The following is a 143,296-nucleotide window of genomic DNA, read 5'->3' as shown; positions in this document are numbered from 1 at the left end:
GAGGAATTTTAACATTTGAGGTGATTGAGAGGTAATCACTCAATGTGGGGACAGTTGGGAACAAATATGTGACCAATAGGTAAAAAACTAAACATATCAAATGAAAATGATTTTTAACTCCAGGAGGAAAATTTAACAGAAAAAGGAAAATCATCATTATATACTTATGATTTGGCTGCGAATAATGCTAACGTACTCCTGATAAGGTAAATATTGAATGTTGATCTAACTAAAGTAATGATCGAATTGCACTGGGAAATGGCAGGTTGAGTGGGGCAGGAAATTGTGTGGGTGTATGGCCAGGGCAGGGAGTTTTGGCAAAAGAGAGAGAAATCCTCCTCTTCCTTGATGAGGAGTAAAACAAGGCCTAAATTAAGGAAAGAAACACCCTAAAAGAATCTTGAAAGAAATGCTTAACATTGAAAAGTTTAGTAGTAACAGAAACTTGCTATTCAGCACTGTGAAGGTAAAGAATCAGTTTATTAGAGAGGAAGAGGTTATTTCTGAGCAGGACTTGGCAGGGGCAGGGGGCCCTGTTGTATTTCTCATCAAACTTCGCAAAATTTTTGCTATCTTTAAACTGTACGCAAGAAAAATTCCGATTTAAAAAAACCGCGGTAAAGGACAGAAGGAAGAGCAGGAAGGGGAAGAGAAGACAAAGAGGGAAGAGAAGACAAAATTCCAGCACGACTGAGCTCTGCCAAGCTGAAGGCAAATTATCTAAATCATTTAATTTCTCTGATTTCCTCCCCCCAAAGTACAGATAATAGCACATAACTCACAGTGTTCTTTTTGTCTCTGACATGTAGAAACTATTATTACTGGAATCACAGACAGAGCCATCGAAGGATTAACCCTAGTTTTCTCATCTGGATAATGGAGATAATCACCTACCTCATTAAATGGCTGAGATGAAATAAAGTAACAAAGGTAAACCTCAAATTCATTTGGAACTAGGCAAAATAAGACTTCTGAAAACACCTCTAGCATAGTGCCCAGTGATGACACTCAAGGTGTATTGAGAGTTTACCCCACACAGGTCTCTGTGCTAAAAGTTCCCAGGGGATCGTCCCTGTCTTACTTAATTATCAGAGAAGCTGCCTGCTTCTGGGAAACAAGCAGTAACCATCCTAACACTGTGTGTCATCATATTGCAGTGTCAGAGACCAAAGGCCAGAGGAGACCATCCTCGCCTACTTTGGGCACAGCAGGCATTTCTACCTTGTCTACCTCCTAAACAGATTAGTGATGCTGTAGCAAGACAAACCCAGAAACTGAAGGCAAAAAATCTGGCTGCAGATCCCTGCTTCTTAAGATTCTGTTTCTTCACTAAGGTGATAACTAAGAATATTGACCTTATTATACAGTTACCATGAAACCGAAATGAGATTATATGTGTGTGTGTGTGTGTGTGTATATGTATACATATACACACACACATACATAGTCTTTACATGGAAAATATTGTTTTCAAATAAAAAACAAATCTAGACTTAGTAAGGATGGACTTTTTTCAGAAAGGATTATTGCAAGGTTGGGGGAGGGGAAGAGACTATCCCAGGGAGAACACGACTGATTGTAAGAGCTTCGAGCATCTCAAGAGCTCAGCAAAGAGAAATTTTCTTTTATGGAAGGAACCAGGTGTGAGGATGTGGGATGATGAAAGGGTGGCATAATGGGACAGTGGATCAGAGAACACTGTACCCTGAGGCCAGCCTATTCGCTGGGCGGTGTATGCTGGCTGAGGGTGGGCCAAAGTTCAAGGGCCTGGAGGAAGGACAGAAGCTTAGCCAAAGTTGGATTAAGAAGCATTTTGTTCTGACTGATCCAGTGGGGATAAGCAGTTCGGATCATTATTTAGGAGGCAAAGAAAGGGAATTGTAAGGGTCTGTGTCTGGCCTTGTCACAGGGCATCACTGAGTCATATCTTAGAATATAGGGGAGGGGAGATGCTTTGCAGTAAACCATTTTCTGGAACACGAAAGTGGGAGGATTTCTTAACTGTCAGTGTTTTCCAGGATCACAGGGCTCAGATAAAATTTGACATTGTCACTGTCCAAATGCTATGCAGTAGTACTAATAGTAATAGGGAGAGGAGGAGGAGGCGTGGTAGTAAAAGTAATAGTGGTAGTACACTCATAACACAAAGCCTTAAACTAGAAATAAAAACCAAAGCCATTTAAGGAGGAAGAGGAAAACAAAGGCTTGTACTGTATTTAGTTTAGTTCTAGTCTTCCTGGCAACTAAAAATAAAGGATTCTCATTGATAAAAAGCAAACAAAAGTAGAAAACCTTTGCCGGTGCTAAATTCAAAGCAGTTTGTCACATCCAAGCAAAATGCCACAAGGAAACTCAATGAATAACAAAATGACAAGTAGAGTTTTTCAAAAGCTGAAGAATTCATAATGATAACTCCCTATGATAATCCTTGACAAAACTGGTATCAAAACCTTAAAACATTGTCTAAGGAAGGCATTTCTCTGGGAACTAAACTTCTGAATCTAGAAGTGTCATCTGCTGGTGATGAAAATCATGGCTTTTTTTACCATGCTCTTATCAAAAATAGGACCAGCATTTTAATGCATTATCTCTAATCCTCCTGACTGCCTGCAAGGTAGATGTTATCATCCTCTTTTTACAAATGAGGAAACAGGAAGGGAAAACGATTTTGCCAAGGCCATGCAGCCAGGAAGTGATGGAATTGCCGTAAGGATCATTCTCTTTCCATTAAATCAGGCCACATTAATCTTGATACCTGAATTAGGTTTATAATATGCGTGACCAGCATGTTCCTTAGCCTGTCTTCTGCAAACATCCATGGTCTCAGGCAGGCTTTGGAGAGGACGTGGATGGCAGTTCAAGGTGTAGCTCCCATCCGAGTGTCCAGGGCTCAGATTCTCTCCCCTAATTGAAGGGAGACCCTATAGGTTCTTTTCAGCTTTCATCTGACTCAACTTTTTTTTTTTTTTTGCAGCATTTAATGATATGGAATATCCTTACTATTATTTATGAAAATTGTGCACGCCTTCTTAGCAAATTGTCATTTTGTGTTTCCTGGGCCAGACTTTCATGTGGGAAGCATTTGGGGTTTTCAAAAGCACAGCCACTCCGTATGGCTCACTGATTTACTCCCTGTGGTTGTGAAGGAATCTGTCTGCACCAATATCAGATGGAGGTTTTCACTAGGATTCATCACCTTGACTCAGTGGACAGGAAATGGACCACATAACAACAGTACAGATCCCTAGTCGCTGATGTTCATAGAAAGCCTTCATTTTGATACCACCATGAGAATCGAAGTCCATGGGAATCATTTCCTGGTAGAGCACATAATAATTTAGAACCTTGTAAACAAGAAGACCATTCTGATTCCTTTTCCTTTTCTTTTTTTCTCTTTTATTCTCCCCCACCTTTTAAATGTAAAAAATGCATACCCTAATATTCTGTTTTAGCATTATCTGCTACAGCTGAATAGTGTCCCTTTAGAAGTAGGATAAAGAGTCCTCTAAAAGGAGATGCCAGGCCTCTTTTGTTTGACGTGATCTAGGGGTATACTCAGAGGACCAATGTCAAATATACTCTGGTATCTCACCATGCTCAGAAACAGTGGCTAAATGTTGCTCTACAACAGAATTATTATCTTAAGGAGATATCAACCCCCGCAAAATTGAATTGGCTGAGATAGCATAATATCATAGGTCAAAGTAATCGAGCTAGCAATTTAAAAGTATATTTACAATTAATTTTCCTCATAGAGTGATCAGACAATTGCTCCAAGCTAGATATTTTAAGGGAGCATTTTTGAGATTTTTCTATGGCTGGGTATAGTAGTTGACTGGCAACACTCCCCTCTGGACATTGTCAGGCCCAAGTAATTTCGATTGTTCTTTATGGCCAGGCTTTGCGAATAGAGTGCAGATGTCCTCAGGGAAATAAGCAACATGCCACAAGGGTATATAAAGCCACAGGATAAACAGAGCTCATTTTCTAGGAGTACTCTTTTCATTAAAGACTTCCAGTGAAAAGTGTGACTAATTGAACAGATACGTAATTTATTAGACGTATATTATAGAGACTAAAAATATTTCCATGAAATTTTAAGATAAAATGGAAAACCTTAAAGGAATTTCATGCTAATGACAAGCTACCTCAGGCACCTGTCTCAGATTCCTCAGGCGGCACAGAACGCAAGCAATCCTGGAAGAGGTCATAAAGTGAGTCCACTTAAAATGGGGATAAAATATTTCAGAGTAAAGAGTAGGGGGAAAGGTATGGATTACAATTTTATATTGAAGTTAAGCAAAAAAAAATATGAAAACTAAGTTAATTTAAACCTATGCTCAACAAAATTTGAGCTGTAATTGCAACCACACTGTGTTTCTTTAAAAAAATAAATGATAATTTAAGTTTCGGGAAGATTTTTGACAAGCTACAATATGCCAAACCTGTAGCATGATACAGTCTTGTTTTCCCTTCTGACTCCCAGCAGGATCATAAAGAAGGTTATGTTTGCAAACGTGTCCCAGATGGTCCATCAATGTTCTCAAGGGAGTTAAGTCCTTTGTTATTAAAAATTGTCTTTCAGAGCACCTATCAACTCTTGGCAGTTTTCTCTGCAATTGTTAGTGATCTGTTGTTTTCTGTGTGTGGTGAGTTTCAGTAGCTGTTCAACATCACTTTCATTCACGTCATATAGTCCTGCATTGCCTGCGAGATTTGCTATTGTCTCTGCGTTGTTTTGCTGGACAGTCACATCTACCCTTCAGACCACCAGGCGGAGACTGAGAAGGATGCTAACACAGGGCTGCGGGAAGGGGGCAGGGGAGTAGAGAGGACGTAGGGATAGATGAAACTACAGTTAAGCAGGAGGCCAAGTTTATAAGCAGTCCATTCACTAGAGAACCTTTTCACATTTTGATGACATTTTTCTTCCCTCCACAGCCTCAGAAACTGCAGGGACTTAGACAGAAACACTTCAATAATGAAGCCCCCAGTACACATGCTTTTGCCAGGAAGGATGCTTCTGTGGGAAAGCTGGGAAAGCAGTTTACAGTGTGGAACATGGGAAAATTAACTGACCACTTGTTTGTGGATGATAACAAAATGAGATGAGTTTCTTTGGAAAAATTCTGTTTCCATTGTGGGTACCCCTCCTGCCTCCCTCCATGCCGAGGGGGAATGACTCTCCACAGAGGTGACAGTCCGAGTTAGACACGTTAACCACAATATCAATTTATTTCATTACCTGCTCACCTGGTTTCAATATACGTGGATCTATTCTCATTCATCAACAAAGATTATCAGCATTCCAGTGAAACATAGTTTTTTTTTTTTGTAGAGCATAATCTTGAACTATGTGCCCTCCAGCATCCATCAAAGGTGACATTTATGAAAGATTATCTGAAGAATATGGAATTTATTTCTCCCACATTTTCAAATTCTCTGTTTGAAGCAGGGGTTTCCCAGGACTGGTCTAAACCGGCCATGGCAATCTGACACATGTCTAAGCAAATCTGGCATGTCTCTGAGCAAGACGGACCACGGGGCCTCCCAGGGAACAATCCCAAGGGAAAAGAGAGGGAGACAGGTTTCATCCAGTAACAAAGCTTAGTGTTGATGGGGGAGAGAGTATTTCTGAACACAACTTGCTGGGGGGAGGTATTCTGGAGGGTCATCCCTTGTTTTGGGCCTAAAGAAGGAAAAGAGGCAGCTTCATATAAAAACCGGAAGAGCTGTTTCCATTACAAGCTTAGTTGCAATCAGACTGTAATATACAAGACTATACCGCTCTAGTGGGCCTCTAGCAGGAAATAATGGAAGTGTAGGGAAAGCTGAGGGGGTCTCGGCTCAGTTCTTCAGCTGAGAACACCATGTGGTGTTCTGAGGGCTTCTGGGAGCTCCACCTCTCCCTGAACTCTAAGGGAAAGGGTGGCAGCGTCCAGGCTAGGCCACGAAGCTGAGCAGGCCTGGTACTGCCTGTGATGTTCAGGGCCCAGCAGAGAAGGCAGCTGACCCAGACCTGGACATGGTACACGCTGTTCCCAGCAGAGGTGGCAGTGCCTGGAGGATGCCCAGCTGCCCAGGTGACTAGACTGGATTGTGAGTACATGTGAGAAACTCTCCGGGATCTCCCAAGAATAATTATGGGAAAGCTTTGTAAAGAACCAGGAGTCCTGCACCAGAGGGTCTGAACAAGAGCCAGGAGCTGCGGGCTGTGACTGCCAAGGTGTCACCATGTGCCCCCCAGGCTGACATGATGAGAGCAGGATGGCATAGCAGCTGCTCTCAGCACGTTACCCACACCTCCTTGGCCTGTACCATTCCCAGGCCAGCACCTGCGTCTCTTTGCCTGAGGGCTTTCTCTGCCTGCTGGGGCCTGCACAGTTGATTTGCATGGCAGGCTGGAAGTGCCAGGGAATTATTGCTCCCCAGGAGCAGCTTTCAACCAGTGACTGATGGGAGTGGTACATAAATGCCTCTCAGGTAGGATAAGTCAGGCTGTTTAGCATTCCTAGTATTCCTCAGTGGGGTAAGCTCTGATTTCCCTTAGTGAGGAACTGTTTGGTTACACGACTTTGTGGGGGGCCTTCTTTTCCTTCCCTGCCTCACTTACCCACTCCCCTACCAGTGTTTACCTGGATCATACCCCAAACAAACAACTTGCTTTTGAATCCTTTTCTTAAAGTGTCTTTCCGGGGGAACCGAAATTAAGACAGATGGGTTATTCAAGCAAACTTAAGCAACTTAAGACCACTCTTTGGGGCTATTTTATCTTGTATCTTCACCAATCTGTTTTTACCTGAGTTACATTTTAATGTTAATGAATTTAATTGTTGTTGACTATCCCAGAAGCAGCCAAAGGAGTCTATTACCCTAGGAAGTCAGCTAAACACTGTTAATTCTGTTACTCAGCACTTCCTATTAGTTCCTTGTAAGAAATTTCTTATAGCATTTTTTTCTAAAAGGGAAATATCTTGCTTAGCCTGAGAAGCTGATATATTTCCTCCATTCTGGTAAAGAGGATTAGAGACCAGATCCCTTTCTCTCTCTTTCTTCCTTTCTCTTTCTCTCTCTGCCTTACAGAAAGCTCAGAAGCCAATTTGGAGTCCAGTAACAGTAAATATATAGAACTTTTATCACTAGGAAATGTGTGTTTCTCTTCCGTAGTTTTGATTTCACTTCATGTGTGTTTTTCTTCTGGTCCTGGGAATTTATTCCCACTTATATTTACCTCTATTTCATTACATGCATCTCTTTGTAAATTGCCTAGAATCTTCTGTGCTACTAGTGGTCATGTAAATAAGCTGTTTAGTACGTGTTCATTTAACAAACTTCATTTGGATGCTGACTGCTGACTGCTGGAATATTGCTATGAAAATAGAGATGATGCATCTCCCCTCCTGGAGTATCTTCCTATCCCTTCATTGAAGAAGGGCTTTTCAAACTTCCTAGGCTCTGTGATTGTTTCTTCAAATAAAATCTTACTTGGAAGATAAATGAGTAAAAAAAGAAGCTGCCCTGGTTGAGATGTGTGGGTAAGAGGAGGGAGGAAGCCCCCCCAGTCAGCTCGGCTCACCCCCTTCTGCATCTCCCATTGGCTGTGGACACCGCGTCCTGCGTCTTCCGTCCCTGCGGAGCGCAGGTTGACAAACAGCCCAGGAGACCCCCCAGCAGGGTGTGGGGCCTCAGACCCCGGGGCCTGGGCTGGGCCCCAGCAGCGGCCCGCAGAGAGAGGGCCCCCTCCCTGTGCAGGCCTGCCAGCCCACAGGCGGCAGGCTGCCCTCCCCAAGTTTGCCTCACCCCAGGTGCTGACCTGCAAGTGGGGAACCAGTCTCCGGGCAGGTCCCCGCTGGGCCACCTGTTTGTCACTTCCTTTCTGAATGGCTCTGACACTTCTTCAAGTGCCCCTCCAAGCTGTGGTAAGCTGGCAGCAGTGGGCTTGGGACAGCGGCGAAGGGCCAGGGCTCCAGGTGCAGACTGGGTGTGGAAGGCGAGAGGTCTCTGGCTCTGTCTTTTCTGGAACTTCCCTGTTCCAAGCAGAGACCCGATGGCTCCCCCGCACACACACTGTTTGTCTAGTCAGGAAACCGCTTTGACCTAGCCAGTTAAAAAGTCCTGGCCCTTCGCCTCATTACTGCCAAGCCCAGAACTAAAGAGGTGAAAGCTGGCAGCCCTGGGCTGCCTTCAACTTGGCAACTGCCCCTCGGGGTCTGTGTCTCAAAGTCCCAGCCTCTCAATAGAGCTGTGTTTTCAATCCTGGTTAAACAAAGCCAAGCGCTCTCGCCGCGGGCCTGAACCCCCCGTTCTCATCTTTCCATGGGGCATGCAGAGCTGCTCTCTTGTTTGGGTGTCACTCTCCCTTTGAGCCGCTGTGGCTTCAGCTGCCTTCAGGCTCAGCTTCCTGCCGGGAAGTGGATTCACCTCTGATTTGCTGCTACTCTCTCCGCAGGATGATGCCCACGGGGAGCGAGCCCTGCTCCCAGACGCCGCCACCTCATGCTCCCCTTCTCCCCCATTGTCTGCAGCCTGAGTCCCCGAAACAGCTCCCAGCTACCTCCCCTCCTGCTGAATTCTCCTCCCACACAGGCAAAATGGGGGGCCCTGAGGGCAGGGGAGCCCCACTCCAGCTCGCTTCCAGGGACACAAAGGCATGTGAGATAGAAAAAGCTGGAAGGCGTGAGGTGTGCTTGCCAAGCCGTGGGCAGAGGCCCGATCTGGCTGGGGCTGGGTGTGGCCTCTCCCTGGGCTGTAGCCTGGGAGAAGATGGGTGAGAGCGATGTTTCTGGCCTGGGTGCTATGCTTACACTGGGAGCCAGATCCCTTGGGGGGCAAATCTAGGGTATTCTACCTTACCTCTTTGAAATGTGTAATTTTACTTGCAATAGGAAGAATACTATAGATGTAGGCCTCGGGGGTAGAGTGTATGTGTGTGCCGCAGCAAGGAGGACAAAGGTCAATGGATTGACTGACATCCAGGCAAAAGAGAGAATTTTTTTTCTGGAGGGGAGGCTATTGTCCTTACTCTAGAAAAGATTTCCTAGCAAAGAGAAATATCGAAGTATAGGTAGGCTGATGTTACTTGTAATATATAAAAAATGGTTGTCCACTGGCCTACAAAATGACTTCTATTTTATTAATAATCAGGGAAGGGCCAGCTGTGACGGTATGAATCCACACTGGCTGGTATTTCCGTGAGTCCTCAGGGCCCTGTGTGCACCGAGTAGTTCCTGGATAACTTTCTAGATCTCAGGGAAGGGAAGCTAAAGGAAGGCAGTCTCTTGCCCAGGGGAAAGAGACCATCCTGGGAGCAGGACAAGTGTTTTTCTTGCTTATTTTTATTTTGTTTTATGTGCTCTCCCCACCTTATGTCAGAAGAGAAAATTATACTCCCGAACTGGGGGTGAAGAATCTGAGGTGCACTGAGATTAAAAGAGATTTAGGTGTGTGGGTGGGTGGGTGTTTGTATGTGTGTGTGAGAGATTAAGAGAGAGATGGGTTGGTGTGATAGAAGTTCCAGACGTCAGGGGAGGAGGATGATAGTATCAGGCAGCTAAATGTTAAGGGCAAAGGAGCAGGAGCGGGAAGTAGGCTCGGACGGACGAGCAGAGGCAAAGGGAGGGCCTACAAATGCCGCCTCCTGGGCCTGGCCCCACGCTGCGTGCCAGGCCGTGGGCCCTGAAGGGTGCCGGCCCAGGCCCGGTCTGCCGCTGTCCTCACAAAGCCTGGTTGTGCTCTGGGCAGGGCTGGGCCTCCCTGTCACTGAGGTCTCAGCTGGGGCCGCCTGCCCTGGGAGCCTCCCCTTGCTGCCAGAGGCCCCAGATTTGTCTAAGTGCCAATACCTAATGAGGAGCTCATTTGAGTCCCTGAAAGTCCCAGGGAGCAAGGAGACATGCTAATTAAAGTGATTGCTGTTCTTTAATTAAGCAATAATTCTCCCAAAGAGGGCATTATCATGCAAATAGAGCCCTCTTGGGTGAGGTAAGGGCTTTGGGCAACAGCTGAGGCCCGTTAATAAGGCCCTGAGCATTGGAGGGCAGGGATCCAGAATGCCCCACGGAGCTGAGTGATAGAGCAAAGGAAATAATCGCAGCCGCCCCACGCTGCCTTTTGTCTCTCCAGGCTTGGCTGCAGAGCTGTGGGAGGCAGGGACCCCGCACCCCTGCTCTCCCTTCCCCCTGTTCGGCTCCCTTTGCCCTCCCAGGAGAGGCTTTCAGAGCTGGGCAGGGTTGAGGTTTGTAGGACAATGTCTTCGCATAACCGGTGTCCCAGTTATCAGAGCATCAGCAGATGAGGGTTGGAGCGAGGTGTTCACAGACCCGGAACATATGACCAGAGCATGAGCTCCATTCAGCTGCCCTAATTTGGTGGCAAGGGTGCTGAAATTAGTCATCCGCCTGGGCACTGAGGCTAAGCCACTTTCCCTCTCCAGGACCCAGCTTCCCCATTGCCAGGATGGGTCTCTCTAACAACTGTCTTACGTGGTTATTGCTTAATGGATGTGAGTGCCCCAGGCACAGGGCCTGGACCTAAACCAGTAGTTCTCAGCTCAGAGGCCGGCTGCAGATAAAAGCTGTCTTTATGTTTCCATTTGCTAAATCTGATAGCCTTAACCCTGGGGACACTGGCAATGTCTAGAGATATTTTGGGTTATCACAACTGGAGGAGAGAATGCTAGTGGCATCTGGCGGGTAGAGGCCAGGGATACCACTAAGGTCCTGCAGTGCACAGGATCGCCCCACAGCTGAGGTACCTGGCCCCGAAGAGGAAGAGTGAATGCTCAGAGTGAGAATCTCTGATGTAAACAGCGCTCAATAAACCTGAATTAGATGAAAAAATAAATGAGGAAACGGCACATTTTCTGGAGCAGGACCATAGTGGTGTGGGCGTAAATCCCCTCCCAGACAAACCCTTTAAGGTATTTCTGTTGTCTCAAAAGGAAGAGTTTGGACAACGATTGTGTTTTAAATAACTGAACCAACAGACAGGCAAGCGGTGCAGGCTGATGCTGGGAGCCCCACACAAGAAGTAGGGCCAGAGAAATTGGTTACATATCCAAGGAGCTTCAGAGACAACAGGAAGCCAGCTGTGAGGTGAGAGGAGAGCCCTGGGGGGGGGGGGGGCAGCCGGGCCCAGCCTGTGGGCCCAGCAAGGCACTGAGAGCAGGAGGGGAACTCGTGGGCTTGAAGAGGGAACTAGACCCCCACCGCCCCACTGACACTAATAGTGACGGCACAGCTCACACTCGTGCTGGGCTTACTATTCTCATTCTCACAGCAGCCCACGGGGTAGGTACTATTATTATTTCCACTTGGCGGATACAGAAATTAAATAACTTGCCCATGGCCACATACCTCATAAGAGCCAAGATTTCAACCAAGGGAGTGTCTGAGGCCAGTAGAGCCGGGGAACTAAGTCCGCCGTGAGACTTCCTCAGTGGTCACACATCCTGAGGTACCCTCCTCGTGCTGCATTGAAGTCAGGCCTTCAGCAAATGGCCCTGACAGGCTGCTGAGGCTGCTGGGCAGGCCCCAAGCTGTGTCTGCATTTCAGGTCCCCAGACAGACAACTAGAGGCAAAGGCAGGTCTTGGCCTTGCCCCTCAGAGCCCATCTTGCTGAATGCTGGCTCATCCTGCCACCACCCAGGCAGTTTTCCTAACCCCTAGGGCTGAGGTGGGGCCTAGTTTAGTGCCTCTGGGAGTGCCTTCAGGATGGCATATGTCTCAGGTAGGGCTCGTATGCTGCTATGGGGGAGACAAAAGGCAGAAAGCCAACAAACCAGGCAGTCCAGCTAGAGGAAGATCAAGCCTCTTGCTCTCAAGAAATCTTGGACTCCTTTCAATTTTGTTTTCACTCTCTGCAAAATGTTTTGTGTTACAAGGAGACGGAGATAGTATCTCATCAGCCCTACTAGTTTAGCACTGCTACTGCCAACCTCTCACTCTCCATTTGGCAGGGGGAAGGAGCACAGAGAAAAACAGGACCAGGTTCTGTTTGCAAAGCATTTTCATCAGTCAAGAAACTGCCAGGCCTGTGAATATTAAGTAAACCCTGACTCATGGAGGCATATACCTTTCTCTGCTTTGCTGATCGGCTGGGTAAGAGACAGAATTACATTACTTTAGAAGTGACAGCTCTAACATTCTGCAGACTTCTCAAAACCACTCTGGTTTTTTCTGAACAAAGAACAATCCACAAAAACGCCCATGGTTTGCAATGCATAGGAGTCTGTTTACAGGATCACAGACTGAGGCCCTCTCCTTGGTCCAAACGGACCTAGTGAGGTCACCCATTTAATTGCCTTCCACCAGGGTGGGGCTGGGTGGCCTGATGTCTCCTGTCACTGGGTTTAGTGAGACTGTGGCTCAAGTCTCAAGCCCTTAGAGCATGTTCCCTAAGGGCCAGCCCCGTTTTTTCCATTGCAGAATTTATAAGTGGGTTTGAAATGACAGCATCGTGTTGCTTTGCCAGGAACAAAGGTTTTCAGTGTGTTTCAGTCCCTAACCTAAGACACCATAACATAAGCCAGGTTCCCCTCTCCCCAACTCTAGCCAGTCCTGAAGTAGAAGTTCATCCAAGAACAATAATAGTAATAGCATAGCCAACACTTCCACTGAGCTTGCTACATGCAAGGCATTATTCTATTCCTCACACAACCAGGGAGGAGGCATTATTAGTACCGTGATTCTGCAGAGAGGCACTTTCCCATTTTGCTTATTCTTGTCTGGCAATGTTACCACCCTGTCTCTTTGATGCTCTTTGGATTCCAAGCTGTCCTCCTTATTCTGCATGTGAACAGTGTCTACTATGAGCCTTGGAGCAGTTCAACCCAGTTCTTTCTGTGGTTCTTTTCCTGAGAACCATTTCTTTCTTGCTGTTTAAACCCATAAGCTGAGTCTATACCATCACAAAGTGTTTGTTTATATGCTGCTTTGCACGGCTTTCTCATTATTGTGCAGACACATTTGAAAGGCTGCATAGCATGGGCATTGTGCGGATTCTGAAGTTCACTTGCATGGATGTGAATCCAGATCTATCCTCTCTAGCTGTGTCACCTTGGTAAGCCACTCAACCTCTCTGAGCCTTGGATTTCTCATCTATAAAGTAGGAATAATAATGCCTATTTCACAAAAATGTGAAATGAGTGTTTTAGAAAGTGCTGAAAACTCTGCCTGGCACCTAACAGGTGCAATATTAGTGCATATTTTATCTCACCAAAAAAACTAAGTGTCTCAAGGGTAGAGATGCTATTGTATCCTACAGGTTCCAAGCTAGTGAGGAACAAAGAAACAAAGTTTTGATAAGCATTTGTTGACTTGTCTGGGACTTTGGCTGCCCAAAAAATGGTGGGAATATATATTGACTCCTTCCAGGAAAGCAGCAAGAGAGCAAAGAGTGTAGAAACATTACATTTTGCTTGATAACATCTTGAAGATGCTTAGTAAATGTCATTGAATAAATCCATTATGCTTAAAAATCAGCAAACTGATTAAAATTGAGAGCCGTGGCAGTATCAGTGCTTAAAGGCAGAGGGAAATAGAGAAGAGGATGGAAGAAGAGGGCTGGTGTTCTCTTCCACCTCCTTTATGCATTTTTCTCATTTTTCAAGAGTTAAGTTTAGCACCTGCTGAGCCACCCCTGGGGCAGCCTTAGGTGGAAGTATGCACAGGTCCCAGCACTAGAGGAAAACAGGGGGCCAGCCCCCCAAACTGGGGCTGCTAATGTTGATGGAAGAGAAGCCGGGCAGGAATCCAGACAGGCTGAACAACTCCGAGGGGTCCCAAAATGTTTCCCATGTGAGAGGACGACAAAGCCAGCCTTCCAGGCGTGGAAGGGGCCCTCGAGATTACACGTCTCAGGGTCAGGAGTGTAAGACAGGTGCGGGAGAGAAGGAAGGGTAAGTTAGGGCCTGGCCCAGGGGAGCAAGCTCTCTCCAGCCGTCCTCATGCATAGAGGCAAGGATCAGGGCCTGGTGAGCCTAAGAGAGCACATCCTGTGTGTGACCGAAGTCGTGCTCCTAGTGGTTGGTAAAGAAAACTAGCCTAGCCCACTCTGGAAACAAGTCCCCGAGTCCTGACATTTTTGTGTTGATTTGGTTTATTTGGGGCTTAAGTCTCAACACTCCACCTTCATTTCTTCCTTCCACGGACTCCTGGGGCATTTGTGAAGAATGTTAAGCCTGGTATCTCCTCAGGCACAGTCCTTTAATCAAGGTGGAAGCCCTTTGTGAAGGAGCCCAAGAGAAGCTGGACTGCAGGAGGGGCTAATTGGCTCAGTGCTGAGCTTTTGACAAATCCATGGAATGAACACAATAGAGGAAGGGAAAAGAGGTGTTCCTGGATACAGGTGGGAGCCTGAGAAGGATGGGAGGGGCGTTGAATGGGCTCTTCTACAGGTCTTCTCATGCCCCCTCCCAGCCTGGGGTCAGGTGGGGTGAGGGGGTTGCTAGTCGCGGCCCCTAAAGCATTACTTGTCACCAGGGAGATTACTGGTTCTGGGGCGAGCAGAGAAAGGGCATGGAGCCCGAAGTGTAGGCAGGACAAAGAGCCAACCAAATGTGTGCTGTGATCTCAAAGGGGCAGGAGACAGAAGGTCCCCCAAACCCCACATAGCTCCCTAGGCGGCTGCTACAGTATCTGAGAGTCTATGCCTGGAAAGTGATCTCCTTAGATCCTGGGACAACTAATTATAAAGCCTCTATCAGTTAGTGACCCCTTAGATTGAATTAGTTCACACAAGCCTTTCTAGTCTGAAAACACGCTGGCAGGCCCAGAACCGGTTTATGTCTCCAACATGGAGAAACCTGGAGAAAATCTCTGTCTCTCACTCCGTTGCACTCCCCTCATTAACTAAGGCCGTCCCCGATGCGAGGAGGCCAGAGACAGTGAGAAACAGCTTTGTGACAGTGCAGTGGCTCGTCAGACAGGAATGGATGGGAAGGGGAAGGGAATGTCCCCTGGTCTGAATTGTTGTCAATCCCTGTCCCCCTTCTACGCTCCCTTCTTCTAGGTCTCTAGCTGCCAGGTGCTCTCTCCCTACTTGTCTCCCCTTCTTTCCTGGCATAAATGTGACCGTAAAGCCTATCTCTAAAACTGCTATGGGGAGAGTAGCCTTAGGCACGAGCCATTAGCTTCTCCAGTCAGGCCAGGGCTCCCCCAAGACACCAGAGTTCCAGGGTCTGTCCTGAGGGCATCCTCTCCGTTCCTGGCCCTTGTCTGCTTTCTTTTTTTTTTTTTTTTTTTTTTTTTTTTTATGGCTCTAAACCAGAAATTTTTAATCCCAGGGACTATACGCTTTCAGTGGCAAATATTTTCGGTCCATAAATCAAGATACATGACATTTATTATCTTATTTACAGAGTGACATAAGGTATTTGAAAATGAGATTGTTTCAACAAAAATTCAAGATTTACATATACACCTTTTTTCCTGGATAAACCTGATTAATGGAATGTTTTCACATGGATTAATTACACTCATTTCACACTTGCATTTTAATTAAAATAGAATTCTATAGTACAAATTTTAAAGTACATATATCTCTACATTCTGCACTGTGAAAGATTCAAGTAAAACATACAATTTGAAAGTCCTCTTATCACCCAATCCCAGTCTTTTCCAGGGATAATTACTGTTACTAACTTGGTTGTATCTTACTAGAAAGATTTTGTATGTATGTATGTATGTATGTATGTACAACTATTTATATGAATAGAAAAATATGGCTTTATTTTGTGAGTTCACGTCTTTTTCTTTAAAAAAAAATGCCCTATAATGTAAGGATTTTTTTCTGCATATATAAATATACATTTTTAATGCTTGTACCAGGCCACAGGAAAATGGAGATTATTTCCACAGTGTATATATTTCTGTAGGGCTGCCTCTTCCGAAACGTTTAAACTTTTTTTTTTTTTTTATTGAAGGGTAGTTGACGCACAGTATTACATTACATTAGTTTCAAGTGTACAACACAGTGGTAAAACATTTATATACATAATTCTAGGTTCCAGCTATCACCCTACCAAGCTGTTACAATATCTTGACTATATTCCTTGTGCTATACATTACATCCCGGTTACTTATTTATTTTACCATTGGAAGTCTGTTCTTTTTTTTTTTTTTTTTTTTTTTTTTTGTGAGGGCATCTCTCATATTTATTGATCAAATGGTTGTTAACGACAATAAAATTCTGTATAGGGGAGTCAATGCTCAATGCACAATCATTAATCCTCCCCAAGCCTAATTTTCGTCAGTCTCCAATCTTCTGAGGCATAACAAACAAGTTCTTACATGGAGAACAAATTCTTACATAATGAATAAGTTACATAGTGAACAGTACAAGGGCAGTCATCACAGAAACTTTCGGTTTTGCTCATGCATTATGAACTATAAACAGTTAGTTCAAATATGAATACTCATTTGGTTTTTATACTTGATTTATATGTGGATACCACATTTCTCTCTTTATTATTATTATTTTTAATAAAATGCTGAAGTGGTAGGTAGATACAAGATAAAGGTAGAAAACATAGTTTAGTGTTGTAAGAGAGCAAATGTAGATGATCAGGTGTGTGCCTGTAGACTATGTGTTAATCCAAGCTAGACAAGGGCAATAAAACATCCACGTATGCAGAAGATTTCTCTCAGAACGGGGGGGTGAGGTTCTAAGCCTCACCTCTGTTGATCCCCAATTTCTCACCTGATGGCCCCCCTGCGACTGTGCCTGTCTTAGGTTGTTCCTCCCTTGAGGAATCTTACCCGTCTCTGGCTAACCAGTCATCTTCCGGGGCCATACAGGGAAATGTGAAGTTGGTAAGTGAGAGGGAAGCCTTATTGTTTGAAAAGGTTAGCTTTTTACTTCTTTGCATATTTATGCCCTGTGGCTTCTATGCCCAGCATTTGTCTTGAGGTATCTTTACCACTTGGAAGAATTATGATACTCGGTAAATTTGATATGAGGCACGAATTCTATTTAAGGGTTGTAATTAGGAAGGAAGAAGAAAAGCTATAGAAGTAGCAGGCGGAAGAAAACATGGGAAGATTGATTATTTCTTTGACATATCTTCTTGTAGAGTACTTCAGCATGTATAGGTTTTAAGCTACTACTTAAATTGCGCACACACATTAACATAATAGGAGTATAGTTACATAACCAAAGCATACCTGTAATTACCAGCCATCTCCAGTGAAACCAAGAAAACCAGTTAGGCACCTTAGGCATTTGTGAAAACTTATCTATGATATGGTGGATATTGTCCAACTGAACTTGAACAGTCTGAGAGAAATCAGACAAATTAAAACAACCCATTCCTGGGGACTGTTCACATGCCATATGTTCTTTTAACAGTAAATAGTCTGTAGTTGTAAGAGTTTGGAGCGCTACAATTTGCACTTCTCCAAATTCTTGGTTGAGTTCCAACAGTATAGATCCAGTCAAATTTGTTGTTTTACTGTATGCACAGGTCAGCTTAGATATCTCCTTCCTCATTCCCATGGCAAGTCCAGGAACTGGTGGGATGAGTGCATCTACAGCTGTAGCAGTGCGTGGATCGTTGTTGGGGTTTTTTGATGATCATCTTCTGGCATGAGTCTTCCCGAGAGTGCTGATGTTGGAAGTTCTTTTTCATATCGTATCTTAGTTCATTTTCGGGGTAGCCCAATTAGGCTTTGATCCTCTGTATAAACACAAACAGACCCTTTGCCTACACTTTTTTTTTTTTTTTTTTTTTGATAATTATTTTTTATTGAAGGGTAGTTGACACACAGTATTACATTACATTAGTTTCAGGTGTACAACACAGTGATTCAACATTTATATACATGATAATTCTAAGTACCAGCTATCACCATACCAAGTTGTTACAATATTTTGACTATATTCCTTATGCTATACATTACATCCCGGTTGCTTATTTATTTTACAATTGGAAGTGTGTACTTTTTCTTGGTTGTTGTTGTTAGGGCATCTCTCATTTTTATTGATCAAATGGTTGTTAACAACAATAAAATTCTGTATAGGGGAGTCAATGCTCAATGCACATTCATTAATCCACCCCAAGCCTAATTTTCGTCAGTCTCCAATCTTCTGAAGCATAACGAACAAGTTCTTACATGGAGAACAAATTCTTACATAGTGAATAAGTTACATGGTGAACAGTACAAGGGCAGTCATCACAGAAACTTTTGGTTTTGCTCATGCATTATGAACTATAAACAGTCAGTTCAAATATGAATACACATTTGATTTTTATACTTGATTTATATGTGGATACCACATTTCTCTCATTATTATTTTTAATAAGATGCTGAAGTGGTAGGTAGATACAACATAAAGGTAGAAAACATAGTTTAGTGTTGTAAGAGAGCAAATGTATATGATCAGGTGTGTGCCTGTAGACTATGTGTTAATCCAAGCTAGACAAGGGCAATAAAACATCCACATATGCAGAAGATTTCTCTCAGAACAGGGGGGGTGAGGTTCTAAGCCTCACCTCTGTTGATCCCCAATTTCTCACCTGATGACCCCCCAGCGACTGTGCCTGTCTTAGGTTGTTCCTCCCTTGAGGAATCTTACCCGTCTCTGGCTAACCAGTCATCTTCCGGGGCCACACAGGGAAATGTTAAGTTGGTAAGTGAGAGGGAAGCCTTATTGTTTGAAATGGTTAGCTTTTTATTTCTTTGCATATTTATGCCCTGTGGCTTCTATGCCCAGCATTTGTCTTGAGGTATCTTTACCACTTGGAGGAGTTATGATACTCGGTAAATTTGATATGAGGCACGAATTCTATTTAAGAATTCGTTGTAATTAGGAAGGAAGAAGAAAAGCTATAGAAGTAGCAGGCGGGAGAAAACATGGGAAGATTGATTATTTCTTTGACATATCTTCTTGTAGAGTAACTTCAGCATGTATATATTTTAAGCTACTACTTAAATTGCGCACACACATTAACATAATAGGAGTATAGTTACATAACCAAAGCATACCTGTAATTACCAGCCATCTCCAGTGAAACCAAGAAAACCAGTTAGGCACCCTAGGCATTTGTGAAAACTTATCAATGATATGATGGTTATTATCTAACTGAATTTGAATAGTTTGAGAAAAATCAGACAAATTAAAACAACCCATTCCTGGGGACTGTTCACATGCCATATGTTCTTTTAACAGTAAATAGTCTGTAGTTGTAAGAGTTTGGAGCGCTACAATTTGCACTTCTCCAAATTCTTGGTTGAGTTCCAACAGTATAGATCCAGTCAAATTTGTTGTTTTACTGTATGCACAGGTCAGCTTAGATATCTCCTTCCTCATTCCCATGGCAAGTCCAGGAACTGGTGGGATGAGTGCATCTACAGCTGTAGCAGTGCGTGGATCGTTGTTGGGGTTTTTTGATGATCATCTTCTGGCATGAGTCTTCCAGAGAGTGCTGATGTTGGAAGTTCTTTTTCATATCGTATCTTAGTTCATTTTCGGGGTAGCCCAATTAGGCTTTGATCCTCTGTATAAACACAAACAGACCCTTTGCCTACACTTTTATATGCCCTTTATACCCTTGTGTAGAACTCGTTGGAGGTTACCACACAGGAACTGCCCTTTTTTTTTTGCTTTATTTTTGGTATCACTAATCTACACTTACATGACGAATATTATGTTTACTAGGCTCTCCCCTATACCAGGTCTCCCCTATAAACCCCTTTACAGTCACTGTCCATCAGCATAGCAAAATGTTGTAGAATCACTACTTGCCTTTTCTGTGTTGTATAGCCCTCCCTTTTCTCCTACCCCCCCATGCATGTTAATCTTAATACCCCCCTACTTCTCCCCCCCTTATCCCTCCCTACCCACCCATCCTCCCCAGTCCCTTTCCCTTTGGTACCTGTTAGTCCATTCTTGAGTTCTGTGATTCTGCTGCTGTTTTGTTCCTTCAGTTTTTCCTTTGTTCTTATATTCCACAGATAAGTGAAATCATTTGGTATTTCTCTTTCTCCGCTTGGCTTGTTTCACTGAGCATAATACCCTCCAGCTCCATCCATGTTGCTGCAAATGATTGGATTTGCCCTTTTCTTATGGCTGAGTAGTATTCCATTGTGTATATGTACCACATCTTCTTTATCCATTCATCTATTGATGGACATTTAGGTTGCTTCCAATTCTTGGCTATTGTAAATAGTGCTGCCATAAACATAGGGGTGCATCTGTCTTTCTCAAACTTGATTGCTGCGTTCTTAGGGTAAATTCCTAGGAGTGGAATTCCTGGGTCAAATGGTAAGTTTGTTTTGAGCATTTTGATGTACCTCCATACTGCTTTCCATAATGGTTGAACTAACTTACATTCCCACCAGCAGTGTAGGAGGGTTCCCCTTTCTCCACAGCCTCGCCAACATTTGTTGTTGTTTGTCTTTTGGATGGCAGCCATCCTTAGTGGTGTGAGGTGATACCTCATTGTAGTTTTAATTTGCATTTCTCTGATAATTAGCGATGTGGAGCATCTTTTCATGTGTCTGTTGGCCATCTGTATTTCTTTTTTGGAGAACTGTCTGTTCAGTTCCTCTGCCCATTTTTTAATTGGGTTATTTGTTTTTTGTTTGTTGAGGCGTGTGAGCTCTTTATATATTCTGGACGTCAAGCCTTTATCGGATGTGTCATTTTCAAATATATTCTCCCATACTGTAGGGATCCTTCTTGTTCTATTGATGGTGTCTTTTGCTGTATAGAAGCTTTTCAGCTTAATATAGTCCCACTTACTCATTTTTGCTGTTGTTTTCCTTGCCCGGGGAGATATGTTCAAGAAGAGGTCACTCATGTTTATGTCTAAGAGGTTTTTGCCTATGTTTTCTTCCAAGAGTTTAATGGTTTCATGGCTTACATTCAGGTCTTTGATCCATTTTGAGTTTACTTTTGTATATGGGGTTAGACAATGGTCCAGTTTCATTCTCCTACATGTAGCTGTCCAGTTTTGCCAGCACCACCTGTTGAAGAGACTGTCATTTCGCCATTGTATGTCCATGGCTCCTTTATCAAATATTAATTGACCATATATGTCTGGGTTAATGTCTGGATTCTCTAGTCTGTTCCATTGGTCTGTGGCTCTGCTCTTGTGCCAGTACCAAATTGTCTTGATTACTATGGCTTTATAGTAGAGCTTGAAGTTGGGGAGTGAGATCCCCCCTACTTAATTCTTCTTTCTCAGGATTGCTTTGGCTATTCGGGGTCTTTGGTGTTTCCATATGAATTTTTGAATTATTTGTTCCAGTTCATTGAAGAATGTTGCTGGTAGTTTCATAGGGATTGCATCAAATCTGTATATTGCTTTGGGCAGGATGGCCATTTTGACGATATTAATTCTTCCTAGCCACGAGCATGGGATGAGTTTCCATCTGTTAGTGTCCCCTTTAATTTCTCTTAAGAGTGACTTGTAGTTTTCAGAGTATAAGTCTTTCACTTCTTTGGTTAGGTTTATTCCTAGGTATTTTATTTTTTTTGATGCAATTGTGAATGGAGTTGTTTTCCTGATTTCTCTTTCTGTTGGTTCATTGTTGGTATATAGGAAAGCCACAGATTTCTGTGTGTTGATTTTGTATCCTGCAACTTTGCTGTATTCTGATATCAGTTCTAGTAGTTTTGGGGTGGAGTCTTTAGGGTTTTTTATGTACAGTATCATGTCATCTGCAAATAGTGACAGTTTAACTTCTTCTTTACCAATCTGGATTCCTTGTATTTCTTTATTTTGTCTGATTGCCGTGGCTAGGACCTCCAGTACTATGTTAAATAACAGTGGAGAGAGTGGGCATCCCTGTCTAGTTCCCGATCTCAGAGGAAATGCTTTCAGCTTCTCGCTGTTCAATATAATGTTGGCTGTGGGTTTATCATAGATGGCCTTTATTATGTTGAGGTACTTGCCCTCTATTCCCATTTTGCTGAGAGTTTCTAACATGAATGGATGTTGAACTTTGTCAAATGCTTTTTCAGCATCTATGGAGATGATCATGTGGTTTTTGTCTTTCTTTTTGTTGATGTGGTGGATGATGTTGATGGACTTTCGAATGTTGTACCATCCTTGCATCCCTGGGATGAATCCCACTTGGTCATGGTGTATGATCCTTTTGATGTATTTTTGAATTCGGTTTGCTAATATTTTGTTGAGTATTTTTGCATCTACGTTCATCAGGGATATTGGTCTGTAGTTTTCTTTTTTGGTGTGGTCTTTGCCTGGTTTTGGTATTAGGGTGATGTTAGCTTCATAGAATGAGTTTGGGAGTATCCCCTCCTCCTCTATTTTTTGGAAAACTTTAAGGAGAATGGGTATTATGTCTTCCCTGTATGTCTGATAAAATTCCGAGGTAAATCCATCTGGCCCGGGGGTTTTGTTCTTTGGTAGTTTTTTGATTACCTCTTCAATTTCGTTGCTGGTAATTGGTCTGTTTAGATTTTCTGTTTCTTCCTGGGTCAATCTTGGAAGGTTATATTTTTCTAGGAAGTTGTCCATTTCTCCTAGGTTTCCCAGCTTGTTAGCATATAGGTTTTCATAGTATTCTCCTTTGTCTGCTTTCTGTCTAGCCCCTAGGGATGTGGTAAGGCCAAGCTGGCAAGACCGACTTAGTAACAAAGAGTTTCCATTTCGCCCAGAAATCTGGTACCCAGAATCCCCTGGAATGGACAGACGGTAACTGAGGACAGAGGGGTAGGAAATGATGTGGCCAAGGATGTTGCTAGGGGAGAGGATGGGGCATAAAAGAGGGAAAACTGGGAAGCATGGTGGCTGGTAGAGGGCATGACACTTGGGCAGATGCAGGAGGACTCAGTTCAGAACCATTGTCTTTAAGAGGCATCCACGCTGATGCTCTTCATTAATAGGTTTAACAAACCAAGGGAAATGACAAGACTCGGTTCGGTAATGTGAAATCAAGATTAAGGATAATGATTCTCGAGATTTCCTTTTTCTTAATATATGTATGTGTTCATTTTGTTAACAATCACGGTATGATACTTACCCATGGGCCAAGCTGATCTAATCCTCATAAGTGTTCTAAATTCATGGATACATATCAATATAGAGGCAAGCATTAGTCTCACTACTAGTATGTGAAAGATTATAACAAACCAAGAATTCATGTGTCCTCGGTCTTCCGTTGCTGATGTAACATCATAGTTATGACTAACACAAGAAGAGAACACTGAGGTCTGTAGGAGAATTCACAATGATCTTTATCACGATGATGATGATGATGAAAATAATAATAGTGATGGATTATGTTGTTGTTAATTATGTCCTTGTTTCTGGCCCAAGTTCTTTAGGTGCATTTTTTCACTTAATCTTCACAGCAGTCATAGAAAGTAGGTAAGATTACAGTTTTGCATTGAGAAACTTAAGGACTCATACCGATTTCAATAAGAAAACTGATGCACAGAGCATCAAATGATGCACGGAGTCATTTGACCAAGATGTGAGTTCGTTGCATAACACTCTTTGCCACTGGTGTAAGGAATATTCCCAACAGATGAGGAATGGTGATTGTCTAAACCAAGCTGATAAGTAACAACAGCACTGACCCGATGACTTGAGCCTATTCTGTGTGGGCCACTATACGAAGTGTGCCATATACTTTACATCCAGACAACTTGGCAACCTCTGGTATATTTATATCTGTTTTGCTGGTGAGGAAACTCCCCCAAGTTCATGCAGCGTATGGACAGCAGCACCAAGCTGAAGACCCTCAGAGACAAGCCTTGTCAGAACTGCCTTAGGTGTTGGATGGCCTGAGGGAACTGGAAACCAAATCCTTCAAGGGACAGCTGAGACATCCTGTCAACACCTCTTTGTTCCAACCTATGCTAGAACTGTTAAAGTTGCCAGAATTTGCTCTTAACGATGCCAGCCCCTTAGAGACTTTGCCATACTATAGCTCTTTTTTCCTCTGAGAGGGAGAAGGGAAATTCTGCCATGGAGACTGATTGGCCCAAGTTCACACAGCCACCAGGAGGATAATGAGGAATCTGGGAATAAATTATACTGGACAGGTTTGCCAATCCTCCAGTTCAGTGCTTTTTCTGAGACCATCCAGCCTCAAATAACTCTTTCGTTAGCTGTTACCCATTGCAAATATCCTCAACTCCTCCTCATTCTCTTTCAGGCCCTTTGCCTTCTTTCATGTCTCAGATGGGGCTCCTTTGCTGCGTGTAACTGAATGACATGGAAGGTGGCGTCTGTATCTCTTCAGCACCGGCTTCCCTTACAGCCCTGTCTTTCTCTTTCCTGTAAGATGATCTCCACATTCTTTGCTAGTGCAAAGAAGATGTGTAAAGTCATTTTCTGCTGACCTGGTGTGGGGGTAAATTAATCTGGCATCACAAATGCAGTCACAGAATTAGGTGATCTGTGTGTAATGGGTTTAGGCAGTGAGTCTCCGGGGCTTAGCCTGTTCAGCATAAAAAAGGCCATAGAAATCTCCCTCTCCGTGAAATCCTCTTGCACCCAATTCAGGAAATGTACAAGACAGGGAGAATACAGTCAACTTACTGGAATTCCTTTTTGAAGAAAAAAATATCTTGCAGAGGAAAACTGTTGATTACCAACATTCTAGTGTGCGTAGGAGAGTTATCCTGCAGTCATTAGATATGAAATTCCAAAGGCTTGGGGGAGGGCCAGGGCATTTAATAAAATGTCAATATTAAATTACATCATAAATAATCAGAACTTCCTGCATATTTAACGGGAACTTTGTTGTTTAAATTTGGAAATCACCCAAATAGAGACAAGCGACTTCTGTTATTGTTTAGCCCGCTGGGTCCAACTTACTGAGGCTGGGGTGGGTTGGTGGTGGGGGTTAGTTGTTTTGAACTTTGGAACCTTTAGCAGAGAGTAAACAGAAAGGTCCTAAACCAGCTGACTTTTAGATGGTCCCTTCCCTTCCCTTTTTCAGTTTTAAATTGATTAATATTTTTCTTATGCAAATACCAGGTAAAATCCAAAGCCAGGACCAAAAGCAAACAAATTAAGTCACTGTTCAGTTTGAAAACCTTCAACAGACTGAGCCGGCTTGATGACCCCCTCTGACGAATTTTGCTGCTGGTAAAAGGGACACTTCCTGACATTTGCCATGTCTAATAGAACATTTCTAGTCCAGGAATATTTTAGAGGCTTATAACATTAATTGGGTTAGTAGCAAATCCAGACAGTAAAATCTGAGTTTCTGCCATAAGATACAATACAAAGATTAGTTATTGTTCTTATGACCCAAAGAATAAAGCCTACAGTTCAAACCCTCCCCTATATGGCCCCAATTTATCTCACTAACTTCATCTCCCCCTGCTCTTCTGCTTCCAACTCTTTGCTCTAATCCCATGGGCTATTTGCTGTCCAAAGCCTTCATGTTTTCACAACTTTGCTCCCATATTTGGTGATGGTCCCCATTTCTCTACTCTCTGAGTTTTCTCCAGCCACCAGGCTGATGATGGTCAAGTTCTCCTTCCATCTTGAAGCCTTTCTTCCTTCACTTCAATGGGAACTTATTTTCATAGTTAGTGTTTACTGAGATCCTACCATGTGTCAGGTACAGTGCTAGGAACTGGACACATGTTTTCTCATTTAAGTTTTGAAAGGCTGGTACTACTTCTCTATGACATTTCTGTTTTAACACATTTTATAAGTAACCCATTTACATGGTTCAGAGATCAAAATATTATAAAAAGCTATACATTAAAATGTCTGTGTCCTGTCCTGTCAACCCTATTATCTGCTTTCATCCAAGGTAATCATTTTTAAAGTTATTTTTTGAATCCTTCCAATGGGTCTTTATGCAAAAGAAAAGGAAATACAAAGATATATTCTTAGTTTCTCCCTTTTAGAAACTAGGGCATAATACTGTATATCCCATACTTTCTTTCCCCCCTAGTTTTATTGACTTGACACATAACATTGTATAATTTTAAGGTGTACAACATAATGATCTATGTATATATTGAGAAATGATTACCACATTGAGTTTCGTTCACATCCATCATCTCACATAGTAACACATTTTTTTCTTGTGATGAGAACTTTTAAATCTACTTTCTTAGCAACCTTCAGATGATTGTTAACTATATTGTTAACTATACAGTCACCATGCTGTACATCACACCCCCAGAACTCATTCATTCTATAAATGGAAGTTTTTACCATTTCATGACCTTCACCCGTGTCACCCACCCCCATCCCCACCTCTAGCAATACCAATCTGATCTCTGTTTTTATTAGTTCTGTGTTTAGATTCCAAACGTGAGATCATACGGTATTTGTCTTTCTCTGTCTGATTTATTTCAGTTAGCATAATGCCCTCAAGGTCCATCCAGGGTGTTGAAAATGGCAGGATCTCGAGTACTTTTCCATGGCAGTTCTCTCAGCGTCTGTTTTTTTCAGTGGCAGAGTATTCCATTGTGTGGATATACCTGCTGTTCTTAATCTGCTATAAACAGTGTTTCAGTGAATGGACTTTACACACAGCAAGAGTATCTATAGAATAAATTTCAAGATTTATCTGCAGAATCAGAGTAAAAGCACATGAAATTTTTACACATATCATCAAATTTTCTTCCCTGGAGGCTGTACCAATTTTTTATTCTCACTATTAATGTTTGAAAGTGCTACACACGTGTCACATCTCCATTTTATATATGAGGAAAGCAAGACATGGAAAATGCATACATACTTAATAATATTCAGGCTGGGACTCAGATTTGTGCCCTGCTATAACCTATTCATTTGGTATTTGTCAAATAGCTATTGATAGTTTTATTTAATGTAGAGGTAGGCCTTGTCCTCCTAAAGCTTACTATAAACTCCTTACATTCAGAGACTCCAGTAAGCAGAGGTCAAGGCAACCAGGTCAATCCCAGGTGAGAGTGAGGGAAAGGGAGACGTGATAGCAAAAGTTGGGAGACAAATGCAAGATGACAGGTTACCATGCTGCCTGCTGCTTTCTGACAACTCACAAGATATGTGGCTGGTCATTCCACAGGTGCTCCTGCTTGGCCATGAAGGATGTCTCCAGACAAGATTTACTGAAAATTCACACCTTGGAACAGGCCCCTGGAGGGAGGAAGGGAGAAGGAATGTCTTCCTTGTGCTGTTCCCATTCATTGGTTCTCACACCTTGCATTTGCAAACAACCTTCCCTCTAAAATCACCAGAATAACTGAGGGCTTTAGTTATTGGAGTTTTAGAGTTTTGTGACCATCATTGGTCACAACTTTCTAAGTTCCATTTCTTCCTGAGGGATCACTTCCACTTTCATGGTAAAATATACTTTATTCTGATGACTTTTAAATCTATATCTCCAGTTTAGACTTACTGATCTAGTGGACGCCTGTATGTGGAGGCTCCACGGGCACCTCAATTCAAAAGGAGTGCCCTTTTGGGCCGGGTCACGTGGCCTCTTAGCACATGCGGCAGACGCCAGATCCCAAGGTTTTCAGTGTCCAGATTGTAGAGAGGAACACCGAGTGGGTCACTGTGGTAGCTGAGGGTCCTAGAGACAGGTGAGGCCAAGGGCTCCTGAAGAGGCCCGTTGATGTGTTTAATCCAGGTATATTCTGACATCTCTTTAATTTGATGCTTTACACATAAAAGGTGCTCAACAAAAGCTTTTTAATGGATAAAATCATCTGAAGTGATGTTAATAAACATTTTTATTGTGGGGAGACATGAATACAGACTAATCAAGAGTTCAGCCTCTAGAGCCAGACTACCTGGGTTTGAATACCAGCTGTGACACTGACTAGCTGCGTAATCCTCGTCAGGACACCTTGCATTGCTGGGCCTGTTTCCGCATTTGTAATGGGGAACTAATGCTCAAAATAATACTTGGCATATTGCAAGTACTATATAAGCATTAACCATTATTATTATCACATCTAACTTTTATTCAATGATTGCCATTCCAAGTATGAAGTGCTTAATATGTATTTCAATTAATCCTCCCAGCAACCCTATGGAAGTAGGTCATATAACCAATCCTATTTGAAGTGTAAATATCATCCCAATTTTACAAATGATGAAATTAAAACTCCAGGAGTTTAAATAACATCACCAAGTCAAATGAAGTGGAGTCAAAATTTGATGCAAGTCTGCTTGACTGACTCTACTCAGCCTGTCACATGTTATTCTTGGAGAACCAGTTCTCACATTTATTTGGTATTATAAAAGAACCCAATTCTGACCTAAAATCCACAGGATATACATTTGTGTCACTCAGCTTCTATCAAACCTTCCCACCTACTAACTGTGGACGTGGGCACTCGGCTCATGGTATTTCTCTTAACATCCTCTCAGTCCCTCCAATGTCCTCCCGTCTCTCAAGCCCTGATCCCATAAATTCTGATGGCCTTAAATCTCTACCCACTTCATCCACCAGCAGCTATTAGCATGCCAGACCTAAACATTACCTGGAACTGTCCCCACTTGGGAAATGGAGATTATAGCCAAAGACTTCTTGGCTTTTCATTCCTTAATCCTGTATCAACTTCTCTTTAACCTCATAAAAATCTCCTTTTCTTTAATCTGTCATTTTATCCCAGTCTATCATTCTTTTCCAGCTCACAGCCTGGATTCTAGGACTGATGATTTCATTATTTTCTTTCCAGTACCATAGATTATTCTCCTTGCATTTTTCCCAGCAAAACTCCAAATCTGGATCAGTGTTATGTGTTTCCTCTTACATTCGAGTGCTTACATTTTGGTAGAGAGAATCACACAATCATGCAGACTCTTATCACTAAAAATTCATGATCTCTAACCTTCAGCCAGGACCTCAGTCTCACTCATCAATCCTATGACTGGTTTTCAACTTCACTTTTCAACTCTTCTTTTTCTTAATGGCTATTCCAAACCCACACCACTTAAGCATCCTTTCAAGTCTCACACCTTGCATTTGCAAACAACCTTCCCTCTAAAATCACCAGAATAACTGAGGGCTTCAGTTATTGGAGTTTTAGAGTTTTGTGACCATCATTGGTCACAACTTTCTAAGTTCCATTTCTTCCTGAGGGATCACTTCCACTTTCATGGTAAAATATACTTTATTCTGATGACTTTTAAATCTATATCTCCAGTTTAGACTTACTGATCTAGTGGACGCCTGTATGTGGAGGCTCCACGGGCACCTCAATTCAAAAGGTTCAGAACTGAACACATAATTGTTCCCCTAAAACCTGTATCTCCGGCATTGTATTGCTCTCTTCCAGGTGCTGTGGAGTAAGGGGACTGACTACCGTCCACTCAAGATAGAAAGCTGATGTCATTCTTGAGTGCTTTCTTTTCTTTACTTTCCACATGCAATGTGGAAACAAGAAGTCCTTCTTGTCAAATTTTTCTTGTTTCTGGAATTTCCCCCTCTCTTCTCCGTCTTTATGACTGTTATCCTAGATGGCTTCAGAAGCTTACTCATTTTTTGACCTCAGGCTTGTCTCCCTCAAATGTATCTGATCCAGCAAACACAAATCTGACCATGTCACATTGCCACTTAAAAATCCCTGCATTGACTCCCCATTACCTAAAGGATAAAGCCCCAGCCAGCTTCTTGGCATGCTGTGACCAGCCAGCTGTCTGTGATCTGGCTCGGCTTCTTTCTGCAGTGCCTTCACTTATCAATCCCTACCTGGCTCCTTGCGCTTCAACCACAAAGAAGAGCTCGCAGTTGCTTTGAGCAGCCTTGTTTTTTTTTGCCTCTATGCCTTTATTCATAATGTCCTCCCTAAACTGTCCTTCTATTCCTTCACCTTGACCTGGCCAACACCTACTATCCTTCAAGGCTTAGTTCATAGGTCACTACTTGTGAGAAGTCTTTCTTGACAAGCTGCCCTCCTTACCTGCCAAACTCCAAACAGGTTTAGCAACCCTGCCCTGTGCTTGCACAGCAATGAACAGGGGTTCATTGCACTGAAGACCTCTCAGTGTATTCATTTGTGTGTCTGTATCACAGATTAGAGCCATTTGAAGCGGTGTCACATTTCTCTGTGTACCTCTTTGCCTAGCAGTGCCGTAAAGTAACTTCTCAATAAACACTTTTAAAGTAGACGTTGGATAAATGAATGGTTCATTCATGAAAAACTATACCTGAAATGCTTTCTCTACTTATGAACAAGGCAGAAAGGGAGTAATTGTTATCAACGAACATAATTATTTCTCAGGTCTGATTATGAATAACAACAGGTTTAGTGATATGATATCCAAATGGCACTGTGAGATTTGGGAGTGCCCAGAGGGATGGTTAGGATTCTTACAGAGTGCCACAAGAAAGCCACAATTCCATCTTCATTTATACAAAACTCGCATTTCAGTTGAACCTCCTTCTCTGACGTCTTATTTACTGAATGAAAAATCACTTACTATACCTTAAGTTAGTAACATACAGGGTTGAATAAGTAAAAAATGAGACAATGGAGAATAAATTGAGTTAGGTGAACACCACCATACTTTCAAAACATTTCTTTGTGAAATTCAAGTAAGAAGGTAAAGCGGACTGGCATATTTCTCCTATAGTTCAATACCGAGTGTTTTTGAAGTATCATTAGGGCTCCTTTAGTAGTTAAACCAGTCGTAAGTAATGATGATGAGGGTTAAAAAAAAAAACCCAAAGAACCCTGTTATTATATAGAAGTCATCTTCGAATGCACTGAGTGGCAGGTGCTTTTCACTAAGTATTATATTTAAGCTTCACAGCAACCATTTAAATGGAAATTATTTTTCCCTTTTTCTGTTTGAACAACTCAAGTGCAGTGCGATCAAATAACCTGGGGCAGGTCCAAAGGGTGGGCGGGCTGGGAAGACTCGAGCCAAAGGCCGTGCTGGCTTCACCCGGAGACTCCTCGTCTGACTTTGGCTACCTGTTCACAGGACGGGGGGTCTGGGGAATCAGATGAAGCTGCCTAAGAAACCAAACATTGAAAGTGGTGAACAGGCGAAGGAACCCAAAGCGGCGGGAAGCTGGAACCACAAGGCAGCTACGAGGTAAGAGCCAAGAGAACGGAGCATCTGGCTCCTCCGACAACTTAGGTGGAGGAGCCGGGGGCGGGGGCGGGGGCGGGGCAGCCGGGGACAGGCAGCCCTTTTGTGGACCTGCCCGAAATGCTGCGTCTCCCGGGGAGGTAAAGGTGAGGGGAGAGAGATCGCAGGCGCTGTGGAGATCCCCGTGAGCTGCTAGGGCAGCCCACCCTCAGCCCTCCGGGTCCGAAGCAGAGACTGGACGCAACTGCGCCGGGAGGCTTTCCCGCAGAGCAAGCAGTGAGGGCCCGGGAGCAGGTCCTGCGCGGCGCGCCCCCGTTCCGCGGATTGGTACGGCCCACCTCCCGCCGCCGATCTGGCAGGCTGCGCGCGCACCTCCGGCGGGGCCTCCGGGCCCGGTTCCCTCCTCCCGCTCCTCGCGTGCTGCTCGCTGGCCCCGCGCCCGCCGGGTACGCGCCCGCGCGCCTCGGCGGGGTGGAGCGCGGCCGCGGGGACGCGCCCCGGTGACTCCGCCCCCCCCGATTCCCCTCCCCTCAGTCCCGGGTGCCCGGCTCGCGCTGCTGGGTGCGAGGAGAGTACCCCGCGCCCGCCCGCCCCTGCGCCCCCGCCCCGGCGTGCGAGGCGACGCGCCCTCCCGTTGCCCTGCCCGGTGCATGGAGGGGCCCGTTCGGATTCCGGCCGCCGCCGCCGTAGTCGCCGCCAGCGCGCGGGGGATGACCTGGGGGTGGCTCTCCGAGCCGGCTGCAGCGCAGGAGGTCTGGGGGCTTAGTCTGCCCCGCTGAGAGGTGCGGGGGGTGGGGTGGTCGGGGGTACCCGGCTTGGGGGCCACGCGGCTTCGGGGCGGGAGGTCCGGGGGTGGGCGGGTCGGAGGGCGCCGAGGGCGTAGGGATCCAGGGCTACGTGCGGGGTCTGGGAAGGGCAGCTCACCGGTGCCCAGCGGGAGCTCTGAGCCACCTCGTGGGAGGAGGCGGGGTGAGGTGTCAGTGACACGGCTAAGTCTCTGACAATGATCCGCTGGGGCAGGTGAGATGCATCATAGCGGGGAGCAAGGAGCGCTAGCATGTTTTCCCAAGGGAGCGGGGTCCCTCGCCCCTCTCAACCTCCATCCTGCAGAGCGCCCGCAAGAGACAGTGATTTATGTGTAGGGAGAAGCAAGAGAAATTTCCTGCACAATGTATCTTTCTCTGCCTTCACAGACTCAGTGACTTCCCCGCCCCAGGGAGTGTATTTTTCCCTCTCTTCTGTAAAGCTTTCTGTGGACTGCATTATCATTTGCTAAATACATTACAGCTCGCTATTTATTTCAGTCTGCGGCTTCCAGACCTTTGTTGCTTTCTCTCCACATCCAGGAATTTCAGTAATAAATCACCGAGGGGGATAGATAGACTCTTTCGCCTTCCCTTTATTGTTCTGCCTAACCCCATCAAATCAGGTGGAAGGCTCTCTCCTGAAGGAGCTCTTCTCCACAATGCCCGCCTTTCCTGATCAACTGCAGAGGGTGGCAGGTGCTTAAAGGGTAGGCTGCCTCCAGTTGAGATCTAGAATTTAGGCAACCTCATTAAAAGAAAGTCAGCCTGTGTGTCCTAAATCAACACTTTGAGAAACAGAAGGTTGGACTAAAAGGTATCATGAGATTTATTCTCAGGCCAATGGCCAGTAAAGAAGAAAGAAGCCAATGCTGACTCCATGCCTCATTTATACCATAACCCTCTGACTCCCAGCTGACACTTGGTATATACCTAATGGGCAGTGTCTGGTAGGTGAAGCTGGGGAGGGGACTGGAGAATGAAATGAAATGAGGTTATTCTAGGTATAATTCCAAACATTCTATTACATTTTATAGCACATTATGGGGGGATAGTCCGTTTTAGCTGAAAATATGGAGGGTAGTTCAACTTTTAGGGCAAGATGAACAAAAACTGAATTTCTGGAAATTTTAAATTAGTGCTTAACTAGAAAGCATTCTTAGGAACCCAGAGAGGCACCAAATACTGTCGTTTCTGTTATGCACATGTTGAAATAAACTGCCTTGTACTTTAAGTTATATGAGAAGGATGGAGAAAACCTGTTTCATTTTGTAAAGACGTGCCCTGGGTGTGTGCTTGGCAGTGTGTAGGACAGAAACATTTATATTTCTATAAAACAAAGTACACAAGTGTATATTGTTTAACTCTCAAGCAAAAACTCAGGTACCGTATTTGGAAAATCTGTCTTTGTTTGAATAGTTTAGTCAACCAGGAAAATCAGTTACTAGAGGTACTGTGCTATTGTTTGTGTAGCAACTCACTTGGGATGCTTTGATTGATTGCCTTGGTTCTCATCAACCTCCTCTTCTGGGGAAAATAGTTAAACAGCTCTTTCTCTTGAGCCAGGAAGTACAAAGAACCCTTAGGACTGGAGCACACTGATCTGGCTTGTGTAGGGTGGCCACTAAATCAGTCTTACTACTTGCCTTCTTTGCAGGTGGTTTGACTTTGCATGAAAGGAATTAGTTCACTTTTAAGATCAGCAAGGTATATGTAGGTGAAGGCTGTGTGTAGGAGCAGGAACTTCTGTCCTTAGGGCTTTGCTCTAAAGAGGTCAGGTAAACTGTGTTGACTAGTTCTCATGCTTTCCTCTTATTTTTCCCCTTCGCCCTTATACTTTCGTGACTTTCCAGATTATTTCATTTATGGCTTTGTCAGGATATAAGATGAAGTAAAACTTTTCTCTCTAGAAATGTTTCTTTTGCAGGCATTTAGACTAAAAATTGGTGGTTGTCAAATCCTGGGGAAATGATTTCAGGAATTAAACATTATCTTAGTGAAATAGGCTAGGAAATTAACAATAACTAATTGAAACATTTGTCCTTTATAACATGTAATTACATTAGCTATCACCTTGTAACTAGTCTCTGTACCATGTAGACATATAAGACAACACATCAGAAGAGAAGATGGGCTGTCTACCAGGTTTACTCTTTATATTCTTTAGATATGTGATCTTACTACTTAATAGGAATTCATTCAATTAGAAAGGGCATTTGGAGTCTGGTTGCTAAACAGATTGCTTTGAAGGACTTGATTTCACAATAGTTTTTCATTGGTGCTTTTTTCAAGAAATTTAACTTGGGTTGAATGAGAGAATGTCTTACTGTTTTTACTTAAAATTTCATGTTGTATGTAAGCATTCCATTTATTTATAAACATTTCACTTGTAAATTTTTGGTGTGTATGTGGTACTACTTCACTGTCAAAAGGATGGGGAGGAGGGCCTCTACTTGATTCTTTTCAGTTAAAATTAGGAGATGGTATATGGAACATATTTAATGTCACTTTAAAAATACTGGATTGCAATTAGATGAAAAAGTAGTTGGTTGATTTTTTTTTTTTTAACCCTTCTAGTTTTCCCTCATTGTTTGTGCTCTTTCCCCCATTGTTAGGCTTAAAACATACAGTATCATTGTCATCTGTCCCCTGAATAATGGTCCTGAGGTGATATTATTAATGTGGCTTTTTAAAATCAAACTAATTATACTTGCCTAAAAGAGCCACATGTGTGTGATTCTAGCTGCCTGGTGCCTTTTGAGAGCCCTGGAGACAAGCTAGTGAATAGAGCTGAAAATTCATTCTGTATTTGATTAAATGGAACAGACTCGCTGCTCCTTACCCCAGCAGGGGCTATGAGATCTCTTGATCCCCGAAGCGGCTCCAAGACCCTGGGAATTCCATTAGCGAGCACCTGAGGAATTTCTGCCCTGCAGTGCCTTTTTTGTATGTGTGTATGTGTGTGTGTGGAGAGGGAGGGGAGCAGAGTGGTGATGGGGGACGGGGGGAGGGCGGGGGGTGGAGAGAGGCTGCATTAGAAGACTCCATATGTTAGCAGATCTAAAATCAAGGCATGACTTAACAGCTTATCTTGTAATAGAAAAGCCCAACCCAGAGGCAGATTGCTAGTCAGGACTTTCTTACAAGCAGAACTGTGGTGATGTGTTCTTAGCACTGAAGCGAATGCCACTGTAAGTACAAAAAGTCACTTCTCTGTTTTCCCTCCGGAGCACAAGCATATACACGTTCCAGACTTGGTGAGTTTTCTCTGAATGATCTTTTGATAAGTTTGTAGAATTGTGGGGCAGTTTGGTCTTGCCTGTGAGGGCTGATGTATTGTTTTAATAACTTTTTAAACTGTGGGCAAAATCAGACTTCTGTGTGGAGCAAATTGTTTTGCAGAGATGAAACGCTTGTTTGAACAGGCGTATTTTAGTTTGCTTTTTCGTTTTTATCTGATTTAATCGTGTTTTTGTCAAATGATTATCATAGAATCTAAATTCATTCAGTGTATGTCTCTTTTCTGTTGTCTTTGTAAGAATTCTTTCTGATTTCTAGTATGTTTTAAATCATTGCTTTGCAGACTTGCTAGTGCTCATAAGTAAATGAAAATATATCTACCAAAAGTATTCTGTAAAATCTTTGGAGCAAAATTTTTGAGAAACATTAGTGTGCCTTTTTTCTTCCTTCCTTCCTCACATGTGCCAAATACTTTCTGGATGTAAATATTTTTCAGAATATTAGCCCAATTTGTTCTTTGTGCACGTTTCAATGAAGAGCAAGCAGTTCTGAATGTTGGATGGTGTAATTAATGTTCATCTTCTGAGAATAATTAAAAGTGAACGTGAACTCTGTTCTTGTAATTTTCAACTAATGCAGAATGCAATAGCGTATTTGGTGGTTAATTTGATGTCTTTATTCCTGATTAAATTCATGCTGTATCACAGTTCTTTCCATCCTATTACTATGTACTACTCTACCAAATTCTCATGATACAGTATGTAGAAAATAAAAACGCTTTTTAGAGAATATGTTTAATTTTTTTGACCTTAATCCTGTGCATGCTTTCTACTAGTATGGCCAAACTGACAGGACCTTTGAATGAATTGGAGTAAATAGGAAAGTTAGCATTGTACCTGTCTTGTTTCATAGTCATTTAGTTGCTTTGCTGTATGATATATTTTGATGGCAGGATCATAAAAAACTACCCCAAAGAACATTTTGCTCTGCTACTTACCATTTGGAATGTAAGGACTTCAATTCTTGAGAGCGAGTGATGTGCTTTTTAATCATAGAACTAAGGAACTGTGAAATTCCTTACATCTTACTTGAAAGGGGAAAAAAATACACAGGTTATATTACTGAACTTAGACACATTCTGCTTACATTTTGTTGCTTAGAACTGTGTGAGTGATATTATTTTTGTGTTACCCCAATAAAAGAGAATTAAGAAGCTGTCATACAGTTTGCTTTTCAGCTCTTCTTGTGATAGACCTGCACATCCCTTTTTATTTGTGTGATTGGGGCAGTGATTTTTACCTAAGTCTTGGTTTCCTCATCTGCAAAATGGGGTTAATAACAATAGTATCTCTTACCATCATGTGGAGTTACATAAGATAATGAAAGTAAAGTGCTTGGCATATAGTAGAACCTCTGTAAATTCTAGCTGTTGGTATTTTTAATAACTCCTCCTGCACTGATAGTCTGCTACTTTGATGCAGAAGTGATTTTTTTTTAAAGGACTAAGGAATGAAGAAGTCTCAGGAGTTAGTAATACTGTGAACACAGGGCTCTGCTGTAGTTTAAGAATGCTACAGTTTTCTTCATTTTGCAACTGAAACTTAAAAGCGAAACAATACATTGCATCTGTTTCCCAGTTGAGGTATAATATACAGATGTACACAAGTGTACAGTTAATGCATACTAAGTGAATAGAATGAAGTTTTACATTGAAACCTGTGTGTAGTAACTGTGACCCAGATCAAGATCTAGTAGGACATTTTCTTCATCTCAGGAGACTGCCCGGTGTCCCTTCTCAGACAACCCCGCCATCTCCAGCAGGCAACAGCTATTCTGACTAATCTCACCACGGATTAGTTTTGCCTGTCCTCCAACTTTATAGAAATGGATTCATAAAGTATGTGCGCTTTTATATCTGGTTTCTTGCACTGCTCCTTATGGCTGAATTCATCTGTGTTATTGTGTATGGTAGTAATTCATGCTTTTTTAACTTGTGTTGTCTTTTGTGTGTTTTAAAATTCATAGTCGTCAATTTTATTGGCATATTGGCTACGTGATCATTGGGAACAAAAGAAGATAACACTTCTTAAATTATTAAAAAGTCAGATCCCAGTGGCCAGCTTAGAATATATTATACATAAAATTGGGCTGAAGGTAAGCAAATTACCTTCAGTCACAGTTTCATAAACCAAATCCTTTGATAACCGCATTCTTTGTGTATGTTTTTAGAAGAGAAGGGAGCCTCAGAATAGAGAAGGACCATCTGAGGGAGCTTATATCCTTCATGCTTAGGATTTAGTGCCATAATTAGTACTTCGAATTGTATGGATGTAACCACTGGCTTAGCATTAGTGTCATATTCTTTTATAAGAAATGAAACAACTCAATGCTTTTTTGAAACAAACAAAAAAAATCCACCTAAAATGGAAGAAAATGGAGCTAGGATGTTGTTGTGCCACAGGAAAATTTTGAAGAACAGGACTGTACCCTTGTATCAGGAAGAAGAGTTCTTAACAAGTGCTGTCAGGCTATTATTGCTATATGTTTAGAGTTTCTGTTTGTATTGTTAGAAATTCCCTAATATGCTAAATAAAATTTATTTCACCAAACTGTGAAATAAGACTACAAGATGATGTTGATGAATCAGAATTTTTTTGTTTGTTTGTTTATTTGTTTTTAATTTTGAGAGAGCCGTGGTTGAGGTTAATGGCTTATACTTCTGTCCTTGGAACTGTTGATGAAGGATTTTCTGGATGTTGTGCTTGAGCACAAGCCACTTCTCTCTCAGGAGACATTGTATTTTTCAGCATTTATAATTTTATTAAATCTTACTATTCATAGCTCCTGGATACAAGGTCATTCTTCACATACAGCCATGTGCAGGGATGGGTCCCCTGGACTTCAGAGGGTCAAGTTGTCCCCTTTTCTTCTTAAATCAGACCACCAGTGGCTGAGATTTCAATGGGCGTGGGGAGAGTTGAAATAGTGATTTATGATTCGTCTTTTGTGCCACAGGGGGGGACTCCGTAGATGCAGGTTTTATTTCAAAAGAAAGAAGAACTGTCTGACAAATAGAGCTGCCTCAAGATAGAAAATGTTCTTTTGGAGGGGAGTGAGCTCTTTATTACTAGACATGTTTTAGTGGCATTTGCAAAAAATACTGTGGAGAGGATCTCTTCCTGGGGTGTGATATTGGACCACTTGACCTCTCAGGACCTTTGTAGTACTAAGACTCCATAAATAGGCTCTTATGAGAGAGCTGCTGTACATAAATACCATGTACATGATTTTAGAGGGAGAAATGTGTTAAAAATGTCCAACAGCCATTGGATAAATAACTCTTCTCAAACCAACCCTAAAGTAAGGACAGCCTCCACGTGCTGGCACTTTTCACGTTAAATGTAATTTTTAGTCTCTCACTAACAATGTCAAATATTCTGTCTTATTTAAAGAGAAAACAGGGGCTTTTCCAATATTCTGAGTGTTATCAGTATCGGAAATGATACTTCACATGTATACTATCTGCTGCCTTTTTACGTAGGTACACATTGGAGCATCAACTTGAAGCCATCTGTTGGCCCAGTTAATTATCACTCCTGCAAGAAATTAAATATGAAGTAAAAATTACACCTCTTGTACCTCTACTTTCTTTTCCTTACCCAAACTTTCCAACACTTGGATTTCAAAGGAGAGAAATAACTCTTATGGGAGGAGAAAGACCAGTATCAGTGATTTATCCAAGCCACAAAACTATATTCAGGATATTTTCTGGAGTTCATCATTGTTTAACCATGTATACATCTTGTGTCCGTAAATATGTTAGTAATTCATGTTAATCATTGATATTTAGAATGACTGAAGAGGATGTAGAATCCCGAATCACCAAAATAATGTTTTCTCTACAAATCAGAAAAGTATACTGAGTTTTTACTGTTTTGTATTTATGCATACTGGAACACCAGGCTGTTCCAGTAGATCTAGTGACTATTAAATATGGAGAAGATACTTTGCTAGTTCTTAATAGATTGTTAGACTCCCAAGTATACCCTCCCTGTAACCTATGAGCAGGTCTCTTTATATCTCTCTGTGTTACCATTACCTTATCCTTATCCCTTCAGCCTTCTTTTCAAAATTTGGGAGAAGGATGAGAAGAAGATTCAGACTGTGAGACAAAAAAATCTATCTCCTTAAACTTCTCCTACCTCATCTCCCTCTCTCCAGTCTTGGTTTTCCCCCTAACAAATCATCCATTTTCTACATTTTGCCAGAGTAATGATTTTCCTAAAACATAAATCTGATCATGTGACTGCCGTCCTTAAATTCAATTTTTCCATAGTCCCTGAGTTGCTCACTTCTGAAAGTCAGGTCCTCCAATAGGATATAGAGGCCTCTTTACCTGCCTGGTGCTTGTCATCATCTGCTACTTTGCGTTCCTTGAATATACCTGCTTATACGTCTCTCATGGCACTGGTGTTGTGTCACCGTTGTTTGGATATCTGTCTCATCCTTACCGTACTCCTTAAGGACAATGTAATTTTCCTCTCTTGGTGATCATTCCTCATACTCTCCCTTGTACTGTGCCGAACAAATACTCAGCACCCAAATGCCCCAAGTGTATGAGTGCTAAAGCAGTGCTTCTCAAACTTTAATGTGCATTTGAATTTCCTGGGGGATTAAAATGCAGATTCTGATTTAATAGGTCTGGAGTGAATCCCAGATTCTCCCTTTCTAACAAGTTTCCAAGTGATGTTGATGCTGCTGAGTGAACCACAGTAAGTAGCAAGATGCTAACCTGTCTTCTCTAGATCCTTGGATGATTTCAACACACAATTCTGCTCTTAAAAATCCGATGGAAGCAGTGAGCCTCCATGTCAAGGTCAGGTATACCATAGCTTCAAATAATGAAGATGAAAGAAAGCTTTAGATAAAGACAAAATAGCTAAATGTTGAAGATACTAGGACATCTATTTTCACATTTTTACTGGAATGCCTGTGTAATATTTGAGAAAGTATATATGTGAAATACATATTTTTGCACTGTGCAACATTATTTGGTGTCCAGAGAGCTGATGTCATATTTTGTCTCTGTGCTTTTTAAATACTCAGTATTGCAGGAATTCTCCTGGATATGTAGGAACTAAAAAGTGCATTCTGGCTTCTCTCTCTTGCCAGGGAAGTGTCTGACAGTTACTGGCTTTTTAGGGTATCAGAATAAAAGTAAAGAGTATTCTCTATTTGACTATAATTTGATATCTGCTCATTGAGTAATTATACACATTGCTTGGTTGGAGGTAAACTTGGCAGGGGGATGAATGTTTAATGGATAAAATTCTACTTTTATCAGGCCATGAAATTACTGAAGTGACATCAGAACTTGGCAGCCTCTTTTATTCCAATAAAAAGAAAAATAGCATTACAAGCTAGGGATAAGACATTTTTCCTGCCTATTTATTTTGGCTTATTTTCATGGTTTTGGCCTCAGGGTGTGTGTGTGTAACCAAATAACAACACAGTGAATAACAGGCAGGAATTAGGGAGTGAACAGTTTCCACTGGCTCGGACATACTGTTTATCACTCGCTTCTATTTCAGTAATTTAAACTGTTCCTCTCAGATTGACGACTGTGAGAGGATAAGGGTGGGTATGAAGAATCCTCATCTATAAAGTGGAGTTAAGTGTCACTGTTTGGTTTGATGTTACATAGCTTGCAGTATATTGAAAAAGTTTGATGATTGGCTTTTGAATGGTCGTGAGAGGGTGAACGTCAGAACATGATCATGAATGTGACGGTACAGTTTTGTAGAAAAGGTGCTGTTTGTTTCCTCTTTATAAACACCAGTAAAATAACATCAAATTACTAATTGGTGCAGTTTGATTGAATACAGTTTCAATCTGTAGATTAGATTAGATTTTTAAATGTTAGCATAATTTAGTGATAGCTCAGATACCAGTATTTCAATTCAGTGTCCAAGCACCTGAGCTGTTCCAATAGATCTAGGGACTATTAAATATGGAGAAGACACTTTTCTAGTTCTTAATAGATTGTTGACTCCCAAGTAGAATGACAGTAAAGTATTACTATTATATTGTGCCATAATTGACCCTGTGGTTCATCTAACTGTGATCCCCTTTTTAAGCAAGGTCATTTTGTTGTTCCATTAAGTCTGGGATGTTCATCCAAAATGAAATTACATGTTTTATTCTACAGTAAGAAGGGTTATAGTTTCGGTGGGTTAAACTACATTTTACACCTAATTCTAAATACATATGTCCATTTAAGAACATATTTTCAAGTTGTATTATAATCTGCTTAGAATGGTTTTGATCTCTAAATCGGTTCTTTTGATTCCTATTTATTGAAAATTGGGCTTTTTTTTTATGGTCAGGTCCTTTTTGAGATTAAAATAAAAACAGATCAAAATTCTCCCCCAAGTTCCTAATTTCAAGCTCTAGTCATCACATTTTAAATTGTTTTGTATTTTAGTTGGATTTATCTTTTAAAAGAAATTTTAATACTCCTGTTTGGACTGTAGACCTACATAGGCCTTTTGTATATTTTCATCAGACATTTTAGAGCTAAAGTTTTTTTTTTTTTTTAATCTCATGGTTACCAACGCTAATTTTGAGTCACTGTGAGATGGGTTGTTAACTGTGGTCTCTCATTAGGTTAGCAAGCACAACTGTCATTATTTGTTATTTCTTTTGTGTTTGAGGTTGTGTTTTAGGAGAGCTATTGTCATAGTGGTTATGTCTTAAAATAATTTCACATTTGTTACTATGACAGCAGCCCCAGTGGGGTTCTTAATCATACAGTACAGCTTGTGCAGAGATTTGATATCAGTGTTTTGCAGCATCAAATAAATTTTAGCTCAGGGATTTGACTACATACATCTTACTGATGCTAATAGGAATGTTAGAGCTGACTCCTAAAGTGGGTTTCTAAGTAGAAACATTCTAAGTCCAGGCTGTATCCCACTTCACATGAAAATAACAGTAGAAATTGTTTCAAAGAAAAATTATCAATGTTTTACTCATTTTTTCTTCCAGATAGGTAAACTATTAGGGAAAAGATAAGGATTAGCTCTGTAGAACAAAGATGTTCACACTTTATCAAATTCATGCTTTCTTACCTAGTTGTACATATATGCAGACTACTTAGTCTGTTGTGATTATGGATGTCAGCTGCTCATGAAATCAAGTCAACAGGCCCACATATCAGACTCCGGAGGCCTTCAACAACCAAGAATAAGAAACTGTGTTTTGAGTTTTTCATTTGTGCAATTAAGGATTGTTTTTCTTCATGTTGAAAGGTGGGTTTTCTGGAAAAAATTCTTTCATTTGACGTTGAATAGGCAAAAAGACCCCATTTGCTTGTAAAAGTTCTATCTAATTCGCTGAGGAATACTTTTGTGTCTGATTCACCTCTAGTGAGGGAAACTTGGGCAACTTAACAGTAAGTAATGTGGTGACAAAGGAGTGAGTATTGCTTTTGCAGAGCGCAACCCCTGTCTGGGTGCCCCGCAGACTTAGAGGAAGGGGGGCGCTCTCCTCTCCTGGTGTGGCACGCACAGACCGGTGTTGGAGGAACCAGGACACTCCTGCGCTCGGTAGTTCCTTGCTAGGGAATTGCTAATCCCAACACTTACTCCCACTTTGTGGTTCTTTTAATTCCATACACAGGATAATTTTCTCTTTCCCTCTGTTTCTGATGGTGATCATTTCTTTGATAACTTTTATAGAGCCTTTTGTTCCATGTAAAGTGTTTTAGTTTCTGGTGTTTTTTGCTATTTACAAAAAATGTACGAGATAGTAACATTTTCACGAGACTAGAGATCATGAAGACTATAAATGATTGACCGTTGGGTTTAGTACCAGAGTTTTAATATCGTTCAAAGTTAGATGATCTTTATAATGTCTCTGTTTAATGTTGGAAAAGGAGGTTCTTTGAAACTGTTACAGTCTTTTCAACTTTAATTTAGGTTATAATTGTACATTGCCTGTGCTTAGGAATAGAATAAAATAAACTCTTAAGTTCTTTTTTTTCTCTTTGACATTTCTAAACCACAAACTGCGTTCTAGATTCCACTGACCTAATGAAAGATACTGAAGTGAATTTTGTCTAAGGTAAAATTGACTCCTGGTGTCTTGTATTTTTAAACTCTTTCCTCTAAAGAGGTCATTTCTTTCTCTTTTCTTTTGTCCTATCCTCCGGGATCCTAGCTTTCTAATGTATTTCTTTAAGGCCAATACTTGGATGCTTAGAAATTCTTTAATTGTGTGTTACAGCTGAAATGAAGTTTGAAAGCCCTCTCTAGTTACAGGTAAAGTGAGGAAAATAGCAAAGGGATCTTTTTAGAAATAAATCTCATTTTACATTTGTGTCTTTGGTTGTGGAATGAATATAAAATCTACACTGATAGGCTCTTTCTCTTAACTGTTGTTGCATGGTACCCCTATATCCAGAGTATGACAGATGATACTGAGATATAATTTGGTTTTTCATTTCTTGGGTATGTTGGAAAATGATTCCAAACTTTGCACTTCTAGATGAGTCTTTGAATATTGCTTTTATCAATTGTTAGCTATATCTTGTTTGTATGATATCACTGTAATGTTGGCTAAAGCATTTAACAGTAGTTAATTTGTGTTATTTTGGTGTAGATCAAAAGATTTAATGCAGTAGTTTAAAAATGGTTTTGATGACCAGATTGAGAAGGAAAGAAAGCAAAATAGATATTCTTAAAGGCAAATCTTAGCCCTCCTCGTTCACTGGAGTGGAGACAGAGTTGTAAAAGCAACAGAGTCCAGCTCCCAGTAAGAGGTGTGAGGCTGTTTATTTTCACTCTGGAGATGTATATACTACAGAAGGAAAACCCTGGCCTTGCTTAACCCAAGCAAGTCATTACTTATCTACAATCTGGCAAGCAATTTGATTAAGGTTGACAGAGCTCATATAATATCAGAACCAGGCTCTCTCAATGATTGATGAGGCTCGTCTGTAAGTTTTTTTTTTTTTTAAAGAGGAAAACTGAACAAGAATAAATACTTGTTCAAGTCTCTGTTGCAAAGTATAAGCCAAGTTTATAATGTAGTTGTATCTTTAGTGATTAATATGTGTTAATTTGTGTGTTGCTTTTTAGGTGATAATTAAATTGCATTAAAGTAACATTTTTATGTCAGCAGGTTAATTTGGTTTTTATATAGATTCTTGAAATTTTAGAGATCTTGTCTCTACATCTTTTAAAATATGGTTTTCTTTGATGCTATATATTCTTTAGCATAGTAGAATTTTTAACATATAAAGAATTTTCTTTTTCATCCTCTAATGAAAGTGAGTTATTTGGAAGTCTTTGGCTTTAATATAAGGCATTTATTTTCATTTTCAACCCCTTTCTAACTGTAGAAAAATGATTTGGACAGTTGTAGCGTATTTGGGCTATTGAACGTTGCTGCAGACCTCTTTGCTGCATTATTTGTTCTGTTCTTCTCATTACCAACAGATTGATTCTGTAGGTGACTGGAATATGCAAAATGTTCTTGGCAACACTTTAAGTCATTTCCTACTTAGACTGTTGAGTCCAACTAACGAAGACCATTTTTTGTTTTTTAATCATCATAAGATGCTTAGTAGAAATGGGTTTAGGACTGGGAATGCTCCCCATCCCCCAACACCCCCTCCTTACTTTTAGGAAATTTAGCATATGAAACTTACAGATTAATGAAATGGTTGAATTGAGAATGAATTACTTTTCTGTAAATGGAATTTTCTTACCCTGGGAATTCCCAGGCGGTGATCTACATAAGGGCTTAGACTAGGGTGCTGTCTGTGGAGTCCAAGTGCCTGGGGTCAAAGCCAGACTCCACCGTGCCCTAGTGACACAATCTCTCTGTGCTTTTGTGTTCCCACCTGTGTAATGGGAACAGTAGCTCTGCCAGGCTCCAGGTCATCTCATGTGCTCCTCACAGAGAGTGAGCGACACTGCATAGGTGCTGCTTAAATGTGAACAGTTGCTGTTCCCGTTGTTACTATGAGATGGGACTTGTATTGACAAAATGTGACACTGTGAAAGGCTGAATTAGAGACTGTTGAGTCAAAATGTGTGGGGATTAAACTTTAGGGAGCTACAAATGTGGGAATAAACTAGAACTGAGTTTATGTTTTTGTGCTTGGATTGGTTAGGACATGGTGCCGAGCAGAGAGAGCAGTTAGGTGAGTGCTGTGATAGTTCATGGTGGGCTTATGGACAAAGTCCCACATCCCCAGACAACTGAACACCAACTTGGCTTTCTTGCTCCAGATTTTCAGTTTAATATGTGCCCTCTCCTTTCCCCAAGCCAAGTATAAACATACTTCAATTCAGTATCAGGAAAACGAAATTTATTTCTACCTAGCCTTATTCATGTTCTTAAAAGCAAAGGCTGTTGATTGTTGGAACCCTTCGCTAAATTTTCTGTTGGTAATTTTCCCACCAAAAGTACAAGTGTTGTCATCAAGGTTCCGGAAATGCCTGTGCTTTCTAGAATTTTTATCTGAGTTTGACTCTTATATCTGTTCTTTCACATTGTCTACTTTTTGTGGGGGATTATATATGGTCAGAACAGATAAAACACTTAACTGGGATTGGTAGTATTAAAGACCACTAATAAAGGGCCATTCCCAAGTTGTTTCACAGACAGAAACAGAATAGACTGGGGCTCATCAGATGCAAATATTTGACTTGGAGATAGGCCAGTTGTGGGCATTGTCAGCCCCACCCCCACCACGCCCCTATTTTGTTTCTGGCTGGCTAGGGTGACTATAAATTGCCCTCAAGTGACTGTTACGATTGAGATTTAGCAGCGGAGGGGGTGCCAAAGAACTGTCCTGACTTGTGGAATGGGGCAGGACAAGTGGTGGGCTTGTCCCCGTTTCAGCCAAGCATTGCCTCTTTATCCTGTAGTTTCCTGGTAATATCCTGTAGTTTATCCTGGTAATAATGCTTCAGGAAGGAGATGCTTGTCTTACATTTTGTTGTTTAAAAATTTTTTTTTTTTGGTGTTAAGAATTCCACCCATTTCTTCTATCCCACTGGTTGGCCCAATTATATTTTTAATCCGTGGAATCCAGATTTTAGGGAAGTGTAATATTGAATGTGTTTGCAGGAGAAAACAGTATCACAGCTCTACAAATGCACAGACTTCTCAGACATTCCTCTGGGGCCTTTATTATAAAATAGAGGATAAAGCTTGGTTGTATGCATTTATAGAATATTCTTAAGGTAGTGGTCTTGGTGGCAATGGAGTTAGGTGGCATTTACAAGATTAAATTTTTTTAACCTTTTTGATTTTGAGGAATGTGAACCTTCTATTTGAAACTCTAATTCTTGTCCTAGCACCCAACCCACTCTTAGCTCAGATTTGCAAAGATGTATGTGATCAAATAAATAGCTGTTTGTTTGATTAGCTAACATAATCTCTTAACTGAGATGATAATGTTCTGTATTTTGCTAAAAGGGGGTTAATGTGTGACTTTTTTCAAGGGGAAAAATTCTCATGAAGTCCTAATTTTGATGAAGTAATTTTCATTATTAATCTCATTTAATCATGTACAATGTAAACTAGATGCAGACTTACAGTATTTGTGAAGTAAACACCGACATAACCACGCAACTAATATAATTCAAAAATTTTTGATGATCCTAAAATTTTTTTTGGTTGTCAGTGTTGAGTTTAATAGTAGAAAGATGGCTTTTGCTTATTTTATATCTCACTTGCCTATTTGATTTGGCTTTTTTTATTTTAACATTATTTTTAACAATGAGCTTGTTTTTAACTGCTGGTCTAATAGTTTGTGGGTCAACCACTTTATAAGTGCACTGTGATATAGCATACTGAAAAATTAAAAAACCTGTTCAATGAAATGTATGTATGTATTAGTATTTACTTCCTGTTGATGAACCACAGTGATAAGTAGGGGCTTTGCAGTATGTGTGTTCCTCCTGTTGTATAAGGCTATCTGCTGTGTTATATGTTGTTCAGATTTGTCCCACTGTGCTGTCACATCCCATTTTTCTTTCTTACCTATTTCAAAACTTCCTTGGTACAGCATTCTGCAACATCACTTTACCTTTACATCTCATATGATCCAAAGGCACAAATGCAAATTAGGCACTGAAATCTTGTGTCATGTTTTCATTGGCCGTCTCATGACCCACAGTAAGCTTACAATAATTTGCATTGCAGCACTGCAGAAACACCATGAAGTTTTAAAAAAATTATTTTCATACCTCCAAAATTCCACCTGCAGATTAAGGTAGGGATAAAGAACTAAAACCTGGTAGGTTTGAGAATCTTTCCAGAATGAGAAGTGACTATGGCTTCAGACTGAAGTAAATGGGCACAAAACCAGACCTGTATTCAGCCTTTCTTTTATTCAGGAAGCTGCATGTAAAACAGGGAAAGCATGGGCCTGGGCTTGCCCTGGGTTCAAATCTCACCCCTGAGGCTATCTGAGCTTTCTGCATTTCTGTCACCTCATTTGTATAATGGAAATAATACCTGTCTCTAAGGTTGTTGTGAGGATCGTTAATAATATATGGTAAGACCTTTCACCCATAAACTTAGTAACTGCAGCCATTCTTATTCTTTGGCATAATTAATCTCATAAGACAGATGTTTGGTAAGATGCGTAAACATACGTATTAACATGTTTCTGCACAAACCAATTATTCTCTGCCTGTTGGAAGCAGGAGGCAAGGATGGACCAGACTATCAGAACTATTTGGTAAGGGTTTTCATACTGCAAGCAGAGCCCACCTCATTTCCAAGTGACCCATGATTACCATCGGGGATGTATTATTTCTCTCCTGCACTGATGCAGAAAGATGGCTGAGATCTACTGACTAAAGCACTTAAGTCTTCCTCCAGTAGCTTTATATAAATATTTGTACAATATTTTAAAATCCTAATTTTATAATTGCTTATCATAAAGGTGAACTTATTTATGCAAGTACATTAGCAAATTGATACTGCCTGATGTTGACAGATGATGACTAACCACCTCACATGTACGTATAAATGAGCATTGTGGCAGATGGCTGAAAAAAATGGAATTGTTTTCCTTAGATATTTATTTACCAAATTCAGGACTTGGAAAAAAAAGTGTTGCCAGGGGGTGGGATAGGTTGGCTTGATGGTTTTAAGGGAATTTAGAAAGCTATTTGTGGTTTGACCCAGTTAATTTGGCCATTACTCTGAAGTATATTTGAAATTCCTCCTAGAGAGTGAACTTCCTATTTAATAAGAGCATTATGTGGCAAAATTTTGTTTACGTGGTTTTGACTATGCAAAAATTACTGTCATATTGCAGGAAATACAACTCTGTAATGAAAAACCTATTTAGTCTGTAATTCCGATCTCTGTCACAAGTGCATGAAGAGAGTCTATTGCTTTGTTTCAGCTACAAGTTCTTAAAACAGTCCGAAAAGTAGAGATTTCCATTTGCCCACTGTTGGTCTGTGTTTTGCAGACGGCTGACTCATTTCTGTTTGAGAGCAAAGTAATAATAGTGCTTCTGGTGTTGTCTGTAGTATTTTTTTCCTTAGGTTTAAAATAACTTTTTGGTAACATTCTTTATTCAAACTCTTTTCTCCTTTGCCTACATTTTTTGGTAATACTACAACACTCAGGTTGTTAGTCACTTGACTTAAGTACCTGTCAAATGATGTATCACATAACTATTAGCTATTGAATTTTTTTTAAAGTGGCATAATAAAAAATAATATGGGTGTTCACATCCATTGAGACCAAATGAACCCAGTGAGAAAAGGATAGAAGGCATGGATGCTGATGCTCTTACACAGCTGTTTGATAATGTTAGACCATCCTCACCATTTCTCTTTTGGCTTACTAGAATGTTTTGAAGCATATGAAGTTAATAGTTTGTTAAGTAACTTCGTAATTCCCAGGAAACATTGCTGGGTTTCTCTCAGTATATGTTTTCTCATTCATCAACATTTCTTAAGAACTCATAACATGCAAGATATTTCCCAGATGTTGGATTTAGAGTGGTGAGCCAAGTCTTTCCCCTCATGGAACTGACAAACTAATGGTTAATCTAGATCTGGTAGAAAAAATCTCACATTTATGTGACCTATAAATATCTTGCCTAGTTTTTTTGTACAGTATAATGAGTCAGGTAAAATCAAGTTCTGCATTTTGCCTTCATAACTCCTCCTTGGCTACAGTTTTCACCCAGGGGCATCAGATTAAAATGAAAATCAAAGCCATTCCTGAAGAAGTAAAAAAAGTTTTAAAACATGAAGTTTTAGAGTGGTATACCAGGATCCCGAGTAGGGAGGGTGATGGGAAATTTTTTGTGTTGAATGCAGTGGTGTATATGACAAAGCTCCTGCCTCTGAAACACCAGCAAGGTGTAAAAGTTTGGCCTGTTTTTGGAGGGGAATGTTGCTAATGAAGAGTAAGGATGGCCCTCTGCAACCAGTTGGGTCTCTGAGTGGCAGAAACCTGTCAATGCTAAGAGCAAAAAACGCTGCTTTAGGGAGATGGGTTGTTTGCAAAGCTGTGGGATATCTGTGTTTAGTCCTCCAGTAGGAGACACATGACAGCCTGTTTCATAACCAAATGTTGGTATGGAGTTGTGACAACAATCTACTGAAATAAGACAATGAGAACTTAAGTCTAGATTAGCTGTTTCTTCACATTGAGCTTCAAACCACCGTGGTTTCTAATGAGGATTTTATGTTTGTCTGCTGTAAAATGAGACATAAGTGAACAAAAGACATGTAGCGATTGCTTCCTAAAGTTGCATTTATTGTAAAATTATTTTTTTGCCTGCCTTTCATTCTGCTCTGATGGAACAATGATTAATAGATGGCAGTTCTGAAATTTTAAAAAAACAACTCATGTGGCAAATGCTGGCAATCTTATATGGGACACAGAGGGGTTTTGCTTTATTTTAAAATGTTACTGGTTATTGAAATCCTGAAGTCTGGAAACCACTGCTGTAGATTTAGTATAATAGATGATCAGTGTACAATTATATCCATATTTGGATATGGCCTCTTTGCTGTTCCCCGAGCTGGATGGCTCTCCACCTGCAGGATTTATGCCCACGTGTTCATGAGGCCTCACTGTCAGGTAGGGCTCGCTCTCTGGCCACAGACTTGAATTGGTGTTCTCTTCTCCAACAGAAAGGGAAATGCCTCGCTTAGTTTTAAATTCATTTTCATTGTTCCATATACTTAGGTTAGGAGACAAGCACCCGAGAAGTTTCTCCCTGTAAAATAGCTGCCTTTTAAGATGTTTTATTAGTATGGCTGTTGGTTATTTTAATTAATAGTATGTTTTATTTGCACCCTGAGGCTGTTCAAGCAAGTAATGTAATTCAAATAAACAAAATAATATCTGGCGTTTCGGAACCTGCCACCTGGACGTTGACTTCTGAGGTGTCGTTACTTGGTGGGCAGAGAAGCTAGGAAGAGAAAACGAGGTGACTATGTGGAGTCACGAAACGCTTTAGATGTAAATTCTTGGAAAGCTTGAGAGTGAAGTAGTTTTCAGATTGGTGATGCACTTTTCCTCAGAAGCGATGGTTCTTTTTAAAGAAAAATGCTGAGTTTTCATGAGAAGACCTATCTTTCCCATTGCTTTACATGTTTTTAATATCTTTCACATGTTTCTAACAGTGTTACCAGAATTCTGTGCCAACCTTATGGGTAATTTGACTGTAAAATGGTGGATGACACTTTCACAAAGCAAGAAAATCTGCTAGCAAAATTTCTCCAGTTTCTTTACCTGAATATAAAATAAACGGGCTACCTCTCCCACGTTTTTACAATGCAACTGTAAACTAGTCTTCTATTTTTTATTCTTTTCAACTTTTTTTTTTCCCTAAGTGAACACAAACCCTCTTTTTGCTTGCAAACTGAACTGCTGGACTCCATGTTTTCTGACTTAATTTTTTTTTTTTTTTTTGTAGATAATTATTTTTTATTGAAGGGTAGTTGACACACAGTATTATATTACATTAGTTTCAGGTGTACAACATAGTGATTCAACATTTATATACATGATAATTCTAGGTACCAGCTATCACCCTACCAAGTTGTTACAATATTTTGACTATATTCCTTATGCTATACATTACATCCCGGTTACTTATTTATTTTACCATTGGAAGTGTGTACTTTTTTTTTTTGTTTGTTTGTGAGGGCATCTCTCATATTTATTGATCAAATGGTTGTTAACAACAATAAAATTCTGTATAGGGGAGTCAATGCTCAATGCACAATCATTAATCCACCCCAAGCCTAATTTTCATCAGTCTCCAATTGTCTGAGGCATAACAAACAAGTTCTTACACGGAGAACAAATTCTTACATAGTGAATAAGTTACATAGTGAACAGTACAAGGGCAGTCATCACAGAAACTTTCGGTTTTGCTCATGCATTATGAACTATAAACAGTTTTCTGACTTAATTTTTAGAGCTAACGTTGTGTTGATGTTCCACCTACCTTTGCTGGGTTCCTCCCCCACCCCACTTGTTTCTGCTTTCATAAGTGCGGTCAATTTTGAAGTCAGCCAAAGATGAGGCAAAACTAGTGTTAGAGACGCACATACAAGCTTTGAAATATTTTTTGCTTGTTTGTTTCACTTAGACATAGTACTTGTAAATGTTTGTCATAGAATTCTGAGCTAGAAGAAAACTGAAGTTTTTTTCTCTCTTGCAGACAAAACCTAAGCCCAAGTCAGCAAATGTTCTACCTAACATTCTCTAGGAAAAAAAAAATCAACCAACATAGACCACTGTTAATTTTTAAAAATATTTAAGAACATTGCTATTAAAACATACTTAAATATTTTATAGTATTTTTAAAAATATTTTAAAAATTCAGGCTCCTGTCACTTCCTGAAATTTTATACCTCAGAAAAGTTTTAAGTGCTATTGCTTATAGTAATCCAAAAGTTAAGGATGTCAGAGATTTAGGAAATCAGATCACGGTTTCTGTTGTCTTATTATACTATCTCCTCCCCACCCATATTTTTTCCACAGCTCCCTCTCATGTGTAATACATTTTTGTTGTATTTGAATGAAACTGCTTTTTTGCTTCTGTACTACAGGTCGCAACTCCACTTATTGTCTGTCTTAGAAAATGGATTGAATGAAGAGACTTTAGAAAGTTAAACTAAGGATCTGACCCATAGCATTCCTGTAATTCTAAGACCCAAATTAATCATGTCATTATGCAAGAATATAATTCTTCTAAATTTCATCAAGAAACAAAACAGAAACCCCTCATGTTGTACGTAGAAGCCAGTGACGGCAAGTCCTTAAGAGGTCCAGCTACAAGCACATGAAGACTTATCAGCATTGTAAAATGTGTTCTGCCAATGTAAGGTATGATTAGTGTTATGTACACAGGAAACGTGTATAAATATGCATGCAGGAAGCCTTTTATGTACATAGGAAATATAAAAAAATTTTAAGAAATATACCAGAACTTAACGTATCTAAGTCAGAATTGTGTCTTTAAAAAGTCTGTCACATTGGGAGTCTGTACATTTAACCTCATGTTGCTATTGTTGTGCCAAGAAATTTGGAATTTTTTTTGGAATTACCTTTATTGGGTATGGTACTTTTTTTTTCTTGGTGTTCTTGACTTTTGAGGGAACAGCCATTAATGAATAAATTGATGTTGGAGTTAAGACTATATGGGGTTAAAAATCTGATATAATCATAACAATGAGAATGATATTTATGCCTGGCTTACACATTGACACCAAAAATAATTAACAAATAATTTTGCACAGAGCATCATTGGAATAAGTTTGTCTTCCAGGTTGGGTCTATCTTCTGCTTTGGTTTTTCTAGTAGTGCATTTAAGTATTGTGTAAGCGTGTATCTTATGTATCAGTGTCCTTGACTCTTTCTTTCTTCCCTCCTGTTTAGCGGTGCTCAGTGTAATGTCCCAGTGCCACAGCTGCTGTTTGGTGGGTTTGCAGCCTATCAGAGTTCTTGGAGCAGGCTTTGCTTCATTTCTGGTAGACTGGGCTGGACCTAATGCTTCCCAGCTCTCCCAGTTGCACTAAGCTTCCCACTCTATTGTGCTGTGTTTACAAAGATAACGTGGCATTAGTTGGTTTTTCTATATTCCAGTTCACCAGGGCGTGTAACTTGATCATTTCTTTCATTTTAATTGCCTATCAACGTTTTCTAGGGTTCAGGTTTTCTTCATACAGGCCAATATGTAGTGTTTGCTTATCTTGAAACTTACGAGTCCATTTGGCATGATTATGTAGTAATTACATAGTAAACTGTGATTGACTTGTGTGTTGGCTTATGAATGTGCTCAACAGAATTCCATTGTCAGTGCACAGCCACGCACCCATGGTACCATGACAGCTTTGATGAAGCCAGGTCTGACCTAACTCCCATCACCGGTTTGGACAAAGCCGGGGCTCTGAGGAAATCTATGCAGCCAAGTTTAAAGAGGGTATAGGAACTTGGAAACTAGTATCACTATGTTCCTGGTCTCTGGGAAACTTAGAACTCAGCAGGTAGCATAATATGAAAGTCATTGTTGACACAGGTCCTGTGCTCAAACAGCTTTGATTCAGGTTTATTTGCAGCATAGATTTTTTTCTTAGATTTCTAGTTTTTTCTAATTTTGCTTTTTCCTAAATGTTTGACTGTGTACTTTAGACTATATTTCACAGAAATGAGTTTCTCCTTGAGGTTTATTTCCTTGTTGTTAAAGTGAAATCTAAACCAAACCCCATGAGGGTGAGTCTCCTGTAACTGCCAGGAAAATGTTTCATTTGTTAAAGTCTAAGCAAAGTGTCAGACTTATTAACAGTTGCATTAATTTTAGTTAACTAACACTGATCTGGAGCTTTTTCAAATGTTTCCATATTCCTCCTCATCTCCATCGACCAAGGTGAGCCAAATGTCTGTCTGGATCTTTGTAATATCTGTCTATTCAAGATAACTCATTCTTAGCAAACTTAAACATTTTGCTTTTAGCATTTGTTTCGTGGTCACCATAATAACTGTTATTCTTCCCATCAAGCCAGTTGCAGTGACTAACTTAGCCATCTCCTGAGTGCTGCACTGGCGGCAAGTGTTGACTCTGTGATGCCTGCAAAAAATCCTTTTGAAATTTGCTGTATTTTGTTTTTTTCTTAATAATCTCTCCCAAGTTGCTTTTTAGAACTTCATTGTATCTGTGCAGCTATGTTTTAAAATATTCATAATGCTTCTGTCCAGCTCATGGTGAGTGCCAGAAGTATCTTTATCTCCATGATTCTTGGTTTCCTGTGCTCTAGAAGCAGGAAGAAATAGTCTCTTTGAAAGGGAGTGAAACAGGAACACTTGACTTTTTTTTTAGACACACAAATATTGTGACTAGAACCTGATTCTGCTCTCACTCAGTCCCCTTCTCTTTCGATGTGTAATTAGGACCACATTGACGCGATTGCAGCTGGCAGCCCTTCACTGTTGCCTTTTTCCGCTTGTGACCTTTGATCTCAATGACCTTTCCTGGGGTTAGTCCTAGGCCCTTTTCATTGTGTTGGAACTGAAGGGGCTCATGTGGAGTTGATTATTTCTTTGCTCATTTGGCCTTTTTGGTGCCATAACTCCAAGTCACTTCCATTTTCTTCCTCTACTTTTGACGGTCCACAGTGAAAGGAAATGGTTTTGCCGGCAGCAGGATCAGTTGGTCTGCTCGGCTGACTCAATTGAGACTCGGGAGAAGTCGGGGAAAGGGTTGTGAGGTCTGGAGGTGTCGACAATTCTTAAAAAGTTGATCTGAGTGATGGCTTGATCGTTACATGCTCGTAAAATGGGTACTCAGAAGAGCTGCATCTCACACTGAGGGGTCTGAGTTCTGGTGAGAAGAGAGCACAGCAAGTCACGGGCGAGTCATGGACATGGGCCTGGGTGTTTGATAGGCTACAACTCTGCTTTATGAGGTGTATGTTTCCTCTTGCTGCCTCTGAGCTACTTGGCAGGTCAGAGAATGCCTCATTGTTAATTGCACGTGACCACTTTATGGATTCTTTAATTTCTGGAAGAACCAAGAATAACCCCCAGAGATTAACCTGCTAACTATGAGGTGGTATATTTGTTGCAACTGGATTTATGCTAGCATTTTCTTTGCCTCTCACCTCCCCCACCTCCTGCCCTACCCACTTTTCCAGTAAAATCACTGAAGGATGTGTGCCAGCTGTTCATCTCATTTTCGGAGACCCCATGTGTAGAGCATGAAGACTGTCACTGATCAAAGGCTTTGCTTTTGGCGAGGGAGTCAACAGTTAAGGAATGTGTCAGATTACCCTAAACTGCAGTACCTTTGAAAGGCATATGGGTGTGAAATTCAATGGCATTCTGAAACTTATTTTTTAAAAGTCTGAGTGTTTGAGTTCGATCTCTAGAATATCATTTTCTGTCTTTAAGTTAAAAAAAATTTTTTTTTATTAACAGTGCTGGTAATGTGGGTTGTTTTGAATGAAGAATTGCTACCCCTTCAAATGCAGTCTTTCTGTAGTATTCGGCCTGAGCTCCCTTCGTCAATAGGAAGTGATGGTTGTCTGTCTGCTGTTGCCTGTCAAATCTCTCTTAAGACTCCAGGCTTCTTTCTGCTTGCCTTCAACTACATCTCTTAAGAGTTGCACTTATGTCCAGCTAGCTCATTATCTCCACACCTTAAGATGTATTTCATTCCCTGCAACCCTCAAAATAGCCATAACAAACCATGGAAAACCTGCTGCTGCTTAAGTATTTCCTGTACTTACTATATTAATGCACGTCATCCACTCCCTTGTCTTAAGTCAGAAACCTGGACAGTAGTCATGATTCCTTTATTTATGGCGAGAGCAGCAGAGAGAGAACAGAGACAGGGACAGATAATATATTCCAGAGATGTTGAAGGGATAGATTCTATCCCAATCCAAATCATTCACTATCCAAGTCCTACCACTTTTACCTCTTTAAAAGGTATTTAATAGGTCCTTGTCTTAAAAGAAATTTTTTTAATGTCTTAAACTGATACCCTGATATTTCTCTGGTGTAGGCCCCCATCTTTCACAATGGCCTTCTAACCTCCACTTCTCTCAGCCATATTCCCACATTGCAGCCTAACCTACTTTTCTGAGGCACAAGTCTGACCTTGTCCCTTCCCTGCTTAAAAGCCACTGATATCCCTGCTGAGGATAACAGCCAACACCCGAGCCTGAGCTGTGTTGTCCTTATGTTCTGGCTTCTGCTCACCTGTGTGGACTCACCGCTGACTGCTTACTGTCCTGTTCTTGCTCCACTCGCCAACCCTTCCTCTTTCACCTCTAATTCTGTACACACACCCCTCCTTCTGCTTGGGACGGGACACCCCCTCCCCTCATTTTTCCTTCGCCGCACCCTGCCTCCCAAGCATACCCATCTGCTCCCCGTAACCATCGGTTCCTCTGACAAGTCTTCTTAAGCCCTCCAGGTCACGTGACGCTGCACGCTTTCGTGTAGCGCCTCCACCTGCTTTGCTCCGTGGCTCACCTGCCCTCCCTCACTTAACTGCTTTAATTTCTGAAACCACTTCCACTGATTTTGATGGGAAAAAATCCCATCCCAACCCAAGATAACCAGTTTTCACAGATGGGAAAGGAAATCAACTGAGCAATAAAAAATAAATTTGTGTAAGTGGTAAACAGTGTTTTGAAAATAAATAGATACAGTGTGTTCTTAAATCCAAGGCAATGAGCTTATTGTGCTCAGCAACGGAGGAAGACTGGAGGGTTGGTGGCTGGGGAAGGAGGGCTGGTGAGGAGTCCTTGTTACAAGGTGGAGGAGAGGCGGCAGGAAAAGACATTCAGACAGGAAGTCTTTTTAAGGCGCATAGTGATCTTCATTCACATTGGACTTAAAAACAAACTTGCAGCACAGGAAAATGCGGCACAGCCAAAGGAAGGCTTGAACACAGGAGTGTGTCCCAGCTCGTGGAAATCATGCACACCTACTGCAGACGGGAAGATGAGCAGAAAACACTCACTGCCCTCTTTCTTATTTGGAGTCTGTGCACACAACCCTGTGTTTTGGGTTCGTCCGAATATAGCAGGCCATTCAAATTCTCCATGATATTTTCTGACTAAAAACCATGGTGTCATATAAACCGGTGGGTGTATCCTTGCCCTAAGGTGTCATATTAAAGTAATACTTTTTAGTTTCTGATTGCAAACGTTGTTATACTGAGTAAAAAGAAGCCATCCAAAAAGTGGAATAACTTTGCAGGAGCCCTTATGGCACAGAGGTTAGTCATCCTGTCAGAGAATTCTGTGTTCCGGAAGCTTCTGGAGTCGCCACCTTCCCTCACCTGACAAGAAGCCTCATGAAGGCAGCTGTCCTGTCCTGACACACAGCGGGGCTGCACTAAGTATTTGTTGAACAAAAGATGAGTTCTGTGCTTTGAATTCTTTTAATACTTTTTACCCTCTCTTTACACTTATGACACTTTTCTTTATTCCTAAATTCATTCTGTTCATGCCCCTCTCTCATTTGGGCCGTGGCATCCTTTCTTTGAGGAATTCTGCCTTCCTCATTTTCTGTGTCCCCTCACAGGATCTTGCCCCAAGTAGATTCCCTATATGTGGAATTAATTGATTGAATATTTCCTGGGAAGAGTAGGGTTCTTCCAGAAGTCTGGCAGGAAATCTTGTTAACTTCTTAGCTAAATTATTCAGCTATTCAGAAGGAAGAAAACTTTTACAGGAGATTTAAAGTTAGATGTGATTGAGGTCAATGCAGTTCAATGGGTTTTTAAAAAGGGTATTACATATGTTTGACTTTCCTATTTGAATTTGTGCCAAATTATCTTGATAGTGCTTAATCAAAATGTTTTAAATAGACACGTCTTATTTTTTTCTCTCGCTTAATTACTGTGGAAAACTAATTTTCAAATCAACAGTTGAGAAATAACATGTTACGAAATAGATTGTCTGGAAAGAAGGATCAGTCTTTTTTAAGAAGGACATTGTTTCATGCAGAATAAGATGCCTTTAAAGAAAGGAAACTAACTTAAAGTGTTTTCTATTTTGAAGACCTGTACTGATTCCAAAGCTGAGTTTTTGTTCACAAATTAATCCCAGTTACTTCCTAAACCTGAAAGAAAACTATAAGGAAGTTTGATATTAGAGTCTAGGGAGGGGGATAATTCAGAGAAGACAGCTTTGATCATCCTTAGGAAAGCAAAGGAGTTGCTTCAAAAAACAAAGGAATCAAATCTAGAAATTCAGGAAAGACTTTTCCCAGAGGATTATTCTGGCAGCATGTTGAAAAGGGGTTATAAAAGCATTAAGTTCACAACCTGAACAATAAGTTAAGTAAATGTTAGGGAAGTATTTCCTTTCTTATTCTAAGATGAGGCGTACCTTTAGATTCCCTTTGCCAACGGAATTGCTCCTAAGCCTGGGGCGGCGTAAAAGTAGTTTGTTATACATGACAAATTGCCTTCTCTGTAGATGGGAAGGAGGCCTAAAGAAAGCCTTACGTGGGGCAGACACCAGCTATTCTTTAGGAAGATCAGGCTAAGGAGCAGTGCTCATGAGAGTGAAAGTGGGGAGCCCTCCAAAGATTCATAACCTGGAGGAAAGAGTGGGCCCCTGATTTGTAGATTTAATGGGGTATCACACTTAGCTGGTTTACTCTGTCCTTTTTTTTTTTTTTTTTCCTGTGTGTTTTACAAAAGTAGCATGTGTTTATTGTTGAAAACACAGATGAAAAAGAAGAAAACAAAATTACTTGTTTGTTCTTTGGTACCCACAATCTTTTCCCTGGAGAGACTGTACTACCAGGTGCTTTCTTGGGAGCAAAGTGAACACGGAGCATCTTCTCAGATGCTTAAATCAATCACTCAGGACTACAGTGAATGGAAAGAATGAGATTGTGCTGGCCATTAACTTCCTCTGAAGCTGGGAAGGAGGTAGAACACCTTCATGGTCCTCTCTGAGACCAGTCATTTGGCTGAGCCCTAATAACGGCTCTGTTTTTCACATAGGAATTGATCAAGTCTTTGCCAAAGTCCACCAGTAAGGTGAGATGGAACCCAGTTTAAAATCCAGCCCCTTGAGTTATGTTACTACCTTTAGTAGTTGAGGTAAGTTGAGGTGTTTATATGCTTTATGGACAAGAAAAGCATTAGGGAGGAGAGAATAAAATTTTGAACTGAATGGTAATTTACTATTTTGAATGCCCGCAAATAGTGCCAAGAAGTGGCTAACATATAATGCCAGGCAATTTTTGTGTACAGATTTATTTTTAGAGAGATACATGTTATAAATTTAAATCAGACAGTGACCCCTTATTCTCCTTACAGTAGAAGTCTAAAATTGGGTGAAAGAGATTTTTGTGTCCATGGTGTTTTCTGTAATTGAAAATTGAGAGAGTGACACGGCACAATATATGTGGCCTGCGATGACCATTCCTTTCACCCTTTTGCAGTTGTTTGTGTAAACTGAGAATATTGTTAGGAAAATCCTTAGTAGATTAGACAGTGCCTGTTGCTTTATGCCCTATCAAATATTTTAATTAATTGCTTAAATTCATGTTTCACATCCACACTTTGCTTACCACAGCTTAAAGATCTAAGCCGCTGGTGGTCCTCCCCTGCCGGCACCCCCACCCCCATCCTTCTTCTCCTCCCCTCTCCATGTTGATGGTGGCTGTTGGGAATAGGGTGGTACAATGTTGGCCTCTTTTTGGGAAACACCTTGACAGTATATATATATATATATAGGGTCTTAAAAATGTTTGTACTCTTTGACCCAGTAATTCCACTTAAAAAATATCTACCCGAAGGACGTAATTAGAAGGGTAGTTGAAAGATTTATGGACAAAGATATTCATAGCAGCATTATCTGTCATAGCAAAAAAAAAATGTATACACATATATGGAAAAAAGGTAGCCCATCTAAAATGGAATGGCTCAGTTAAAGTACATCTACTCAATAAAGCATCCATAGCTATAATAAATTATATTTGCAAATAATTATACTAAGTAAAAATGATCATTTGATAATGAATAAATAAAGCAGGATTTGAAACTAGTTATACTTGGAGATAGTAGTACAGCATGGAGAATATAGTCAGTGATTCTGTAACATCTTCCTATGTTGACAAGTAGTAGTTGTACTAGTTGGGGGGGAGGATTTAATAATATGTGTAGCTGTTGAACCCATGTGTTATATATATATATTTAAACTTAAAACTAATACAAGATTGTATATCAACTATACTTAAATTAAAAAAATAAGTAAAAGTAATACACAGATATAGTAAACTCAGACAATAAAGAAAATAAGAAAAGCCATATTGTACGTATATTATAATCTCCATTATGTAAATACACATATACGAAAAGGATTAGAAGGAAATGCGTCAAAATACTGATGTGTTATCTTTAGGTGGCTAATTGTGTTTACTTGTTTTTTTGGTACATTTATGTATTTTCCACATTTTCTGTGCTGGATGTGTAAGTTTTTTTGACAATGAGTATTTGTAGAAACTTTCTGTTCACAATTTCTACTTGTAAAAGTAACATTCTTTGCAGAATATATGAAAAAAAAAACTTGAATATGTTGTTTAGAAATGTTGCCTGGCATTATGTTAGCCACTTTGGGTTCTTTAAAAAAAAAATTCTAAATGAGAAAAACACTGAAGTCTAAAAAATGACAATGTGATTTAAACCAGGATTCTCCTCCATCTGCCATGATTTAAATCAGAATCTGTGTGTCTTCGTTACATGAGAATATTTGAGTGTTACGTATGCCAGAACAGAGGTCAGACAGCCTTTGGCAGGTGATGTGCCAAAGCCCTGTGTGTCGGGTGGGCTGATGTGCTCCTACCACAGACCTCTTCTCTGCTGGCCGCTGTTTCCAGGTTAGAAGAGAGGGTCAGAGGAGGATGGGAGGACAACTTGCATGCACAGGACATTAGAGCTGTTGTCTCCCTTGCCAAGGTAAATTTTATGGGTAAGAAAGGTGACATACACGTTAAGGCCACTGACCTGTGTGTAAGAAGACAGCAGGAGCCTTGTTTGGTTATGATGAACCTGGCCAAACAAAATTGTTCATTTGTGAGCAGGGAAAATTTTATATATATAAATATGAATACAAAAAAAATGTTTAAATTCAGTTATTCAAATTAAATTTGAGATACATATAAACTATATATAAATTATTAAATAAAACATTAAAATTTTATTTATATATTTATTAAAAATTAACAATATGCAACAAATATATTAAACATAAAAAATTCATATATTTATATGATATGTTATATACATAAATATATATACTAAAATATTTTTGGTTTTCCAATAATGTATTATGAATCAAATAGCAATAGCACCGCCATCATTAAGAGTTTCCTTTTTTGACACAGATAGTACTTTTGAAAATGCCATAGCATTGAATAATTTTCCCAGTAGTACTAGTGGATATAACCTGATTTGTACATCCTCTAACCCTCCTTGTGGTCAGTGATGTTTATTTCTGAGGTTGGACCGGGTGGCTCTTGGTGGCTGTTAGACATTATCAAGTTCCCTGGTCCATACGGCCATGGGTGCTTGTTCTCATTATCATAGTTTTGTAACACACTGAGCAAGCTTTCTGTGAATAGATATATATACACATATATATATATGAAGTCAACAAATATTTAAAGTGCCTGTTACCGTCTTAAATTCTTTCCAATTTCCATCTCAGCTGACAGCATTTAATGAGTGCCCTCCCCACCCCCAGAAAGAATTGATAAAGGAGAGTTCTGTATGATAATATTTAGGTAGTAATAATGAGCTGTGAATTTTAAAGGAAAGCTGTAAAGTAATTCAGTACACCATGTGCTAGGGTTAAAGTTGACTCAAGTTTGTTTCACTGCCTTTTAATAAATAAATAGTTGAGGAAAGATTTAGCAAAAGGAAGAAACACTCCTCCTTGTCCTCAATCTCTTGGGGGAAGCGTCTCCTGTTAACAAGTTACGTGAATGTTTACTTTGCCTTGACTGCTTACCGGTGGTGTCGATTCTTACCCTTGAACCAAGTGAGAATTCAAATAAACCAAAAAAAGTCTTCACACAGCTGGCTCCTTCTGCCAGTGAGTGGTACCGAAATATCCTCTCCCATTTTTTTAGGAGGCCAGCAAGAAAACACTTAAAAGGTGGCCCATGAACTGATAGTTGGTGATCTAGATAAACCTGAGTTTTCGACTTGGAGATTTTGTAATACTTGGCACAGAGAAGTGAGCAGATTGGGGGAGACATTGTTTGGTTTATTCACATCTATATTAAGTTGCCTTGGTTTGTATCACTACCCAGTTTTTTTAAAATTATAAAAATGTTCAAACACACAGAAAAGTTTAATTTTAACAAGAAGATTCTAATGCCCACCACCTAGATTCTGTAATTTATATTTTCTTATTCTTGATTTCACATCTGCCCACCCATTTTATTTTATATGCATTTCAGAATAAATGCACAGTACCCTTTGCCCTAAACACCTCATTAACTAAAGTTCAACATTTGTTACAGTTCTTTTTTTTTTTTTAATTTTGGTATCATTAATCTACAATTACATGAAGAACATTATGTTTACTAGACTTCCCCCCTTCACCAAGTCCCCCCCACAAACCCCATAACAGTCACTGTCCATCAGCATAGTAAGATGCTGTAGAATCACTACTTGTCTTCTCTGTGTTGCACAGCCCTCCCTGTGCCCCCCCTCAACATTATACATGCTAATCGTAATGCCCCCTTTCTTTTCACTACCCAGTTTTATCAATGGTTAGAATTAGCCTTTGTATAAGTGAATATGCACATAAAATTCCCATTTCTAAAATGTCATCACTGTAGCTCCATCATTTAGGAATGTTTTGTTGTTTCCATAGTTATAGACTGTGTCCAGCCCTGGCCAAGCAGGAACATGGGACAGAATTTGCAGACACAATAACCACTTTTTGGATCCCTAGCCCAGCATAGTGCCTGGCATATAGTAGACACTTATTTTATATATATATATATATATATATACACACATATATATATATTTATATTCTATATAATACTGAATTAAAAAAATATATAGATGAATGAATAAATGAATGAAGGAATAAAAAATACAGCTAGAATATGCTGAATTCAAATGAGGTGACAGTTCTCATTAAATAACTACTCTTTAAGATACTGCTGAGAATTGTGTTATATTCAGGTAGTCTTCATTTTCAGAAACATCTTTTAAGTCCCTATACTTTCTAGGTGTTAGAATTTTTTTTGAAAGTATCTTTTATTTTATTTTTTATTTTTTATTAAGGTATCATTGATATATAATCTTATGAAGGTTTCACATGAACAACATTGTGGTTACTACATTCACCCATATTATTAAGTCCGTCCCCCCCCCAAACCCTATTGCAGTCACTGTCTGTGTAGTAAGATGCTGTAGAGTCACTACTTGTCTTCTCCGTGCTATACTTAGGCATTAGAATTAACAAAGTTGAATATGATGCTGTTCTTGCCTTCAGAAAGGACATAGTTATGTAACCAGGTAAATTATAGAAAAGAGTAGTAAGTGCAATTAAAGATATGTGTCCAAGGTATAGAGTAGCACAGAAAAAATGAACCATATCTGGAGGAGGGCATGGATATTATTAATTTTATTTATCTTGTTTATTTTCTCATTCCCACTAGGATGTAAGTTACAATTTTTTGACTGTGTTTCTTGTTTTTATTTACATATTTAAAAATTGCTCTATCCCCAGCTCCTAGAATATAGTACCAAGCATAGAATAAGCATTCAATAAATATTTGTTGGCACAGATAAGTAATCTTTGATAGATATTGTCCAATTCCCTCCAGCAGGAATCTACCTGTTATATTTTCTCCCAACAATATATGATAGTGATTTTTACCCACATCCTTGCCAGGGCTGTATTTTGTGAAACTTTTTTAGCTTTGTTAAATGTGCTGTTACCTGGATATTAAAAAAACCAAAAGGCAGACCTCCTCTTGTTTGCCATCCACCTCCAGCAACTTGCCTATTTTTCTGCTGCCCTTTATAGGATAACCCTTCAAGGAGTTTTGTGGGCTTCTTTTCTTGTTTCCTCCCTTCCCATTCTATCCTGAACCCACCATCTGACTTCTGTCCCATCCCCACCGATGTCACCCTTGTCAGTAATGATTCCATTATGACTTTCCTGGTGGTCTCATCTTACTTGACTTCTCAGCAGTGTTTGACATGATTGGTCACACTCTGTAGAAGTATTTTCCAATTTTCTCCCTGGACACAACATTCTAATGGATTTGATCCTATTTTGTGGGCTACTTTTTCTTAGTGTTGTTCATTGCTACTTCCTTCTCTGTTGGGTCTCTAAAGGTTGGAGTATCCTGAGGCTCCCACCTGCTCTCTCCTGTCCTCTATATTTTCCTTAGAAGTCATCTGAGGCTTTAATGGGTCTAGCATCTATATGTCCAGCTTGACTTCACACAGCCCCAGAGTCCACTATGACTTGGCAGTGGTCCTTGGATGTCCAATAGATGTTCAGACATACCTTGGCCAGAACAGAACTGTTAACTAACTCCCTTTTCAATGTGTCTCCCCCTCTCCTGTCCCCATTTCAGTAAAGAGAGCTATTATTTATTCTGTTATACCAAAAACTCAAAGTTACCCTTGACACATCTCCTTACCCCACACTCTATATCCAAGCCTTCAGCAAATTCCATTGGTTTTGCCTTCAGGATGTTTTCTGAATCCAGTTACCTTTTACCTCCTCCACAGTTGACTTGCTGGTCTAACCCACCGCATGCTCATCTCTCCTGAGTGGTTACATCACCTCCTACTTGGTGTCCCTCTTCCTTTCCTGCCTCACCTCAGTCTAGTGGCCATCAACCAGTAATCTTAAAGCATAAATGAGATCACATTGTTCCCCTTCTCTAAGTTCCCTAAGGACTTGCCATCACATTTAAAAATGGAGTCCCAAATCTTTCCCCTGGCTTTCACAGCTGGATAGGATCTGGCCCAGCTTCCTCTGTGCTCTTTTCCTCACTATTCCCACTCTTATCACAGTGGACTTCAGCTGCTCTGCAGACAGCGAAGCTCAGTCCCCACACAGGCCTGCACTTGAATCTCTGAACAGTCCAGGAGCCGAGTCCCCCATCCGAAGAAAGGGAAGAGCCCCATTGTACCTACTGCATCAGGTTCTTGTGTGGAGATCTAATTGATACACTAAAAACTCCGAAATGGTGCCTTGCACAACTAAGCACTATGTAAATATTAGCTATTATTTTGTTATTTTTGTTGTTCCCATTTTAGAGACTGTATAGGAAGAATGCATTTCGGTTGTGTTGCATTGCAGATGCTTGTGAGATAAACAAATGGACCAAAGGCAGTTGAATATGTTCACTTGGATGATGAATTCTGTGTAATAAGAGGTATCTTAGTACAATGGAAGAAGGAGCAAAATTTCTCACTTTAATTTAGATTAGTTTGTGAATTGGAAAGATGTGGATCATTAAGTATCTTGTATATGATGCCCTTTATACAGAGTGTTCAAAATAGATGGCAACCAAAATTCATATGGAACCACCAAAGACCCCGAATAGCCAAAGCAGTCCTGAGAAGGAAGAACAAAGTGGGGGGGGATCTCACTCCCCAACTTCAAGCTCTACTACAAAGCCACGGTAATCAACACAATTTGGTACTGGCACAAGAACAGAGCCACAGACCAGTGGAACAGATTAGAGACTCCAGACATTAACCCAAACATATATGGTCAATTAATATTCGATAAAGGAGCCATGGACAAACAATGGGGAAATAAAAGTCTCTTCAACAGATGGTGCTGGCAGAACTGGACAGCTACATATAAGAATGAAACTGGATCACTGTCTAACCCCATACACAAAAGTAAATTTGAAATCGATCAAAGACCTGAATGTAAGTCATGAAACCATAAAACTCTTAGAAAAAAAACATAGGCAAAAATCTCTTGGACATAAACATGAGCGACTTCTTCATGAACATATTTCCCCAGGCAAGGGAAACAATAGCAAAAATGAACAAGTGGGACTATATCAAGCTAAAAAGCTTCTGTACAGCAAAGGACACCATCAATAGAACAAAAAGGCATCTTACAGTATGGGAGAATATATTCATAAATGACAGATACGATAAAGGGTTGACATCCAAAGTATATAAAGAGCTCTTGCACCTCAACAAACAAAAAGCAAATAATCCAATTAAAAAATGGGCAGAGGAGCTGAACAGACAGTTCTCCAAAGAAGAAATTCAGAAGGCCAACAGACACATGAAAAGATGCTCCACATCGCTTGTCATCAGAGAAATGCAAATTAAAACTACAATGAGGTATCACCTCACACCAGTAAGGATCGCCACCATCCAAAAGACAAACAACAACAAATGTTGGCGAGGTTGTGGAGAAAGGGGAACCCTCCTACACTGCTGGTGGGAATGTAAACTAGTTCAACCATTGTGGAAAGCAGTATGGAGGTTCCTCAAAAAGCTCAAAATAGAAATACCTTTTGACCCAGGAATTCCACTTCTAGGAATTTACCCTAAGAATGCAGCACTCCAGTTTGAAAAAGACAGATGCACCTCTATGTTTATGGCAGCACTATTTACAATAGCCAAGAAATGGAAGCAACCTAAGTGTCCATCAGTAGATATGAATGGATAAAGAAGATGTGGTACATATACACAATGGAATATTATTCAGCCATAAGAAGAAAACAAATCCTACCATTTGCAACAACATGGATGGAACTAGAGGGTATTATCCTCAGTGAAATAAGCCAGGCAGAGAAAGACAAGTACCAAATGATTTCACTCATATGTGGAGTATAAGAACAAAGAAAAAACTGAAGGAACAAAACAGCAGCAGAATCACAGAACCCAAGAATGGACTAACAGTTACCAAAGGGAAAGGGACTGGGGAGGATGGGTGGGAAGGGAGGGATAGGGGGGGAGAAAGAAAGAGGGCGTTACGATTAGCATGTATAATGTGTGTGTGGGGCACGGGGAGGGCTATGCAACACAGAGAAGACAAGTAGTGATTCTACAGCATCTTACTACGCTGATGGACAGTGACTGTAATAGGGTTTGTAGGGGGGACTTGGTGAAGGGAGGAGTCTAGTAAACATAATGTTCCTCATGTAATTGTAGACTAATGATACCAAAAAAAAAAAAAAAGAAAGAAAAAAAGATGGCAACCATCATCCTCAAAACTCCAGATAAATGCAGATAGACAATTTCAGCTGTTTCGGTGGTTTAGATTCTTTCTTCTCTCGGTTGTCTTTCAGTGAGCCAAGGCCTGAAGTGTGTCCTGCCTGCTTCTGCAATCTGGCGCTATGCATCCGGATCCTGGGCCCTTACAGACACTGCTGTATGTTACGCTTCTGTTTCTGTGCCCTTCTGTGAATTCAGGTAAGAGTGGAACAGTTGGTAGTGTTTGGGCTGAAGCTCTTCCTTATCTTAATCCTATAAAAAACAAACTCTGCCAATAGTAATGGCTTCTGAAGTCCTAAGATTTGTTTCGCCAGCTGAATGATTTAAAAATTTTGAGTAATTAGCAATTTAAGGATCTCTTAGTAGAGCCTTTAGGCACTAACAGGCCTTCCTATCATTGTCCTTGTAATTTATTCCTTTTGTTGCCTTAAAAATAAGTATTTCTGATAGTGCTTTTTGTCAATAAGAGGGCATGTTTTGATTTCTGAATTTGGAAATTACAATAGGAATAAAATGCTGAGTACATACCACCAAAGAGAAAATAGAATCAGCACGTATTAGTACTCAGTGTGGAGTGAGCAAACTCAGTTCAAATCCCTGATCACTCACTTTCTTCCATGACCTTGTCTAATTTATTCTCTAACTCTTTGGGTTACTGAAAAACTAAAATGTGTTTATTGTTTAATGTATATATAGCCCAAGCCTAATATGTGGTCCATGTACATTTCTTCTTATTTTAGATTTGTGTAGAGATCTATATGTAAGTCTATAGAAATACAGTGATGTTTATTAACATTTATTTTCTCTGTTAAAAATACTTACATTAGGTATGGTAAGCAAAAAATTGATTTAATGATTTTATTTCGCTAAACAACCTCAGACTCAGTCAAAAGAGGCACTTCCCTTAATTTTCATTTCTGATTACATGTCCTGGAAAATTAGATTCAGCAATTCATTGATTTTTTTTCTTCTTTTAAGTATTTTATTCTGCCAAATTAATAGTATTCTTGTCCCCCACCCCTTTCTGGAGGGGAGAAGGGGGATCTATTTTGATAGTTCAGTGCAAGAACCTGCCCACCCTCCCCCCAAGTTCCCAAGGAACAGACATAACAAATGAAACTATTCCAAACACCAAATAAAAATATTAAGATTGATACCCTATGTAGCCTTAAACATGCAAAAAAGGATAGACTTTGTATTCCAGGGTGGCTTCCCAACTTCCTACTTCTGATTTCTTGAAAGCTTAATATAATTTTATATTAAAGGGAACTAGTAACGAAGTACGATAGCCTTTATTTATAGAATAACTGACTCTTAAAGTCAAATCCGTAATATTAGAATTCTTTTTATTGCAAGTCTTCTTCACCTTTTCAGATTCTTAACTTCCCTTCCTTAAGGGCTACTTGGTTAAAAGAGCAGTTTGCCATTTCGCATTTATAGAATTGGTATTTTGTCTGATTCATATAATAAGGATTCTATCTATTCTACTCTATCATTAAGTCCTGGGTTAACATGTTGGCCCTCTTTTCTTCTGTAAATGGGCCTTTAGAATGTTCCTAGAACTTTTGCAAGCATTAATAACTATAACATATATAGATAAAAGAAGGGGTTGCCTTTAGTTGTTTTTATTAATATTTAATTAATGTAATTAATTCAGATGAAATGTATTTAATGTACTCTTCTTTCTCTCCTTATCTCCCTTTCTCATCCCCTGACCCCACCACCACCCCACCACTATCCTTTTGCACATGGGAAATGTTGCCTGGTAGACTTGGCACCTTATTTTGTTTCGGAGCCACTATCTGCTGTCCAGAAACTTGGTGGACCTGTAGTACTACATTGTTCTGCTAAACCTGTGACAGCTCATATCTCATGGTTGCATAATGGAAAAAGATTGGATAGAAACGTGGAACAGATTAAGATTCATCAGGGGACTTTGACAATTCTTTCTCTTGAGCCCTCCCATATGGGCCGCTACCAGTGCATTGCCAACAATAGCGTCGGTGCAATTTTGAGTGGCCCGGCAACAGTAGCCATCGCAGGTGAGTTTAATTTTGTCCGTTATATATGCTTTTTCCTGTAATTACTATTACTACTTGGATTTTTTGTAGTGGGAAGAGCATAGGCTTTGGAATAAGATTCACAGTAGTTCTCATCCCAGCCTTGACTTTGGTGTGTGATTAAACTTGGGGAAATGTATTTGAACCTCTGTGAGTGTAGCCTATGTCTTCATCTGTAATAAGGCCATGGAAACGACTTGTTACACAGGGCAGTTTTCTAATGTGACTTCTGAATGTCTTTGTGAGCATTTAGAAGTCCTTAATGTCAACAAAAAAAAGCTGTCATCTACTTTGACACTCAGTGATTTCATGCAGTCCTTTATCTTTCATATCTAATTGTTTTATTTGCTTTGATTACTGAGTGATTTTAATTTCTTTAATTGAAACCAGGCTAAAGAAGCAGGAAAAAAATAACTGACTGTAAAGAAAGGAATGTTGAGTATTGAACTTATGGAAAATCTGGAATGTGTGGTTTTCTTAGTAAGTTTGAGCCATCTGCCTTTCAAACAGTGATGGCTTCCAGTAATAGAAAACGTCTTTGTAAGGGCATCCCTATTTACAGAACAAATCTGGATTCCCCAGGAATAGTGGGTTTGTCGTAACTGAGAAGAGTAAATGTTTTTGTAGAGCTGTGACCCATGGACAGCTCCAAGACACACACTGGAGGGCTGGATTCCTAGTGGCAGGCTGCTGAATGCTTTCAGCCTCGGAGGTAATAAAGAGCCCCTCGAGGCAGGCTCATCTGTAGTAAACTTCATCTGAGAGGAATTGAGACCTAGTTAGTATATTCAGATAATTCAAATGTACTGCTTTGTTTTTTGACGTCTTAGGTTCATTCCTATAAGCCATTTTATTGCAAATGTGAGTAACTTACAAAGACAGTGCACAGGGCGAGTGAGTTTTGATTGAAGGACTAGACTGAAAAGGATTTATCTTGGTAGAATGGGAATGATTATGCTTTATAGTTGTCTGTAGAGTTTTAAGAGCAGTTTGCTTCTCTTGTAGCCTCCCGGAAGCACTGACTTCTGGAAAAGGGTGCCATGACTTAGTTCCAGCTCTCAACCATGCACCTCTTAACCCCAGCTACTTTCTGAGATTAAAAAAATCACAGCTCAGTGAACTCGGATTAGTTGCCACAATCGGCCTTGTTGCAGATGTTGTTTCTAGTTTTTTAATTTCCTTTGGGAAAGAGTTCAAATTTGCATTTATTTATTTATCTACTTATTTATTTTAGTTCTCGGTGATTTTGGTTCATCAACAAAGCATGTTATTACAGCAGAAGAAAAAAATACTGGTTTCATTGGCTGCGTGGTACCAGATAGTAATCCCAAAGCTGAGGTGCGCTATAAAATCCGGGGGAAGTGGCTGAAACATTCCACAGGTGAGACCCCTTATGGCAAGCCAGTGGCCCCCACAGAACAAATGATCATTAAACAACCTACTCTTAAGCTGTGTGTGCTGGGGACCCCTGGAGACAACAATACGTAGGATACATTGTCTCTCTTCCCAGAAGTCAAGTGGAGACACTAGAACAAATGGTTACATTATAGAAATGATTATGATCCGACACTTCCCAGGTTTACTCCCTCAATACGTTCAGGTCTCTACTTAGCACCTCCGAGAAGACCACCCTTACTGCCCCATCTGAAATAATATGGCCTGTTGCTCTCTGCCCTTTATTTAGCTTCATTTCTCCCCATAACATTGTGTCATAACATATTTTTGTTTGCTTGTTTGTTATTTACCCTTTCCTCTGCCACCCCCATTCCCACACTGGAACGACAGCTGCATGAGTACAGGACCTTTGTCTGCTTTCTTCGTTGCTGTATTACTTGTGCCTGGCCATCCCTGGCAGAAAATAGGCACACTACACGTATTTGTTGAGAAATGAATGAATATCAGGTGGTCAGTGCTATGTACAGAGGTTTGCCCAAGGTGATAGCTGTGGTCACTGTATCTTGGTCTGTGTTTCTTGTGCTGTCAGTGTTCTTAATGAGTGATCTGTTGTCAACTGTTTCTGATGATTTCGGATTTTGTTACTTCAGTACTATTGACTTTTTCTTTCTTTTCTACCTTGACTTCCTGTTTATTTTGTTTAATGAATTTTCCCTGGTTGCTTATTTGCTGTTAGTTTTGTTTTAATGTACAGCATGACTATCAACCATTATTAGTTTTCATTGGCATCCTTCATTAAGAGAGAGGCCTAATTTCATTCCCTTCCTTCCTCAGAGAATTACTTAATCCTTCCATCAGGAAATCTTCAGATTTTGAATGTATCTTTAGAGGACAAAGGATCATATAAATGTGCAGCTTTTAATCCTGTCACACATGAATTAAAAGTTGAACCCATTGGCCGAAAGCTCCTTGTGAGTCGTAAGTATTTGGGAGAATAGTGGTAACTAGGAAGAATCCTCAGAAACGTTCCTCATAAAAACTTGGGAAATGAGAATTCATTTTTCTATCAGATTCTTTTGTTTATCATAAAAAAGTCTTATAAAGAATTAAATGCATAAATGCATTATAGAATAGAACTGTGCATGTTTTAAAAATAGAATGATTTTTTAGAATTGCATTCAAGATGGCAGAGTGGAATACATGTGGAAAACTTTGCCCTACACTCAAATAAGAAATTATAGAGAAAAGATAACTATATCAGTAGTGGTCAAATTGATGGCTGTGAATTATGAAAAAGTTTATATCTGTTTTCTTTCGGATATGATAAGTCATAGCTGATTTTTAGATTATGGTCGTTGAGTTGAGGCAGCACCAATAATCAGAGCATGGTGAAATAGTGGTTCCTGAATTTGAGAATTCTGCATTTCCAAACTGCTAATTCGGAAGTAGCCTTAAAGGATCACAAAATATTTTAATTTTAATTCTCAACTAAAAATGATTTAGCTACCAAATAGGCTTGTAGTGTAAAGAAGAATAAATGAAAGGGTGGGAAAATGCACGGATTTGCTGTGGAAGAAAGTGGAAGTGAATAGTTCACAGTAGTAATTTTTGCTTTCTCTTCTTTTTCCAGGCCCTTCTTCAGATGATTTTCACATTCTTCACCCCACCCTTTCACAGGCATTAGCGGTTCCCTCTCATAGCCCTGTAACACTGGAGTGCGTAGTGAGCGGGGTCCCAGCTCCTCAAGTGCGCTGGCTGAAGGACGGTCGGGACCCTGGGCTGGGAAGCAATTGGAGAAGGTTGCATTCTCATCTTGCCACAGATAGCATTGAACCAGTGGACTCTGGAAACTACTCCTGCACAGTGGGAAACAAGACTGGAGACATGAAACACGTGACTTACATGGTTCGCGTACTTGGTGAGATATTCCTTATTAGGGTCTTTTCAAGTCAGGCTGTTTTTCTGGCCGAACTGATGTTTGAATGGAAGATCTACTTGTGAACTATAAATGAAATAGGGACTTTGTAGAAATATCTGCACCAGTGGCCAGAACAAGCTTCATTTTTCTAAAGGAATGCTGAACTAGGCAGTATTTCTGGATGGTACAGAACATTTCACCTAGGATATTCTTTGGAGCCTCACCTTTGGCCTGGCTACGTAATGCAGATCTAGTTCTTTCTTTCGAATGACATGGAGGAAAGAAACTGAATTCAGCAGGATGGAAGATTCCCAGCCCTATCAGTGTGTAGTGTCCAGTAGTAGTAACCAAACCAGAGCACTGACTAGAAGACGTAATTTCAAAGGAAATCTTTTTCCCTTTACTTTCTCTTTTGGAATGTCTTCCCTCTGGCTCATGAGACTTGGGTTAAATTCAGCCACATTTCTATGGATACTCTTTATCTCAAAGCCGTTCCTTTCTTTTTCTTCCAGCTACTATTTCACTGTCATGTGCAGCAGCAGAAAATGTTTTCCTTTATCAAAACAAATTTTCATGAAAAGCAGAAAAAAGTATGTAGTAACTGGTTTCATAGCAAACATAGTTTTTATAAACCTTTTGCACATGTTTATTTGCAGCAATGGCCTGGTGTTTGTTACACTGAAGGGAATGTAAATGTATAGCAAGTGGGCTTTAAAGTTCAATGACAACTAAGACTAGATAAATATGCATAATCATTTAATTTGGGTATATGTCACAAATGTCAATAAATTATTTATTTTGTCCAGGTAAAAAGTGACTTACACTAAAGTAAGGGTTTTTTTTGCCCGGTATACATCTCACCTCAAAGCAGAATTGACCATAAAAAGAATTTAACTTCTGAATAAGCATTCTTCTGTTTTGGCTCCTGTTTAGTATAAAATACAGGGAAAGTATTACTTTCTTTCAAACAGATCACCTGAAATAAATGCTAAGAGAGGCCCAAAATTAGAAGCTCTGTGTGTGTATGTGTGTGTGTGTGTGCTGCGGGAATTAAGTGGGTGGAGAGATCTATAAAAAGACTATAACATATTAGTAACATATGGCTTATCCTATTAGAGGAAAGCTAAAATACATTCTAATTTTTTCTTGATGACCACAGCGGATGGGAGAATGTGAGTAAACAATACAATTCGGTTTTAACTAGTTGTACTGGTAGAGAGAAAATTTTATATGACTTGTGTGATAATTTAAAAAGTACATCTTGAAGGCTGGAGTTTAATTTGTACGTTTTGTTTTCAGAACCTGCTTCAATTTCTGAAGGACTGCAGAATCAGACAGTGCCCCTGGGTGCCACAGTACAGTTTACTTGTGAAGTCTATGGGAACCCAGCCCCTAACCGCACCTGGTTTCATAATGCAAAGCCTATTCATCCTTCACCGCGACATCAAACTGCAGGGAATGGATTGAAAATCAGTGGTGTTACCATGGAAGATTCTGGGCTATATCAGTGTGCAGCAGATAATGGGATTGGATTTACGCAATCTACTGGGAGACTTGAAATTGAAAAAGGTAAGTTTTTAGGTCATGGAATCATAGGAAATTTTACTTTACAGGTAGACTTTTATTGTACAAATGATTTTCACTAAATGGAAATAGTCCTGTCACCATAACAGAACTGTATTCATTTTCCATGTTTCTTTCTAGTTACAGTTAGGCATTACTGTGAAGAAGCAATGTTATTTAATCAAACTCATTGAAAATTGTTTTTAAAAATATTTTTTCAACAGATACTTCATAGTTTAAAAGGTATATGGTAAAAGTTTCTTGCTCCTGGTCCCCAGCCTGCCATATTTCTCTTTAGAACTAATACTTTTATCAGTTTTTTGAATATCCTTGTATGTACGTATATAATTAGTTACACAAAATGTGTGTGCATTTAATAACAGTATCTGTTTTTTTTACTTAAATGTGGTAACATTCTTTACCTTCACTTAACATGCATCTTGGATATCTTTCCAAATGGTAGATAAAAGAGTATTTTCATTCTTTTTTTAAAAATGGCTGCTGATTAGCATTCCATTGTGAAGTTGTGACGTTCCATTGATCTGATTAGTAACTTATTGATGGCCATTTCTGATCTTCTGCTATTACAAGGAGTTTTATAATGAATATCCTTCTACCTAGATTATTTTGCACATGTGTGAATATCTGTAAAATAAATTCTGAGAAATAAATGTGCTGAAGAGAAGCATATATGCATTAGTAACTCTGATAGATAGCACAAGTTGCTCTCCAAACTTACCAGTTTACACTCCCACCAGCGATGTGTAACTGCCTGTTTCCTCATATCCTCACCAAGGCAGTCTGTTGTCATTTTTTTTTTAACTCTTTGCCAATCTGATAGGTTAAAAGAAGTACCTTTTGATCTATATTTCTATTATTGTTGAGTGAAGTTGGGCCTTTTTTCCTATGTTTATGAGCCATTTGAATTTGCTTTCCTGTGTCTTGTTTATTGTCTTTTGACCATTTAAAAAATTAGTTTGTTGGTCTTTTTTCTTATTGATAGGAATTCATGTATTAGGGAAATTAACCTTTTGCCTATGAGATATAAATAGTTTCGATTTCAAAGAGTCAGTCTGATGCAGACTGTCTGACCTTGATGTAGTTCATTTAGTAGCTAATAATACAAAATAATTCTTAACTGGTATGGATTTGGAAGTTTAAAATTATACTTCTCAATAGCTGGGTCAAAAAATCATAATGGAAATTTTAAATACTTTGAATAGTGGAAATGCAGATCATATTGTGTGGGACATAGCAAAAATGGAACTTAGAAGGAAATTTGTAGTCTCAAATGCTTATAAAAGAAAACCAGTAACACTGAAAATTAGTGAGCTAAGTAAAATAACAGATTAGATTTAAAGAAAGCAGAAGAAAGGAGATAATAAAGGTAAGGGCAGGAATTATATAGAAAATGAAGATGTGATGCAGAAGAAGTCATTTGTAATCAAGATTCCATTGTTGGCGCCTTTAAAAGTAGTTCCAGAAAATCCCTGGGACCAATGAGTTGGTGCCACTTTAGCTTAGAAACAAAAATGTTGTTCATCTATGTGGTTTGAACTATGCTCATCAACTTTTACTCAGAACAGGATTTTCTCCCATGCTTTTTATAATTATATTCCCCCTACCCCCCAAATTGACTATTTTCCTGAAGAAATATTTAGTTTTATAGTATTTCACACCTTTTTCATGTTAAAGTCTGAGGTTCTGGCTTCACATGTTCTATGTGTCAGTGCTCAAATGTGTACAGGACACCTTTTGGAAAGTTCTCAACAGATTCCTTTATGTGCATTCCTTCCTCTCTTTCCAAAGGACAGGAAATCTCAGTAGGAAGTGTCTAGGAGCCCACAGCTTGGAAACTTCTACTTTTTACTGAGTTTCACCAGAGGAAAGTTGAAAAGGGAACTAACAAGAAGGGATCTTTGTTCTGATCATTACTGTCATTACTGTGTCACTACTTGTTTGTGGCTATTGTTTCAGTGAATATATGTGTTCTCCACACTGTTCTGCATGTAAAGCACTGTTTAGAGGATGGTAACTACACTTACTGTGGTGATCATAATGTATGCAAATTTCAAATCATTATGTTGTACACCTGAAACTAATGGAGTGTTACATGTCAATTATACTTTAATAAAAGAAAACATTGTTTAGAAACACATGTGTAAAAGATGTTTCTAAGACTGCTACTTGCCCACAACATTGAGAACATTTATGCAACGGGGTGAAATTATTTTGCATTGTAGACACTATGATGGTCTTAATTTCTTGTATGTGAATTACTCTTTTAATAGACAGCGGACTCAAGCCGGTTATATTTACAGTGCCAGCGAATGTGAAGGTGGTAGATGGAGACTTTGTGACTTTGTCCTGCAATGCCACTGGAGTACCAGTTCCAGTCATTCGTTGGTATGACCGGCATGGGTTGATAACCAGCCATCCGTCTCAAGTCCTTAGATCTAAATCCCGAAAATCACACCTTTTAAGACCCGGGGGTTCTGACCTGGAGCCTGTGTACTTCATCATGTCCAGAGCTGGCGCAAGCTCTCTCTATATTCAGACTGTTACTCAAGAACATGCTGGGAAGTACACCTGCGAAGCTACAAATGAACATGGCACCACACAGTCAGAAGCAATCCTCACAGTTGGTGAGTTGCCTTTAGGATTTTTTCTCAGGCAAAGAGTTTCCTCTGATAGTAGGGGACAGAGTGCTCTGAAGTATGTCATTTTAATAAATCCAGCAATCTCTAATATATGTTTCTTCCAGCAACAGTGAAATGTAGAACTGTAGTTATTGGTATTTGATCTTAGTATCAACCAGATGAACCTTACTCTCTGTTTCTCATGTGTTTGTTAAGCTTGTAGTTGCCATGTAGAAAGCTCTCAAAGGTATGACCTCTTTTTGTGATTAATGCTTTGGTTTTGGTTTTCTAAGCTACTGAAAATGTCATTGCAGACATTTTTCAGGTGAACCTTTGCTAAGTACAGTATCCAGAGTCTACAGCCTTGGCTTTCATTGAGAAAAGTAGTCATGATACCATCAAATAATACCTGCATGTCTATTTCCCTCTTTTTACTAAGTTATTTTCTAATAGGATTTACCATATTCTTTTTTTTCCTTATTAGAGTATCATTGTTATACAGTCTTATATTTGTTTCAATTATACAACACAGTGGTCCAACAGTCTCCTGTATTATTAAGTCCTCAGCCCTCTAGTGTGGTTACTATCTATCAATGTAGTAAGATGTTGCAGAATCATTAACTGTATTCTTTGTGCTGTACTACTGTGCCTGTGACAACTTGCATTGTGTTTGTGAATTATGCAGTATTAGTTCTTCATATTTTTCTGACTTTTGGTGATGATGACTTAAAAACTTTAATTATAAAAACTTTAATTTTTGAAATATTGGTACATAGGATATCCATATTAAAAGTAATTCAGATTTGGTGTACTTCGCCTTCAAACCTGACATCAGTGGGCATTTAGAGCAGCGTTCCCCAGCAGGTAGTCGGCTGAGTGGAGACCGTTGCTCTGTTTGTTCTGTGAGAGGCAGAGCATCGAAGGGCGGCACTGACCTTAGTCTCGGCGACTGAGGTCTCTGCTTGGGCCTCTCTTTAGAGGGCTTCAGGGGGCTCTTTCTCTCTGGGCCCTCAGCTCCTCAGGTCAAAGAGTCCGCGGGGACAAAGGGCTGTGCTTGCTCAGAACCTGGAGTCCACGCTCCACCTTCTCTGCAACAGGCCTGTGGCCCCAGAATTCCCTGCTCTAATTAGTTCACAGTCTGGCCCCACACAGGTCTTCTTCCCTGGCCTGTCCTGCAGAGTGGGGACCACACCAGCAGCGTGCAGGTGCCCTTGAGCCAGCGGAGTGGCCCAGGGGGTGGTCTTTTGCCGAGGAGTAATGGTGAAGCACACAGAGGTTGGGTGTACGCCCTGGATTTCCATTCACATGCACACAAGGATTGTCTAGCTCTGAATGAAGCTGGAGGCAGGAAGAGAAGTGGGGAAGGCCAGTGACTTCCACGTATGTTCTTATGTTACTCCGTGAATGCCAGAAGTGGGAATGGTGTGGAGGTGCAGCATGTGGGCAGTGTTAGGATCCTGGCTCTGCCGCTTATGAGCTTTGTAGCCCAGGGCAAGTCGCTGAACTCATCTGTGCCTTGTGCCTCATCTGTGTAACAGGGGTGTTGAAGGTGCCCTACTCGTAGGGCTAATGTGAGAACTCTAAGAGTTAATACACGTAAAGTGGTTTAAGTGGTGTCTGGCAATAGAAAGCCTTCAACAAATACTAAGTAATAGGTTATAATGGTTACTATATGTTCTTAAATTACACTTATGTGGTGGTTAGGGAAGGAAAACTAACTGATTTTAATAACCTTAAGAATTCTCAAATAAGGAAAATAGTTGAGTGTTGTATAAATTTATACATATATATGAATATGTGTGTGTATGCATACTTGTGTGTGTTTTTATATATCTATTCTGCCAAGCAAAAATAAGAGTGGCTATGCTCCAAATCGCTAGCTGTAAGACAGGTGTAGTGCAGGTGCTGATTTGGGGAGCACTTTGCTGACATGATTATTAAAGAAAGGGTAGAGAATGCCGTAGATGTCATGTAGCTAACACAACTAGATGTTTTGTCTAAGTGTCTAACTACATGAGAGATCTGAAGCCCTTAGAAGATGCGTAAGCTAACTTGTTTAGCTTAGCTCTTTAAGATCCATCCCCTCCAGGATTTTATGTCTTGGTAAATACCATTCTTATGTCTAGGAACTCCATCACCTACATCCTACATAAGTGGTCCTGTGTTGCCTCTTTTTCATGCTCTATAATAATTATTAAGATTTCCAGCCGAGATTATTATGCTCAGAACAGTACATAACAACCCACTTCTTTCCCCAAGAATCTGAGCCTTATTAAATTCTAGCATGCTGACAGCCTTTTCTTTGTTTATTGTGAAGGGAAGAAAGTGAAGTCAATGAGAGAGATGACTCTCCCCACACCCCCCGCCCTTTTTCTTTCCAGAGACATTGGGTTTTGAGGCCTTGGGTGTACAAATATTTGTAGAGTGAGCTGTAACTCTTCAAAACTATAAAGGGAGCCGACCTGGGTTTCCTAAAGAGTTTGGGGTGAGGATTGCCCAGATAAGTGGTCACAACTTTGATAGATCTATTACAGGATTTATGTTGCCATAGTTATAGTACGTAGAGAACTAGTGTTTTATCAATCTCTTTTCCAATTCAGAAAAAGTCTACCTTTAAAATTTCTGGATGTCTCTTCTGATCATTTCAGAGTTTTGAAGAAAAATTGAGATAATATATGCGAAATCCTTGAAAGTTCTGTGAAGGCCTTATAAATTGTGTCTAGTTATTGGGAATGGAGAATTTATTGAACCCCCTTTTAATAAAAGTTATTAAATATTTAATAAAAGTCTTACTGCATCCTGCATAGCAAGTTAAATTTTGATACTCACACAATAGACACAGACTGTGGCATAAAATTTTTCTCATGCCTCTGTATAAACCGAAGCATGTGGTATTTAAACTCTCATCCAGCCAGCTACCGCTTCCTAGTGGTAACCAGCCCAGAGGGCCCGTGAAACTACTAATGATAAAAAGGTCCTTCTCCACTATCTTAAGCCACAACTAATTACCCTCACTTGCTAGAGTCCATGTCTGCATTAGCAGGCACCAGATCACACCCTTTACACCCAGCCCGCACTCTGACTCACTAGATAAACATGGCTGTTCCAGGAACAATATTTTGAAATTGTGTCAGTGAACTTCATTCGTTTTCTTCTGTATTATTTCTCACTACCTTCTTGTTTTCTTAGATGGAAGATGCTTCTGGGACACCTTTTCTGTCTTTTAAGCAAACAGAGAACTGACCTTTCACTGTTAGTCCTGGGTTTGGCTGGTTCTGTCTCTATTAAACGACAGTAGTTCTCCTGAAAATATACACACCTTTTTACCAGGAATCTGACCTCATTGTGGAAAAGAAACTCTTAGCGCTGTTTGCTCTGCTCCCTTTCCTACACAAAAGTAGTCAAAAATAGGAGACTTTTTCGTTGCCAGTATTAATAGCATGTTAGAGAAACCAAGCTGTCAATTCTTATATTTTATTTGTTTTCAGAAATTGTTTTCTCACTTGTTTCATGGCAGAGCCACCAACATTCTTCTGCCAGCTGTTGTTACTTCATCTCTCAGAGCCCTGATTTCATCTGTAAAGTGGGAGGATTGCTGTTTACCTGAAATGTCATTTTGAGAATTAAATGAGATTATGTTTATTAAATGTCTAGGACAATGTGTGGCACATATAATATGTGCTCAGTAAATTTTTTTTGGGTCTATGCAACCTATTAATTTTTTTAGTGCCAAATAAATTATTTTTACCTTCCTCTGTATATTCTGTGTGCTCTTAGTAGTAAATATTAAGTCTGTCTGCTTGGTTTATCTTCCTTTAGATTGGCAATTTCTTAAGCCAAACTTCAGTTCTATCCAAAAGGAGCTCTCGTTTGGAAATAAGCATATTCTTTCTTATCTTTGCTAATTTAGTGTCATATTTTTCCTCTTGAATGTAGATTGTTTTCCTTGGGCAGTGTGAATATTTTACTTATCTGTTGCTGCATAACCACCCTGAAGATTAATGATTAAAACAACAGCCCTTTGTTATCTCCTACAATTCGTGGGGTAGTTAGGTGCAGCCGGACCCCAGACCATTCTGGCCTTGCTCGGGCCCTCTTTTGCCATTGTGATCACACCTGGGGTTGGCACAGCCACAGCAGCTTCCCTCACACGTGTGGCACCTTTGTGAGGGCTGGAATCACATCTGTCTGTGTGTCTTTCTCCCCATGTAGTCTCTCCACAGGGCTAGCTTGGACTCTGTGTAGGGCAGCACAAATTAGACGTGTACCAAGTCTTCTTAAGGTTTAGGCCTGGAAGAGCATAACCTCCCTTCCACCTTCCATTGGTTAAAGTGAGTCACAGGGCCACCTCTGAGTCAGCTTGGGAGGGGTCCGGCCAAGGGTGTGAGTACTGAGGTGTCTTTGAAGACTGGACACCCAGTCGGTAATAGCCTAACTCTTGAACATTACTGTTTAGTTCTTCTTGTTCCCAAGGGAATGTATTGCTCACTGTGTTTCATATACCAACTAGAGTTAAACTTCCATGTTCTCCAACTTAAAAATCTTCTAAGGTTAAACTACTGAAGCAAATTGTTGTAAAAGAGGGAAGACTAGTGTTGCACAAGAAAAAAATAGCATCCTTTGAGCCACTAACTATTGCATCATATAACTGATTTTTCGAACAATTAATTTGCTTCTTCATGAATAAGAGATTGCTACTGGAGGTTAGCTGTTTCCATGGATTATAAATCGAAATGTTACATGTGACATTTCTGTGCCAAGAGTATCAGTGTGAGCAGTTAGAGCACCAGATAAAAGACTCCGAAGTAATGAATTTCTTCAAGCTGTCTCCTCATACATGCTCTTTCTCCCTTTCTCTGCAGTTCCTTTTGAAGCAAATACAAAAGCAGAAACAGTCACACCTTCCAGTCCCACTCAGAATGATGAAAGAGGCAGTTCAGAAATTGCGTCATCGAGCTCATCTCCCGTGAAGGAGCATCCCAGGGCAGTGGGATCATCATTAGAGAAAAACGCCAGCGGTGCCTCTGTCCCTGATGCCCCCATCATTCTGAGCCCTCCGCAGACCCACACACCGGATACATACAGCCTGGTCTGGCGGGCGGGGAAGGACGGCGGGCTGCCCATCAATGCCTATTTTGTAAAGTATCGGAAGGTAATGTCTTCTTTTGTATCACTTTCTCTTCTCACCCCTTGATGCTGTATGTGTAACACATGCATCTTGTCTTCTACATTTGGGGAGTAGCAGGAAACAGAACAAGAGTGTTCTGGGAGGATGAAGTTGGGAGAGATGCCTCTGCGATCACGCTGGGTTTATTAGTCTTATAAAAGCAGTAAGAATGAAGTATAGTTTCTCCCCAGATAGGGATTCTAAGAACCTAAGTGACTTCTTACCATCTTTTATCAAACATTTTAACCCTCTGGGTCTAAAGCTTTACAAACCACTTTTTAAAAAGTCATTCCTCCCCTCTCTAAGACAGTAGGATATAGCTTATTTGGCAAATAAAGCAGATTCTTTTTTGAAACAACTGTTCGAACAACATCCTCTGGCATAACCTCTGACAATTGTTTTCCTTTCAAGTTGTTTTCTGAATTGTATTAGAATCTTACATTGTCTGGTCATTATGGTGAACCTTGATCCTCTCAGTTGACTTTTCAGAAAATGTTTTCTCTCCAGAGGCCTGTAATTAAGGCAAAATCAAAAAAATCTCCTTTGTTTAATGAAACTAGTAAATTAATACAAGGAAGAGATGCATTCTTACTTAAAATCATTTTCTTTGTTCAAAACATTTTGGTATCATTTAACATTTTTAATATCTGAAAAAATTAACAGAGTGATATTTGGAAGTTTAGTCACTGTTTCTAACGTGATGATTCTAGATGATGAAAGTTGTGCTGATATCCTTCCCCACATGAAAACTTCCATGTGCTCTTGTCTCTTGGTTCCATTAACCAGGACACGGGTTGGATCTCTTTTTATTCCTTCAGCACATAATAGTGTCAAGACATGAAGCAAAACTGCTAGAACTATATAATGCATATACACATAAACATATATAATGGATATTCTAATTTATGTATTTATTTTGTATATTGCATACTATCATTAATACGTATTATTATATACCTATTTTATTCTCCCATTAGCTTAGTAAGAAAGAAATATTGTTTCCATGATAAGTAAAGTAAACATCTCTGGGATATCAAATAACTTGCTTGAGGCCTAAGTTAGTGGTAAATCCTGGAGCCAGGAGTCTTTTCAGAATAAGAATTCCTAAATTCTTGCTACACATCTCCCTATGTTAATGTGAAGAAATACTGTGTCTTTTTTACTTACAATGGGATATCACTTCCAAAGTTAATCTAGAATTGAATGATCTCTGGTTTTCATCAAATTTAAATGGAAGGTTTTCTGCCTTTATCTCCTTCTTTAAATGGCTTCTTTTCTCTCGAGCAGCTAGATGATGGTGTTGGTGTGGTAGGAAGTTGGCACACAGTTCGCGTCCCGGGAAGTGAAAATGAGCTCCACTTGACAGAACTGGAGCCGTCTAGTCTCTATGAAGTTTTGATGGTAGCAAGAAGCGCAGCGGGTGAAGGACAACCTGCCATGCTTACCTTTCGAACTAGCAAAGGTGAGTGTAATTTCCTTAAGAGGAATGAGCTGGCTGTCTAGATGTCACTTTATTAGTAAGTGTCCTTTAGGTAGTAGAGATTCTTACATATCTAAATTCATTAAATAAGTCTATTATAGAACCTTTTTGGCCACATTTGGATGCTTGTGTTATTCCATTCCATGCACTATTCCACAGATGTTTTTGAGAGCTTGTGATGTGTAAGACATTAGAGTAGGTGATGCAGGGAAAACAAAGATGGTGAAGACGAGGTCCATCCTAGTGGACCAGTACTAGGAAAGACTTAGAAAATGCTGCAAAAGAAAGGCATTCTTTCTGTGGAGTAGCTTGTGAGGGTGGGTTTGATTGAAAGTTGCCATCACAGCTTGGGGCACAAATGAACAAAAAGATTGCAATGAGTAGAGATGGGATTGGGTGGAAAGGTAATTTAGTATTGATATGATAATGAGAGGTGGTATGATGATTAAGAAATTATCTATTGGCTTTTGAAAAAAGCTCTTTAATTACTGAGCCTGACCAGAAAAATTATATGAGTATTTCTTTTTGAAATGTATTTGGAGTTAACTTTCATGATTATTCATTAGTTTATAGAGTCTGACCTATAAATACTATGTAATAAGAATGTATTTGAGTTTTTAAATAATCACCCAATTTCACTTTATGCTTTAAAAATTTTTTAAACAATATATGACAATTTTCCCATTAACTGAAGCTCTTTAATAATGAATTTGATATTTTAGAATGAAGGACTAGGTGCAATAAAAAGAAAAATGGCTGAATAGTTTGCCAACAGCCATTTGGCTTTTTTTTTTACCTGTGTTGTTTTTTCTGTGTAAATTTATGTTAGCCTGATGAAGAAAGAAACAGTTTTCCCTTAAAGGTGCTGGGAAAAAACAAAGCACCTTTTTAAGTCAGTTTCTCAGATTAGCTGAGATTATAATGTAGGTTTTAAATTTAGACACTGTAGCAGAAAAGCCTGTATTTATAATAATGTACTAGTTGTGTTTCACAGTATCTTATCCTACTTTAAAAAACTTATATTAGTGGTTTTTTTTAACCTTTCTAGAGAAAACAACATCCTCAAAAAACACCCAGGTATCCTCTCCGCCCATGGGCATTCCTAAGCGCCCTGTTGTTTCAGAGGCTGCAGACAGCTTTGGAGTGGTGCTTACAGATTCCTCTAGGCATAGTGGAGGTAAAGAGAAAAATCTTCATTTTATTCATTCTCTCTGTTTACAAATATAACTGATCTGTTTCAGATTATCTGGGGGATGGAATGCAACGTGGTGTTTGTTTATTGTTCAGATTATATCCTACCATATATACTCTTTTCTAAAGGTCCTGTTTCAATCATTTTTTAATGTCCTGTATTCAAATTTTGATAACTCAGTGTTATGATTGGCATTTAAGGTAATAAACTCAGATTCAAAATGTTCTGGTACTATGTTTTTATAACTCAAAAAAAAAGATTTTTCTGTCATCTCTCTGGCAAGTAAGCCAAATTTATATTTCGTACTCTGAAAATCTTTTTTTTTTTTTTTTGTTAAGTTATCAAAATGTATGGTGGCACCTATAATAAGATTTAGTTTTCTGAATGATGGTTGCATGTCATACTCAGTTTTATCACTGTATCTTGTCAGCCTTATGGATTTTAGCTGTTGTAGCAGTAAATTTTTCAAAAGCTTTCTTTTTAGTATTTAAATTTCACACTTGTCAACTCTATAGTTAGAGCACAGGTGATTGTGCTAACAGGTGTTCGCCGGACATCCAGGGTAGGCGTAAACTTTCTTTGCTGAGCTTTTAAGAATTTGCAAGCTTCTCTTCCCTACGTTACAGTCTTCCATGAATTTGTCTCAGACAAAAGCAGGTCATAACACTGAATGCCTCTCAGGAGCACCTCTGCCTCTTCAGTGTCATGAGCTGCTTCTGCCTGAGTCCTTTTACCTGTCAGGAACACTTCCACTACCTTAAGCAGATTACTTTTATGAGTATCAACCTTATATGAATAGAACTGACATCTGAAAACAAAAGCCTCAGACTTATTTAGCACTGTGGTAGGCACTGTATTAAACGCCAGAGCAGAACAGATCAAATAAATCTTGCCTTCAAGAAGTTTGCCATAGAGTGGGTGATAGAGACAAGTAATCCAGTAAACGGTGTGTTGAATAATGTAGACAGATTAACCCGGAGCAGTGATTTTGATTCAGTTTGCCTGCGATTCTACCCCAGGTGCTTGGGGTTCACAAGAGGAATATCGAAATCACCCATGTGATACAGGTAAGGGAAGCTCCCCAAGTTAAGCCTCAAAACAAGAATGCAATAGCTGGATGAAGAAACAGGACAAGAGATTCTAGGCAAAGACTGCTCCTTGTGCAAAGGGACAGATAAAATGTTCTATTTCATTCAGAGATTTAGAGTTTAGGGATTTTATTTAGTGTTGCTGTGGGGAATGACACTAGAGTGGGGGAGGCAGGTGGTTGCCTTGTGTATGATGTACTTAAAAATTTCATTTTTCCCTGAAACCTACAGAGAACCTTAAAGCAGAAGAGGGGGCTAGAGAAATAAGGCTAGTGGCAGTGTGGATGAGGAGGGAGTACACAGGTGACAGATCCAGGGGATTGATTCCAGTGAATGAGGGCAGAGATGGTGATGTGGGCGTGGGCAGCTGGGGACCCTTTTCTGTGAGGCAATAAGAGGTTCTAGGTGGAAATTAGGGATTCATCTGGAAGTCGTGAGCGTAGTGTTATCCAAGCAGAGTTAACTATAAGAAGTGATTGAATAATCATCTTCACAAACAATTCAATGAGGAAGGTAGCATCTACTTTACAAATCAGAAAACTGAGACCCAGAAAGTTTGCCTCCCATCATCCAGAAAGTGGTGGAACTGCTATTCAAATGCAGATATTTTAAACTCTAAGCAGTTTCTTCATCTCTTAAGGGCTGCACATTATTTCTTTCAGATATTGGAGATATTCTTCTCTGTAGAGATATTTTTCCCCAATAGCTTTCTTTCTTTATCTGATCGGTGGTGTTCTGTGATGAGTTTTAACTTCATATGAATGAGCATAAGGGAGTTTTTGGTTTCCTAGTTTTTAAAGAGAGATTCACTAACATTTCTATTCATTCTGTTTCCATTGCTCTCTAACTTGAAAGGAATACAGTAAGTATCACTCAAAGTTCCCTGCTTTGAATATATTCCTCTTTTTATCCATTAAGCAATTTGTTTTTAAAATGGCACAATTTTCTCCATGCAGATACCATACGCAACATTACTTTGTTCTCTCGTACGTATTCGGGTTAAGGAGGCGTTGAGGTGGAGGGGCGTTGCTGAGGAGGGGGATGCAGGCTGGACGGAGATGGGGCTCCCTTGGCGGCCTCGCCGAGTGATGGCACCACGGCCCAGAGCGGGTCCCCCTCGTTCAGCTTGAGACACTTGATTGTTAGCTTGCTGAAAGGTAGTCAGTCTCTTGGGCACCAGCTCACTTTGACAAAATTCACACATGCTTCATAGGACCCAGAAAGGCGGCTTACGATTTTGTGTCATAACTGTCATCCCAACCGGATTGTTACTGTTGGCGTTCTTTCCTTGTGGGAACCAAGTGGGAAGCCAGTTATAAACACAGATCGCTGGGTCAGCAAGAAGAATTAGGTACATGGTTTAAGTGGCTGATGAATTTACTCCTGGTGTTTCCACCTGCCACTGACTGTGGACCATCTTCTTGGTGGCTTAGGACATCCCTTCCCTTTGGCAGTGCTAACTGAAGACTGCCAGACGTGAGCGCTCTGACCCCCTTTTTCTACGTGGTCATGTAGGTCACCTATTTTCTGGGGGCACTTTTCTTTAATGACATAGCCTGTCTTCTTGCTTTCATCCTGAGCAACATTCTCTCTTCCCATTATTATCAGCATTGATTTTATTACTTAAATTTTATCTCTATTTTCCGCTTGCACTTTGTTTTTTAGAGTTGCATTTCTTGAGGTGTGTTAAGACAGGATGTAATAGTAATAATTAATATAATCTGCAGGTTGTTTGCTGAATATATTTTATATAGCTTGGATGGATAAAGAAAACCAAGTAAGATAACATATAATTTTGACCATTTGCTATAAATTATAACTACAGTCAGACTTGAAGCACCAAATAATACATAATTATACGTTGTTTTAGTCAGGAATCCAAAACAGCATGGCCATAGTTACCACACTCATTCACTTTCAGGTTTTCAGAACTCATTATCAGGTTATAGGTTATTTTACTTTTCCTTCCATTTATTTCCAGTATTTTGGCCATTGCATTGCCCACTAGATTTTAACAGGGGCCAGGAAGACAGTCATAATATCACTAACTCTGGCAAAAAAGTTGGTGAAGAATATTTAAAAAAACATGTTTAGGATTTGCCCCTTTTAGTTTGAGATATTTCTGTCTCTGACCCCGTGGGTTATTGAAATGAATGTTCCATCTTTAGTTCCAGAGGCACCCGACCGGCCTACTGTCTCCACCGCATCGGAGACGTCCGTCTATGTCACCTGGATTCCTCGGGCAAATGGGGGCTCTCCCATCACCGCCTTCAAGGTCGAGTACAAGCGGATGAGGACTAGTGATTGGCTGGTGGCAGCTGAGGATATCCCGCCTTCCAAACTGTCTGTGGAAGTTCGTAGTTTACAGCCAGGTAGTAATAGTCAAACATTTCCTTTTTTTCACTGCCAGTGCTCACTTCTGTTGCATATTTTTAATAACCTTGTAATTGTCTAGTTCTTAACGTGAGGTGATTGTATAAAAATTAGAAAGTAAACTATTAAGAAAAGAATACATCAACTGAAAGCCACCTGTCCAGAGATAACCATTGTTTACATTTTGGTATATTTCCTTTTAGCCTTTTTTCTCTTTTTAATACAGACTGGGGCCATGTTATAAACATTATTTTATGATCCCCTTTGCCCCATATGATATATATGCATTTTCCAATATCAGTAAAAATTCTCCAGAAACTCAGTTTTTATGTTTATTTATCACATAGGTATACCATGATTTACTTAACCCAATCTTTATTTCTGGGTTTTAGATGATTTCTATTGGCAAATAAGTAGAAACAGTGTTTTGGTGACTTCTTTGTGGGTATACATGTGTATGTGTTTTGCGATGAAGATATTTTAAAAGAAAAGTTGCCTGTTATTTGACTGAAATTGTTTGATCTAATGATGAATCTCGGCATAGTTATACTCAGTGGTTAGTCCTACAGACAGGGGACACTTAGCCCTTCCCTGTTTGTAAATTTTGTTTCAGCAGAGGAAGCCCCCCACCTCCAGGATCTTGAGGCTATATGAAAGAAAGTAAACCGTAAAAGAGAAAAGCAGTAATAAACTTTCTTTTATTTGTTTAGGTTTCATGACCATTTTTGTTTATGGACTTTTAAATGTACTTTAGTAGCAGATGCCTGTGCTTGTCTAAACAGGTAACATGAGGAGCTTAGGAACGTGGAGGTGGGGAGTTGGGACAATGTGACAGTTTTAAATGTAGGTGAAGCTAAGTAACATTTTACAAACAGAAAACACTGTCCTCAGAAGCCCAATGGTTGTTTTTAAACTCTTAAGAAACTTGCTTTAGGAGTCTAATTTATTCTTTAGATTCAGATTTTTAGAAACTCACAATACTAAGAGTCTTTTAAGTTCTTAGTATGTAAGACAAATATATATCTTCTGTTTTGGTTTAAATCTGCTCCCTCTTATTCTATTATTGGTGAAATGAGAATAACATCTGCTGTCAGCCACACAGTGCCTCTTCATAAGTGTATTCACCATATTAAACTTCACTTCAGTTGTTTCTTTCAAAGGGAAAAGAACCTAGTTTTAAGCACACACATTTCAACTAATACTGTGGGTATGACTTCAGAAAAGGTTGTTAAAAAATGTAAATGTGCTCTCCCTTGCTTTCCATCTGCCCCCGTCCATGACGGACATCACTGACCCTTGACGGCCTTCTCTCGCAGTGACTCCTGATAGGGTCTTGGGAGCCTGAGCACAGTGCATTGAACAGCCACTGCCAGTTGGTAGAAGTTGGCAAGTGGGTTCAAGTCTATTTACCATACCAGGCTTTCGAGTTTGTTTTTGCTGTGTAAGATTGATACGTAAGCATGACTGTCATTTTTGAATATTGTACCTTCAGTTGTCTTATTACAGCTTTTTAAAAATTCCATTTTCTCCCCCCCTCAAAAGGTTCAACATACAAATTTAGGGTCATTGCTATCAACCATTATGGTGAGAGCTTTCGGAGTTCGGCATCTCGGCCTTATCAGGTGGCTGGGTTCCCCAGTCGCTTTTCTAACCGTCCAATAGCTGGACCCCACATTGCATATACAGAAGCTGTCAGTGACACTCAGATCATGCTGAAGTGGACGGTAAGTACAACAGCTCTTACGCGAAGGTTTCTGGTTTGGTGGTGTTAATTTAATAATTCTCATGATACAATATCATGAACAGCAAAATTTTTAACTTTAAAGTGAGGGTACATTGCACGGTACAGATATTTGTCTAAAAGCACATATAAATGGGGCATCATTACAAATAAAATTGTTGCCTCCTTACATCTCATGCAAGTGTTCACTTAATTGCCATTTCATGATTTATTCATTTTGAACCAAATGTACATTTATGCCATTGAACCTTATGAAATATGTTGCTTTGTTTTTGTTTAGCCCTGCAGTAATCTAAATGCTCTTAATACCTGTGAATACCTTTTAGTTAAATTAAAAATTGCCATCAAGGATGTTTGCAAAATGAAGATGGAAGAATATTGCCACACAGATAAATCGATCTAAATGGATATGAAGTTACATTTATTTTTGTCTTTGACAAGTCTTTGTTTCTGTTTTTTAGTACATTCCATCAAGTAACAATAACACTCCTATTCAAGGATTTTATATCTATTACCGGCCAACGGATAGTGACAATGACAGTGATTACAAGAGGGATATTGTAGAAGGTAAGTTCTTTTAAGCTGGAGTCCTAATAAGGAAGCTTTAGAGGGAGGGAGTTTATAAATATTACAAAAAACATCATCCCAGGTTAAGATAGAGTAAAAAATGAGATGTTACATACACTATTAATTTGAATTTTTCCCAAAGAAAATGTTTTCGATTTAGCATATATATAGTGTCTTACATTTTGGTTATAGAAACAGTCAATTACATAAGTGTGGGGGAGAAATGATTTGTCAGTAGTTCATCTGAAAAAAAAGTTGTTTTCTGTTTTGTTGAATGAGGACCTGAGTGTAAAAGTCAATTGCATTGAGCCATAAAAAGGATTGAAATCTTGCCATTTGTGACAAAATGAACTTGATGTTATGCTAAGTAAAATAAGTCAGACAGAGAAGGACAAATACCATATGATTTTATTTATATGTGAACTCTAAAAAAAACAAATGGACAAACAAAACAAACTCATAAATACAGAGAACAGCTTGTAGTTGCCATAGCAAAGGGCGTTTGGGAGAAGGGCGAAATAGGTGAAGGGGATAAAGAGGCACAAACTTCCAATTATTAATAAATAAATCATGGGGGAGAAAAGTACAGAATAGGAAATGTAGTCAATAATATTGTAATATCTTTGATGACAGATGGTAGCTACACTTACCATGGTGAGCATTTTATAATGTATTTAATAGTTGAATTGCTATATTATACAACTGAAACCAATATAATATTGTATATCTACTTCAATTAAAAGAAGTTTAAAAATTTAATTGCAACTTCTACCTGTTTTAAAGAATAATGTCTCAGTCAGCAGTTCCATTGAAATCTGTACTAGAAAGATCACATCTGAGCATGTTATCCACTTTTAGAGATGCTAAGAAATTGGAATATATGTAGAAAAAAAAGCAGCCAAGATAGTGAAGAGTGTTCAAACTGCTTTTCTAATTCATTTAAATTATAATCTAGAATTTTCCATATGGTTTGAAGGCTCCACACAGTGTGGTTGGCCCTGACTATACCTCCTGCCCTGTTGCCCACACCTCTTCCTTTCTCACTGTCTTCTGTCACACACCAGCCTTCTTCCAGCTTCTGTGCATGCACCAAGATTTCTCTTGTTTCAGGACCTCGGCACATGGCAATCCCTGCTACCTGTGTGTTCCTCTCCCAGGGTGTGACCTAGGCACTCCACTCTCCTCCATCATGGACTTTAATTACTTCCTCAGACAACCTTCTATTTACATGAGATATCTGCATTATAATTCTGAACCACACCCTGTATGTTTATTTCATTGACTTTATCTCAGTTTAGGGGTGTGTGTGTGTGTGTGTGTGTTAATGAAATTATTTGCTCAAAGTTTGTCTTCCCCCAGCAAATAAATGTTAACCCCTTTGTGGGCAAGTTGCTTTTTGCCCCACAGTTGTACCCCCACCCCTACAATGGTGAGGTGTTCATTACTGAATGAATGAATGAATGAATGAATGAATGAATGAATGAATGAATGGAGTCCCAAAAGAGCAATGGACTGTCTGGGAAAATGACGACTAACAAGCAACCCGATAGCTGTCTTCAAATAGTTGAGGAAAGGAAGTAGTGTGAGAAGACCTTCTCTCATTGTGTTTCTAATAAATAGTTTTTCTCAAAATGATAAACTCGCCAATTCTGGGGATGTTCCAGAGAAACTGGATTCCTATTTCTCAGTCATACCTCGGAAGGGATTTTTGCTTTGGGAGGAAGTCTTCTTCCAAGGTCTGTTTCCACTCACTCCAAGATTCTAATTCTTTGAAATACTCGTCCTAATGGACCATACAGCATATAATTTTTGTTATATTATTTCAAATATATCACTTTTCTTTAAACATTGTAGCATTCCTTTCCTTTTAATGTTTATCCAGTGGAATTACTTTCGTAATGTAATGAAACATGTCTCATCTGAGTTTTAGTATGTGGCACACAGTAGGAGCTCAGTAAATATTTTTCAGAAGATAGAATGATTGTTTCTCCTTTCTTAACCTCTAAAAGTAGGAAAGAAATTAGTCCCGAAAGTCCGCCTTAAACATACAGAATTGGGGAAATGGGGAAAGATAATTGTTAGAGGGAAAACTATTCTGTGATGTCAAGGTAGGAGCTGTCTTGACAGGGAAGAAATGGGAAGAGGCCTGAAGGGAACTTTCGGGGTGCCAGGAATGTTGTCTTTCTTGCCTAGCTGTTGGTGCCGTGGGTAAGTTCAGTCTGTGGCTACTCAGTGAGCTGTACCCTTGTGGGATGTTTTCCATATGCACGTTTTACTTACTAAGAAGGCTGTGTAAAAAATTAATTGAAAGAATTGTTAATGACTCTTCTACATTTTCTTCCTAGCTAAGTCTCCGTTTTAGCTCAGCTGAATTAGGAGAGTGGGCCTCTCAGGTTTTTATTTTTAAAATCTTTCGACAGTGGTTAAGCATTTGTTACAAAATAGTTCTAAATGAGGCAAATGTAAATAAAACGAACATCTCTCTCTCCTCCTCCTGCTCTACCCTTCCTAGTTTACTCTCTAGAAATATCCACTGGTGAACAGTTCTTAAAACTATATTTTCTGGTTAAACCTTTGAAGTTTTGCAGGTTTGTGTGATGTGACTATTAAGTGCAGACATGGGGGATTACTGTAAAGGGGCCTTTGTATTCAGTAGTAGTATCTGCAAACGTGAGTTCTGCCTTATTGTTCACAGAGAACTTGTTTAGAAACGTAGTAGACGGAGCAGTTAGATTCACTGTGCTGTGTGATTTGCTTATTCCTTATTTTCAAGTTTATGCATTTGAAATTCTTTCTGTGGCGGTTGGAAACTATTGGCCCATTCTCCCAAACCAAGGAGCAAGTGTTTATCCTTTGTACATAAAGTTTTCTTGAAAGTGTTAGGTTTCTTTTGTGTATTGATTCAAAACTGATTCAGCTTTTGAAAAACATCTGAAACTTAATTACTCTGTTAAAAAAAAAAACAATAAGAGAAGAACAATTATGTAAAATCATCCTGTCTTCTGAATTAAGTGCCACATTTAAACTGTATGTTTCCAGCATACCAGTACTTTTGTGATGAGTATTTTTATTAAGTTGAGTTCCAAATAAATAAAAATATCGGTCATCCTGGTCTTTAGGTCTGTGCTTACATTTCTCCCCTATAGTAAAGTATCCTTTAAGAAAAATTTACCTATTAAGGAAAGGATATGCTGGTTGGTTGATTTGAAGCCTAATAATGCCCTTACTTGTCTTACTCTTCAGTGATCAGTAAAAACTCTCTGCTGACACTACCTGTAATCGTAGCCATTGGGTTAATCACCAAAACAATAGGATATTAATCTAACAAGATACATACTATTTGAACTACTATTTTCTCTTAGTAAACATATCAGAAGCTTAGTTTGGTTCCATTTTTACTAGTGCTGTGAAAGGAAAACTTCAAATCTAATGTAGTAATTACTCAAGAGACTATAATTAGGTGAGTATAGGGGCCATTGCCTGGAAAGGCCTCAGGATACGGGGTAGGGGGAGGGGAATAGAAGTTTTTAGAAAGTGTTTGGAATTTAGAAATTGGTCTATTGCTGTCTCAACCAGATTTTGAGTCAAGTTTCTTTTAGGGTGCTTTTTACATTTATAAGTGGGGCATACAATTCCTCACCTTCAGAGTCCCTTGATCCTAAAACAAGCAGATTTTCTTCCTTCCAAAGTACGAGTCTTTATGAATGGGGGACTTTGTACTGGTGGGCTGGAAAAGGGGTTGTGTTTCCAGACTGAAATATTTGTGTCTTTGTTGAATTAGAAAGGAACCTGGTGCTGCTGGTCCTGTCAGCCAAGTAGATTTGACCTGTCGTGTTGTTTGGTTTGGTTTTTTTCTCCCCCTTTCATTAATTCTTGAATCAGTTGGTGGTATTACTGAGTTTCTAAGAAACAGTGGAAACAGTTTGAAGAGGTATTTTCTAAGAGGGATTAAAGGTGCTTAAAGAGTTAATGAAATCTTGCAGAAGTGTCCCAGTTTATTAAAGTTTGTCACAGGTCCATAGAAGCACAAATGCAGAGTGATTTATACTGGAGTGTTCCGATCAGGAGTGTTTCTTAATGAAATGCTGGCCATGTGCCAGGGATAATAGAATCATTTGTTTAGAGATACTTGTGTGGCTTGGAGACCCTGACTCAAAAGAAAAGAACTAGTGGGAGCAGTAGCCAAGAGTTTGCCATTTTTTGCATTTTGATTATTGTCAACCATTCATTCAGGCATTCATTTATATTTCAATTCATGCTGCATCCACTACAGCGGCATTGAGACTTTTGCTGAGGCCTGTCTTGTAATTTGGTCACTTCGTTTGGGTAAGGCTCCGTTTGCTGATCTCATCTGTGGTTTTGGTTTCTGGTGGATGGACCAAGTGGTTCCACTTGCTGGGCTGAAATAGGGAAGTGAAAGACTTGAGGGTCTTTTTTAACCTATGCATAAAATAAACATGTATTTTATGACTCAGCACTGATGATCTGCAATGAACAAAATACTATTCCCAACACACAGATAGAGCTTTATTCCCATTTATCTATTCTCTTTCCATTTTTTTCATGCTAAGTGATAGAAAGGCCATTTATCTGTGGTGCATTACTAAAATACATGAAGTACATTTTTATTGTATAAACTACGTGGTGAGAATGCTGTTCCATCTTCTTTTTGCAATTATTATATAACTATATTGACCTTGTCTTTTAGACGGTATGCTGTGTAAAGCTTATCTTTTGTTTTTTCTTTTTAGGATCAAAGCAGTGGCACATGATTGGCCATCTGCAGCCAGAAACTTCTTATGATATTAAAATGCAATGCTTCAATGAAGGAGGAGAAAGCGAGTTTAGTAATGTGATGATCTGTGAAACTAAAGGTAGGAGAGCAATGATATTTTGTGCTTTTTCCCTGGACAGTGCTAGAATTCTCTGGATTATTCTTTCTGACTACTGACATATTTACCTAAGGAAATTTCTGCTTTAGGCCATTTTCTAGGTGCGTATATTTAGATTGTCCCAACAGAAAGTGTACTATGTTGGCTAGATCACTTTGTCTAAAAAATAGTTTACATAAAGGTTAGTTATATTCATTAATGTCTGTATGCGTGCACCTAAGTCGCTTCCCTTCTCTTTTTCTCCATGAAGTTGGAGAGAATAGAAATATTTGCTGACTTATCTCTGAGATTGCTGAAAGGATTAGAATACTAAAAAAATGTGTCAGAATTTTATGGAAAGGTGCTACATATGGTTAAATGGTTTCTTGAATGCCAGATATGTATAACACTATCTACTTCCTTAACCAAGTATAGTAGTTACATTCAGAATTAGCACTCACCAATGCTAAGTTGAAATGCATAGATTAACTGTAAAATAGTACCATCTTTAAAAACAGAAGCTACCACATGTGAATAATAGAAACAGCTGATGTGGATATTTACAAAGCAAAAGAACTGGTTTCAGTCTCAGTCTGACAGAAAAAGACTGTTTCTTCCTTATGCCTATTTTTAAGAACAAGGGAAAATTGCCCAAAGTCCTCTGGTAGAACTCCCCCCTACCCCCAGTGGGACTCAATGGCCAGAACTCAGCCACATGCCCCCCAAACCTTTCCCTGGAATGGACTGATTGGCCAGGATCTACCCCATGTTGTGTGGGGCTCTAGTGGACACTGAAGCACAGTTGGGGCTCTGCCAGCCTGGGAGGAGAAGGTTACCCTGATTTAAAAATGAGGAAACTGAGGTGTAGAATGATTGAATTATAAAGCCAAGGCTTAGTTCCATCTTTTCATTCTAAATCATGTGTCTTTCTGCTGCAAAATGCACATAGGAACTCACCTTGAATTTCATTTGGTTGACATATATTTGAGTGGCTTTTGTGCTGGCCCCTGCGATGTGTTAATGGGCATTTCTGACTTGCCTCCAGGGCACTGTGGTATCAGAGCAAAATTAAATAAAAAATGAAAATTATCATTTCTGTCCCCAAGATATTTAAGAATCTAGCCAGGCAAAACGTAAACCACAGACACCAGTGCAATAATGGTGTTTTTGAAATACTATTATTGTATAGCTGTGTTTACGATAGTATCTGTCACGTTAATTAACTTTGCTGGGGAATAAAAGGTTCTACCAAGAAACTTCTGGATCAGTGAAAAATGAAAAAACTCAGTTAAAACATTAACTGCTCATACTGAATGACATTCTAAAGTGTATTGCACAATTCCCAGCCTGTTTAAAATGGAACATCTGATAGACAATTTCACCTTTCAAAGAAATGACTCAACGTTCTTATTGTCTTATCTTATCAAACAATGATTGTCTTATCTTTAGTAATTCAGTAAGTTTTCCAGGAATAACAGAAGTGTTGAAAGCCAACCGTGCTCCCCTCCCCTTAAAGATCGTAGACTGCCATGGTTTCTCTCTCTCTGTTTTTCATCTCATCTTTTTTATTTTGGCCTCTTAGCTGTCTTGTCTTACTGTTGTTAACAGGTCTGTCACTCATCCTCCACCACTAGTTTTTAGCTTTAGCAGGAGGCTGGCAACGAAATCATAAAGCTTGGTAGAACTATGAATAAATTAAGAGAAAATGAAGAGTGAATGAACCTGAAGGACTTCCCTATGAATAATTGTGATCCTTAATGTGTGATCTCTAAGATCCATTTTGCTTCAGAAACTTGTTTGTTTTCTTTACAAGTGGCAGGAACTTAGAATTGTCTGATCCAACATACCGCCTGAATAGAAATTTTCCTGTAAAGTTGCTGCCAAGTACTCATCCAGCTTTCAGTGATGGAAAGCTCTCTTCGTTGAAAGGCAGCCTCTTCTTTACAGATTCCCACCACTGTACTGTTCTGTATAAATTTGCTAGAAAATACACCCCAGTGTAAAGTTTGTTGAAGTAGGTTTTTTTTTAGTTTTGAAGACCACTCTGCTCTCATAGGTTGTTTGGAGCCAAATCAGGAAATCTGGAATAATAACTAATAATAACAAAATGGATGGAACACTGCCATGTGCCAGTCTCTATTCTAAGTGCTTTACAAGTACTATCTCACTTACTCTTCATTACAACCTTATGGTAGAGCTGCTGTTATTATCTCCATTTCCACATGCAGAAACTAGTTCATGGTGGTTAAAGTCATGCAGCTAAGAGTAAATGGTGGTGTGGGATATATATCTAGGCCATCTGGTTCCAGAGACTGGGCTGGTGACCAGGGTGCTTTACTGCTTTTCTGTGCCATCTAAAGCATTAAAAGCATGTTATTTGGGACAGAGAAAATGGGGTTTGAGTCCCATCTGTTATTAGCTTTGGTTATTGCTATCATCCAGAATCCTGGTGAATTAAGTAAAAATACTGCATTACATGGACTCCAAAGGTTTTTGGTTTTGGAATGCTTCATATTAAGCTTAAGGTGTTTGGAATTGGATGTAATTGTTCTAATAGTCTACCAATACCTTACAATATTAATCCCATGGTAGAGGCATAAAATACGTAATTCTGAGTGTTATTCAACTCAAAGTATTATCAAATAGAAAGGAGTTTTTTGTCCCACCCATAAGTTGAAATTCTTCTATTTCAACTCTCTGGGAGTCTTCTCCAAGTACAATAAGCAACTAATCGTGTAGCAGTTTGGGCTGGACCAAGTGTCTATGATTCCCTGATCTTATGCTTTCTCTAGAATTTGTGGACTAAAGCTTTGGCACATTGCATTTTTTAAAACTTTCGAGCCCTCCTTGTGACTCACTGGTGGTCAGATCATCTCAGAAACAAGTGTAAACAGACTGGCTTGCGTTCCTAACCAGACCTCCTTCAGAGAGTAAACCATTTCCTAGAGTCTGTATTCACTCTGACATCATGTTTTCCTTCATATTTCAACTAGTGAAACGTGTTCCAGGAGCTTCTGAGTACCCTGTGAAGGACTTCAGCACCCCTCCAAATTCTTCAGGGGGCGGAGGAAATGTAGGGCCTGCTAGCAGCCCTGCCCGAAGCAGTGACATGCTGTACCTGATCGTCGGCTGCGTGCTCGGTGTGATGGTCCTCATCCTCATGGCCTTCATTGTGATGTGCCTGTGGAAGAACCGCCAGCAGAATACCATACAGAGTGAGCCATTCATAAATCCTGCCTTCTCTTTTTCTGATGATGGGTAGGAAAATACGGTAGGAATAAATACTGATTTCCAGCACTTTTATGTGTTAGTGTCATGGTATAAAACACATTAGATACTCTTCATTCAGAGGAGGTGACGTGAACACTGTCCTAGCTGTCAGCCAAAGTAAGTGGAGCATCAAGTTAAATGGCCCAGTAAAAATAAACAACAAAGTCAAATGTAAGCAGGTCTCTAAGTAAATAGCCAACTTAGGGCTGGGACACTCCAGCTTTGTCGGACCACCAAAGAGGATGGATACTTGAAGCGTGAGGTTTAGAATTGCTGCAGGAACACCTTCATGCCAGTACACAGCCTGTCAACAGGCAATGGAAAAGGCGGGATGGAAAGGAGGTTAGTGAAGGCTTTTCTAAGTTACTGTCACTGAATGACACAAATTAAGGCAACACAGTCCTGGTTCAGCACCTGACAGAGCAACACTGCTCAGGGTGGCATTCCCTGCCCCTGAATGTACCTGGAACAGGAGTGCTGAACTGTCATAATGGTATTGTATCAAAATAGATAACCTGGAGTCCCTGGCCTCTCTTCTGTCGCTGTTTCTCTTCCCTGCACCTTTCTACCTTTCCCATTCCCCCAACTATTATAAAATAGGGGAACCAGATTGAGCCAAGACTTTAACTTCAGTGGGAGAAAGTTTTTTGGTCTCCTTTTTGGCCCCAGAGTAAAGAAATGAAAGAAAAGCAGAGGAAGACACCAGCAGTTCCCACATATGGTTCCTTTTTAGATAGGAGCTCAGCAGGGAAAAAAGTGATTTATTTTTCTTGACTTGGCGCCTTGCAGGAGAAAGGCAGGGAGAGAGGTGGTGGGTGCCAGGTTGGCAGGGCTGGAGATCATTTGTTTGGGTTTTTTTTAAGTGGTTTTAATGTCAATGACTTTAATCATGTGAGTGTGTGCTGAATCATTAAAGGAAAACAGGGATCTGTTTGTCTGAGCAAGCCTAATCTGGTTCAAGTCATCTTCCTATGTGACTAGATGAAATGTTTGAAGATGAAACTTCATTAAGTCATTTATTCAAAAGATACTCACTGATTGTCTTGTATGTTCCTGGCACTGGGATGGAAAATGGAGATGTAATGGTGAATGCAGTCCACATGGCCTGTCCATTTATAGTTTAGTGGAGAAGATAAGCAGGTATACTGGCAGGAAAGCATGTGCAAGAAGTTCAGTAACAGGAGGAGGGATACCTACTCCAGTCCGGGTGCGCCCTTTATGCTCCTTTGAGGAATCTGTCAAAACTCGAAGAGCAAATCTCACCCTCTGTAGATACTGTACTTCCTAAGGGATATTTCACTTTTAAATACATCTGGTAGCTGGGCCTCTGAAATTCAGAATTTTGAGGCAGCTGCTTAAATGCTTTTAATATAAAGAAATGGAATCGTTAGCCTTCTGCCTTTGTCACGAATGCTTTTTAGCTGAATTAGCCTTTTTGTCTTTATCACAACTTCCAAATTGTCTATAATAGCCAAGGAACTACATGAATGGTCACTGAATACACACAACTCCATTCTTTTACTTCAAAGTATTGTTTTTTTGCTATTTGAAGTAATCCTAACTAAAGTTAGCTTTTTGTTGTTGTTTGATATAATTTCTTTCAGCACTTTGAAGGACAGGAGAGTTTAAACCCTCTTTCACAGCACTGGCAGTACCTTGATATTTCAACTTACACAGTTTATTAATTCTCTTTTGAGGAATTTCTGGTTAATTTCTCTTTCTATTAACAGAGTCACAATTACCTCAAAATTCCTGGCAGCTCCACAGTGTGAAGGAAATAACAGCAGTCACTTGGTGAAAGCCTATCTCACAAGTAGGCTTTGTGTGAATACTTTGAGAGTGTTTTAGGGTATTTCATTAATAAAATGGGGTTTCATTAATAAAGCTTAAGCAAAAAGATTGTCCTTTTCAGTATCTTACTTTTCTTTTCTTTTCTTTTTTTTTCCTTTCCCTTTTTCGTTCTCTCTTAACAGAATATGATCCACCGGGATATCTCTACCAAGGGTCGGATGTTAACGGGCAGATGATGGAGTACACCGCTCTGCCTGGTACAAACCGGGTCGATGGAGGCTTCACAAGCAGCGGCGCTCTCAGCAACGGCTGCTCCCACGCCCACCACAAGGTCCCTCACGGAGTCAACGGCATGGTGAACGGGAGCTTGAATGGAGGGCTTTACTCTGGGCACACAAGTTCTCTAACCAGGACACATGTGAATTTTGAACATCCTTGTCATCTAGTGAATGTAAGAGACCTCATTATAAATAAAAGCCTCCCCGTGCCCCATGGTGCCAGGATACAAGAACAGAGTTGGCATGCTTTGCTCTTTTCAATGTGGAAACCTCAGAGGTTCACTGGGGTGGAAATAGTATGTATCACTAGCAAACCCTTGACCCAGAGTAGTTTTGTAAGCTTTCTGTTACCAGGTAATAGTTATATTTATCAATATGCTTTATGCTTTAACTTTATTTAGCACTGAAAGTGGAATACCAGTAACAAACACACTGGAAATCATTCCATTGAGGGTAGACCAAACCAAATGCTTTGGATTTGGTTTATTTAGAACAAAGTCTGGAAACTCATATGCCGAGAGGAGTCAGGAGATTGTGAAATTGAGTGAAGCAAGTTGAGAATGAGACATAAGCAGTGGAGGCCATAGCAAGCTGGAGAGCTCGTACCGTCTTAAAGAAGCAACTGTGATTCAGCTCCTGTTTGGGGCATGCAGGACTGGGGGCCTGAGATGTTTCAGAACACCTGTAAATGTAGGTGAAATCACCAGATTTTTTTCATGTTGGCAACTAATTCCAATTTTTGTAAGCATTGCATGGGCCATGCCGAACATGTCTACAGGCCACCAGATTGTGATTTCTGACCTGGTAGGAAATTCTTTTATTTCTTTTGTTCAATATATGTTGTTGCCTATAGATTTTTGCATTTTGTAATATTTGTGTTTTTTAGCTACAAGGAGTAGTACTATAAAACTTTAAAACTACTTTATTTCAGGAATAACTAGCTCATATAGTTAAATATTTGAAACTGACTAGCATATTTTAGATAGTATACTGGTTTAAAGAGGTTCTCTGTACTAGGAAGTTTGATTTATTACACTGTTCGGATATGCAACCGTATTGCTTTTCAATCAAAAAGATAATTTGTTTAGTTGATCAAATTAAGCACTCGTTTTAGTTTTGGTCATTGTTCTGATTACAGATAAATTTGCCATAACCCACAATGTGCTAAGATTTGAAGATGTTTAGGATCTATCTTCAAATGTCATATTTATTTCAATATGACATCTGAAGAACAAACCTATCATATTTATTTGTATCTTAAAATTAGAAGTCTAACGGCTTTCATGTGACCAAGCTTGAGTGTGTTGTAGAAAAAAGTTTTTAATTTACTTCAGTGCATCTCATTACCAAAAGAGAATAATGATTTCATTATTTTGTGTGGAAAGACATGACTTATAGTCAGACTTTCTAAACTTTTTTTGTCACCATTCCTAGTCCAAACTACTAACATTGTCCAAGAAACGAAAGGAGAGAGCATTAAAGTTTGAATAGCACATGCTGTTTCCATAAGAATGAAAAATAAGCCTGATGTTTGCTTTTAGTATTTGAACACAGCCCTTTGGTTTTCTGAACAATGAATTGCTATGTAAATAATGGTTGCTCCATTAGGTGTACAATTTTAGAGGTTATCAAATGTGATTTTAACTCATTAGTTTTCTTACTATTCTGGGTGGGAGGAAATAAGGAAATGTAAAAAAATCATAAAAATCAGTACACTAACTTTAATATGTTTGATGATTCAAATTAGTACATTACCCTGTAGGTTGTTAATTTCATTTTCTGCAGCTTTGGACTTAACCCACATAGACTGAACATAGCTTAGGAATATTCTTTCTCTCAATGTTTTCTTAAAAATTCCTGTTGCTAGTTGGATCAGTAATGTTGAGAGAACGTTTCAGTACTTTTGGTTTGCTTAGATTCTGGCCGTTGTTATGAGATGAATGGAAATGGAAAGTATTCTGGGGAAAACAATTGCCTGAACTTTTCCTAACCTTGAAGGCCTGCTCTGGGTTTGGGTGCAGTGTGACAACTTCCTCACCCATATCAAATTCAGTTTTTCTTTAAAAAAAAAAAAACACACACAGAAAAAGTTGCTGCTTTTCATCTGAAACAGAATTTTTTACTCTTACCATAAGGCCTGTTCAATTCGTAACTTCAATTTTGAAGAACTTGCCATTGCGTATGTCTAGTGAACGTTTTGCAATGAGCTATGTGTTAATCTGGGCATTTTTCTTAATTGCTGAGCAGTTTCCGCCAAAAGCAACATCAGAGTATTAATGCTCACCTCCAAGTCATTGCTGGCTGAGAATCTACTCCATCTGGAAAAATATAACATGGTTTAAAACTTTAGCATGGTCAAGTGAGCAGACCTAACTGAAATAATTACAGGAAAACGAAGATGGGTTTGTCTTGTGACATCATTCAGACAGATTTCCACCCTGTTTCTCCAACTGGAAACACATAAAACCCTCCCATGACTGCTTGAAAAGTAAAAATGAGTAAGAGATTATAATGTATAGTGGCTTTGGGGCCTTTAGATTTGAAACACTGAAGGGAAGTGACTACACTCCCTTCATTTCTTTGCCTCTTTCAAGCACAAAAATACATGGAAAAAAACACATGGCAGTTAAGTTTTGGGAGTCCAGTGTAAATAGTGCAGAATTCATTTGTGAATATAGGTACCTAATGATGAGCATAATTCTCTTCAGGGAGTTGGTTAAAATATACCATGTGTCCATTTATTATAGACATACCTTTTGCATTTGGGATTCCTTGGTGACTGATTTATGGCCCCTTCAGCTCTCCTTCTCCTTTTCTTTTTCCCCCGCACCATCTTCCTGACAAGGGTGGCGGAATGTACACGGCTGTGCCTCAGACTGACCCGTTGGAGTGCGTCAACTGTCGAAATTGTCGGAACAACAATAGGTATGTTGATATGTGTTTGCACAAGTTGCTGTGAATGAGGCATCTGACTGCTTTTGTTCTTTTCCTGTCAGCAGAGGAAGTTCTTGAAATCTTCCCGAAAGTATAAATCCTAGAAAAATGGAGGCTTAGGTTTAAGGCTGTAACTAATTTTTTACCTCTGCTATACTGTTTTTCTCTCTCTGTGCTTTGATTTATTTAGATACAAGGACAATATTAAAGATTTTGTTTCTCACTGAGATGTTAAAAGACTTGATGGTTTTGAAATTTTAAGTTAAAGTCATACTCTGTACACAGACTTTATCTTTTCTCACCTGCTATTTTCTGCTCCTTGTTAGGGGATATTTTCTAGTCAGTGTTATGAATGAGAGCATGTTTGAATGTTAGGGAAAAAATCCTGTATATACAGTAATGTTTTTTTCATAGTGATATAACCAAAATTTTTTTACCATATGATTCAGTTTTTTTTAGAGTCTTAAAACCTCAAGGTAAATCAGTAGCAGAATTTGCTGTCTTTGAATTTTGTGGGTTCTAAGAAATGTTAGGAGTAATATATACTCACAATATTTCAAACAAGATAGAAATACATAGAAGTAATATGTGCATTTAGATTTTGACAGAATATTCAGAAGACTTTCATGCTACCTCTCTATATATTAATTCCAAAGGATTATCACATTTTTTTGTTGTATTAAAGTGGTGTCTGTCAGAAATCTTAGTTCTTTCTTTCATGTAATAATGGTATTGGATTACATGGTCTCAAAAGTCCTTCCCCACTCTAAAACTACAGTTTAGAAGTTGTATTATGGTTAATGTATCCAATAACTGGAGTATGGACTAGAATTTGGTTACTTCATAACTGAAATGGGATTTGACTTATATTTTTTAAATGAATTATAATGTGAGGGGTTGTGTCTGGGAGTTACCAGAAGCATAACTTGAAGAAGGAGCCCATCAACCATGGAATCCCAAGCACGTTGTTTTCGGCCTTTGTTTTGAGAGTTGCAGAGCCACAGCAATGCATTGGAGATTTTTCTTTATCATTTACTTAACCCATCTTAGGGTTTCTATATTAGCAAGCACCACCTGCCTATTTTGTGTACTAAGAGTTGCTTGTTACCTTTTTAAACTCTATCTGACCCTAGCTAAATTTTAAGATGTTCCTAGCTTTGAAACCACATTTCTGTCCTGAGCTTGTCATAGGCCTTTCTGGAATTTGCTAGGAACATGCTAAAGAACTGGTGAAGACGGTTCGTATGTTTGGTATGTAATCAGGTGGATCTAATTAATGCAGAGAGTGCCGCCTAAATACATAGTGTGCTGTCCTCTGTGGTGCTTGTGGCCATCAGCAGATCCCTATTCAACTGAGACATGAGACACCATGAGAGGACCTCTGGTCTAAGAATAAGTAGATGTAGGCTTTGCTCCTGCTTCATCTGTGATCTTTGGAAAGTTATGTAATTTCTCTGAGACTATTTCCTTATCTGAAAAGTGGAAATTTTCCTAGGTAATGTAAATTGCCCCCAACATACTCTGATTATAGATTTTGGTAATTTGGTAATAGGAAGGTATCTTCCTAGTACCAAAAATACATCTTAAAAGAATTTAAATGACCTCTACCAATCTGCATTCAGAGCCATTTGTATGTAAGAGTGAATGAGTGTTGTGTGTGTGTGTGTGTGTGTGTGTGTGTGTGTGTGTGTGTAGGACTTGGGGGTTGTATTTTACATGGTTTTTTTCAAGCTAATTACTCCTTGCATTTCATGTTTGGGGGTTTTCCTTTAATCTGGAAACATCAGTGAATTCTCTTCAGCCTAAGAAAGGCTTCTTTCTCCCTGGTTCAAATCTTCTTCCTACATGAGAGTCTTCCTGTTTAGGGCAAGTCTTTGCTGGCCTGTGTTGCTGCCCAGGTTAGTCAAATGTCTCACCTTGCTCCCAGGAGCCATTATGTGATTTCTGAAACTAGTTATTGGCTGGGTGAATATCAGTAAGTACCTACCTTCAACTCTGGGAAATTGGAATCATTAAATTTAAAGCTAATTCTTTTAACTTTGAAATTGAAAACAAGTATCTCCTTTCATGATCCCCCAAATTAGCCAAATTTGTAATAAGCTTTGAATGCCCAGAGGTAGATGATATATGATTTACTCCCAAAATATGCAAAATTTTAGTCAATTTGCACTTTCAAAATGTCTTCAAAGAGATGAGGAAATAGATGTGAAAAAATGAGAATGAAAGGAAAAAAAGGGTTCATTTATTCATTCAATAAATACTTGTTGAAGATCTGTATTGGGCCAGGCATCAAGATAGTCCCTGGGGATATAGCCGCGAGCAAAGCAGGCACATCCCTGTCTTCACTGAACTTATAGTCTATATATGGGGAGACATAACTCTTTTTAAATGACACAAATCATAAAAATGAATATATAATTAAAACTGGATGCTTTAAGAGAAAAGTAAGAGTGTATTAGAAAGAAGGATCTCCCTAAGCAAGTGACATTTTGCTCTGGAGCTCTGAAGAATTTGTAAAACTAGGTAAAAGAGAAGGGGACAGATTTACAACTTTCCAGGCAAAGATAAGGTGCCATTTATGCAAAATCTTCACAGCAGAATGTCAGAGACCTCACAGGACTTAAAGAGGGCTCATGTAGCAGGAACCTAGTAAGTAAAGGGGTCAGAGGTAAAAGAAGAGGGAAATCAGATTGTACAGAGCTATGGCGAGTCGGTGAAAGATTTTGAGTAGGACAACGTTGTGACAGAGCATTCTGAATAGAGTTTGGAGAATGAATTGGATGGGGCAGAAGAGGGTACAGGGACAGTTGGATGGCTTGTGCAGTGGTCCATGTGAGAAACAGTGCTCTAGGGCAGGTGCAGCAGACATGGAGAGAAAGAAGCAGATGGGCTTGGTGCAATTTTTAAGAAAGAAGACATAGCTAATCGTTTGAGGAGGTAGGCAGAGAGAGAGGTGTCAAGGCTGGAGTGGAGATAACAGGGTACAATTTGCTCAGCTTGGTAACTCTGCAGGAGATGAAGAGATACCGTGTACCCTTCTGCATACCTCTGGGAGTCTTCCTTTTTAGACCCCTGTGGGCTGACCCTAGACCCCTTTCATCATCCCTCTATTTTAGTAATAACTACCTAGATAGAAAACTTTGCCTATATTGCCTAAACTGGAGTACTGATGTAAAAATGTGAGCACAGTAAGAGGGGAATGTGCTCCGTAACAATCTAGGGAGTATTATTTGATTTTAGGGCTTTTGTGGCACGTTGTAAATAACTGCCTGCCTCACTATGTTCAGTTCCTTTGAACCCTCTTCAGGTTTTAAGAGTAATATATAAGAGGTCACTATAAACAGCTGAAAAGAAGCAGATTTAATACAGCTTTGCAAGGAGCCAGTCCCCTACACTAAAGACTTTGCTAAGAAATCCTTGTACAATTTGCCGTTTCAAGAGGTAAGCAGATTTGAGTCAAATAAATAAAAAGTTTTTTACCCTTCTCCTCCTCTTCTCTCAATTCCAAAGGCAGTGGTGCAGTTCTGGATTTGTAATCAAATGGGGTCTGTCAGTTGCTTGGCTAGTTTAATGGGAAGGGTTCGACATTAAATCTGGCCCTTTCACCATCAGTCCTGGTACTTTGTTGAAGCGTAGAGAGGACGCTGATGGAGTTCACAGATGAGCAAATGGAGAGGTCTCATCAGGAAGGAAAAAGAGATTAATTTTAAGGGTCCTAGAGAGATTGGAAATGGGCAGAAGTAGCCAAGTAAAAATAAGCTTGGAAGAAATGTGTATAATCCATCTGGAACAAAAAGTACAAGCTATATACATGGCTAATAGTCAAGAGGATAAATGGAACTATTAGGGGTAGTGACCTAAGATTTGGTCTCTCTTCCGTGTATGGTAATCTGCCTAATTCCCTAAGAATTCAAAGCACTGTGTCTAATTTTTTAGATTGACCAGTACCTTCCTTTCGGGGACATTCTGTGTCTCCTGCTTCTAATCTGGAGACTGAGGGCCTGTTGTCAGAAATCAGGTGGTTAAGGGTAGTGCTTTTGGTCTTTCCTTTGTGGGAGTGTGTGTGTGAGAGCTTGCCACGTTCAGTAATGTTCTCAGTCATTTATTGTCACCCAGTGTTTATTGTTGTGTATTTTGTGACAGTCGCCAGTTCCCAGAAGGAAACCCCAACTAAGGCTGGGGAGCCAGTGTAGCATGCATCAAGTGTACAATGACAACAGAGGACAACCACAGCCCTGGAGGGATGTCTCAGGGTCCCGTTGCATAGTAACTGATGATCTCCCCAAAAGTAAGGGCCAGGTCAGCAAATGATAGACGGTGGCAAGAGGGACAGCAGAGGCAAGCTGAATATAAAAAAGAAAAACAAAAACACCAAAACATGACTGTTTCAGAAGTCTCAAGAACATATTCATGAACATAAGTATCACACATCCGAGTGATACGCGGATAGGTAGGTTGTCCTTGCCCTCCAGGGATAATCAAAAGAGGACACTTAATGCAAAACTTACGTAACTATCTAATCAGACTAATACATACTTGTGCTTAACAAATATCCAGCCATGTAACCAGAAATGGAATACTTCTCTAGAAAATATTTAGAGTTTCATAAAGTTTCACTGGAATGTCCAAAATATGTTTAGTCAAATACTAAAGCAACATATTCTTCCAAGCACAATCCTCCTACTCCTATCTCTCATTTCCTAGTCAGTGCTGTTCAGATTGTTGGTTAAAGAATATTGTATTATTTTTATGACACTGTAATAGTCATTTTTCTGTCTCACAAGTTTGTTAGGCAGGCCTCTTTTTACTAAAAGATATGTTAATAGATGAACAGATCCCAGGCCATGTGAATTTTAGCCAAACAGCACAGGCTTTTTTATGTGGTAAGATGTACAGAGTTCCATTTACCCAATGTTCTTAAACTTAAAGAAAAGTAGTTTCATTGAGCCAAAGACAATACAGTACAGTGAAAACTCATATTCCACCTTCAGCCAATAACAACTGCAACTAAAAGATTATTTGAGAAGGCAAAGAGAGTGAAGTCGTAAACTCTGTATTATATAAACTGTAAAATATGCATTGTAAGAGCATCTTAATAAATGTCATGTATTTGCAAACAAAGATACATGTTTTGTTTTTTTCACTACCTGTAGATTTAGGTCTCTGAAGTTTGCATGTATACAGACACCACTTTTGAGATTATCTGATGACCTATGGAATTTTGAAACATTATCAGTATAATTGTTTTCTATAAAATTGTTTTCTAATTATATTCAGAACAGGTACTCTATTCCTTTTTTATAGACTATGTCTTCTGTGCTTGTATCTTAGCATGTAACTCCTAAGTTCAAGCCATTTTTATGTCAATACATGTAGACATCTGGAATCAAACTGAAAGTAAGGCTTTATTTACATTTGATTATCTATGTGGTTAATTACCAAAAATTATGGGTTAGGATTTGGTTTACTAGAAAATTTTAAACCATGTGTTGAAATTTGGGTTGTAACCACTTTAACAAAGTGTGGGCTTACTGTCAGCACTACTCTGTTAATTGAAAGTCACGATTCAGAATGAAAATAGATACTTCTTGATCTCTTACTTCACTTACCTGAAAAAGTAGATACCAAAGAATAGGTGATGGGAAATTATATTTCTCTCTTGCTAAATATATGTTTGAAGATGTGTGTATGTAATCTGCTTGTTTACCCCTAGCACATAAAACCAGGTGATGGTATCTGCACACTCATCATCCATTGCAGTTGTGACCTTTGTTGTGACCGTCCCTGCAGCCCTGCTCCATTCATGTAATTCACCTTCACGGTTACCCTCACAAGGTGCTTTACACTCAAACTGTTAGACTGCCTTTAGACTCCATTTGAAAATCTCAGTCTTTGCTGTCAATGAAAGAAATGAGCAGAAAAAAAGAAACTAAAAGGAAAGAACAGAAGAATTTAAGACATCTTATCTGGTAAGTCTCCATTATTTGATGTCAACATTAAGACATTTCATTCACGGAAGAGCTATGTAAACAAATCACTAATCTATAATATTTTGTTTTTAAGGAGCTGCCCTGGTTTTTTCAAATTCTGGCAAGTATTTTCTTTTTCCCTACAGTTAACTTTACGTTTTTTAAATGAAAACTTTTCTTTCTGGCCTGATGCTTTTTTGTCTTGTAGGTATCTGGTGCCTTTGCCTTCCTCCAAGATTCTCACAGAGAACTGGAACATCAAGTCAGAAGCTCACTTAGTTTGTTTTATGACATTACCATTGGGGATTTTGTTTAGTGCCTGACTGTGCTGTGTGTCACACTGTTTTAAGAACTTTGTCACTGAGGACAGTCATTGCCTATCCTCCAAGACATTGAAGTTTTTAAGTCAGACAATTTGAAACCACCAGACGTAAGAAAAACCAAACAACAGAGCCAATATTGAACAAGGACAGAGATAACTGCTATTATGATACACAAATCTTAAGGGGTGAGTGTGTCAGTTCCTTCTCAATTTAATATATGTGTGTTTTCTAAGTATTAGATATGGGCTGTTATAAGGTATTTTGACTAATTAGTTTACTTGTTGCTTCCCTGATAATAAATTTACTTGCTTCAGAAAAGGGATATAAAAAAAAGCCTGATGTTCTGATGTTTATCACTTATTTCTTTAACATTTTTGAGGTCCTACTATATGCCATTTATTGGGTGCTTGGTGTTGGACATAATGACTTTAATTAGAGGCTGGCATACATTAATCAGCACTTTCACCACTTCCTAGCCAATAAAATACTTTAGAACATTTTAACTCCATTTCTTTTTCCAGTGTTTTGTGTTATTTTTGTCATATATTTTAATTTTTAAGATTAATTTTTAACTACAAATAGTTAAAATCCTCTGAGACATTACAGTTTTTTGAAGTCAATATGTACTCAGAGTCCCTGACATTACCTTTTTAAAATTTAAATATAGTTGATATACAGTCTTATATTGATTTCAAGTAGACAACAGCGATTCAACAGTTAACCATATTAAATCCTCACCCCCACTAGTACAGTTCCTATCTGTCAACTTAGAAAGATGTTACAGAATCATTGGCTTTATTGTGCATGCTGCACTTCCATCTCCTGACCTACTTATATTATGATTGAGAATTTTTGGGCCCCTTTATCCCCTAACCCCCCTATCCCAACCCTCCCCCATGGTAACCACCAGTCACTTCTCAGTGTCTGTGAGTCTACTGCTGTTTTATTCATTTTGTTTTATTTTGCTTTTAGATTCCACAAGTAAGTGAAATCATATGGTATTTGCCTTTCTCTGCCTGGCTTATTTCACTTAGCATAATACCTTCTAGGTCCATCCATGTTGTCCCAAATGGCAGGATTTCTTTCTTTTTTTATAGCTAAATAATATTCCACTGTGTATATGTACCACATCTTCTCTATCCATTCATCTATTGATGGACACTTCAGTTGCTCCCATATCTTGGCTATTGTAAATAATGTGGCAACAAACATAGGGGTGCATATATCTTCTTAAATCAGGGATTTTGTTTTCTTTGGGTGAATTCCTAGAAGTGGAATTCCTGGGTCAAATGGTATTTCTATTTTGAGCTTTTTGAGGAACCTCCATACTGCTTTCCATAGTGGTTGTATCAGTTTACACTCCTACCACCAGCGCAAGAGGGTTCCCTTTTCTCCACATCCTTGCCAACACTTGTTATTTCTTGTCTTTTGGATGGTGGCCATTCTGAGTTGTGTGAGGTGATATCTCAGTGTGATTTTGATTTGCACTTCCCTGATGATTAGTGGTGTGGAGCATCTTTTTGTGTGCCTGTTGGCCATCTGTTTGACATTACCTTTTTTCATTACTTCTCATTTCTGCATTTCCTTTCTTCTCTCTGCTGGTACTCATTTTCCTTCAACTTGGAAAACCTCTTTAGTATTTCTTCTAGTACAGTTCTGAGGGTGACAAATACTCCCAGTTTTTTGGTCTGAAGATATCTTCATCTCCCTTTTTGAAAGACACTTTTTCCCATTTATTGAATTCCTGATTGGTGGTTACTTTCTTTTTGTACTTTAAAATACTCCATTTGCCTCATTACTTCTGTCATTTGAAGTACCATCTGTATAGCTACTGGTGCTCCTTCTCAAGGTCATCATGTCTTTTTCTTCTGGCTACTTTTGTGGTTCTCATTTTGTATTTTGCTTCTAACAGTTTAAGTATTCACATTCAAAAGTGTAATTTTCTTTGTATTTATTCTGCTTGGGGTTCTTAGAACATCTTGAATCTGTGACTTGAGCTTTTATCATTTTTAGAAAATTCTTAGCTTTTATGTTTCTGAATATGTCTTCTGTTCCATTCAGAGATACTCCAACTGTACATATTTTTTTGAGTTTTTCACTATGTCTCACATGTCTCTTAAGCACCTTTTTATATTTTCATCTTTTGTCCTGGTGCGTCAGCCTGAACACTGTCCAATGACGTGCGTCACGTCAGTGAGCCTCTGCTCATCTGTGCCCACCTTGCTTTCAACCCCACATACTGAGTTCTTAATTTTAGTTATTCTACTTTTTAGAAATTCAAATTAATAAATATTATTAGAGTCAAGGTCTCTGTTCAAAATCTCCATCTTATTTATTTTCCTGAACATCTTTGTCCAGTTCTTTTTTTTTTTTTTTTTTTTGGTGTACAAGCAATTTATTGGAGTGATTACAAATGTTTTCAAAGCCTTGCCTACATTAGTATTTTATTTGATACATGAATGTACAGTTTAAATCATCGTTGTAGAGACTAAGGCTATTCTAGTCATGACAATATTTCAAGCTGGTTATTTTCCTTGACAGACTTAAAAAATCTGAACTCCTACAAGCTTCTAGTACAAGAATAAGAAGTATAGCAGAACTCTTTTTTTTTTTTTTTTAAATAATTATTTTTTATTGAAGGGTAGTTGACGCACAGTATTACATTACATTAGTTTCAAGTGTACAACACAGTGGTAGAACATTTATATACATAATTCTAGGTTCCAGCTATCACCCTACCAAGCTGTTACAATATCTTGACTATATTCCTTATGCTATACATTACATCCCGGTTACTTATTTATTTATTTTACCATTGGAAGTCTGTCCTTTTTTTTTTTTTTTTGTGAGGGCATCTCTCATATTTATTGATCAAATGGTTGTTAACAACAATAAAATTCTGTGTAGGGGAGTCAGTGCTCAATGCACAATCATTAATCCACCCCAAGCCTAATTTTCATCAGTCTCCAATCTTCTGAGGCATAACAAACAAGTTCTTACATGTAGAACAAATTCTTACATAATGAATAAGTTACATAGTGAACAGTACAAGGGCAGTCATCACAGAAACTTTCGGTTTTGCTCATGCATTATGAACTCTAAACAGTCAGTTCAAATATGAATACTCATTTGGTTTTTATACTTGATTTATATGTGGATACCACATTTCTCTCTTTATTACTATTATTTTTAATAAAATGCTGAAGTGGTAGGTAGATACAAGATAAAGGTAGAAAACATAGTTTAGTGTTGTAAGAGAGCACATGTAGATGATCAGGTGTGTGCCTGTAGACTATGTGTTAATCCAAGCTAGACAAGGGCAATAAAACATCCACGTATGCAGAAGATTTCTCTCAGAACAGGGGGGTGAGGTTCTAAGCCTCACCTCTGTTGATCCCCAATTTCTCACCTGATGGCCCCCCTGCGACTGTGCCTGTCTTAGGTTGTTCCTCCCTTGAGGAATCTTACCCGTCTCTGGCTAACCAGTCATCTTCCGGGGCCATACAGGGAAATGTGAAGTTGGTAAGTGAGAGGGAAGCCTTATTGTTTGAAAAGGTTAGCTTTTTACTTCTTTGCATATTTATGCCCTGTGGCTTCTATGCCCAGCATTTGTCTTGAGATATCTTTACCACTTGGAGGAGTTATGATACTCGGTAAATTTGATATGAGGCACGAATTCTATTTAAGGGTTGTAATTAGGAAGGAAGAAGAAAAGCTATAGAAGTAGCAGGCAGAAGAAAACATGGGAAGATTGATTATTTCTTTGACATATCTTCTTGTAGAGTAACTTCAGCATGTATAGGTTTTAAGCTACTACTTAAATTGCGCACACACATTAACATAATAGGAGTATAGTTACATAACCAAAGCATATCTGTAATTACCAGCCATCTCCAGTGAAACCAAGAAAACCATTAAGGCACCTTAGGCATTTGTGAAAACTTATCTATGATATGGTGGATATTGTCCAACTGAACTTGAACAGTCTGAGAGAAATCAGACAAATTAAAACAACCCATTCCTGGGGACTGTTCACATGCCGTATGTTCTTTTAACAGTAAATAGTCTGTAGTTGTAAGAGTTTGGAGCGCTACAATTTGCACTTCTCCAAATTCTTGGTTGAGTTCCAACAGTATAGATCCAGTCAAATTTGTTGTTTTACTGTATGCACAGGCCAGCTTAGATATCTCCTTCCTCATTCCCATGGCAAGTCCAGGAACTGGTGGGATGAGTGCATCTACAGCTGTAGCAGTGCGTGGATCTTTGTTGGGGTTTTTTGATGATCATCTTCTGGCATGAGTCTTCCAGAGAGTACAGATGTTGGAAGTTCTTTTTCATATCGTGTCTTAGTTCATTTTCGGGGTAGCCCAATTAGGCTTTGATCCTCTGTATAAACACAAACAGACCCTTTGCCTACACTTTTATATGCCCTTTATACCCTTGTGTAGAACTCGTTGGAGGTTACCACACAGGAACTGCCCTTTTTTTTTTTTTTTTTTGCTTTGTTTTTGGTATCACTAATCTACACTTACATGACGAATATTATGTTTACTAGGCTCTCCCCTATACCAGGTCTCCCCTATAAACCCCTTTACAGTCACTGTCCATCAGCATAGCAAAATGTTGTAGAATCACTACTTGCCTTCTCTGTGTTGTACAGCCCTCCCTTTTCTCCTACCCCCCCATGCATGTTAATCTTAATACCCCCCTACTTCTGCCCCCCCTTATCCCTCCCTACCCACCCATCCTCCCCAGTCCCTTTCCCTTTGGTACCTGTTAGTCCATTCTTGAGTTCTGTGATTCTGGTGCTGTTTTGTTCCTTCAGTTTTTCCTTTGTTCTTATATTCCACAGATAAGTGAAATCATTTGGTATTTCTCTTTCTCCGCTTGGCTTGTTTCACTGAGCATAATACCCTCCAGCTCCATCCATGTTGCTGCAAATGATTGGATTTGCCCTTTTCTTATGGCTGAGTAGTATTCCATTGTGTATATGTACCACATCTTCTTTATCCATTCATCTATTGATGGACATTTAGGTTGCTTCCAATTCTTGGCTATTGTAAATAGTGCTGCAATAAACATAGGGGTGCATCTGTCTTTCTCAAACTTGATTGACCGCAACACCTGCTTTCTTCTCACTGTTGTTTGCTTGAAATATGTTTTTCCATCCCTTGACTTTTAGTCTGTACATGTCTTTGGGTTTGAGGTGAGTTTCTTGTAAGCAGCATATAGATGGGTCTTGCTTTTTTATCCATTCTGTTACTCTGTGTCTTTTGATTGGTCCATTCAACCCATTAACATTTAGGGTGACTATTGAAAGATATGTACTTATTGCCATTGCAGGCTTTAAATTCGTGGTTACCAAAGGTTCAAGGTTAGCCTCTTTAGTATCTTACTGCCTAACTTAGCTCGCTTATTGAGCTGTTATATACACTGTCTGGAGATTCTTTTCTTCTCTCCCTTCTTGTTCCTCCTCCTCGATTCTTCATATGTTGGGTGTTTTGTGCTGTGCTCTTTCTAGGAGTGCTCCCATCTAGAGCAGTCCCTGTAAGATGTTCTGTAGAGGTGGTTTGTGGAAAGCAAATTCCCTCAGCTTTTGTTTGTCTGGGAATTGTTTAATCCCACCGTCATATTTGAATGATAGTCGTGCTGGATACAGTATCCTTGGTTCAAGGCCCTTCTGTTTCATTGTATTAAATATATCATGCCATTCTCTTCTGGCCTGTAGGGTTTCTGTTGAGAAATCTGACGTTAGCCTGATGGGTTTCCCTTTATAGGTGACCTTTTTCTCTCTAGCTGCCTTTAACACTCTTTCCTTGTCCTTGATCTTTGCCATTTTAATTATTATGTGTCTTGGTGTTGTCCTTCTTGGATCCTTTCTGTTGGGGGTTCTGTGTATTTCCGTGGTCTGTTCGATTACTTCCTCCCCCAGTGTGGGGAAGTTTTCAGCAATTATTTCTTCTAAGATACTTTCCATCTCTTTTCCTCTCTCTTCTTCTTCTGGGACCCCTATAATACGGATATTGTTCCTTTTGGATTGGTCACACAGTTCTCTTAATATTGTTTCATTCCTGGAGATCCTTTTGTCTCTCTCTATGTCAGCTTCTATGCGTTCCTGTTCTCTGATTTCAATTCCATCAATGGCCTCTTGCATTCTATCCATTCTGCTTATAAACCCTTCCAGAGTTTGTTTCATTTCTGCGATCTCCTTTCTGGCATCTGTGATCTCCCTCCGGACTTCATCCCATTTCTCTTGCGTATTTCTCTGCATCTCTGTCAGCATGTTTATGATTCTTATTTTGAATTCTTTGTCAGGAAGACTGGTTAGGTCTGTCTCCTTCTCTGGTGTTGTCTCTGTGATCTTTGTCTGCCTGTAGCTTTGCCTTTTCATGGTGATAGGAATAGTCTGCAGAGCTGGGACGAGTGACGGCTGGAAGGACTTCCCTTCTTGTTGGTTTGTGGCCCTCCTCTCCTGGGAGAACAGCGGCCTCTAGTGGCTTGTGCTGCGCAGCTGCGCGCAGACAGGGTTTCTGCTTCCTGCCCGGCTGCTATGGAGTTTATCTCCGCTGTTGCTGTGGGCGTGGCCTGGCTCGGGCAGCTGCTCCAAAATGGTGGAGTCGCGTTGGAGCAGGAGCTGCTGGGAGGCTATTTATCTCCGTAAGGGGCCTCCCTGCTCCCTGCAGCCCAGGGGTTAGGGTGCCCAGAGATCCCGGATTCCCTACCTCTGGATTAAGTGGCCCGCCCTGCCCCTTTAAGACTTCCAACAAGCACCCGCCAAAACAAAACAACGCCCACCAAAAAAAAAAAAGACAAAAAATTTTTTTTAATTAAAAAAAAAAAAAAACGTTTTTAATTAAAAAAAAAGGTGGTCTTTCGTTTTTCTTTATTCTCCGGTGCCAGCCTCAGGCCTCTGCTCACCGGTCTTTCTGCCCTGTTTCCCTAGTATTGGGGTCCCTATCCCTTTAAGACTTCCAAAAAGCGCTCGCCAAAACAAAACAGCAAAAAAGCAAAAAAAAATGGTCGCGCGCTTTTCTTATGTCCTCTGTCGCCCAGCCTCCAGTGCCTGCTCACTGTTCTTGCTGCCCTGTTTTCCTAGTATCGAGTGCCCTGCACTCTGGCCCGGATGGCGGGGGCTGGGTGCTCGGCAGTCCTGGGCTCCGTCTCCCTCCCGCTCTGCTTGCTCTTCTCCCTCCAGGAGCTGGGGGGAGGGGCGCTCGGCTCCCGCGGGGCCGGGGCTTGTATCTTACCCCCTTCGCGAGGCGCTGGGTTCTCTCAGGTGCGGATGTGGTCTGGATATTGTCCTGTGTCCTCTGGTCTTTATTCTAGGAAGGGTTGTCTTTGTTATATTTTCATAGATATATGTTGTTTTGGGAGGAGATTTCCGCTGCTCTACTCACGCCGCCATCTTCCGCCCCTCCCCTCCAGTTCTTTTATAGTCTGTCTCCTAACTCAATGTCTGCATCACTTAATTTTCTCTTGTTTCTGTCTCCTGATATGTCAGGTAATTTTCAGTTGAGTTCTGGATGTTTCATGTAAAAACTCATAGAGGCTTTGGAAGGCGTTCTTCCTGCAGAAAATACTTACTTTTGCTTTTGGCAGGCAGTTAGGCAAGGGACCGATCACTTTAAACCCAATCAGGGATTGAATTGAATTAATGCTGAATTTCAGTCTTTGTAAAGGCCTTGTGTATTCCTGCTTCGCCATTATTATTATTTTATATTAAAACTCCTATAAATTAAAAGCTTTTCTCTTTGGCAGGGTCTGAACTCTAATTTCTGTCTTCCCAGCCCTGTGAAACCGCCAGAAGTTCTGCTCAGCTTCTGAGCTGCCGCTTCCTGCTCGGTGGGTGTCCCAGTGTGCCGTCCTGCACCGAATGGGGCAGCTGCCCCAGGCGGAGAAGTACTGGGTGGAGCTCAGGTACACGTTTACCTTGGCTCTGGAATCCCAGCCACTCAGGTGCTTTAGTAGCTCTCTGATGACTTCAACAGATTAAAAAATACAATTTCTCCATCCTCTTTAGTTATTCTTGGCGGGAGAATTATTCTGATACAAACTAATCAGTCATAGCCTGAAGCCAGGAGTTTAAGAATTATTTCCAACAAATCATGGTAGCCATATAGAGTTCCCTAACTAGAGAGGTTTCTGGATTGTTGATATCAGAGTCCTTCTTACTCTCGGATTCCGTAATTGCTGTCTAATGTAATTTCCTCGATTATGGGACGGTTGAGTCTGAAATAATATGGAGAAAAAACCCTGTGGTCTCTATCTGGTAATGTGGAAAGTGCCTGATTCTCATCAGCCACACATCTCTGAGCCATGTCACAGTTGGGTGCTCCAGTGTCTTCCTGTGTCGCCTTATATGACCCTTCCTGCATTATATTACAGCCATTCGTTTACTTGTCCATCTCCTCTGCTGGACTGGGAGCTGGAGCTCTGCTATATTTACTTTTATATTTTCAGTGTCTTCCACCATGTGTGACATTTAGGAAGTATTCAGCAAATGCTTATAGAATAAAGGGCTCTTCTAAGTAATGTTACTTATATAGGTGGATAGTGTCCATTAAATTTTCATTAGTAATAGTTTGAGTTCAGAAAAGCTTTTTTTTCCCCTCTCTGACCTTGTCCCATGTTTTGGATGAGTACCCTATTTATAGAGTCCCTTGATTCCCATGAATTGAATACATTCAGAGATATTTTCAGGTTCCCTGGATATTGAGGCTATGGAAGAGACCAATGACACAGTACAAGATGGGAAGAGACCGACAACATTGATATTTTTAAATGGCTCTCAGATGAATGCTTCCCTTTGCAGCATCCCAGAAAAATTTTTAAAGTTGAATGAAATGTACACCAGAACAAATTAAGGAATGCCATCCTCTCCTGAAGTCATGATCCCTCTAGCTCAGGGCTCTGATTCTGACTCCAGCAACCTTCCTTGTACACCAGTGCTTCCTTCACTTTTTATTGGCTTAAGACATTCATGGAAATACTTAGGTTTTATTTGAATCAGGTATATATTTTCTGCTCTATTATTAAAAGTTAAAATTACAGTCGCATTAGGTAATACTGTACTCAAACTACTCTGTACAAATGAATAACTGACATACTTTGCTTTCTTTCCAGATTACTGGTGTCTGAATTCCACTAAATGTATAGTGAGTCTGCTTCTCTATTTGCAATTAAAGTTGGACTCACCTAAATTAATAATTTGGTTTACTGACAAATATCTTCCTCTCTTTCAGGCCCAGCTCTTTCTTCATGCTTGGCATTTGGCGTTTCCAACAACTTGAATCAACAGACATGCTAGTAACTGTTGCATGGACTTCCTTCTCTGATTTTTCATACGTCCCAGAAACACACCATCCCATGTTACAAGGATGGAAATCCAAAGAATTCTTACCTTTATTTCTTAACATTGCCTAGTTTCAGTGTACTACTGGTCAGTCCTATGTGTTTCCTACCTAACCTGCCTTATCCAGACTTTTCTTACTCCAATTTTAGAAATAAAAAATATATTTCTGAGATCCCCGCTTCTTTTAATGGTGGAATAGCTTGAATGTCCACAGGTAATAATGATGAAATTTGAAATTGCACAATTTGAAAGTATTGGAGAGTAACCAGAAGAAGTCAGGAGCTGAATAAATCTAACCTTGAAAGACAATGGGTGACATTTGTTTATGGGTTTTTGCCTGAGGGCATTCTCCAATCTTGGGTCAAGGACCCAAACAGAAGATGCAATAAGATGGAATTTGAGGCCAGCAGAACAACCAAAAATTGGAGGGAAAAATCCAGTTTAAAAAATTACTATACATGTGAAGAAATAGAAAAATTCAACACACTCAAAGAGGAAAAAGTCAATAAAAACAGGCCCTGGGATGACGCAGGTGACAATTAGCAGTAACTTTAAAGCAGCTGTTTAAATATGTTCAAGGACTTAAAGTTGTGTATTACACACAATGAATTTGCATATGGAGAATTTCAGCTGAGAAAGGAAACATAGAAGAAATCAAATGGAAATTCCAAAGCTGAAAAGTATAATAACTGGAATGGAAAGTTTACTGGATGGACTTAATAGCATAGTAGAGACAACAGAAGAAAGAGCAATGAACTAGAAGATCAAAAGAAATGATCCCATCTGAAGAAAAGAAAAAAATTAACACACATATTTTAGGTGGAAGAAGGAAATAAAAGGGCAGAATTGAAGTGAATGTTCATGCTAATTCTAGCAATTCATTCTGCAAAGAAAAAAATTGAGAAATAAACAAAGCCTGGATTTTGAATGTCTAATCATTGTAGTAGTTCTTCCAAGGTTGAGAGGGAACATACTACTTAAAACCTTTCATAAGGTCATTTCTCTCATGTGGCTGTGAGTTTCTTAGCTTTCTGCCCTCTTCTTCCTCTTTTCTCCCTCATTCCCTCCAGTGGCTAATGGCCTTTACCTTCTATTAGCCAGTTAATTATGAAATGGGGGACAACTTCTGACAGTGTACTAAGACAAAGGAAGCATGTGGGATATAGGTCATAATATACAGCTCCATTCTTAAGTGGGTTGCCTGTCTTTTTAAAAATTTTATCAAATGTATGTCACAGTGGTTCAGCCCCCTCCCACTCCTCCACACCCCTCCCACACCCCTCCCCCTTGGTAACTACTAGTCACTTCTGTGTCGGTAAGTGTAATGCTGTTTTGTTCCTTCTGTTTTGCTTTGTTTTTATATTCCACAAATCAGTGAAATCATATGGTATTTGTCTTTGCCTGGTTTATTTCACTGAGCATAATACCCTCTAGATGCATCCATGTTGTTGCAAATGGCAGGATTGCTTTTCTTTTTATGGCTGAATAGTATTTTGTTGTGTATATTTGCCACATCTTCTTTACCCATTCATCTATTGATGGATACTTAGGTTGCTTCCATATCTTAGCTATTGCAAACAGTGCAGTGATAAACAGGGGTGCATATATCTTTTTGAATCATGGATTTTCTTTTCTTTAGGGAAATTCCTAGGAGTGGAATTACTGGGTCATATGGTATTTCTATTTTTATTTATTTGATGAACCTCCATACTGCTTTCCACCAAATTGGTATAGTTGCACCAATTTGCAGTCCCAACAACAGTGTAGGAAGGTTCCTATTTCTCCACAACCTTGCCAGCATTTTTATTTATTGTCTTTTGGATAATGGTCATTCTAACTAGTGTGGGATGATAATCTCATTGTGGTTTTAATTTGCATTTCCCTGATGATTAATGACGTGGAACGTCTTTTCATGTGCCTGTTGGCCATTTGTATCTCTTCTTTGGAGAAGTGTCTGTTTAGGTCCTGTGCTCATTTTTTGATCAGGTTGTTTTTTGGGTGTTGATGCATATGAGTTTTTTTATATACTTTGCATGGTAACCCCTTATCAGATGAATTATGAATATATTCTCCCATACTCTAGGATGTTCTGTTGGTGGTGTCCTTTGCTGTATAGAAGCTTTTAAGTTTGATGTAGTCCCATTTGTTCATTTTTTATTTTGTTTCCCTTGCCTGAGGAGATGTGTTCAGGAAAAAGTTGCTCATGTTTATATTCGAGAGATATTTGTCTATGTTTTCTTCTAAGAGTTTTATGGTTTCATGATTTACATTCAGGTCTTTGATCCATTTTGAGTTTACTTTTGTGTATGGAGTTAGACAATAATCCAGTTGCATTCTCTCACATGTAGTTGTCCAGTTTTGCCAACACCAGTTATTAAAGAGGCTGTTTTTTCCCCATTGTGTATTCATGGCTCTTTTATCATATATTAATTGACCATAGATGCATGGGTTTATATCTGGGCTCTCTATTCTGTTCCACTGGTCTATGGGTCTGTTCTTTTGCCAGTACAAAATTGTTTTGATTAATGTTGCTTTGTGGTAGAGTTTGAAGTCAGGGAGCGTAATCCCCCCAGCTTTGTTCTTCCTTCTCAGAATTGCTTTGGCTATTCGGGGTATTTTGTGGTTCCATATGAATTTAGAACCATTCTAGCTCACTGAAGAATGCTATTGGTATTTTGATGGGATTGCATTGAATTTGTAAATTGCTTTGGGTAGGGTGGCCATTTTGACAATATTAAGTCTTCCTATCCATGAGCATGGGATATATTTCCATTTTTTCAGTGTCTTCTTTAATTTCTCTTATGAGTGTCTTGTAGTTTTCAGGGTATTAGTCTTTTACCTCCTTGGTTAGGTTTATTCCTAGGTATTTTATTATTTTAGATGCAATTGTAAATGGAGTTGTCTTCCTGATTTCTCTTTCTGCTAGTTCATAGTCAGTATATAGGAATGCCACAGATTTATGTGTATTAATTTTGTATCCTGCAACTTTGCTGAATTCAGTTATTAGTTCTAGTAGTTCTTTGGTGGAGTCTTTAGGGTTTTCTATGTATATATGTCATTTGCAAATAGAGTTTAACCTCTTCCTTACCAAATTGGTTGCTTTTTATCTCTTTGTTTTACTGATTGCCATGGCTAGGACCTTCAGTACTATGTTGAATAAAAGTGGTGAGAGTGGGCATCCTTTTTTCCTGATCTTAAAGGAAGAGCTTTCAGCTTTTCGCTATTAAGTATGATGTTGGCTGTGGGTTTGTCATATATGGCCTTTATCATGTTGAGGTATGTACCTTCTATACCCACTTTGTTGAGAGTTTTTATCATTAATGGATATTGAATTTTGTCAAATGCTTTTTCATCATCTATTGAGATGATCATGTGGTTTTTAACCTTCTTTTTGATATTGATGGATTTACAAGTATTGTATCATCCTTGCATCCCTGGAAATAAATCCCACTTGTTCATGATGGATGGTCTTTTTTATGTATTTTTGAATTGAGTTGGCTAATATTTTGTTGAGGATTTTTAAAATCTATGTTCATCAGGGATATTGGACTAATTTTTTAAATAATGTGTTTGGTTTTGGTATTAAAGTGATACTGGTCTCATAGAATGAGTTTGAAAGTATTCCCTCTTCTACTTTTTGGAATGCTTTAGGAAGGATTGGTACTATTTCTTTAAATATTTGGTAGAATTTGGCTGTGAAGTCGTCTGGATATGGCGTTTTGTTTTAGGGGAGTTTTTTGAATACCAATTCAATTTCATTGCTGGTAATTGTTCTGATTTTCTGTTTCTTCCTGGGTCAGTCCTGGAAGATTGTATTTTTCTAGGAAGTTGCCCATTTCTTCTGAGTTGTCCGATTTATTGGCATATAATTTTTCATAGTATTTCTAATAATTCTTTATATTTCTGCAGTATCCATTGTGATTATTCCTTCTTCATTTCTGATTCTGTTTATGTGTGTACACTCTTGTGAATGGATGTTGAATTTTGTCAAATACTTTTTCAGCATCTATTGAGATGATCATGTGGTTTTTATCCTTTTTGTTAATGTGGTGTGTGATATTGGTCGATTTACAAGTATTGTACCATCCTTGCATCCCTGGAATACATCCCGTTTGATCATGATGCATCCATATCTTTTTGATGTATTTTTAAATTCAGTTTGATAAGTCTGGCTAGAGGTTTTTCTATTACGTGGGTTGCCTCTCGATGCATTCTTCTTTTGTATTCCACTTTGTAATTTTTGTGTTCTTGATGTTTCAAATCATAGTGAATCATTTAGTTATTTTTAAGCACCATTCTTAAGAATCTGTGAATACAAAATACCAAATAATATTTCAAAATAAGTATATTTTAATTACTGAGCCCTCCAGACACAATTCTGTTTCCTTTGGTTTACACTTTGTAGGTGTTTCACCAAACCAAGCACTTTCAGCAGCAGTGCCCTTCCTGTGGGCCCAGTGGTAGCACCTTATCCTCAGGATGGTTTGGAAATGAAGCCCCTCAGTCACATGAAGATGCCTGTTTGTGTGGCTTCCACAGTCCCGGACTATGGCCAGTCACCTGAGGAGAGCATCAAAGATGATGCGGCTTCAAGACCTGCTCAGCACACTTGCTGTCAGGACAATAGAAGTGAAATCAACTCTGATTGCATGGACCATACAGCAGAGTTCAACAGAGGTACAGGGAGACATTATAAATCTTAAGTTTCTAGGTAGTCTTGAGTTAGCTAACAGCTATAGTAAGGCAAGTTGATGCTTTCAGAGCATTCTGTCTCTGATCAGCTCACATGTTTCTTAGATACTTGGTGGGAGTATTGGATACCTCAAAAAAATGGATTAGTTAAGAATTCTTTGAAATTCTGTTATTATTCACAGCTCAGCTGTTAATCCCATTACATTTTGGGAAATAAATCCAAACAGGTTTTGATTCATTCTGAACCTGAATGGTGGACTTGCTGGAAGAATGCATTTGGTGATCATAGGCTTCTTTTTCATTTCACTTGATTCTGGGGTTGTAGACTTCCTTGATGGTGGTTTTTTGGAGGCTTTTAAGGGGTTTGCTTTAACCCTCAGATGAACTGTATAACTATTGATGAGAGCTCAACATTATTTTAAGCCTTTTAAACTTGTCTCCTTCAAATTCAAACTAAGCATAACTGGGCTCTCCTTTTGCTCATTATTCTTTCTTTATTGCTCAAAGTGATGTCGTTAGACTTTGTGAAAATCAGCCTTTCTCATTTTGTAATACTCCCAAATCTTTGTTTTTCAGGAGACAGCTGTGTTCATTCAGAAACAGAGAACAAAATTTTAAGTCGGTATCCTCTTATTTTGCCACATACTTTGGAGGACTGTATTGAAGAGACAGCGTGGTCTTCTCCTGACATTCCTTTAGACAGCCCTTCAGGGGTCCTTCAGCAGCCCCAGGAAACCTGAGCATGTGCAAGTGTTCCCAGTTCAAGCCAGTAACTGCACGAAACAGGGCTGGGGATGAACTGTGTGAAGGACATTAATTCAAATCAGAGAAAATCATTATTTATTTTTTGTAGTAGTAATGTCCTATGAATGTATCTTAAAATGTGTGCCCTTTATATTATTTATGCCTTAAAAATTTCCCTTCCTGTTGTTCCCTCACCCTCAGTAGGAAACAACCTAGTTTTTCATAGTTTTCAATCATCTGAGAGCAGTTGGATCATTCCGTGTTTTCCAAGAACCTCAGAGACAGTTAAGAGCTCCTCCTGCAAGGATCCAGCCTGTTGGCTGATTCAGCTAAGAGGGAATTGCACAAACCATTTGAAGCTTTCAGATGGGAAGTTGTCTTCCAGTATTGTATTATCAGACTTTCTGAGAACATTTGAAATCACCCACAGTTGTATCCTGATGTTTATAATAGCATATCTCTTAAGATTTTATGAGTGCCTTCCACAGAAGCGATCATTGACCTGTTGACCCTGTCTGCACATGGGCACAAATTCCATTCACTTTTCTAAGCACTAATCATAAACAGTGTCATGGGCATGGTTGAGGTTAAGGTCTAGTTGGGTTATTGCAGTTTGCATAAAAGGAATCCAGGCCAGAGAGGAAAAGAGTATCTTCAAGTCCTAAAATTGGATTTGTTTATAAATTGGTCATCATGGGACTCATTTTGAATGTTCCTAAGACTACGGACAAAATAAGACTTTAAAGTGGTGAGTTGAAGAAAAGGTCCACAGTTTATGAAGAAAGGGGAGGGTTCCAGAGAGCCCACTTTGGTAGAATTGTGTTCATGATGTCACACTACCCAAAAATTGTCCTTTTCTAACTTCCAACGTGGGCAATACCTGGAAGATCATGCCATTGGTCAGGCCTCTTGTCTGTGATTCTTTGCACATTAAACCTCCCCACTCCTATTATTTCACTATCTCCCTTTTTTCCTTCTTGCAAGACTTAATTTGGAGAAAAAGGAGTATGGTTTGAAATATCCTGTCTTTTTTCAGAATGTCATTGTAAGCAGGCACCTGAAGTTTAGGTTAGCAGAGCTCATAAATCAGCTGTTTCTGCCTCTGAGTGACAAGGCCATTTGCAGCTGCCTTTAGAAGGCTTTTCTTCTCCGCATCTAAAAACAACAAAACAAAACCCCACAAAAAACACTGTAAGTGTGTATTTAATAGCTTGAGTAAGCTCTAATGGATCACTGCTCTTTTTTTTGGATTGTGCATCCCTTTGGGAAAGAAAAAGAATGATTATGTAGAGGCAAGCAATTTCAGTATAAATGAGAAAAGTCTACAGCTTCCCAGAAATGGCAGTGAAATAGCCTAGAATACTATGTTAATCAATTTTCTGTATAAATACATCAGTATCCCTTACATATGTCTATATATTTTATAAATAGAACTGTTAGTGAAATGTGCTGTGTAAGCTGGGGTCACTATGCAAGAATTAGTTCAAGTAGAATGTAGTGAATATAATATCCTAGTCAGGTATTAGGGATGCTGTCGAGTCAAACTCTACATTCCAGATGTCCAAATCTGTAGCATACTGGATTTATTCTTGTTGCTTAGATGCAGGTAGCTTTGGAGGGGGATAGCTGCATCCCTTACTGCATCCCTTGACTAGCACAGGACAAAGTCCTAGTGCACAGAATATGCAAACATACCCTGTGTTTGCCAGCCAAGTTACAGCGATGCTGTCACAAAGGGAGTTTTAGAAAACCTGGGAGTAAATGTTTGTAGGTAGTCATTTTGATTCAGGAAACAGGTGTATTAGCATGAGCCTTAGGTCATAAACTGCTTTTAAAGACTGAGTTTGAATATGGGATTTGTCCACTAGGAAGAGAAAATGACTTTACCTTTAGGGCAATCTCATTGTGGACTGCTTTATTTATAATATTAGTAACGCTGTTTTAAGTGTTATTCCTTTTATTGTATTTTATTTATAAAAAATGCCTTTATATATTGAGATATATAAATATAAATATAAATATATATATATAACTGCCTTAAAGTTTAGGAGTTATGAGGTCTCCCTAACCATGAGTTGCTCTGAACTTTTATGTCCTGCACAGTCACCGGAAACAGTCCTGCCCAATGTCACTTCACCGGGTTGTCAGAGGACATCATAGTATGGTGTGGGAGATGGCACTGATATTTGTGGGGTAACTGCTGTGTACCAGGCACCTGCTCGGTACTGGTTACTGCTGTCTCCTTAACCCTCACAGCACATCTACAGTGTAGGTTTAGAGACTCAAATCCCACAGATGAGCCACAGTGCCTGAGTTTGAACCCAATTGATTTGGACCCATCATCGGAGCCCCTTGCGTTTTCCATAGTGCTTTCCAAAGCTCTGTGGTTCACCTTGTGGGTGGAACTGGTCCAGTTCTATATGCTCATGTGCCCCCCTGCTGCATGGTTCCTCAGATGCTCCAGCTATACAGTCAGAGAAGCTGCCCTCTGTCCTACGTGGACAGAGCTCTGGGCTTGTTCCTGGTCTTCCTGGAGTCCACATTTTTCCCCTGCCCAGAACTGGATCTTCACTGGGCTTAGTGATCATGCCATTGGTCAGGCCTCTTGTCTTAGAATCGTCTGTGATTCTTTGCACATTAAACCTCCCCACTCCTATTATATCATTTCACTATCTCCCTTTTTTCCTTCTTGCAAGTATGCACTGAGAGTCTATTGATAGATGCTGTGCAAGATGTAAGGTAAATTGCATTGTCTTAAACTTTCTACAGTCCTCGTTCAAAAAAGCATTTTCTGGGTTAGGTTTTTGTTCAAAGAGTATGAAGACCAACTCCTGCCTATTAGGCTCATCGTGTTGCAAATCTCAGTCCAGCTACGGTACTGCCAAGAAGTTACCTTTATCATCGAATTTCACCTGTGTTGGTCTCTTAATGATGTGGAGATGCATGTTTTTGTATCATATTGAAAAGTATGTTTTATTTTCCTTGAAGTTGTGATGTTATGTTTGCAATTGTACATATTTTGAATGATGTAGCTTTGACAGCCTTTATATGGTTGATCTGAGTTTATATTAAAAGAGAAGGCTGCTTTCCCATAGAGCAGCAGGGAAGATGGGGATTCTCAGGTGCTCCCAGTTTGCATAAAGCTGCCTATAACTTGTGATCGGGGCGAGTGCATTCTTACCCTGGAATTCTTACTTTGGAGCCACCACCCTGTCCTCCCCTGAAAATCCCCTGTGCACATCAAGAGCTAAGTGAGGTAACCCCCCCGTTCTGACTGTAGAGGTCCATCCAGGCCCGGAAGGAACGAGATGTGGGACCACAGTGTGTTCTGGGGAGGCCGAGGGGATTCCTGAGCCACGAGCCGCAGCAGAGCAGGCCGACCCTCAGGGGAGCTAGTGTTTCTGCGGAGGGAAGGTGGGAGGGGTCCCCTTTCCACATGTCCTCTGCTTTTACTATTAACCTAGGGCAGCACCTGTATGAACCCCAAAGTAGACCCTGAGCCTCATTGAGAAGCAACTTTGCTTTACTGCCCTGATAAATCAAAGTGTCGGAGCCGCTTTGACTGGACAACCAACTGGGTCTTTTGCACAGGGCAGTGGGGGCCTTGTATTTTATTCCCCATACTTAAATAAGCCTTCCTTAAACCTTAGCCCCAGTCCTGTGAGCTTTGAGGGAGCTCGAAACCCCTTTTCTAATAAAGTCTAAATCTGTGAGAACTTAAGAAGCAACTTAAGTTTCTGTCAGTTTCCTGTCTCCTTCCAGGCGCCACTTATTCCTGGCAAGATCCCCCGTGGGCTCCTGCTGTTTCTTCTCATCTGAGTCCCCACGGAGGCAGTGGAGTCCTGACTCCTCTAGTCAGCGGAACAAGCATTCGCTTGTGTTTCGCCCAGATTTCAGACACTCGCACACTAGGAGCCAGTGAGTCATGCTGGCAGTGGGCAGAAAATGACTCTGGAACAGCCCAGTCCCCCGTCAGCCAGCTCCCAGCCTGATGGCAAGACGCTGCATCTCCAGGCCCACTGCTCTGTCCTGTTGGCACGGACTCCTGGAGTCTAGTCCTGTTTGTCCCTTTTACCACTGCAGACTCGGTGGTCTTACGCCAAAGGTAGGAGAGAGACGAAGACCGAGGGGTTGGCCCTGGCCCCTGCTACCAGCTCTGATTAAGCTGGTCCTGTAATTGAGGCTTGTGTTCTGGGGACAGTCTGAGAAAGTGAGCTCCTAGAAGAACACGACTCCTGCTTCAGTTAAATGAAGGGAATACCCAAGTATATATCTTGCTTCGCATCTCCTAGCTTCCTCCCAGCAGGAAAACCTGGCACCCAGCCTAACCTGGGATCAGCCTCTCCCTGTGGGAATTGCAATTGAAATAACCCTCTACTAATGAGAGCATCCTGTGGTTTATTTAGGAATTGCTCCATTCTCGGACGGGGAAGCAGCTAGCTTGCTCCTGCAGCACCAGGCACTCTTCCAGCTCCGTCTTTGTCACCTGCCCTTGGACACCGGGCTAGTCTGTTCTCCAGTTGTCCTCCTTTGTCCTTCCTTCCTTTGTCTCCCACGAACTGGGCCAGGAATTCTCTTGTAACCAAATCACTTAGGGGCTCTGCCGCTGAGCCTTGCGCTGACTGTAAAAGCTGGCTATTAAGCACCGAAGGGGCAGTTGGTGTCCTGGCTACCTTGGTTTCAAGACCAAGTGTGCCCGGGGATCTTGCCGCTCCCCACCTGTCTCCCTGAAGCATATCTGCACCTTCCTCTTGTTGCCTCATGGTGGTGAAGTCACCATGAGGGTGACATTTAGAGCATCCGTTGATTCTTGTGCAGATCTGAACCTAGGGTAGTGGGTGGTGGTTCAGAAAGGACAGGTATAAACAGAGAGCGATCCTTGGGGTGTCCCAGATTGTTCTCAGAGGACGTGACAGACCGAGCCTCTCCATGAAACTCAGGGCTACTCTGCTCACACACAGGTCACCTTGGGGACAAAATTGTGCTTACATGCCTGTGCCGTGGAACCTTCCCTGGAAGCCCTGTGTCAGTCACTTTGCTCCCTATGGGTGAGGTAGGAGAGTAAAATTAGTGACACCTTCACTTCCCCAGCCTTCCTGTCCAGCTGGAGGAAAACCATGACCCCCTAGAAAGACGAGTTCCACACTCACGTTGGAACACACAATGGACCAACGCCTGTAGGAAGGAAAAGAAAAGGGGCATTACTTGAGGTCTCGGGAGAACAGCCCTCCCTTCCCTGATGGGCTGTGCACCAGAGACTCAGGAGAACAGGAGGGGATGGCCCCAGGTGCCTGAGGGTTGGATCCCCGAAGGGCATCTAGCACTGGGGCGAGGTTGCAATTAAGGAAGATCCTAGATTCCTTACCTCCTTACCCCTGGGAGTCCATCTCTCCGTGGGATAGGTCTAGACCTGATCACCTTATGGGGTTAAGCAACCATGCCCTTCAGCTTCCCACTGAGGGAAAAGTCTTGGGGTGTGGGGCAGCATACTGGAACCCTGTGGCTGTCCCATTCCTGTGCCCACTGCACCCAGCGCTGCTGGGAAGGCGCTGAAGGGGAGAAGCGTTAGGAGGGGATGGGATTAGAGTTGCCTCTGAACTTGGCAGCGGTGGTGCACAGGGTACCAAGAAGTCAATGTCCGGCTCAGCCAGTTGCCCCTCCACCTGAGGGGGGCGATCAAGAGCAAGGCTTGACCCAGAGAATCTGGTGAGCCGGTGTCTCCCAAAGAAGGAGGGGTTCTGTGTGCCTGGTGCCCTTGAGGTTTTGAGGCCCCAGCCAAATCCCCCGTTTCAGGCACAGAAGACTATAGGCCAGTTATCTTGGCAGCTTGGGGCCGAAGGGAAGGATGCCATAAAACAAGGAATTCCCAGGATGGAGAGAGTGTCACAGGCAGCTGAGCGCCCCCTTGTGTCCCAGGAGCTGAGACTTGAGGCTCAGGGTTGGGTCCCATCCTTAATCACCAGCGCCCTGTATCTCTCTCTCCCTGTTTCTTCCGATTCAAGCTAAACTGTGATTCCTACCCCTAGACCTGGGGCCTCCTGAGCCTCCCGGGGGGATGGGAGAGATAGCAGTGGGGATCACCCGAGGAGAGGGCGGACAGGGCCAGGGGCGTTCAGCATGAAGGAAGGAAAGGAACAGAGTAGGGGACGGCCTGTGGAAGAGAGACAAACCAGGGTTCAGCTTTGAGGGGGAAAGGTGAGCCCCATGGCCCTCGCCCCAGCACCCACTTCAGAGGGATGCCCAGCTGTGTGGGGCTTCAGAGCCCAGATGTGGATGTCATAAAGGACCTTGGTCCCAGGACCGCAGCCTCCAGGCCCTGCTCTGGCTGCATGTCACTCTCTGCTGTCTCCCACGCCCCAGCTCCTGGGCCTAGGATGCTGGCCTCTGCTGCACCAGGAAGCCCAGAGATTTCCTGGGCCTTGGATGGCCCATCACATTGTACCTCCAGTGTCTCCAGATGTCAGGCAGCTGATGGCGACTTGGGAGGCGCTGGATATCCTGGGGGTGAGGCAGGGACACGTATGGCATATGCATACCTACACCCATGTATGTGTGTGTGCTTGGGCACCCACGTTTGTTTTGGTGTTACTGAGAGCTGGCAGTGTGGAAAAGGCACCAGCCTGGGGGTTGCAGACTTGACCAGTTTTGGTCTATGTTACCTAGACTCACACTTCCGCGCCTCAGTTTCCTCATCTACTAACCAAGAGAAAGGAGAGTATTCTGATGGGATGGGATGCTGTTTGCCTGTGTTCCAGAGCATGTCAGATTCATGTTTACATAGCCCGTCTAGGTTCATGCTTTCTAGGACCTGTGCTGGAGGGAGCTAATGTGTCTGCATTTTGGAGCAGGAGGTTCCTATGCCTTTCCACCTAAAGTCTATGGCTGGAGGCCTCCCCGCCCCCTCGCCACACACACTCGCCTCGCTCCCTCAGGCCCGCCAGCAGGACGCTGGGACTGCTGTTGCCCAGGGTGTTGCGGGCCACCCACTGGTAGGTGCCCCTGCAGCATTGCAAGTCAGCATCCCAGATGCGAAGGTGGAGCTGGGCACTCTCAGGGTACGGCATGAATCCGGAGGGGCCTGGTTCTGCCTGCCATCACTGGGGTCCCAGCCAGAGGAGCTGAGCAGGTGGCATGCCCCCCAGGAGGGCACCCTGCAGCCAGGCTTCTCCCCTCTCTGGGACAGACACCCAGGGCTCAGCCACTGCCAGCTGTGGAGGATCTGCAGGGACAGAGAGGGTAAGGCTGGAAGATGTCGCCTGCACCCAGGCTGGTGGGAAGGCTTGGAGGTAAGGTGCTGGCCAGAAGTGGAGGGAAAGAGAGGAGACAGGGCTGTCGAGTTGACAGTGAAGCTTGTCTTACCAGTCTGCGTCCTCTTTCAGGCGCCCTTTCTCTGCCAGTTCCCATCACAGCCTCAAGGCATACTGAGAACAGCAGTGTTCCTCCAGGCTTCTCTCCCATCTCAGCTCTACAGGGGGGCCCCTGTCTTATCCATCTCTTCAACAACCACTTGCCTACCACCACCTCTCCACCCCAGGCACAGGGCTGGGCCAACCGCAGGTGCTCAGTTTTTATGCACCAACTCCTCAAGACCCAGGAGTTTCAAGACTAGAAAGGGAAGAAACAGGGTGGGCAGACGCCCTAAGCACGGTCTCAGCGGCTGGCCCCCTTCATTTCTTTGGGTCACTGCCTCCCTCTCTGTCCTGGGTCCCTCACTACCTGACCCCGCGAGGGGACTGAGTCTCCGCCTGTTTCCATGCTGCTCCTGCCTCTTTCCCAAGAGTCACTCACCCACCTGTCTCCTCCACAGTCCTCGGTCTCTAATTCCCACAAACCACCACCAGCAAGACAGATAGGACCCCTTAGTCCGTGCTCCTTAAATCCTCCAGACCAGCATTGTCCAGTAGACACATGTGAGCTGCAGATGTTTTGATTCTTCCAGGCTCCCCATCCTCAGAGCAGAGCCCAGCCCTGGAAGGATTGGCGGACCGGCCCAGGCTGCCAACCTCCACCCTTCAGACACCTTCCCCTGCCTCTCCCGTTACCTTCATGCCCCGATTATGGGTGAACTACTTACCAGATGGTTCACTCCATCCATGATGCACAGTTGGGGAGGGCAAGACCTAGCTGGGGCAGGCCTAGTGGGGACCCTGGCCTCCCTGTATTTTCATTTTAACAATACTATAAAATTAGAGAGTCACTGACATAGACTTGACAAGAGCCATGGCCCACCCAGCACGTGATCTCTGAGCACAGCCCCATTGAACACAGGAGGTCCCAACAAAACGCCTTTGTTCCCTCTGGAGTTTTCCTCCCGTTTTGTAGGGAGAAGCCGGTAGAGTGGTGAAAAGTGCTCTGGAGTCAAACCCAACCCCCAAGAGGGAGAAGGAGAGGGCAGGCATGGAGTCGGTGGGAAGGGGTCCAAGGGAAGATGCTGATGTTCTGTGATTAGGAAGAAAAACACTTAACCCAGAAACTGATTCTTTGCAACCCCGCAGACACCACAAGCTACCAGCGTCTCTTACCTAGACTGTTGTGATGGCTTCCCAACTGCTCCCTGAAAACCACCTGGCTTGGAGGGAACTTTCTGAAACCCAGATGCAACCACGTCACTCCCAAGGTTGGGTTTGACTGTTGAACTGTGAAATTTTAGGAAATTTCTGAGCCTCTCTGAGCTTCACAGATAAATGGGGATAATAACACCTTTGTTCTTATAAAGATTATTATGAGTACTAAATGAAAAACAGCATGTGGAGGGCTTCTTGGCTGCTAGCAACGTTCTGTTTCTTGACTTGGATAGGGGTTATGATGCATCTGGCTATACATTCATTTTTTACATACTTTTGCATATGCTTGATGAAATACACACACCACACACACACATACATGTGAACAGTGCCCAGCATGTAGCAGGCACATCATCATTCATGCTTCCAGCTACATTTGATCTGCAAGGCTGGTCCCTGGAGCTGGAACAGCCAGCAGCTTTCCTGCTGTCCAGGGTGCCCTGACTCCAGCACCCTGTCTCTCTCTCAGCATAGTCTGCTATCCTTGCTGTCTGAGTGACAGCGTGGATGAGGTCAGAGTTTTCTATCCTCTGGTGGTGGGGCTGCGGGAGGGTGACGGTCCTGGATCCCAGTGACATGGAGGATCTGAGCAGGGCTCAGCTGGAACAGGAGCTGTTAGAACCGAGTGCCGGGTGGGCTCCCATGGGCCCAGAGATGTCCACTATGGCACTCTCAGCCTCTCACTTGCCCTAACACAGTGGACAGCCTCTTGTCTGACTGTCACTCGACCCACAGCCAAGGTCCCTCCATGCCCTCCTGAGGGTCTTGAGTCCCCATTCCCCACCCCTTCTGCCCCACTCGGCTTTGAGCAGAATGGCAGGGGGTCCCAGGGAGTTGGGCTCTTGCATAGCAGGGGTGACACATTTGCCTGATTCTACTGACCAGTCCGTACGGCCCATTCATTTTGAGCCACCACCCCAAACTGAGAATGCCTTCAGAATTCCGTTAGACATTGCTTTGGGAGCAAAAATCCACTCCAGGGTAGCCAGCAGCCCCTGTCTAGAGAAACATGACAATTCAGACAGAGAAACATTTAATAGGTGCTCTGTCTTGCAGGGAGGGTCTGTGCTGGCCCTTAATCTGTTCTGGTGGAATTAGCCCCCCAGCCTTTTCTTCCCCTGAGCCATCAGAATCGCAGAACACTCGGGAGGAGCCCTTCAACCCACTCCTCCGGGGGGGAGTCCCTGGAAGGGGAGTCGGGGAAGGAGACCTATTAGTCAGGATTCTCCGGAGAAACAGAACTGATGAGGAGTGTGTACACGTAGAAAGAGGTTAAATATAAGGAACTGGTTCACATGATTATGGGGGCTGGCAAGCCGAAGACCCAGAAGAGCTGACAGGGTAAATTCCAGTCTGAAGGCTCACTAGCTTGAGACCCGCGAAGAGTTGACGTCTCCGTTGGAGTCCCAGGGCAGGAAAAGACCGACGTGCTAGCTCAGAGCAGTCAGGCAGGGGGAGTGCCCTCTTATCTGGGGGAAGGCCGAACTTTTTGTTCTAGCCGGGCCTTCAACTGATTGGATGAGGCCTACCCACATGAGGTGGGGCCATCTGCTTTACTCAGTCCACTGATTCACGTGTTGACCTCATCCAGAAACATCCTCATAGACATTCAGAATAATTTCTAACCAAATTTCTGGCCCAGTGATACTGACACATAAAATTACCCATCACAGAGATGCAGTGTGTCCCACCCTGCGCCCCTGGCTCTGCCAGACAAGGACTCCAGGGCAGGGCCGCAGCCCCTGGAAGGGAAGAGGAGGCATGGCTAGAACAGGAGAGCAGGCCCGGGGCTCCCGTCTCTGCGCCTGTGGGTGCTGATGCGCCAGGAGAGGCAAGGTGAGAGGTCCTTCGCTTTTGAGAGACAAGACAGTAGAGTGTTCAGAACACGATTTTGTCTCTTCTGTGTGATCTTCTGTGTCTCTTCTGTAGATTCCTCATTGATGGACTCATTTTCTTGAGAAGAATAAATAAAGTTATGCATATGTAGCACCTGCTGATTAAAATTACTTATGCCCTTGAATGTAAGCGATTAAATCAACAAACATTTCTTGAGCATCTATTAAGTGCAAAGCACTGGGCTGTGTATGGTAGGGCACCTCCCTTCCGCCCTCCCCTCTTTCTCAAGAAGCATCAGCCAGGGCAGGGTAACCCGGTACTGTGCTTTGCCCCGGGTGTGCTCAGTGCCCAGGTCTGGGGCTGGTGAAGCTGCAGACTCCCCAGGTTTCTCACCTTCCCCTCCTGCTCAGGCCCTATCCCCCCACCTTCACTGTGGAACCTCCACGCGCAGCCTGTCTGGACCCCAGGGATTCACACTGTGTTAATTGCTTTGGGAGATCATGGTGGGTAGGAGACGGTGTGGAGTTCACCATGGAGTGGTCTTCCAGCTAAATTCGGGAAAGAGGAGGTCTGAGGACAGACTCGAGAATCCAGGCTCTTGAGCAGTATAAGCTGAACTTTGGAAAGCAAGGTGAGGGCTCTGAATGGTCAGTGAGACCTCCCTTGCTGCACAGGGGGCCCCCTGCACTCTGGAGAAATGGTCCTTTAGCCTCGCCCACTGACCAACACTGGGTGGGCACTATAACCAGTCGCATGACCAGGTGGGCAAGCAAAGTCTCCTCTCTGGGCCTCATTGTCCTCCTCTTCAAAATGAGCATAAGTAACTACCTCTTCAAGTTTCTGCACAGATAAGATGCAGCCGCACATATCAAGCACCTTGTAGGCGCCCAGCACACAGAATGCATTCCGTAAACGTTCATTCTCGCCCTCCTTCTGTTGAGGTTACACTGGAATCTGCTTCCCTGACCCTTCTATCCTGGGAGGTTGAGTTCTTCTGCTGCATCTTGGCAGAATTATTCAAATCCCTCTTCCAAGTAAAAGTCGTCTCATACTTGAAGTAGAGGGCCCAGACTTCCTCTCTCTTACCTAAATAATAAGAAGAGTTACCATTTATTGAGGGGCATGTGCTGTATGTGTGGGTGTGTGCAACACTCCCTGACGTAGAGCAGCCGTCCGCAACTCACAAGTGGCCTCCACTTCTGCCCCGTTGTCCCCCGACGACTTGATCTCCCGGGCTCCGTGTTGCTCCTCACCTTCGGGCATTCATTCTCCAGTTCGTCTCCATCTGCCTGAAGTTGTGCTCACTCTGGGCTGCCCTGGGCCTGTGGAACTGCTAACTTTCTTCTCTCTGACAAGAGGGCTGAAAATCTTTCTCAGGTACGTACTATGTTAGGGTTTTGTTTATTTATCTAGTTAACATTTATTGTGTGGCCACCACGTCCAGGGCATGTGCATTCTCCTGCTTTCCTGGGTTCTCACCGAGGCCCAGGAGGAAGGCTGGACAGAGCTCGGTATTCTGAGAGGACACGGCGGCTCCCCGGGGCTTCTGACTAGGTGGTCATGTGGCTCCAGCAAGCGCCCTGGCTTCGGGCCACTGCCTCCTGTTCCGGAAGCCTGTGCCCTGCTCTGGGCAGCGGCCTATCGAACTGAAATGCTTGTTAAACTCCAGGCCAGTTGCCTCTTGCCCTTCGTCCTGTCTTGCTCTCACACCTCTGCTTCTCTGAGCCACCTGCAGGCCCCTGCTTTCGTGCTGGGGGTTTTAACCCAGCCCTCTGCCTGTTGCAGCCATTTTAAATCCTGATTCTGAAACCCCAAGGTTTTGGAGGAGCAGAATGTGGAAGGATAGGGACAGCTGGGCTGAAGCAGAGGAAGCAGATGCTCCTGGAAATTAATGGCTTTTCCACGTGTGTCCATGTGTGCCTCGTTGGAGGCCAACCACGGGCCCTTGGGGATCCCAGTAGGAGATGAGCCGAGGGCTGGAGAGGAAATGGGCCAGAGGCTCCATAGCTGACACGGCTCCTGCTGTGCTCATGGCTGCAAGGAGGATGGGGAGGGCAGGAGGGACAGAGGGCCCTGCAGGGGTCACTGCTCAGTCACTTTGTAAACTGCTCCTTGGAGACCAGAGAGGAAATGAATGAGGCCCGAGGTGGAGGAGTGGAAAAAGGGAGGCCAACAGGCAGGAGAGGAAGGAAGGGGAGGCAGGAGAGGCCAAGGCCAAGGGGACGGTGGAGGCTAGAGGGCAGGAGGCCTGGTGTCCATACCAGCTCTGCCTGGTAACTCACCCGCCGTGCATCTGCTTGGCCACTCCCGGAGCCCTTCACAGCGGCCCTGCCCGAGCCAAGCATGCCAGACACTCCAGTTCTCTGGGCCTCTGCCTCCTAATCAGCTAAAAATGTGATCATGGTGCCACCCAGCCACTTCTCAGGCTGTTGTAAGAGCTGGCTGAGCGGTCAGGCAGGAGGGGACCGTGACAAGTATAAAGCACCGTACGAAGATGGGGCGGTGGAAAGACAGCAGGCTTGGGACCGGATCGGCATCGGGGTCCTGGCTCTGCTGCCCACTAGCCAAGAGGCATCAGGCAAGTTACCCCCTTCACGTTGGTTTTCTCTCCATAAAATGAGGCTAATTATTTATTCGATAACAAGAAAATCATTGTTAATTTTGTTGTATGTGACGATGTGATTTGTAAGACCATGTTTCTATTTTTTTTAAACCCAATACTAAAATATTCAGGGATGAGACATAATGGTGTCTTTAGTTTACTTTAAAACAGCTCTGCAAAAATAAAATAGATGAAGCTTTAGCCAGGCCTTTAGTTCCACACTGCCTCAGGGATTTTTACAGGATAGAAGCAAAAAGCTGCTTGACACCAAAGTTAATGTTTCCCTATTTTTGGAAAAGCCCAAATTCATGGAAAGTTGTGTTAGGTGTTCTCAGTGGAAGTCGTGAGAATGAGAAAGGAGAGAGCCTTTAGGGGCAGTTACAGTTGAGAGGGACAGATTTCCCTGAGTCTGGGGACGGGTCGGCGGTCCCTGGGTCCCTGGGAGAGGATGGATCTCGAGAAGCCGGGCTCATGACCCACAGGGCCAAAGAGGTGGAGAGCCCCCCAGTGGCTTGGACGGCAAGAAGGTCAGCAGCAACCAGGATGGACCCTTGGTTAGATGCCTCTTTTTTTGGTACTTCATAAACCCCCCAGGTTCCGGTGGGACCCCGGGAGGGGCAGAAGCCCCAGTAATTGAGTCAACTTTATTTGGTTTTCAATGACATAAAGGAACGGATGTTCTTGCACACCTAATTTTGTGGAGTAAGATTCACACCCACCTCAATGCTATTACTATTATAATTATTAGCGTTGCTGTTGTTACTGTTGGGAAATAAACTGCAGCCTGGGCTGTGGCCTAGGCTTCAGGGTGTGTTGTGTGCTGCTTCTAAGAGAGGAATGCTCGGGACAGCTGAGGTTCCTCCCCTAGGAAATCTTCCGTCCTTTTCCTGCTCCAGCTGGCAAGGGGGCTGTACCCTGCCTGCAGTGACAATGTCAGGTCGGTTTTCTGTGGCTGAAGGCCTGGTTGAAGAACACAGCCTTGGCTGGTTCCAGCGGGTGTCTGTCTGGACAGGGTTGAGGGGGAGCCGGGTCAGGCACTTGAGGCCCGTGGAGGAAGACAGAGCCCAGGGAAACCTTTTGTCTCTCTACCTTCAGGCCTGGTCTCCTTCCCCCTCGCCCCTCCCAGTACCCTGCCCCCCGACCTGGCTAGATTCTCCAAGTTCCCTGGCTCGGGAGCAGGAAGGAGTAAGGGAGTTTCCAGAATGTTCTGTAGAGCTCCAGGGGGAGGCTTGGCAACTGGAAATTGTCAGCCGTCTCCTTGGCGACAGCAGACAAATTATCCTGGTAATGGAGGAGGGAGGGGAGCTCTCAGCAGGGCCGCCAACGGAAGCAGCCCTCAGCCCCCAGAAAACTTGAATTCCTCATTACCTGTGTCAGTGGGTTCCGCCAGGAGACAGAAACCACACCAATTAGTTGAAAAGAGAGAATTAGATATAAAGCACTGATAACTAGGCACAAAGTTGTTGATTAGGTAACAGAAGGGTAACAGAATGCTTAGGTATCAAGAGATGGCCGCTGAGGAGCAGCTCCCTGCCCAGCCCTGGGGAAACCAGAGGAAGGGTTGGAATTACCTATTAGTCATTTCAGGGAGGGGCCGCGGAGCCCGGGACCCAGACCTCCGAGGAGGAGGCTCTGAGCAAGAAGGGAGGCCCCCTGCGCTCGTGCCCAGACCTCCGAGGAGCGGGCACCTGCAGCTGGTGCCAGGTTCTCTGGAGCAGGGGCGTCAGGGTGGATGGAGGGTGGGTGACGATGAGGCAAGGTCTGGAAACCTGCAAGCTGGATTCAGCTGCCGCTTCAGGACCGGCTGCTTCTGGGGTGAAGAGCGTGGTGGGTGCCGTGTCAGGGGAATTGGGAAGGAGCGCCCTTCCCCCTCCACCAGGCAGCCTCCCGCTGGTGGCTCCTGTTGGGAGAATCTATCAGGGAACAGCTGGCAAAGCAGAAATGGGGGTCCCCAAGGCCCAGGGCCAGACCCCCCAACATAGCATGTGAGGATAGGTCTGCAGCTGAGAAGCAAGACCCTGAAATCACTGGGCACTGCAGGGCGGGAAGTTCTGGTCACCAGCTGCAGCTCTAGTGGAAACAGCGGTGCCAGGCACATAGCAGGCGCTCATCTGGTACCACCGTCTGGCCTCTGTCTTGAAAGGGCACAGGGGGAAGCCTCCCACTCTTACTCTGACTTGAAGAGTTACTGACAGTCACAGGCTCAGACAGCTGGAAGGAATTTGTGTAATGTAACGACGAAAACAACAGCGGTGCAGAAATATTTAGGTAAGAGTGGCCTCAGAAAAACTAACCATAAACCACTGTGATCAAATCATACATTGAGGGTAAAGGACAAGAGAAGTAGATCTATGAGAACTGGAACCCAGTCCAGAAATACATCTCAGTACATATAGTATGGGAGAAAGGTGGTATTTCAAACCAGCGGGGTAATAGATTGTATGGGCACAAACTGGCTATCTAAAAAAACAAAACAAAAAAACAAGGTTAAGTTCTCTACCTCAGAAGTTATTAAAACTAAATTTCAAATAGATGAAAGATTTAAATGTATTTACATGTAAACATTTAAAACAATTTAAATATTGTTTCTCATATTTAAACAATTTCATGGGGAACTATTATTTAAAGCAACATTAAACAGTATTTAAAACAATTTAAATACTCGAAACAATTTAATGAGGAAAAAAGTTAGGAGACTATATAATCTAGGGCTTGAGGAGATTTTTCTAAACAAAACAGAAAATCCAGAAGCTATAGAGGAAAACGTACAAAATATTTAAAGTTTAGAAGGATAAAAGATAATACATACAAAGTCAAAAGACAGTTATTGATGGGAGAAAATATTTCAATATATGCCATCAATAAAGAGTTATTATGTGTAATCCACAAAGAGCCCTATACTCAGTAAGAAAGAGAAATAACCTTATAGAAAAATGGGCAAAACATGAATAGGTGGCTCATGGAAGTGAAAATCCAAAGGCCAATAGATTAATGGTAAAACACTCAACCTCACTCATAGTCAAGGAAATGCAAATTCGAAGCACGTGGCACCACTTTTATCAGGATAGCAAAAGTTAAAAAAAATGTTAATAGCTATGGCTGGAGAAGATGTGGGAGAAACTACACTTGATCACAGTGGGTGGATATGTGAATTACCACAGACTTTTGAAAGAGGGAGCTGGTCAAACATATGGAAACTAAAAATATGCATCTCTGACCCAGCTATGTCATTTCTGGCAATTTAGCCGACAGAAAAAAAAAGAGCAAACTCCAGTCTACAAGGATGTGCACACACACAAAATTTTATAGCATATTTGGGGTGGCAAAAACACTAGTTATGGTTGAATAATATACATTTATCCATACACTGTAATGTTATACGACTATTAAAAAGAATAACTTACAAAAAGACAAATGCTGTATGTTCCCACTTTTAGATACCTCTAAAGTAATCAAACTCACAGAAACGGAGAGAATAGTGGTTGCCAGGGCCTGGGGTAGAAGAGGGAATAGGAGGTTTTGTTTAATGGGTGCAGAGTTTCAGTTTTGCAAGATGAAAATGTTCCGGTGGTAGGTCCTTTGCACAACAATGGTTAGATACTACTGAACTGTACACTTAGAAGTGGTTATGATGGTCAGTTTTACATTATGTATATTTGGACACAATTAAGAAAAAGAACAAATTAGAGAGATTTTCACAATGTTAGGTAAGAAAAGCAACTTGCAGAGAAATCGGTGTGGTATTTGTGTAATAAATGACAACAAATGTAAATAAATGCCTCTTGGGTAATCTGGACCTGTCTGGCTGTGACCTGAACCCTCTGATTCCAGAAAGCTCACCGGGAGTTCCTGTTGGACTGAGCTCACTGACTTGGTCAGCCTTGGGGTGGCAAGGCATCCTTTAGGCCTCCACCCTGGTGTTCCCCCTTTTCAGCCCTCCTCCCCCAGATACCAGGCCCCCACAGGCTCTGGCACCACCAGTCAAGGCCCACAGCTGTTTCCAATCTTCTGCACAAACTTTATTGAAATGAGAAGCCCCATTTATCATGCCTCAGGCCCCCTGCTCCTCCTGATTAGGTACATACGACCTGACCCGTCAGTGGGGCCTGAGCCAGCAGTCAAAGAGGAGATTGTTCTGAGCCAGGAGGTAAGAGGCACAGGAGCCTGGGCTGCTGAGAGGGGCCCAAAGGGGTCTGCAGCCAGCCAGGAACCGATGGCAGGTATCCCTGAACTGGGGGAGAAGGGGAGTGCAGGGCTGAGTACATTCATCGAGGGCCACTGGTCCACTCACTTCTCTGGCTGTGTCTTCTCTCTCTAGCCTCCAAGCCCCTTCCAAAAGACACGTCCTACATCAGCAACACCTGCCCCCCTGCAAGCTCCAAACTCAATCCCAAGTGTTCTTTTCATCTCTCAGTTGTGCCAGGAAACCCCTCTGGATGTAACAAGAAAGGCATTTCTCCCCACTTCCATTCTTCCGAGAGCTGCAGAATCATCAAAACTCTTAGATATGAAAATAACTTAGAGATCACGTAAGTCTCAGCTCCCTCTCGATGTAGAAACTCCCTCAACAGCATCCTTGATCCATGGCCACGCCCATTGATTCTTGGACGTGCTAGGCTATGTGGTCCAATATGGTAGTCCCTAGCTACATGTGGCTATTTAAAAATACATGTATATGGCTATTTAAAAATGGATGTATATTGTGAACAGAATCATCTGAAATGGAGTCAAAGGGTGCTCAGGTGGAACCAGCTGGGGGAGTTGGTTCCATGCCCATCCACACCTAAATGGAGCATGGACTTTCAGACTGTTCCCACCACAAGCACTGTGCGTGTCCTGCTGTAGTTCTCAGAGTGAGGCTCATTTTGCAGAACTTCAGCCTAGTAACTAGCATTGTAACCTATGATATAGACCAATGTCAGTTATTTTTGCCGATTGGCGAAGATGAAGGTGTTTTAATAATAACTGAAGTTTATTCCACTCCTAGGAATTTACCCTAAGAATTCAGGAGCCCAGTTTAAAAAAGACATATGCACCCCTATGTTTATCGCAGCACTATTTACAATAGCCAAGAAATGGAAGCAACCTGAGTGTCCATCAGTAGATGAATGGATAAAGAAGATGTGGTACAAATACACAACGGAATATTATTCAGCCATAAGAAGAAAACAAATCCTACCATTTGCAACAACATGGATGGAGCTAGAGGGTATTATGCTCAGTGAAAGAAGCCAGGTGGAGAGAGACAAGTACCAAATGATTTCACTCATCTGTGGAGTATAAGAACAAAGCAAAACCTGAAAGAACAAAACAGCAGCAGAATCACAGAACCCAAGAATGGACTAACAGTTACCAAAGGGAAAGGGACTGGGGAGGATGGGTGGGGAGGGAGTGATAAGGGGGAAAAAGGGGCATTACAATTAGCACATATAACATAGGGGATGAGGCACGGGGAGGGCTGTACAACACAGAGAAGACAAGTAGTGATTCTATAGCATCTTTCTACGCTGATGGACAGTGACTGTAATGGGGCATGTGGGGGGGACTTGATAATGGGGGGAGTCTAGTAACCATAATGTTGCTCAT

At 40.9% G+C, this 143,296-nt stretch overlaps 1 protein-coding gene and 1 long non-coding RNA gene across 15 annotated transcripts; one reads left to right on the top strand and one right to left on the bottom strand.

Moving 5' to 3' along the window:
- Nucleotides 1-26,268: 26,268 nt before the first annotated feature.
- LOC118934510 (uncharacterized) lies at nucleotides 26,269-30,978 on the bottom strand. The gene is made up of 2 exons (XR_008993440.1): nucleotides 30,857-30,978; nucleotides 26,269-27,062 (listed from the first exon to the last, which is right to left on the bottom strand). It is a non-coding gene; the product is annotated as an uncharacterized LOC118934510 (long non-coding RNA).
- On the top strand, nucleotides 30,859-128,436 carry CDON (cell adhesion associated, oncogene regulated). 14 transcript variants are annotated; one of them, XR_008993437.1, is made up of 23 exons: nucleotides 31,500-31,759; nucleotides 67,376-67,499; nucleotides 69,071-69,343; nucleotides 70,596-70,742; nucleotides 71,591-71,734; nucleotides 72,387-72,674; nucleotides 73,974-74,243; nucleotides 76,529-76,882; nucleotides 81,739-82,028; nucleotides 83,328-83,505; nucleotides 84,572-84,700; nucleotides 85,735-85,782; nucleotides 87,972-88,175; nucleotides 89,719-89,900; nucleotides 90,379-90,484; nucleotides 95,236-95,358; nucleotides 98,349-98,570; nucleotides 100,599-100,867; nucleotides 103,540-103,619; nucleotides 105,494-105,603; nucleotides 109,342-110,105; nucleotides 117,679-117,837; nucleotides 119,163-119,444. XR_008993437.1 is itself a non-coding variant. In XM_057490916.1 (22 exons), exons 3-22 carry the CDS (start codon nucleotides 67,424-67,426, stop codon nucleotides 124,702-124,704), a joined length of 3,819 nt encoding a protein of 1,272 aa, XP_057346899.1. In that variant the 5' UTR covers nucleotides 34,809-35,037; nucleotides 39,720-39,792; nucleotides 67,376-67,423; the 3' UTR covers nucleotides 124,705-128,436. The 14 variants fall into 14 exon arrangements, 9 of the variants coding, with proteins under 9 accessions (XP_036785926.2, XP_036785929.2, XP_036785927.2 ...); XR_008993436.1 differs by having other exon boundaries at nucleotides 105,494-109,597; nucleotides 109,692-110,105; XR_008993439.1 differs by lacking the exon at nucleotides 105,494-105,603.
- The last annotated feature ends 14,860 nt before the right edge of the window (nucleotides 128,437-143,296 follow it).

Source organism: Manis pentadactyla, chromosome 13, assembly GCF_030020395.1.
Source record: "Manis pentadactyla isolate mManPen7 chromosome 13, mManPen7.hap1, whole genome shotgun sequence".
NCBI lineage: Eukaryota > Metazoa > Chordata > Mammalia > Pholidota > Manidae > Manis > Manis pentadactyla.
This window is presented reverse-complemented; position numbering and strand designations above follow the sequence as displayed.

What these genes read in the sequence shown, in the direction of transcription:
- CDON (XM_036930031.2), top strand. Translation starts at nt 67,424, where the DNA reads ATGCATCCGGATCCTGGGCCCTTACAGACACTGCTGTATGTTACGCTT. An exon ending in AAATCACCCATGTGATACAG is followed by an intron (nt 85,783 to 87,971) that starts GTAAGGGAAGCT and finishes TTCCATCTTTAG; the next exon opens with TTCCAGAGGCACCCGACCGG. An exon ending in CCAGCAGAATACCATACAGA is followed by an intron (nt 98,571 to 100,598) that starts GTGAGCCATTCA and finishes CTCTCTTAACAG; the next exon opens with AATATGATCCACCGGGATAT.